Source organism: Rutidosis leptorrhynchoides, chromosome 2 (assembly GCF_046630445.1).
Source record: "Rutidosis leptorrhynchoides isolate AG116_Rl617_1_P2 chromosome 2, CSIRO_AGI_Rlap_v1, whole genome shotgun sequence".
NCBI classification, from domain to species: domain Eukaryota; kingdom Viridiplantae; phylum Streptophyta; class Magnoliopsida; order Asterales; family Asteraceae; genus Rutidosis; species Rutidosis leptorrhynchoides.
Window position 1 is genome coordinate 233,046,440 of NC_092334.1, and position 144,179 is coordinate 233,190,618.

Here is a 144,179-nt window from a genome sequence, read left to right on the forward strand (position 1 = left end):
TGTGTACTGATCATCGCGAGTTGAACAAGCTTGTTAAGCATCGTTACCCTCTTCCAAGAATTTATGATCTGTTCGATCAGCTTCAAGGTTCGTCCATTTATTCTAAGATCGATCTTCGTTCCGGTTATCAACAACTGTGTATTAAAGAACCTGATGTTCTGAAACTGCTTTTCGCACCCGTTATGGTCACTACGAATTCCTTGTTATGCCGTTCGGATTGACAAATGCACCTGCTGTGTTCATGGACCTAATGAACCACGTTTGTAGACCCTATCTGGAGAAATTCGTTATTGTTTTCGTCGACGATATCCTTATTTATTCCAAGAGTGATGAAGAGCATGAAGAACATTTGAAGTTGGTGCTTGATTTATTGAGAAAAGAAGAGTTGTACGCTAAATTCTCTAAGTGTGCTTTCTGGTTAAGAGAAGTTCAATTCCTTGGACATATTGTTAGTAAACAGGGAATACAAGTTGATCCTACTAAGATTGAGGCGATTAAGAAATGGGAGATTCCGAAAACTCCTACGCAGATTCGTCAGTTCCTAGGTTTGACAGGCTATTATAGAAGGTTCATTCAAGATTTTTCACGAGTAGCGAAACCTCTGACTGCTTTAACGCATAAGGGGAAGAAGTACGAGTGGAAGAGTGAACTAGAGTCTGCTTTCCAAACTCTGAAGAAGAAGTTAACTTCTGCACCGACATTATCACTACATGAGGGTAGTGATGATCTTGTTATCTTTTGTGATGCTCCGTGTCAAGACTTTAGTTGTGTTTTGATGCAACGAAAGAAAGTCATTGTTTACGCGTCACGTCAGTTGAAGATTTATGAACAGAATTATACAACCCATGATGTAGAATTGGGAGCTGTTGTGTTCGCACTCAAGAATTAGAGACATTACTTATATGGGGTCAAAAGTACTGTGTACACTGATCACAAAAGTCTTCAACATATCCTTGATCAGAAACAGTTGAATATGAGGCAACGAAGATGGATTGAGACATTGAATGATTATGATTGTGAACTTTTATATCATCCGGGAAAGGCCAACGTTGTGACCGATGCGTTAAGTCATAAAGAAAGGGCTGAACCTCGCAGGTTTAGAGCCTTGAATATGACAATTAGAACAAACCTCGCAAGGCAGATTCTTGCAGCTCAAAAGGAAGCCTTGAAGGAGGAGAATTTCGTAACGGGAAGGTCCGAGGCTTGAGTAAATAGTTAGAGGTACGAACCGATGGTACTCAGCATTTTACGGGACGCCTTTGGGTTTCGAAGTTTGGTGATCTACGATAACTTGTTTTAGATGAGGCTCATAAGTCTAGGAACTCTATTCATTCCTGGTACATGAAAGATGTATCATGATCTTAAGGAGCTGTATTGGTGGCCTAATTTGAAAGGTGATGTGGCTACGTATATGGCTAAGTGTTTGACCTATGCTAATGTTAAAGCTGAACATCAGAAATCATCTGGACTTTTGGTGCAACCTGAGATTCCCGAGTGGAAGTGGGAAGGTATTACGATGGATTTTATTACGAAGGTACCGAGAGTTGTGGGTGGTTATGATACCATTTGGGTGATTGTTGACCGACTCACTAAGTCAACTCATTTCTTACCGATTAAGGAAACAGATTCAATAGAGAAGCTTACTCGTTTGTATTTGAAGGAGATTGTTTCAGGGCATGGTGTTCCTGTACCTATTATTTCAGATCGAGACAGTCGATTTATATCGAGGTTTTGGCAACGCTTACAGGAAGCTTTGGGAATTAAATTGGATATGAGCACCGCTTATCATCCGCAGAAGGATGGTCAGAGTGAAAGGACCATTCAAACTTTGGAAGACATGTTACGAGTATGCGTTATTGATTTTGGTAATGGGTGGGATAGATACTTGCCATTGGCTGAATTTTCTTATAATAACAGTTATCATGGAAGTATTGAAGCCGCACCGTTTGAAGCTCTGTATGGTAGAAAGTATAGGTCTCCTATCTGTTGGAATGAGGTTGGGTATGCTCAACTCATAGGCCCAGAAGTTATTCATGAGACTACCGAGAAAATCGTACAGATTAAAGAAAGATTGAGAACCGCCAGAAATCGGCAAAAGAGTTATGCCAATAAGTGAAGGAACGATATTGAATTTCAGGTCAGTAACCGTGTTATGTTAAAGGTTTCACCTTGGAAGGGTGTGATACGTTTTGGTAAAAGGGGAAAGTTGAGTCCTCGTTTTGTTGGACCTTTTGAGATTATTGAGAGAGTTGGACCGGCGGCTTATCGTTTGAAGTTTCCACAAGAACATAGTGCTGTTCACGATGTTTTTCATGTATCAAATTTGAAGAAGTATTTGGCCGAGGCCGATGAAACTATTCCTCTGGAGGAACTTCATGTTGATAAACAACTCCATTTTATTGAGGAACCTGTCGAAACTATGGACCGAGAGGTTAAGACTCTCAAGCAGAGCAAAATTCCTGTTGTTGAGTTAGGTGGAACGCCAGACGCGGTCCCAAGTTCACTTGGGAGCGTGGAGGTCAGATGAGGTAGAAGTACCCGCATTGTTCCCAGATGCCGAGTCAACCCCTGCACCTGCTTAAATTTCGGGACGAAATTTCCGTAACGGGAAGGTACTGTAACGAACCTACTTTTTTCGTTATCTTTTACCGTTAATTATTTAACGACCGTTAACTGTTATTCGTGCCACGTCATTTCTATGACCTATATTATTATCTTTGTAATAATATATTAATTATTATGTGTTATATGAATATTTGTATTCATATCTTTAATTGTACGTTTCTACGTGTCGCGGATTTCTATCCGGCGAATCTTTTCGGTTTTCAAACGAACGGTCGAGCTTTTGGGATTTTTAAGTCCTAATTATTTTAAATATGATATTTTAATGTCATATGATCATATATAGTGTTTATATATTTTATTCGTCGCGTATTTGTTATCTCTTCGAAAAATCAATCGCGTAGCGGTGTTTTCGCGTTTAGGGCTTCGTTCGGGCATCCGGGCCACAAGCAATTTATCTTAGCATCAATTTGGCCCAGAAATGGGGCCCACCCCATTGATTTTGGACGGACACCCCATGGGGAGGGGGTATACCCCTTTCATTTTTACAATTCTCCTCATTTTCACATTTTATTCCTAATTTTATCAACCCTAAAATTCATTTGGTGCTCTCTCCTATTCTCCCTCCCTAGCCGTCACCACCACCACCATAATCCATCATCATCTTCATCAAATAATACTTGGATCAAGAAATCATTCACATATTCGGATTCTACACAACGATCTCTACGCGTTCATATTACTTGATTGTTGATTAGGGTATAAACCCTAACCCTAGATTTTCAATTTTTTCAATTATTTTTCTGTTTTTACATGTTATATTGATAGTATGATGATAATATGTTATTGTATTGTTGATTGTATGCGTAGAATTGCTCGATTGCATATTTTTTCGGTTTGATAAAATTGGGACAGCAGCTTTTTCGTGTGTTTCTGATATTGTAACTGATGTTGATCATAAAATAAAGTATATAAATGAGTTCCTCTCATCAAGACATTAATTTTAGACTCCGGATTCATGTCGTTTCGATTCCCGGAGCCCTAGATACGAGCAAAGTGGTATTTTGTTAAGATTGAAATGTGATTTTGGTATGAACCAGGTTTGGTCCGACTTTGTGACCATATTTGGTGACTTTAGGGTGTGTTAGTGTGTTAGGACTGATGGTGGGGCGAACTTTCATGTTCGGGTCATCTCAATCCGAGCCACGTATCACCCGTTACGTCTAAAACACGTTTTTGATTGAATTGAAGTTCCAAGTAGTGTATTGGCTGTATATCACGACTTGTGGGCTGTTCATGGTATGTTCTTGAGTGTACCAAAGTGTCGGGTGGTTTGCTTAGGCGGAGATATATGTAAGGCTCGCCGAAAACCGACACCCGGGGCTCAGGATACGACCCGATGAACTTTTGATTTAAAACTTGGGATTTATTATTAAACTTATGATATAAATAATAGATTTCATTATCATTTAATTACTTATGATATAAAAAGTAATTATTATTATTATTTAAGACTTATGATATATATTTATTATATCATTTAATTAATACTTATGATTTAATTAACATTTTAATTAAACTTGTGATTAATAATACTTTCATTATTAATGGAAAATACTTATGATAAGTATTAAATAAGACTTATAATAAGGATTAATTAATTATTTAATTATTATAAGGCTTAGTTATTAATTAATTATAATTTAATTATTAAATACTTATGATTTAATGATTATAATTAGAAACTTATGATATGATTAATAATTCATTATTAATTAATAATACTTATGATATAATTTAAAATTTATTATTAATGAATAATACTTATATTATGACTAATATTTAATTAATTAATTAAATACTTATGTTATATTAATTATATCATTTAAACTTATATTAACTTTAATAATTCATTTTAATTTAATTAAACTTATGTTATGACATAATTAGACATATTTAACTTTAATAAACGTTATAACTTATATTATTATTATAACTTACACTTTTAAAATTAACGTTGACTATGTTTGACCAAGGTTGACTTTTGAGTTGACTTTCGGTTGACTTTGACTTTCAGTTGACTTTTGTTGACTTTCTAATTAAGGAAATTTTCCTAACTTATAAACTTTACAAAAATAGAAACTTTCCAAAAATAGAAACTTTCCAAAAATAGAAACTTTCCAAAAATAGAAACTTTTCAAAAATAGGAACTTTCTAAAAATAGAAAGTGTGTGTCCGTACGCTGTTCCGATCAAACCGATGCATGTTGAGTGTTGTTCTATGTCTACTTGCAACATGTACAATAGCTATCATACTAAGACTTGACCTAAGTTAGTTATTTATATCGACCTGCTTTATTTATAGGTCGGCGTTGTGATCATTCCTGATCACTTTACTTCATTTGCTGTTCGCATGTTTGTGTGGTTACTTCGTTTGCTATTAAGGTGAGTTATAGTCCCATTTTCTATTTTAAATCTTTTGGGATGAGAATACATGCAATTTATTTTATATTTTGGACACAAGTGGAAGTTGGTTTAAATTATTCATTGTGAGTTGAACAAAAATATTCCCTAGTTTGGTAACTGTAATCACTGGTTTCTACTGGTGAACGCGAATCCTATGGATAGATCTATCGGGTTTGACAACCCCATTTCGAGCTAGTCGCGCTTGCAATTTATAATCGGAATGTTTAGTACTTCGTAATTTGTTGTAGATACACTTGTTCGGTGTATATTATTTATTGTGTTTGGCAAGGGTAAATAAATGGTTAAGTGGTTACCAGGTGGCTCACGGTAAATGGAATAATGTTTTTATATGTTTTCTAGCATATAATTTTGTGGTCCAAAAAGGAGTTTTTATGTTTTCAAACATAAATTTTTATGGTTTTTATTAAATATTGTTTGCAATATTAAACCTATAATTCACTCAACATTTTTGTTGACAGTTACTCGCATGTTTTATTCTCAGGTTCATGATTGATTGCTTCCGCTGTGCTTAGAGAGTCTGCATATTTATGATGGCAGCTTTTGTTAAATAATAACTTGCATTCTATTTTGATACATTTAATAGTGGATGCTGTTGACTTTGTTTTGGTCAACATTTGGTTAAGTAATATTGTATGGTTTTTCTAAACTTATACATTTTGGTAGGTTTCCTTTATAGGGAATTATTTTTAAATAAAGAATGCAAGGTTGTTTTATTAAATTCATATAGAGTTTCGATCAAGCTGTGGGACCAAGATAACGATGGTCGTCAAGTGTACTTTGACGGGTCGTTAAAACACGCTTCGAGTAATCGAATTATTTTATTCATTCTTCTTGAACATGATAAAACTCTATAATCGTTATAATAACATTCTCATTGTTAGTCATGACGACCTCTATCAAACTTCGGGGACGAAATTTCTTTAATGGGTAGGTACTGTGACGACCCGGAAATTTCCGACCAAATTTAAACTTTAATCTTTATATTATTCCGACACGATAAGCAAAGTTTGTTAAGTTAAATCTCAAGAATTTTAAACTGTGTTCATACATTCATTATAACCTCGACCAAATTCCGACGATTCACGAACCGTTATATATAAATAGATATGTTATGTATATATATATTATAACTTGAGAATATAAATAAAGTATTAAACGTATAATACTTTACACGAACGTATTTGTTTCAATATGATTTTCCACGAAATTAAAAAAAATATATATATTAAATGATTGAATTATCAGAAACATTGAATTATGATTACAAGTCTCTGTTGAGAGGTCCACTATGATTTGAGAAAATCTATTCCTCTTAACGATATTCAGAATAATTTGTAAAGCTATTTATAAATAAAAACAAAAAGTGTCATTTACGAAAGTTAGACAAAAGTTAGTGGAGAATTGGTTTCCATAATATTCTATTAGTCTATTTTCAAATGTACAAAGACGTTTTCAATTTAAAAAGAACTTTATTATTAAAACATATATAACTTTTATAAATATCTATAATCACTTTTGACAACTCATTACTTAACCAGTATAATAAATATAATGATATTTATATTTTATTTCATTAAATATATATAACGATTTAAATTAATATTATATATATTTATACGCGTATTATACATACATAGTTTTTATACTTTTACTATACTTTAACTATACCTTTACTTTACTTTTACTTTTACTTTACTTTAACTTTAATAATTCACTTTAATAATTCACTTTAATAATTCATACTTTAATAATTCACTTTAATAATCCATACTTTAATAATTCACTTTAATAATTCACTTTAATAATTCATACTTTAATAATTCACTTTAATAATTCATACTTTAATAATTCACTAATCTATTATAAATAGAATTCAATAGATTTCATTATTTCATAGAAACTTAAAAATATATTTCTCTAAACTCTATCAATCGATTTATGTATATATATATATATATATATATATATATATATATATATATATATATATATATATATATATATATATATATATATATATATATTTGCTCTGTATTATTTCAAGATATTATTAGTATACATAAAACATTACGACGGAGTGCTGTCCGAGTGATTTCAAAATAGTTTTTTTAAATGAGTCGAAGCTAAGGAAATTATGGGTTATAGCTATGGAGGTGATAGGTATGGTTCATGGGTATGCTCGTGAGGTCAATCTAGTGTTTATCATCTCCGTTGCGTCTACGTACTTTCCTGTAATATTGAATCTCAATATTGATACGTTCGTGAATCCGAGGCCAACCTTGCACTTGTTAAATGACGTTATATGTATTTTTACTACGAAATACAGTATTGTGAGTTTCATTTGCTCCCTTTTATATATATTTTTGGGACTGAGAATACATGCGCTGTTTTTATAAATGTTTTACGAAATAGGCACAAGTACTAAAACTAATTCTACGTGGGTTTAAACCAGAAATATACACTTAGCTTGGTAACATTAAACTACTTGTCTATGTACGGTAGGCGTGAATCCTAAAGATAGATCTATTGGGCCTGACAAACCCCATCCTGACTATGAGATGCTTTAGTACTTCGAGATTATTTTAAACACACCTGATCTGGTGTACTTCAGAGGGTAAAACATGAACGTTAAGGCTTGTTACCGGGTGCCTACAACTTATAGAATACTTTTATACACTTACGAGTGTACATATATTTATAAACGGAAATCTTGTGGTCTATTAATATATTGAAATGATTGTTATGATAAACCTATGAACTCACCAACCTTTTGGTTGACACTTTAAAGCATGTTTATTCTCAGGTATTAAAGAAATCTTCCGCTGTGCATTAGCTCATTTTAAGGATATTACTTGGAGTCATTCATGACATATTTTGAAAGACATTGCATTCGAGTTATTGAGTTCATCAAGATTATTATTAAGCCAATTATAGTTGGATGTATTATGAAATGGTGTGCATGCCGTCAACTTTCGTTGTAAAAAAAGTTTGTTTTTTAAAAACGAATGCAATGTTTGTAAAATGTATCATATAGAGGTCAAATACCTCGTGATGTAATCAACTATTGTGAATCGTTTATAATGTATATGAACGGGTCCTTTCAAATATGCCCCTTTTTATTTAGTCTGGTAATCTAAGAATTAGGGAACAGACACCCTAATTGACGCGAACTCTAAAGATAGATCTATCGTGCCCAACAAGCCACATCCAAAGTACCGGATGCTTTAGTACTTCGAAATTTATATCATGTTCGAAGGAGGATCCCGGAATGATGGGGATATTCTTATATGCATATTGTGAATGTCGGTTACCAGGTATTCAATCCATATGAATGATATTCTGATAAGTCGTTAGGATGCATTAGTGAGTCTGGACTTCGACCGTATCTGCATGTCAAAAGTTTTGCTTATCATTTGGTGTCGAAAATTATTTGCTTATCATTCTTAGTCTAGACACGTTTTGCTACATTGATCGCATGAATAGTGTATAGACAAAATTCATATCTTAGCGTATCTGCTAAATCATATCTTATCGTATCTATTAATGTAAACTTTGCCTAACACATTCCGTAAATTCCTCTGTAATTCACGGGTCAGTCTCGATATGTCTTATTGCAATTATTGCATAGATGATGTACAGACACATTTACATCTCATCACATTAAACTTTATCTGACACGTCTCCTTAATTTCCTTCGTAATTCACGGGATCTTCTGTACTATATATAGGTATCCTAAGTAATTAGAATTTCATCCGATATTCGAAAAATCATTTCATATCAAAATCCTCTTACGGATCGTGAAAGATGGATTCTACACCTAGCTTGGATTCCATTAGTTCCGAAAGTGACTTCGAGATGCGTATTGAAGTAGACCCCAAAGTCAATGAACCCGAAGTGTCTCCACCATTTTGCTATTTTTCTTTCTGGAGGAGATAGGGGTGGGTCCGAGACTTACTCACTCGATGGAGAAACGAAGAAGGCAAACCTTACCGTGAACCAAACTTACCACCTAACATCGAAGAAAACGATGTACTCACTGGTGAACCTATGCGCAACACTGTATTCACCCTTCTTGCTAAAGTTTTCCACCTCGAAGGTCGCATTACAGCAATCTCAGAAAATATTCAACCTCCACTTCTGAATACCAATCGAAGGGGAATATTAGAAGAAGTTAGGGAACTTCGAATTGATAATCAAGATCTATCGAATCAGATGAGTGGATGGATAGAAATGATAGAGGGTAGGATAGAAACCCTGACAAGAATGGTGCGTGATCTACAAACTATACTTACTACACCAACATCATCACCAACCTCATCACCAACAACACTTGTAGCACCGACAGCAACAGTATCACCATCAGCAGCACCAGCAGCATAACCAGTACCAACAACAACAACATCATCACACGTCTCAACCTCGCAATCTATACCTCAAGCATAATCATCGTTCTACGAATCGTTCTACATAAACTATCTTCGTCCTATGTGATGATTATGTAATCTCTAATGTTTTAGAGATTATGTACTCTAGTTCTAGCCGTAAATATGATGAGTTTAATATCACATTGACTCATTAAATCTATGATTACGTCTGAAGAAAATATATATACAAGTACGTTTTCATAAAGAATGTAATTAAAAATTCTTTTGTACAAACTGTTAATGGTGAAAATATTTTAACAGGTAGGTAATACCCTAGAAATAATTAGATTTCACATTAATAAGTTACACTGTACATTCTACAAATCTGATTCAACATTCATTTACTATCCTACTTACATCCACCGATATACAAATCCGTTCATCACAGAATAACCATTTTTATCCAATTTCATATTTGGATTTTTCAGAATCCAACAAGTGGCATAATGAAGAAAATATTTGATAAAATAAAATTTTTTAGAAACAAACAAATTAACTATGAGAAATTTTACTAAGAATCCACGCTAATTGTTCCTAGCTAATTATTCCTAGCTAATTGATTACACTTTATTTATCGCAATTTAATTATCGCAATTTACATTCTCACAATTTTATTATCGTCATTTAATTTCTGTATTTATTTTATGCACTTTAAATATCGGGACACGTATACAAGGTTTTGACATATCATATCGACGCATATATATATATATATATATATATATATATATATATATATATATATATATATATATATATATATATATATATATATTATTTGGAATAACCATAGACACTCTATATGCAGTAATGATCGAGTTCTCTATACAGGGTTGAGGTTGATTCTATAATAATATATATACTTTAAGTTGTGATCGAGTCTGAGACGTATACGGGTCACGATACATATTAATTACTTCGAATATTATATATTAAACTATATATGAATTATTGGACTGTTACTGTGGACTATCAACTGTGGACTACCAACATTAGACAATTAAAATGAATTAAAATATTGATTATAACATATGAAACTAAACAATTCTTCAAGTCTGCCACTTGATTTCATCTTAAACCTCATTTGTATCTTGACGATTACAATCTGCGTTCAAACCTTTCATGATTCTTGAAAACATCTCAAACGAGAGGGTGAACCAACCGCATTTCATCTACGAAAGAAAGATTTATGCATATAGTTATGCACCTGAAGAACTCTTGGAAATTGAGTAAACATTTAACACATAGCTGTGTTAATCCCTTTAGTGTTATCATTACCCAACATAACTTTGCAATCCCTTTCCAAATTCGCCAATTTTGTCACAGCTCCAACAAGTCAACTTCGACTTTTCACTCGGATTAGCTTATTATAACCATGATATATAAGTTGCCTTCACCATCAATACCAGAAAACCGTTTATATCTCACTACAGTAGCAGTAAACTTACCAGTAACATCATTGATCTTTGACTTTATGAAAAGTTATGATATTCATTGAAATCCTCTCATCTACTCATCTGCATCTGATAACGAGAATTCCCGTACCAAACATCGAGAATCAGCAATCAATATTTTGAAATCTCACGGCATGTCTACATCAACAGTTATATGTAAACATATAACATTTATCTCTTAGAACTATGATCTTCCATTCTGAAATTCTGAAAAGCACCCAGTCTGCGAATTAATACTCTGAATTTTTAAAAGCGGAATACAGCAGCAAAAACATTACACGATCTTAACCGTCGAAAATTTGATGATAAAGCATGGAGTATTGGAAACACCCAATAGAAAATTTAGTACCGAAAAGTGGATTATGCGAAACTAAGAAGGCAGCCGTGGACAAATCATATAGAATAAGTTTGACTTCAAAGAATCTAAATCATTCAATGTCTGCTGAAGTCTTTAGCAAATATCTTGCTCCTTACCCTAAACCCTTGCGGACAATAGTCTCCATCATCCTCTGATCTTAAATATTCAAAGATATTATCGTATCTTTCATTATAAATATCCTCCATATTTCTGAAGATATTTTTATAACTATTCTTATCTGAAATCATTAATCTCTTCGTGCTATCAATGTTACATCATATAGAAACTGTTAGTTTCTATATTCTGTAAACTTTCGAGATTAAAATATGAATGTTATTGAAGTAATGTTGGGAACTGATGCATGCGTTAGTATAATATAATGACACTTGAACAACGTGATTATATTACAGTAAGTCATGCTGAGCTTCTAAATGGAACATGATGATTCACAGATTATAACGTCAACATGTGTCATGTTACATAACTCTTTCATTCTGATTAATTTCCGAACATATCAAGAAAATTTATTCTTGATAGTTCCATCTTTTCCTTGAATTCTGGTAATTTGACAAGTCAAATTGTGCTATTACAGTTTCTTTCTTAGAACATTAATAATGTTCATTCTGAAACTTATATCTACGAATTCTGGACCATTACAAGAGATGCCCAATCGCAAGAAGGAGAAACGAAGGGACAAAGCTCCGAAACAGAAATTGGAGTATAAATCGCAGCAAATAGGGGGGAGTATTAATTGTGGATGACAGTGATTATAGGAGACAGGAATAGGGACATTGAAATATAAGGAAGAATATAAAGCCCAACAACAACACCGAAATTACAAAATGTGGATATCAGTGCGTATAGCAATATAAAGACACGGGAGGAATATAAATACAATAATCCCTAGAACATAGTAGAAATAAACAGATTATTCCAGTGGGAGTTGGAAAAGAATAACGATCATTGCGATAGTCAGAATAAGAACAAGGATTAGAACCGGATTAAGCATTATTATAATCTTTTGGATATATGAACTGAGAAGGAAGGTATGGAAGTGGTGGAAACTAATGGAACGGAAAAGGTAAATTTATAATGAAAATATCAGACAGAGTAATCGAGGTAGATCACCGTATTTAATTATAGAGATCTTAATTTCCTTATTCGCCGAAGAATCAAATCTTTTAGATTTCGAAGATTTTCTTTATATCCCTTGAATTCCGAAATTCAACCCTGACTCTGTCAGTAGTTAAGATGAATATTTACTTTCCTATTTCACTCTTTGGTAATAACTTCATTCGTGCTTTTCGAATAATCGAATTATTTTATCTGTATTATTCAATAATGATAAAACTCTATTTATCAGCTTTTATTCGTCAGGAAAACATATTTAATGATAGCCATGACGACCTCACTCAAATTTCGGGACGAAATTTCTTTAACGGGTAGGTACTGTGATGACCCGGAAATTTTCGATCAAATTTAAACTTTAAACTTTATATGGTTCCGTCACGATAAGCAAAATCTGTAATGTTGAATCTCGTAAATTTTGAAATGTTATTCATGTAATCAATTACCCTTCGACTATTCTCAACGATTCATGAACAATTATGTATAAACTAATATGTAAAGATATATATAAATATAAATATAAATATAAGTGTATATATAATATTTTAAATTAATAAAGTACACTTTAATCATTTGAATTAAAATGTAAAATAATAAAAAAAAATAAGTAAGTTACCATCATATGAATATATATAAATATATATATATGATAATATTATAAATCTATATATATGATTTCTATGAATAATTATTATGATATAATAAGGTATAAATATTAAACATTCAAGATATATATATATATATATATATATATATATATATATATATATATATATATATATATATATATATATATATATATATATATATATATATATATATATATATATACACATATATAATATGTAATTATTAAATATTACGTGATTAATAAATTGCAACATTTATATATTAAGATATAATGTTATATTGATATTACTAAATTTACTAATATTAATATTAAAATCAATATTAATACTAGTATATTATTATTTAATATAATATATAGAAGTGATACATCAAATTTGTTATATCATTATAATTAGTAATAAAATTATAATTTTAAGTTATTATGATTATTTATCTTTATCAATATTATTAATAACATTAGTATTGTTATAGATATATATATATATATATATATATATATATATATATATAACAAACTATTACAATTATCATTAATAATATAATTATTATCATCTTTATATGATTATTAGTAATATTATTATTAATATCATTATTATTATTATTATTATTATGGATGGATATATTTATTTAATTATTAATATTAATATTATAATGTAAAGAGATCAAGAACCTGGTACGTATCTGTTTTCATGTATCATCGAAAGTTAATTTTTTTTGTTTCCTTTCTGATTATTGATGTGCATCAACATCTCAATGGCATCAAATCCATTAGACATCACTGTCCATATGATTTTTTCCTTTATTTTCTTTTTTATTTTTTTTATTTGATTCTCCTTGTCTGAATTCAGTTACGAGTCACAATCAAGCGTTAATACAAACAAAATTTATCGAATATTATGTACTAGCTCAATTTCATTTTTATAAAGATCATTGTTTCAATTCAATTTGGGATGAAAAACAGAAAAATCCATTTATAAAAGAGTCGATGTCCACTGTTACAAATACTTTATACTCAAAACCTAATTTTGTATCAAATTTCAAAAACTTTAAATGCAGTTATGTTAGAATCCATCCTCTTAAACTTTCTGAAAAGTTTCAAATCACAATTTTTCATATCGAGCTCGAATTTGAGGGTCAAAGTTAAAAAATAAAAAGTCAACTCATTTGTTCATCCAAAAAAGAGAAGTCATGTTGATATTTCTGGTTAAATTGATAATTTTTATAGTTTCAGTGAACGATTTGAAATCTTAATCGTGTTGTAACAATTGTCTAAAACTTTCTCTAATTCAAAATCAATTTTTTTTTAAACCGTCGTGAACAGCAGCATGGTTCTTTTTATTATTATTATTTTTTCTTCTTAATCCAGTTAATCAACTAATTGTTTTAGAGTCGGATATTAAATCCTGAAATATTTATCGTAAGTGTATTAAGACTAAAACGTTTTGGGTCGTGTGATTCGAGGGAAGAAGAAGAAGGAATGGAAACATTTAAGGGACGAGTTAAATAAAATAGAGTTAGAGACTAAATCAGAAATGTAAAGCAGAGGGGATGGTTGGGAACTTGGTCGAGGAGCGAGAGGTCGCGGGTTCGAACCCGGCTTGGGGCATTTCATTTTATAAAGGGCTTATGAGGTAGTTTTTGTTTTTTATTTATTATTATTATTATTATTATTATTATTATTGTTATTATTATTATTATTATTATTATTATTAATATTATTATTATTATTATTATCATTTTTATTATTATTATTATTATTATTATTATTATTATTATTATTATTATTATTATTAGTACTGTCATTATTATTGTTACTAGTGTTATAGTTATTAGTATTATCATTTTTTTACTAATAAAAGTAATAATTACCATTTATGATTATTATCGTAAATTATAATGATGATATTATTATTGACTAATATTAAAAATTATTATCATTACTAGTAATATTATTAGGTAGTATTATTATTATTAATATGACTAAAATTGATACAAATATTATTATTATGATTATGATTATTTTTATTAGTGTTATTATGAAAATAAAACAAATTATTATTATTTTCATTAACATTAGCATTAGTATCATTTTTAGTATTATTAGTATGATTATTATTAACAAAAATATTATTAATATGAATATCATTAGTATTAATGTTATTATCAATATAACTAAATATAACTTTTTATATATATCAAACATTATTATCTATGTAAAAATATACTTAAAAGTACATTACCTATATGTGTAAATTAATTAGATTAACAATCTTTATATAAATATCCATATATAATAAATTAAGTATTTTCAATATATATAAATATACATACATATATATAACTAAATAGATAAAAATCATTATCAAATATATATACAAATTAATTACATAAAGTTATAATTATTCAATTACGAGTATATGTTTTAATATATATACAAATGATATAGGTTCGTGAATCGAAGGCCAACCCTTACTTTTGTTTAAATGTCGTTATATGTATTTTTACTACAAAATACAGTATGGTGAGTTTCATTTACCTTTTTACCCTTTATATTTTTGGGCTGAGTATACATGCGCAATTTTTATAAATGTTTTACGAAATAGACACAAGTAATCGAAACTACATTATATGGTTGAATTATCGAAATCGAATATGACCTTTTTTATTTAGTCTGGTAATCTAAGAATTAGGGAACAGACACCCTAATTGACGCGAACTCTAAAGATAGATCTATCGGGCCCAACAAGCCCCATCCAAAGTACCGGATGCTTTAGTACTTCGAAATTTATATCATGTCCGAAGGAGGATCCCGGAATGATGGGGATATTCTTATATGCATATTGTGAATGTCGGTTACCAGATGTTCAATCCATATGAATGATATTTTTGTCTCTATGCATGGGACGTATGTTATGAGAAATGGAAATATGAAATCTTGTGGTCTATTAAAATTATGAAATGATTATTTATGCTAAACTAATGAACTCACCAACCTTTTGGTTGACACTTTAAAGCATGTTTATTCTCAGGTGTTAAAGAAATCTTCCGCTGTGCAATTGCTCATTTTAAAGATATTACTTGGAGTCATTCATGACATATTTCAAAAGACGTTGCATTCGAGTCGTTAAGTTCATCAAGATTATTATTTAGTCAATTATAGTTGAATATATTATGAAATGAATTGCATGTCGTCAATTTTCGATATAAACCAAGTTTGTCTTTTAAAAACGAATACAATGTTTGTAAAATGTATCATATAGAGGTCAAGTACCTCGTGATGTAACCAACTATTGTGAATCGTTTGTAATCGATATGGACTTTGTCCGGATGGATTAGGACGGGTCTTGACAAAAAGCAACCAAACATGAACCGCCACTGTTTGGTTGCTTTTTGTCAAGACCCGTCCAAATCCATCCGGACAACGTCTATATCGATTATAAACGATTCACAATAGTTGATTTCATTGCGAGGTATTTAACCTCTATATGATACATTTTATAAACATTGCATTCGTTTTTAAAAGACAAACTTTCATTACATCGAAAGTTTACGACATGCATACCATTTCATAATATATCCAACTATAATTGACTTAATAATATTCTTGATGAACTCAACGATTCGAATGCAACATCTTTTGAAATATGTCATGAATGACTCCAAGTAATATCTCTAAATGAGCAAATGCACAGCGAAAGATTTCTTTCAATCCTGAGAATAAAAATGCGTTCAAGTGTCAACCAAAAGGTTGGTGAGTTCATATGGTGAACACCTGCTAACCGACATTAACAAATGCATCTAGAATATCCCCAAATATACAAGTACACTCATCTGTATATAAAATCGAAGTACTAAAGCATCCATAACCTGGATGGGGTTTGTTAGGCCCAATAGATCTATCTTTAGGATTCGCGTTAATTTGGGGGTCTGTTCCCAAATTCTTAGGCTACCAAGCTAAAAAGGGTGATATCCGGTATAATAATTCAACCATAGAATGTAGTTTCAAGTACTTGTGTCTATTTTGTAAAACAGTTATAAAAGCAGCGCATGTATTCTTAGTCCCAAAATATATATTGCAAAAGAATTTAAAAAGGGAGCAAATGAAACTTACAATATTGTATTTTGTAGTAAAAATATATATGACGGTAATGAACAACTGAACAATGCAGGGTTGGCCTCGGATTCACGAACCTATATGAAGTATATATATTAACACATATAATTGTAATCGAACAAATTTATATTTATTTTGTTATGTATTAAGATTAATATTCTTATATATAATTTATTAATACTTATAATATGTTATAATACTTATTTGATATATAATTTAATTTACGTTATAATATAGTATTAGTTAAAACATAATTTCATGTAATATTAGTATATAATGGTGTATCCTATCGTATACACGCATAAAGGCATGATAATTGTATGAAATTAGCATCAGGAACACTGAGAACAACAGTTTTTGTGAAACTGTCCATCCAGCGTTCTCCGCTGTACAGGCTGCCTCCGTCATGCGTAAGCCCTGAAGGTCGCCTAATGCTTAAGCCCTGACCGGAGAGCGTCACATCCAGCATAAATATCGGATCACGAATAATAGAATGCAGCATCATCTGACACGTGTCCTCGAGTACTCCGGTAGATCTATCATTATAAATAGACCCCTTGGGTCGTCATTTTACACATTCAGACACTCTGATAATTTGTAACCAGAGATTTCACCTTTCTCTCTCACATATTATTTTCTCTCACTAGAAGTCATCCGGCTAGTAGCCCTACACTCAGCGGACTAAGATTGATAAGCCAGCCCACAGGTTTCTATACCTGTGTACCGGTTCTGCAGGGATTATAGGGTAAACATCAATCGGCAACATTCTCCCATTTTTAGCTAGATACTTCTAGTATCTGTGCTAACATACGAAGCCTTACCTCATAAGGAAATAGGTGTCAATAATGGCCCCAACTGTTATCAAAATGAATCACCTCACCGATACTGACGATGAAAGCAAGGATAAAGAATTGGTACCCATAGGTGTAGGAATGATACATCCATGGAAACTAGATAACGGAGGAAGGCATAGGTATTAGAAGATTGGAAAGAATAATTAATATCATTTCCTTCTATGTTTAACACAAATCCATCTGATAATCCAGTGGTTATAGAAGCACGAATTGCTAATTGCATAATAGGCAATGCCTGGTGGAATAGCAACGCTATACGTAGAACGGAAAAAATTAATTGAGTGTTCTTAAGTAACAAAAACAACAATTAAGCCAATCATACATGATGATGGGTCAATCTCGCCAAATCCACAATTTCCAGATCAAAAGGTCATAATTGGGCATACGTTATCTACAGAATGTAAGGAAAGATTATACAACATTTTGGCAACGAATTTAGACGTCATTGCATGGTAACTGTCTGATATGACTGGTGTTCCAAGGGAAGTTGCAGAACATAGGTTAAATGTGAATCCTAATATACATCCTGTTTGTCAAAAGAAGCGAGGCATGGCGCCAGAAAGAAGCAAATTCCTCCGTGATGAGGTACGAAGTTTGGTGGATGATGGAATCTTGCGAGAGGTCAAATATCAGATGTGGTTGGCAAATTCGGTTATGGTAAGGAAGCCAGACAACTCATGGTGGATGTGTGTAGATTTCAAGGATATCAATAAAGCATGTCCAAAGGATAATTATCCCTTACCTGAAATAGATTGGAAGGTTGAGTCATTGGCAGGGTATAGATTTAAATGTTTTTTAGATGCAGCTAAGGGTTATCATCAAATACCTATGGCCTAAAAAGATGAAGACAAAACAGCTTTTCACATGACGGAAGGCATATTTTGTTACAAGAAAATGTCTTTTGTTTTGAAGAACGCAGGAGCAACATATAAAGACTTATAGATATGGCATTCAAAGATCAGATTGGGCGAAACGTTGAGGCTTATGTGGATGATATCCTTATAAAAATTCATACTGAAGAAAAAATGTTGCGAGATATGCAAGAGACTTTTGCATCTTTGCGAAAAATCAATATGAAGTTAAATCCTAAGAAGTGTACATTTGGCGTGGAAGAAGGAAAATTTTTAGGTCATATTGTTACATAACGAGATATTAAAGCTAATTCTAAGAAAATTCAAGCAATTGAAGAAATGACATTGGCCAGAAAAAAAGACGTTCAAAGGTTAAATGGATGTTTAGCAGCATTAACAAGATTTTTATCCAAAGCAGCTGAAAAGTCGCTTCCATTCATGAAGGTGTTAAAAAGTTGTCTAAATAAAAAAGATTTTGTTTGGATGGCGGAAGCTGAAGGTGCATTCCAAGAAGTCAAGCAATTGTTGAAAACATTACCTACGTTGACAGTGCTAATAGAAGGAGAAACTTTGATTTTGTATTTAGCTGTCTCAAAAGAAGCAATTAGTTCTGTTTTAATTACAGAACATAATGGCGTACAAACGCCTATATATTTTGTGAGCAAATTATTACAACTCAGTGAAACAAATTATCCACTAATTCATCGCATGGTTTATGCCCTTGTGCATACAGCACGACGTTTACGAAGGTATTTTCAAGGTCATCCTATTTTGGTGTTAACATATCAACCGTTGAAGCAAATACTTCGGCGTCCAGAGTCATCTGGCCATCTAACGAAATGGGCCATCGAGTTGGGCGAATATGAAATTAATTTTTCCCCCAGAAACGCGGTTAAAGGACAAATATTGGCAGATTTTCTTCTAGAAACAAATTAAAAAGTGGAATATGATAATAAAATGGCACCACAACAACATGTTTGGGAATTGCACACTGATGGGGCCTCAAGTGAAGAAGGAACAGGTGCAGGATTGGTTCTAACAAGTCCAGATGGGGAAAAGTATACTTATGCATTGAAATTTTATTTTATACGTCTAACAATGAAGCAGAGTAAGAGTATGAGGCATTACTCTCCGGCTTGCGCATAGCAGTAGAAATGGGCATAACAAACCTAAGGGCATATGTTGACTCTCAAATCGTGGCTCGGCAAATTAATGGAACGTTTAATGCAAGAGATGCATCAATGAGGCAGTATGTAAAATTGGTAGAAGCAATTTCAACAAAATTTGATAACCTAGAGGTCGTGCAAATCCCTCGAAATAAGAACAAAAAGGCTAACGTCTTAAGCAAATTAGCTACTCTAACCTTTGATCATTTGCACAAACGAGTGTTAGTTGAGGAACTTAAGGAAAATTCAATACATGAAAAACCAATTTTGACAATAGTTGAAAATGTTAAGGAAACTTGGATGACTCCATATTTGCGGTATTTACACGATGCAGGACTACCCATTGTAACACCCTATTCCGGTTTCTGACTTTTTAGTTAATCGGGACGCCGTCCAGAAGGATGGAACGCCGTCCAGTTGTGAAAGCTTGGACGCCGTCCAGAATATGGGACGCCGTCCAGTTGGTCTGTCGGGCCAGCTGTGATATTTTAGATTTTAATAAGGGGCAAATTGGTATTTTCACTTATGGAATGAGTTAAGGCCATAAGATCAGTTCTAGGAGTCTCATTTGCTCCACTAACACCCACATAAACACTCTCATCTTGTTCTAGTGAGAGAGTAAGAGTTTTAGAGAGAGAGAGAGGTTGATTTGGAGTAGAAGGAGTTGGATTCTCGCAAAAGCTCGGGTTCTAAAGTTGTTCATCTCGCTCCTAGCTACGTTGTGGTGGTATTGGTAAGCTCAAACTCCGAATTTCATTTGTTAGATTTGATATTCAAGTTAGGGTTTTGAGCTAGATTGTTGTGAAAACCCTTTTTGATGATGAAGTAGGTTCATGGTGACTAGTTATTCTTGTCACTTGGCGAGCTTTGGGTTGGTTGCCGATTTGGCCTTGTTTAGGGTTTGATGGTGAGTTTAATCACTAGGTTTAGTGATTATGGAAGTGTTGGAATACTTTTGAGTGTGTTTGGTTGCCTAATTTTGAAATGGGTCAAATTAGGGTTTTGGTGTCCAAATGGGTATGACACGTGTTTAACACTTGTGTTCAGGTTTTATTGGTGTGTTAGGACCATTTTCACTCGTGTTAGTGATTATTGGTTAGTTTGGGCGCGGTTTATGCTTGGAAGTTCATTTGGGTCAAAATTGCACTAAGTGTCATATGGGTTGGTTTATAAGTCAACCCTAATCGTGTTGTTGTATTGTGAAAATGGAATAGGTACATTTCATCGGCGAGTTGCGTATTATTTAGAAGCATTCATCAAGATGACAAGGTGAGTGTTAATATCATATATGTATATGTATGTGTAGGATGGGGGTCGGGTGAAGTGATTCTCGGTTATAGAGCTCACTTCACATATAGGTGGATTTGATGGACTTTTATATGAGTCCAATTGGCACGTTTGTGCATTTTGGTTGACCACCTTTGGCAAGGTACACGTTTATGTGTACGTTATCTCACGTGGTTGTGATTTGGTGAAGGGTTGATATTGTCGTGATGTGGATAACCCCGATGTGGTGGATTTTATAATCCCGTGACCGTGGATTTTGAATTGGAGAAGTGGATCTCGTGTAGTTCAGATTCACGATGACGCGTGTAGTTCGGTCATCTTATTGGAAATGAATCTCGTGTAGTTTGGATTCATGGTGACTCGTGTAGTTCGGTCATCTTATTGAGGTAGTAATCTCTTGTAGTTTCGGATTACTAAGGCTCGTGTAGTTCGGCCAACCTTGATGTTGTGAAGATAGTAATCTCGTGTGATTTCGGATTAATAGGGCACGTGTAGTTCGGCCAATCTTCATTGTGGTGCTTGGTTCTCGGTATTGGGTTAAAGGGTTAACCTTGGTCATTTTTATATTAATGTATTGTTGTGTTGTAGCTAACCCTCCGGGTGTAGCTTATTGGCGTTGTTCACATCGTCGTTGGTGAACTTATACTTTGTTGATATCTTTAGCTTGTTGCTTAGAGATCGTACGGTATGCTTAACTTAGCTTGCCTTATACTTGGATGCTTCGGTATGCGTTATTTGATATTTGTGTGGCGTGTCCATTTTATACATATATATATGTATGTAGTATATTATCATTCACTAAGCATTAGCTTACCCTCTCGTTGTTGACTTTTTATAGATTTGCAAGGATTTGGAGGATCGGGTAAGCGGGAATTAGTGGACTTGCGTAGTTGCTTTAGAAGACTTTCTTTTGGATTTTATTAGGATTGGGTAGCGTGTCCCCAATCCCATGCTCGGTCTATGTTTTTGTATAAACTAATGGGTCGAAATAGTCACTTGTGGTATTTTGGGTCGATGTGGGCCCGGTGTCGTAAAACTTGGATTTTATTGTGAAAAAACTCTTAGTTTAAATTATTGTAATCTATTGTGAAAGTGTTTTGGTTTAAAAGTGTCGGGAAGCGGGTTTTTCGCCCGCGTGTGTTTGTAAACTGATCAGAATGTTTTAGTACATCTGGACGCCGTCCCAGATGGCTGGACGCCGTCCCAGTATTAAGTGCTGGACGCCGTCCAGATCAACTGCTCCAGAATTTTTTTTTTAAGGCACATTTTCGGAAGGTTAACGGGTTGGGTCGTTACAAGTGGTATCAGAGCATGGTCTAAGGGATTTAGGCGACTTGAGATAGGTGCCTAGACTTAGACTTTTGTGTGTGCTTATTGTTGCGGGACTTGTAGGATTACGGGTCAGAATGGGTTTAGTTAGTGCCTTGTTTATAGGTTGACTAACGTTTATATTAGTAATGCGGATATTATTAATATATTATTTGTGTTGTGATGATAATCCTCGCGTGTGTTATATCGCGTAGAATTTTGTTTGTGTTTGTTTATAACATCGAGCGAGACGGTCGTTGTACTAACAAGTCGATACGGCGTGTGTGCGTAATAAGGACTTGCAAACCTTATTACGGGTGCAAATCGTGTCTAACAAGTGATGTACGACGAGTGTTGAGCAAGATGGGGCGGTGTTGTGCGTATGTTTTTATACGTTCGTGGACTAATCGTTTTGCATTCTTTAGAATGATAACGCGAAACGAGATCGAGACGAATGACGAGGAGTTTAACTCTAGAGTTGCGGCCGCCGTTGCGGAGAAAATGAGTGCGTTTCGAGAAGAAATGGATAGGAAGTATTCCGAATTTCGGGGTAGTAGTGAAATGGAGCGTTGTCTTAAGAGCTTCATGAGGACTAAACCCCGATGTATGACGGGAAACCGGATCCTTTGATAAGCACAACTTGGATCTCGGATGTCGAAGGGTGTTTTCGTACTATTGAATGCCCTCCCGAGAAGAGGACAAGACTCACTACTAGTTTGTTGTGGGGTAGGGCGAAGGATTGGTTGGATGGTAATATTGATCTTGTCGGTGGCAAAACATTTATGGCGATATCATGGGATGAATTTAAGAAGGAATTCTTCGAGGAGTTCCGGACTTCAGCCGATTTATCGAAAATGCGTAATGAGTTGCGAAATTTGCAACAGGGTTCTATGGATTTGAATACTCTCAAGACGACCTTTATGGCGAAGGCTCATTTTTGCCCGGAGTATTTAGGGAATGATAATTTGTTGATGCAAGATTTCTATAGAACCTTGAATGATGACTTGAAGAATAAGATTAGCCGGGGTCACGCGAAATCATTTGCGGAATTATTCGCCGTGGCTAGAGGTTTCGAGTCGTATACGCGATCAAAGATTGGTGAACCTTCAAGTGAGAGAAGGGTTGTTTCGTATGGTGCTCCGAGTAAAAGGACTAAGGGTCCGAGTGTGAGCACGGGTGGTACGCGGACGGGTATACCAGATTCTAGTGCATCTAGATGTTACAATTGTGGCATGAGGGGTCACAAGTCTTGGGAATGTTCGGTGCCAAGGGCTGATGGCATGGTGTGCTTCCATTGCCAAGAAGAAGGACATCGAAGTCGGAGTGTCCCAAGTTAGCGAGGACAGGTGCGGCAAGGAGACGTTAAGGTACGTTTCATTTTAATAAATATGTCCTTTGATTATTTATTATGTGCCGTTGAGTTGAGTTTATTAGATGCATTATGTTGTGCATGTTATTGATATGGGTGACGTTCCTAATGGAAGTACCCTATGGTGACGTTTTTGGTTGTCGGGCGAAGGGCGTAAGACTTGGTGCCACCAAGCATTCCTTAGTATTTGGGAAGCGCTTCTACCAAACCATGGAAATGGGTTTTGGTGTTTGGTTGTTAAACGCGTGTTCGTTTTTGGTGTTGAAGTTGATGAACCATGAGGTTCGGCGGATGGTTGGAACCCTTGAAATCGAGTGTTTTGAATCTCGATGTATGTTGGTAATGGAGTTTATATGACGCGACATTAGGTGCCTCTTTTATACCTACTAGCGTGGTGTTCAACTCCGATTGTGTTGCGGTTACATTGTACTTAGGGTACCGAAGTGAAACCCTTAGGTACATGAGTGACTAGGTGGAAATTGACACACTAGTGCAATTGGATGATTGCGAGGGTGTGGTTTGTGTAATTGTAGTACACTTTTCGTTCGAGGTGTTTGAGGATTGATTTAAATCCTTCGTGTGCTCTCGGTTGGAGCAAGATGTGGTGATGGGTCGTGTGAACCCAATTATTGGTAAAGTCTACCTTTGGTAGCATGGTACGGTTGTACGAGATACGGTTATGTGATGTAGTTCCAAGTGGGGGAGTTACACTCCCGCCCGAGGAAGTTTTTAGTTTGAGACTTCGGATGATACTTTTGGTAGATCCGGAAGTTTGCGTTGGGACCTAGTTTGGTCGATTTATGGTAGATTACAATTTCGGATAAATTGTACTGATGGTTTGGATTTGAATTATCACCGAGGTGGTAATGTGGTAAATCTCATTGAGAGATAATGGACGTGTCTGGCGAGCAAGGTGAAATCCTTCGGTTAAGGGAGGTGTGTGTCGGATTCTCTTCTAGAGAATTATTGTTTTGTGCCTATGTTTAATATAGGTGGTTCTTGCTCGAGTGTGTGAATGGTTAGTGGTATCCGTTATGATTCACTATGGCGTAGCAGAGCGCGATGTTACGCTACTCGTTGTTCGAGGCCAAAAGGGCGTTGATTGATGAAGCATGACCTTCGGGGTCCGCTGACTTCATCATAGTATTGATTGATTGGTGAAGCATGACCTTTAGGGTCCGCTAACTTCATCATGGGAGTATGCGATTGGTGGAGCATGACCTTCGGGATCCGCTGACTTCATCATGAGCGAGGTGTTATATCGGTGGAGCATGACCTTCGGGGTCCGCTGACTTCATCCGGTGTTGAGATTGGTGAAGCATGATCTTCGGGTCCGCTGACTTCATCATGGTAGTGGATCGCGTGTGGTTTTGGATTCACGATGACGCGTGTGGTTTCGGTCATCTTATTGTGGAAGTGAGTCGTGTGTAGTTCGGATTCACAAATGACTTGTGTGGTTTCGGTCATTGTATTGAGGAGTGGGTCTCGTGTAGTTCGGATTCATAAATGACTCGTGTAGTTCGGTCATTCCTCTGGGATAGTGACTCTCGTGTAGTTCGGATTCACTATGGCGCGTGTAGTTCGGCCATTCCCGATTGTTGTTGTGGTGAAGGTAGTGAGTCGCGTGTGGTTCGGATTCACTAAGGCGCGTGTGTTTTCGGCCAGCCTTCGTATTTTTGGATGTGTGAGCACCGATGGGAAATTCGAGTACCATCTCCGTGTGCAATTGGATATGCGTTGTCCATGAGTTAGTGTTATATGTCGTTGTACACTAACGGATGTTGTTTGATCTATCGGTTGTTTGATACACCGATGGTGGGGTCGTGAGGACCATGTTGTGGTATGATTAGTGATGCGATAGCCGTGTTTCGCTCACGTGTTATTACGGGTGTGGCGATCGTTTATTTTGTACACCTTGGGATCTAAAGTTGCCAAGATCGTTTTGGGCGCTATCGGTTTTAACCGTTGGATTATGATGTTACGGTAGTTGTGTATTGGTGGTATTGCGCACTACAAGGGATGTTTAGTGATTGGTGTTATCCGTAAGGATTCTTTCGGATCGGTCTTTATCGTTTCGGGTTGTTGACCTTGGATTGAGACTTGGTTGCTTTTAGCATTGTACTCGGTAAGGGTACGCTAGAGGGTTGATATCTCGGTTCGAGATTGGTTGAGTTTTTCCCGATATGAGGGATTGAGCATGGTTTAGTGCTCGAATTGTGATTTGATAAATCGCGTGTGACGATTTTATTTGTTAGAGGTGATTCATTGGGAAGAATTGCTTAGGAAGGTCGGATTGGGACTTATGTTGAGGACCCTTGAGTGTGGTCCGTGCGGTTAAGTGACGAAGATCACGAGGACGTGATCGAGTTTTAAGTGGGGGAGAGTTGTAACAACCTATTCCTGTTTCTGACTTTTTAGTTAATCGGGACGCCGTCCAGAAGGATGGAACGCCGTCCAGTTGTGAAAGCTTGGACGCCGTCCAGAATATGGGACGCCGTCCAGTTGGTCTCTCGGGCCAGCTGTGGTATTTTAGATTTTAATAAGGGGCAAATTGGTATTTTCACTTATGGAACGAGTTAAGGCTACATGATCAGTTCTAGGAGCCTCATTTTCTCCACTAACACCCACACAAACACTCTCATCTTGTTCTAGTGAGAGAGTAAGAGTTTTAGAGAGAGAGGTTAATTTGGAGAAGAAGGAGTTGGATTCTCGCAAAAGCTTGGGTTCTAAAGTTGTTCATCTCGCTCCTAGCTACGTTGTGGAGGTATTGGTAAGCTCAAACTCCTAATTTCATTTGTTAGATTTGATATTCAAGTTAGGGTTTTGAGCTAGATTGTTGTGAAAACCCTTTTTGATGATGAAGTAGGTTCATGGTGACTAGTTATTCTTGTCACTTGGCGGGTTTTGGGTTTGTTGACGATTTGGCCTTGTTTAGGGTTTGATGGTGAGTTTAATCACTAGGTTTAGTGATTCTGGAAGTGTTGGAACACTTTTGGGTGTGTTTGGTTGCCTAATTTTGAAATGGGTCAAATTAGGGTTTTGGTGTCAAAATGGGTATGACACGTGTTTAACACTTGTGTTCTGGTTTTATTGGTGTGTTAGGACCATTTTCACTCGTGTTAGTGATTATTGGTTAGTTTGGGCGCGGTTTGTGCTTGGAAGTGCATTTGGGTCGAAATTGCACTAAGTGTCATATGGGTTGGTTTGTAAGTCAACCCTAATCGTGTTGTTGTATTGTGAAAATGAAATAGGTACATTTCATCGGCGAGTTGCGGATTATTCGGAAGCATTCATCCAGACGACAAGATGAGTGTTAATATCCTATATGCATATGTATGTGTAGGATGGGTGCGGGTCGGATGAAGTGATTCTTGGTTATAGAGCTCACTTCACATATAGGTGGATTTGATGGACTTTTGTATGAGTCCAATTGGCACGTTTGTGCGTTTTGGTTGACCACCTTTGGCGAGGTACAATTTGCACGTTTGTGTGTACGTTATCACACGTGGTTGTGATTTGGATGTTATAACCCCAATGGTGAAGGGTTGATATTGTCGTGATATGGATAACCCCGATGTGGTGGATTTTATAATCCCGTGACCGTGGGTTTTGAATTGGAGAAGTGGATCTCGTGTAGTTCGGATTCACGATGACGCGTGTAGTTCGGTCATCTTATTGGAAATGAATCTCGTGTAGTTCGGATTCATGGTGACTCGTGTAGTTCGGTCATCTTATTAAGGTAGTAATCTCGTGTGGTTTCGGATTACTAAGGCTCGTGTAGTTCGGCCAACCTCGATGTTGCGAAGATAGTAATCTCGTGTGATTTCGGATCACTAGGGCTCGTATAGTTCGGCCAATCTTCATTGTGGTACTTGGTTCTCGGTATTGGTGTAAAGGGTTAACCTTGGTCATTTTTATATTATTATATATATTAATGTATTGTTGTGTTGTAGCTAACCCTCCGGGTGTAGCTTATTGGCGTTGTTCACATCGTCGTTGGTGAACTTATACTTTGTTGATATATTTAGCTTGTTGCTTAGAGATCGTACGGTATGCTTAGCTTAGCTTGCCTTATACTTGGATGCTTCGGTATGCGGTATTTGATATTTGTGTGGCGTGTCCATTTTATACATATATATGTATGTAGTATATTATCATTCACTAAGCATTAGCTTACCCTCTCTTTGTTGACTTTTATAGATTTGCAAGGATGCGGAGGATCGGGTAAGCGGGAATTAGTGGACTTGCGTAGTTGTTTTAGAAGACTTGCATTTGGATTTGATTAGGATTGGGTAGCGTGTCCCCAATGCCATGCTCGGTCTATGTTTTTGTATAAACTAATGGGTCGAAATAGTCACTTGTGGTATTTTGGGTCGATGTGGGCCCGGTGTCGTAAAACTCGGTTTTTATTGTGAAAAAACTCTTAGTTTAAACTATTTTAATCTATTGTGAAAGTGTTTTGGTTTAAAAGTGTCAGGAAGCGGGTTTTTCGCCCGCGTGTGTTTTTAAACTGATCAGAATGTTTTAGTACATCTGGACGCCGTCCCAGATGGCTGGACGCCGTCCCAGTATTAAGTGCTGGACGCCGTCCAAGCTTTTGGACGCCGTCCAGATCAACTGCTCCAGAAATTTTTTTTTAAGGCACATTTTCGGAAGGTTAACGGGTTGGGTCGTTACACCCATCGACAAAACGGAAGCCAGAAGGAAAAAAGTGACGGCGCCAATGTATGAAGTAGTTAATGGTACTCTTTATCGGAAGTCTTACAATGGTCCGTTGTTAAGATGTTTAACCAGTGATGAAGCATTGAAAGTAGTCAAGGAAATGCACGAAGGAGTTTGTTCTCAACACTCCGGCTTCTGTACTGTGGCATCGCGGATAATGCGACAAGGACATTTTTGGCCTTCCCTCTATCGGGATGTTGCAGAGATTATAAAAACATGTGAAAACTATCAGAGGCATGGGACCGTTCAGCGTCTTTCGAAGTATGACTTGATACCAGTATCATCCGCTTGGCCGTTCTGCAAATGGGCGATTGATATTGTGGGACCATTCAATAGAAGCACTGGAAATGCTAAGTTCTTGGTGGTAGCAATTGATTTTTTCACAAAATGGGTTGAAGCAAAGGTTTTAGCAAAGATTACAGGAGAAAATGTCAAAAAGTTTGTCTGGCATGATATCGTGTGACGTTATGGGTTCCCAAATGAAATAGTCAGTGACAATGTCAATTGCAGAGAATCCATTTCGAAGTTGGTGTGAAGAGCTGGGGATAAAGCAAAATTTTACATCTGTTGCTCATCCTCAAGCGAATGGGCAAGTGAAGGTTACTAACAAAGAAATTGTTGCTGGCATTAAGGCACGTCTGGGATTAAGTAAAACTTGTTGGGTGGATGAACTGCCAAATGTACTATGGGCACACCGGACAACTCCAAAGCGGAGCACGGGAGAAACACCTTTTAGTTTAGTATATGGTAGAGAAGCAGTGATACCAGCCGAAATATGTGTTCCAACACAACGCATTATGGCATTTGATATTGAAGCCAATTCTGAAGCACTGAGGGAAAATCTTAACTTGTTGGTGGAAAGAAGGTTGATGGCTTCCATCCGGCAAGCAGATCATAAACACAAGATGACAAAATATTACAACAAAAAAGTGAAGCATACACAATTTGAAGTTGGTGATTTGATGTCACGAGATAATGAAGCAAGCAGGCAACTTAAATTTGGAAAACTGGCACCAAAATGGGAAGGACCTTATAAGTTTGCAAAAGTAAATCAGAACGGGTCATACATGCTTGCTGCGCCATCCGGCGAGCAATATGAAAGAGCTTGGAATGCAATGAATTTAAAGAAATTTTATGCATAGTGCTATATGTATGGACATCTTGATCACCTGTCAAATGCATGAGATATAGTCATAAATGTAAAAATTTCTTTTTGAATAAGAATAAGAGCAATTATTCTTATGGAAATATCTTTCATAAATTTTATCCGGCCAAGGATTTTTTAGCCCAGGTGTCACATCGCTGTGTGTCATCCCTACCCACAGAAGAAAGATAACCTTTCGGTGGTAGAAGTGCAATCATACTCAAAATGGTTGTATCGATAGTGAGACATGTAGAACTCACTAAAGCATGGAAGCGTTAAAACGAATCTACAAATGTCATGACACAAAACTTATATGCAAAACGGATAATGGATTATGGCGTCCTGCAAACTATTCGAGGGCAAAGATAATTCGCAACTTTTCCTCATAAATTTCAAAATTAGAAGTCATAATGGTTGCAAAGTAACATATCAATATCTTGTATATTTTTAACTCAAAATGTGTTAATAAATTAAGGCGTCTTCATCGCAATTACAGCAAATATAATATTAAAAGTTATGCAAGGCATATATACATGAAAGTATAATATTTCATTCATTTTGAGGAGTATAATTTAATACATCATCAATGGTTGCATTTGGATTTTTACAAAGACTTTCAAGATTAGGAAATCTCATATTTTCTATTAAAGCATCGGCTGCATTAGCTTTTGTGACAACATTTTCATTGATCTTTGATGTAATTACTTCAGGCAGCAGATTTGGAAGGTCCGTTAGTTTTCTCTTCGTGAAATTGAAAGAACTCAACCGTTAAGCAGATTTAGCAAGGCGGACAAATTCACGAATCCTGTGAGATAACGCTTGATAGTTAAAAATACGATTCACAAGTTGTTCTTTCAGAACATTATTATCCTTTACTAGTTCCTCAATCCTGCTCTAGTGTTGTCTTTCTCTGAGAGATAGTTCCTTCACTTGTTTATTAAATTCTCCCCTCTGAGTGCTACAGTTCAAAAAATTTCTCTCATCGTATCATAATCCCTCTTTAAGGATGTAGCCACTTGTTCCCGCTGAGTTATTTTCTCCTTTTCAGTGGAAAGTTTTTCATTCGTGGTAATTTCATTGTTCTCAAATTCGGATAAGCGTTGAAGGTCATTTAGCCCAGAAGCAATATTGAGGATAATACTTTGCGCTTTAACCTTCTTAGCATCTGCACCAGATAGGTTGCTGAAAAACTGGGATAGTGATGGATATACCATGGCATTCAAGTAACTCATGAAACCCTCATAAGAGTGTGGTGGTCCTTTAAGAAAAGAAGAAAGAACATCTGTATCTAGATTGGGAAGAATAACTAGTTTTTGAGAGGAACTAGTGCCAGCTTCTTGTTGAACGGATGACGGATCATTTTGACCAGTTCTTCTTCTCTTGGCATTAGGCGGAAGAGTTGCTAGTATATTATCTTGGTGTGGTACAGTAGCTGTTGGAGATAAAGGGAAATTATTACTTATAAAAGAGTTCCAATAAGACTCACAATACTTCAAAGGTGGCATAACGTATAAAGCAGGGTTTGGATTATAAAATCCACCAGCACTGGGTCTAAAAGAAAACAAATTCAGGTTTTAGTTCAATATTTCACATAATTCAGTGTTATCATTCTCATTACCCGAGGCACGACATTCTCTTGAAGCAATTCGGTTCATTCCTATGTATATTTCTTCTTCTTCTTATTCCTCCTCCCTTGTAGCATCCTTTTCAGGAATGGGAGTATCGTCAATAATTTTCTGTGTGGTGAATTTAAGTTGTGGATAAGATGATGAGCACATGGCGGTAAGCGGACTAATTTCAGCAGAATTTAAATAGTCAAAGTGGTTAGTTAAATAAACAGAAAGAAGAATGTTATTAGCATACATGGTAAAAATAAACTCTTACTCTTTCTCCCAAGAAGAACACAAGCATAGCCTTGTGTGATATCCCAATCTTGGCTTACGGATGTCAATGAAAGCATATGTTCCCCATATTTGACAGAGTTGATTTGTTCGGCTTTCAGTTTTTTAAACAAAGCATTCTCTTTTCTATTTAATCTCGAAAATTTAATTGATACGGGATGAATGTATTTATGCCAAAATCATACAGATGAGTACTTGTTAGCAATTGCATCTTCATTTATGAAGATAAAAGAATTGTGCCAATCGTGACAGGGATGATCAAGTGCAGGTCTCAAAAATCCATCAACTTTACTGAATGTAAACCAACCTTTTTCGTAAGATGCTATGCGTACCAAAGAGAAAAATATCCGAACAGATGGCACTATTTTACTGGCATGACAGTACATCTCAAATATGAGAATTTTTTGAATAGATGCTGGTTCAAATTGGCTAACGACAACTCCATAAAACTTACAAACTTCTAAGAAGAATGGTGTAAACGACAATCGCAAACAATAATTGAAAAATGCATAGCCATAGACAGCAAGCTTACCAGGAGGTGGCGAACAAGCTCTAGCATTAATTGAGGGAATTATCGGCTCAGCACCAGCTAATCTTGGAAAACGTTGCAATAGCAGTGCCAAATATTTGTCATTCACTAAACTACGAGTATTTGTAACGTCTTTTATGGTTGCCATTGAGGTTTTAATGAAACAGGAAGTGAAGAAGATATTAATGGTAAAAGATGAAGATTGGTAAGAAAAAGCTGTAAAAGTGAAAGATCGATTAGGGTTGTTTGGCAGTTAAAAAGGAAGAAGGACATGACAGTTGTGGCTGATGGTAATTTTGGGGGTTTTATTTTCAACTACACACGTGTATGGTCAGAATTGGTTCGATAAATGTGCCTATTGCTCCCGGGAAATCCAAGAATCGACCTATTTCACAATTCAAATTTTAATTTTAATAACTTTAACTTTTTGCATGAAATTAGCATAAAGGCATAAAGGCATGATATTTGCATGAAATTAGCATCAGGAACACTGAGAACAAAAGTTTTTGTGAAACTGTCCGTCCAGCGTTCTCCGCTGTGCAGGCTGCCTCCGTCATACGTAAGCCCTGAAGGCCGCCTAGCGCTTAAGCCCTGACCGGAGAGCGTCACATCCAACGTAAATATCAGATCACGAATAACAGAATGCAGCATCATCTGACACGTGTCCTCGAGTACTCCGGTGGATCTATCATTATAAATATTGTAGTGACCCGAACTTTTCCATGTTTATATATATTAATTGAGATTGATATTTACATGATTAAATGTTTCCAACATGTTAAGCAATCAAACTTGTTAAGACTTGATTAATTGAAATATGTTTCATATAGACAATTGACCACCCAAGTTGACCGGCGATTTACGAAAGTTAAAACTTGTAAAAACGACATGACGATATATATATGGATATACATATGGTTAACATGATATTATGATAAGTAAGTATCTCCATAAGTATATTAACAATGAGTTATATACATATAAACAGGACTACTAACTTAAAGATTTCGAAACGAGACATATATGTAACGATTATCGTTGTAACGACATTTAAATGTATATATATCATATTAAGATATATTAATATATCATAATATCATGATAATATAATAATTTAACATCTCATTAGATATAATAAACAATGGGTTAACAACATTAATTGAGATCGTTAACTTAAAGGTTTCAAAACAACACTTACATGTAACGACTAACGATGACTTAACGACTCAGTTAAAATGTATATACATGTAGTGTATTTAGATGTATTAAAATACTTTTGGAAGACTTCAAGACATATATCAAAACACTCATACTTAACAAAAATGGTTACAGTTACTTTCCCATTCTTTTCTTTCATCAAGAATTCTAGTCGTATTCTTACCCGTATTATACACAGCTTCAAAACGTACTTACTATGGGTATATGAAATGTCCCGTTCTTATTGATTAAAAACGTTCCATATTAATTGATTTCGTTGCGAGGTTTTGACCTCTATATGAGACGTTTTTCAAAGACTGCATTCATTTTTAAAACAAACCATAACCTTTATTTCATAAATAAAGGTTTAAAAAGCTTTACGTAGATTATCAAATAATGATAATCTAAAATATCATGTTTACACACGACCATTACATAATAGTTAACAATACAAATATGTTACATCGAAATCAGTTTCTTGAATGCAGTTTTTACACAATATCATACAAACATGGACTCCAAATCTTGTCCTTATTTTAGTATGCAATAGCGGAAGCTCTTAATATTCACCTGAGAATAAACATGCTTTAAACGTCAATAAAAATGTTGGTGAGTTATAGGTTTAACCTATATATATCAAATCATAACAATAGACCACAAGATTTCATATGTCAATACACATCCCATACATAGAGATAAAAATCATTCATATGGTGAACACCTGGTAACCGACATTAACAAGATGCATATATAAGAATATCCCCATCATTCCGGGACACCCTTCGGATATGATATAAATTTTGAAGTACTAAAGCATCCGGTACTTTGGATGGGGTTTGTTAGGCCCAATAGATCTATCTTTAGGATTCGCGTCAATTAGGGTGTCTGTTCCCTAATTCTTAGATTACCAGACTTAATAAAAAGGGGCATATTCGATTTCGATAATTCAACCATAGAATGTAGTTTCACGTACTTGTGTCTATTTTGTAAATCATTTATAAAACCTGCATGTATTCTCATCCCAAAAATATTAGATTTTAAAAGTGGGACTATAACTCACTTTCACAGATTTTTACTTTGTCGGGAAGTAAGACTTGGCCACTGGTTGATTCACGAACCTATAACAATATATACATATATATCAAAGTATGTTCAAAATATATTTACAATACTTTTAATATATTTTGATGTTTTAAGTTTATTAAGTCAGCTGTCCTCGTTAGTAACCTACAACTAGTTGTCCACAGTTAGATGTACAGAAATAAATCGATAAATATTATCTTGAATCAATCCACGACCCAGTGTATACGTATCTCAGTATTGATCACAACTCAAACTATATATATTTTGGAATCAACCTCAACCCTGTATAGCTAACTCCAACATTCACATATAGAGTGTCTATGGTTGTTCCGAAATATATATAGATGTGTCGACATGATAGGTCGAAACATTGTATACGTGTCTATGGTATCTCAAGATTACATAATATACAATACAAGTTGATTAAGTTATGGTTGGAATAGATTTGCTAAAATGAGAAAAATTATCCAATCTTGTTTTACCCATAACTTCTTCATTTTAAATCCGTTTTGAGTGAATCAAATTGCTATGGTTTCATATTGAACTCTATTTTATGAATCGAAATAGAAAATGTATAGGTTTATAGTCGGAAAAATAAGTTACAAGTCGTTTTTGTAAAGGTAGTCATTTCAGTCGAAAGAACGACGTCTAGATGACCATTTTAGAAAACATACTTCCACTTTGAGTTTAACCATAATTTTTAGATATAGTTTCATGTTCATAATAAAAATAATTTTCTCAGAATAACAACTTTTAAATCAAAGTTTATCATAGTTTTTAATTAACTAACCCAAAACAGCCCGCGGTGTTACTACGACGGCGTAAATCCGGTTTTACGGTATTTTTCGTGTTTCCAGATTTTAAATCATTAAGTTAGCATATCATATAGATATAGAACATGTGATTAGTTAATTTTAAAAGTCAAGTTAGAAGGATTAACTTTTTTTTGCGAACAAGTTTAGAATTAACTAAACTATGTTCTAGTGATTACGAGTTTAAACCTTCGAATAAGATAGTTTTATATATATGAATCGAATGATGTTATGAACATCATTACTACCTCAAGTTTAGTAGGTAAACCTAATGGAAGTGACAAGAAATGATCTAGCTTCAAAGGATCTTGGATGGCTTGAAAGTTCTTGAAGTAGGATCATGACACAAAAACAAGTTCAAGTAAGATTTTTACTCGAATTAAGATAGTTTATAGTTATAGAAATTGAATCAAAGTTTGAATATGAATATTACCTTGAATAAGAAAGATAACCTACTGTATATAACAAAGGTTTCTTGATCTTAGATGATTACTTGGAATGGATTAGAAAGCTTGGAAGTAAATTAGTAAACTTGAAGGGATTTTTGAAGTGTTCTTGAAGTGTTCTTCCTATGATGATTATAGCTTGATTCTTGAAGTGATTTTTGATGAAGATGATGATTAAATACTGGAAAAATACGTTCATAATAGTGTGTGTGTGTTGAGAGAGAATTAAAAAGAGAATTGGAAGTGAAATTGAGTGAATGATGAGTGGTAATTGGTGAGTGGTGAATGGGGTTAAAAGGAGTTCTAGTTAGTTGACTAGCTCATGGTAGAAGTTAAAATTGATTAGTCATACATGACATAATCAAGAGTGGAATCCCATGCTAGTTCCTATTTGTATATACTGTAGTGACCCGAACTTTTCCATGTTTATATATATTAATTGAGATTGATATTTACATAATTAAATGTTTCCAACATGTTAAGCAATCAAACTTGTTAAGACTTGATTAATTGAAATATGTTTCATATAAACAATTGACCACCCAAGTTGACCGGTGATTCACGAACGTTAAAACTTGTAAAAACTATATGATGACATATATATGGATATATATATAGTTAACATGATACTATGATAAGTAAACATATCATTAAGTATATTAACAATGAACTACATATGTAAAAACAAGACTACTAACTTAATGATTTTTAAACGAGACATATATGTAACGATTATCGTTGTAAAGACATTTAATGTATATATATCATATTAAGAGATATTCATACATGATAATATCATGATAATATAATAATTTAACATCTCATTTGATATTATAAACATTGGGTTAACAACATTTAACAAGATCGTTAACCTAAAGGTTTCAAAACAACACTTACATGTAACGACTAACGATGACTTAACGACTCAGTTAAAATGTATATACATGTAGTGTTTTAATATGTATTTATACACTTTTGAAAGACTTCAATACACTTATCAAAATACTTCTACTTAACAAAAATGCTTACAATTACATCCTCGTTCAGTTTCATCAACAATTCTACTCGTATGCACCCGTATTCGTACTCGTACAATACACAGCTTTTAGATGTATGTACTATTGGTATATACACTCCAATTATCAGCTCTTAGCAGCCCATGTGAGTCACCTAACACATGTAGAAACCATAATTTGGCAACTAGCATGAAATATCTCATAAAATTACAAAAATATGAGTAATCATTCATGACTTATTTACATGAAAATAAAATTACATATCCTTTATATCTAATCCATACACCAACGACCAAAGACACCTAAAAACACTTTCATTTTTCAATTTTCTTCATCTAATTGATCTCTCTCAAGTTCTATCTTCAAGTTCTAAGTGTTCTTCATATATTCTACAAGTTCTAGTTACATAAAATCAAGAATACTTTCAAGTTTGCTAGCTCACTTCCAATCTTGTAAGGTGATCATCCAACCTCAAGAAATCTTTGTTTCTTACAGTAGGTTATTATTCTAATACAAGGTAATAATCATATTCAAACTTTGGTTCAATTTCTATAACTATAACAATCTAATTTCAAGTGATGATCTTACTTGAACTTGTTTTCGTGTCATGATTCTGCTTCAAGAACTTCGAGCCATCCAAGGATCCATTGAAGCTAGATCCATTTTTCTCTTTTCCAGTAGGTTTATCCAAGGAACTTAAGGTAGTAATGATGTTCATAACATCATTTGATTCATACATATAAAGCTATCTTATTCGAAGGTTTAAACTTGTAATCACTAGAACATAGTTTAGTTAATTCTAAACTTGTTCGCAAACAAAAGTTAATCCTTCTAACTTGACTTTTAAAATCAACTAAAAACATGTTCTATATCTATATGATATGCTAACTTAATGATTTAAAACCTGGAAACACGAAAAACACCGTAAAACCGGATTTACGCCGTCGTAGTAACACCGCGGGCTGTTTTGGGTTAGTTAATTAAAAACTATGATAAACTTTGATTTAAAAGTTGTTATTCTAAGAAAATTATTTTTATTATGAACATGAAACTATATCCAAAAATTATGGTTAGACTCAAAGTGGAAGTATGTTTTCTAAAATGGTCATCTAGACGTCGTTCTTTCGACTGAAATGACTACCTTTACAAAAACGACTTGTAACTTATTTTTCCGACTATAAACCTATACTTTTTCTGTGTAGATTCATAAAATAGAGTTCAATATGAAACCATAGCAATTTGATTCACTCAAAACGGATTTAAAATGAAGAAGTTATGGGTAAAACAAGATTGGATAATTTTGATCAACTTGTATTGTATATTATGTAATCTTGAGATACCATAGACACGTATACAATGTTTCGACCTATCATGTCGACACATCTATATATATTTCGGAACAACCATAGACACTCTATATGTGAATATTGGAGTTAGCTATACAGGGTTGAGGTTGATTCCAAAATATGTATAGTTTGAGTTGTGATCAATACTGAGATACGTTTACACTGGGTCGTGGATTGATTCAAGATAATATTTATCGATATATTTCTGTATATCTAACTGTGGACAACTAGTTGTAGGTTACTAACGAGGACAGCTGACTTAATAAACTTAAAACATCAAAATATATTAAAAGTGTTGTAAATATATTTTGAACATACTTTGATATATATATGTATATATTGTTATAGTTTCGTGAATCAACCAGTGGCCAAGTCTTACTTCCCGACGAAGTAAAAATCTGTGAAAGTGAGTTATAGTCCCACTTTTAAAATCTAATATTTTTGGGATGAGAATACATGCAGGTTTTATAAATGATTTACAAAATAGACACAAGTACGTGAAACTACATTCTATGGTTGAATTATCGAAATCGAATATGCCCCTTTTTATTAAGTCTGGTAATCTAAGAATTAGGGAACAGACACCCTAATTGACGCGAATCCTGAAGATAGATCTATTGGACCTAACAAACCCCATCCAAAGTACCGGATGCTTTAGTACTTCGAAATTTATATCATATCCGAAGGGTGTCCCGGAATGATGGGGATTTTCTTATATATGCATCTTGTTAATGTCGGTTACCAGGTGTTCACCATATGAATGATTTTTATCTCTATGTATGGGATGTGTATTGAAATATGAAATCTTGTGGTCTATTGTTACGATTTAATATATATAGGTTAAACCTACAACTCACCAACATTTTTGTTGACGTTTAAAGCATGTTTATTCTCAGGTGAATATTAAGAGCTTCCGCTGTTGCATACTAAAATAAGGACAAGATTTGGAATCCATGTTTGTATGATATTGTGTAAAAACTGCATTCAAGAAACTGATTTCGATGTATCATATTTGTATTGTAAATCATTATGTAATGGTCGTGTGTAAACAGGATATTTTAGATTATCATTATTTGATAATCTACGTAAAGCTTTTTAAACCTTTATTTATGAAATAAAGGTTATGGTTTGTTTTAAAAATGAATGCAGTCTTTGAAAAACGTCCCATATAGAGGTCAAAACCTCGCAACGAAATCAATTAATATGGAACGTTTTTAATCAATAAGAACGGGACATTTCAGTTGGTATCCGAGCGTTGGTCTTAGAGAACCAGAATTTTGCATTAGTGTGTCTTATCTAGTTTGTTAGGATGCATTAGTGAGTCTGGACTTCGACCGTGTTTACTTGAAAAATGATTGCTTAACAAATTTTGTGGAAACTATATATTTTTAACATGTGAATATTATGTGATATATTAATCTCTTAATGCGTTTGATATTATGTGATAGATGTCTACCTCTAGAACAAGTCCCATTGACTCACCTAATAATAATGAAGAGTCAAATGTAAATTGGAATGATTCGTGGACTGATTCACAAGTTCCCGAAGAGGAACCGGAAGAAGAGTCGGAACCGGAAGAAGAATCGGAACCGGTGGGGGAAATAATAAAACGGTTAAGTAAAAGAAAATCCTCAACCAACCGACCAAGGTTAATTATGGTCAATGGTGTTTCCGCCAAGGAAAGCAAAATATTGGGAGGATTACCAATTCTCCGTTGAATCGGATTCCGACGAGAATTCCGATGATGTTATATAAATTACCCCAACTGAATTTAAAAAGGCAAAAGAAAATAATAAGGGAAAGGGCATAAAAATAGAGAAATCTAATTCCAACCCCGATGAACTTTATATGTATCGTCAACCCCCGAAGTCCTTAAGTTGTAACAATGACCCGGGAACCTCTAAACCACCAGGTTTTTCTAAACCAATGTGGATAACGACGGCTCGTATTAGAGGAACATCATATATCCCTAGAAACTTGGCAAAACAAACCAAAACTGAAGAAGAAGAAACAAGCGAGTCGGAATAAGATAGTTGTATTCGTGTGGTGTAATATAAGTAATATAGTGTGCTTATGCTTTATGATATATGTAAAAATTGCTTGTATTAATAAGTATTTTTTTTATGAATCTAACTCTTGTCTATTTTATAGTATAAAAACACAAAATGGATAGACAACCCAATATTTTAAGAGACCTACCTGGAGACATGATTGATGAAATCTAGTCTAGAGTCGGTCAAAATTCTTCGGCACAACTATTTAAGGCGAGATCAGTTTGTAAGACATTCGAAGAACGTTCCAAGAATGCCTTGGTTTATAAAAGGCTTTCGTTCGAAAGATGGGGGATATCACATTGGGAAATCCATAAGTTACGATGTGTTTACTTTGACGCATATATTGCGGGGAACCCAAATGCTATTTTACGCAATGGGTTAAGAAATTATTTTAACTCAATATATCCGAATATTGGACTTCGTGATTTAGAAAAAGCGGCTAACATGCAACATAAAGAAGCATGTTATGCTTACGGATTAGTAATGTTCGCTTCTCACCAAAGTGAGAACAAGAACATTGGGCTACAACTATTAAACAAAACGTTCCCACAAGTGACGGAGTCGGTAATTGGGGTAAGAAATGAGGTTTTTAGATTGTTACGGGACTGTTGGACATTACGTAACCCTCGTCCCTTTGGCGACGTTACAACATGCTGTCTTATCAACGACCATAATGGTTATGTTCCACAAGACCAAGGATGGGAAGTAATCCTAGTAAAACCAGAATGCATGACTTGTTTCTGGACGTATGAATTACGTGTCTTTATTGCCTTTGCTGAACGACTTGTGTACTAGCTAGAATTATCTTCACAACCATCCTGTATCAAATTTATTGTGTGCTATATGTCATGATATATGTAAAATAAGCGGTATTGTAAGTTTGTAAAATATTGTGTAAAAGTTTGAACGCGAAATATTATTATAATCAGTTTTTCATATAGAATTGTAGTAGTTGAATTGTATATTAGCTACTAAGTATGAACTTAACGGGTAGGTACTACCCGAATTTAAACTTATAAAACGCTAATATGAAGAAAAAGCTTTTATAAATGAGTTCATATTATGCTACGAAATACTATTAACTACTCTTAATATTCTGTATGATTAACTTGTTCCATTTGACTATTTTGAAGGAAATGGCACCGACTACTCGACACACCGTGAATATGAATGAAGAGGAATTCCGTACTTTTCTAGCTTCAAACATAGCCGCAGTACAGGCTGCGCTACATACCAACAATAACCTTGGATCTAGCAGTACAGGAAATCGTGTAGGATGCACCTACAAAGAATTCACTGCCTGCAAACCTTTGGAATTTGATGGAACCGAAGGACCGATCGGATTGAAACGGTGGACCGAGAAGGTCGAATCGGTGTTTGCCATAAGTAAGTGTACTGAAGAGGAAAAAGTGAAGTACGCTATGCATACCTTCACAGGTTCTGCGTTAACATGGTGGAATACCTATCTAGAGCAAGTGGGACAAGACGATGTGTACGCACTACCGTGGTCAGTATTCAAGCACTTGATGAACGAGAAGTACCGTCCCAGAACCGAGGTCAATAAGCTCAAGACAGAACTTAGAGGGTTACGAACCCAAGGATTTGATATTACCACGTACGAAAGACGATTCACAGAATTGTGCCTATTGTGTCCGTGAGCATTCGAAGATGGGGAAGAGAAGATCGACGCGTTTGTGAAAGGATTACCGGAAAGAATCCAAGAAGATATAAGTTCACACGAGCCCGCCTCCATACAACAGGCATGTAGAATGGCTCACAAACTATGAACCAGATTAAAGAAAGAATTAAAGAACAGACTGTTGAAGAGGCCAATGTGAAACAAGTCAAAAAAAAGTGGGAGGAAAACGGTGATAAGAATCACCAATACAACAACAACAGCAATTACAACAATAATCGCAACAATTATCCCAACAATCGCAACATCAATCGCAACTACAACAAACGGCCCAACAACAACAACAACAACAACAACAACAACAACAACAACAACAGCAACTACAACAATCATCCCAACAACAATAATAACCGCAACAAAAACAACAATTAGAAGCAGCTATGCCAAAGGTGTGAAAAGTATCACTCGGGGTTCTGCACCAAATTTTGCAACAAGTGTAAAAGAAATGGTCATAGCGCGGCGAAGTGTGAGGTCTACGGACCAGGGGTTAATAGAACGAAAGGAACAAATGGTGTCGGAACGAGTAATGGCGGAGGAAGTAGTGTCGGAGCAAGTTATGCCAATGTAGTTTGTTATAAATGTGGAAAACCGGGCCACATTATTAGAAATTGCCCGAACCAGGAGAACACGAATGGACAAGGCCGCGGAAGAGTTTTCAATATTAATGCGGCAGAGGCACAGGAAGACCCGGAGCTTGTTACGGGTACGTTTCTTATTGACAATAAATCTGCTTACGTTTTATTTGATTCGGGTGCGGATAGAAGCTATATGAGTAGAGATTTTTGTGCTAAATTAAGTTATCCATTGACGCCTTTGGATAGTAAATTTTTACTTGAATTAGCAAATGGTAAATTAATTTCAGCAGATAATATATGTCGGAATCGAGAAATTAAACTGGTTAGCGAAACATTTAAGATTGATTTGATACATGTAGAGTTAGGGAGTTTTTATGTGATAATCGGTATGGACTGGTTGAAAGAAGTGAAAGCAGAGATCGTTTGTTACAAAAATGCAATTCGCATTATACGAGAAAAAGGAAAACCCTTAATGGTGTACAGAGAAAAGGGCAACACGAAGCTACATCTTATTAGTAATTTGAAGGCACAAAAACTAATAAGAAAACGTTGCTATGCTGTTCTAGCACACGTCGAAAAAGTACAAACTGAAGAAAAGAGCATCAATGATGTTCCCATTGCAAAAGAATTTCCCAATGTATTTCCGAAAGAATTACCGGGATTACCCCCACATCGATCCATTGAATTTCAAATAGATCTTGTACCAGGAGCTGCACCAATAGCTCGTTCTCCTTACAGACTCGCACCCAGCGAGATGAAAGAACTGCAAAGCCAATTACAAGAACTTTTAGAGCGTGGTTTCATTCGACCAAGCACATCACCATGGGGAGCTCCTATTTTGTTTGTCAAGAAGAAAGATGGTACATTCAGGTTGTGTATCGACTACCGAGAGTTGAACAAACTTACCATCAAGAACTGCTACCCACTACCGAGAATCGACGACTTATTTGATCAACTACAAGACTCGTCTGTTTATTCAAAGATTGACTTACGTTCCGGGTATCATCAAATGCGGGTGAAAGAAGATGATATTCCAAAGACTGCTTTCAGAACACGTTACGGTCATTACGAGTTTATGGTCATGCCGTTTGGTTTAACTAATGCACCAGCTGTGTTCATGGACCTTATGAACCGAGTGTGTGGACCATACCTTGACAAGTTTGTCATTGTTTTCATTGATGACATACTTATTTACTCAAAGAATGACCAAGAATATGGTGAACATTTGAGAAAGGTGTTAGAAGTATTGAGGAAGGAAGAATTGTACGCTAAGTTTTCAAAGTGTGCATTTTGGTTGGAAGAAGTTCAATTCCTCGGTCACATAGTGAACAAAGAAGGTATTAAGGTGGATCCGGCAAAGATAGAAACTGTTGAAAAGTGGGAAACCCCGAAAACTCCGAAACACATACGCCAGTTTTTAGGACTAGCTGGTTACTACAGAAGGTTCATCCAAGATTTTTCCAGAATAGCAAAACCCTTGACTGCATTAATGCATAAAGGGAAGAAATTTGAATGGAATGATGAACAAGAGAAAGCGTTTCAGTTATTGAAGAAAAAGCTAACTACGGCACCTATATTGTCATTGCCTGAAGGGAATGATGATTTTGTGATTTATTGTGATGCATCAAAGCAAGGTCTCGGTTGTGTATTAATGCAACGAACGAAGGTTTGCTTATGCATCTAGACAATTGAAGATTCACGAACAAAATTATACGACGCATGATTTGGAATTAGGCGCGGTTGTTTTTGCATTAAAGACTTGGAGGCACTACTTATATGGGGTCAAAAGTATTATATATACCGACCACAAAAGTCTTCAACACATATTTAATCAGAAACAACTGAATATGAGGCAGCATAGGTGGATTGAATTATTGAATGATTACGACTTTGAGATTCGTTACCACCCGGGGAAGGCAAATGTGGTAGCCGATGCCTTGAGCAGGAAGGACAGAGAACCCATTCGAGTAAAATCTATGAATATAATGATTCATAATAACATTACTACTCAAATAAAGGAGGCACAACAAGGAGTTTTAAAAGAGGGAAATTTAAAGGATGAAATACCCAAAGGATCGGAGAAGCATCTTAATATTCGGGAAGACGGAACCCGGTATAGGGCTGAAAGGATTTGGGTACCAAAATTTGGAGAGATGAGAGAAATGGTACTTAGAGAAGCTCATAAAACCAGATACTTAATACATCCTGGAACGGGGAAGATGTACAAGGATCTCAAGAAACATTTTTGGTGGCCGGGTATGAAAGCCGATGTTGCTAAATACGTAGGAGAATGTTTGACGTGTTCTAAGGTCAAAGCTGAGCATCAGAAACCATCAGGTCTACTTCAACAACCCGAAATCCCGGAATGGAAATGGGAAAACATTACCATGGATTTCATCACTAAATTGCCAAGGACTGCAAGTGGTTTTGATACTATTTGGGTAATAGTTGATCGTCTCACCAAATCAGCACACTTCCTACCAATAAGAGAAGATGATAAGATGGAGAAGTTAGCACGACTGTATTTGAAGGAAGTCGTCTCCAGACATGGAATACCAATCTCTATTATCTCTGATAGGGATGGCAGATTTATTTCAAGATTCTGGCAGACATTACAGCAAGCATTAGGAACTCGTCTAGACATGAGTACTGCTTATCATCCACAAACTGATGGGAAGAGCGAAAGGACGATACAAACGCTTGAAGACATGCTACGAGCATGTGTTATTGATTTCGGAAACAGTTGGGATCGACATCTACCATTAGCAGAATTTTCCTACAATAACAGCTACCATTCAAGCATTGAGATGGCACCGTTTGAAGCACTTTATGGTAGAGAGTGCAGGTCTCCGATTTGTTGGAGTGAAGTGGGGGATAGACAGATTACGGGTCCGGAGATTATACAAGAAACTACCGAGAAGATCATCCAAATTCAACAACGGTTGAAAACCGCCCAAAGTCGACAAAAGAGCTACGCTGACATTAAAAGAAAAGATATAGAATTTGAAATTGGAGAGATGGTCATGCTTAAAGTTGCACCTTGGAAAGGCGTTGTTCGATTTGGTAAACGAGGGAAATTAAATCCAAGGTATATTGTACCATTCAAGATTATTGATCGTGTCGGACCAGTAGCTTACCGACTTGAGTTAACTCAACAACTCGCGGCTGTACATAACACTTTTCACGTCTCGAATTTGAAGAAATGTTTTGCTAAAGAAGATCTCACTCTTCCGTTAGATGAAATCCAAATCAACGAAAAACTTCAATTCATCGAAGAACCCGTCAAAATAATGGATCGTGAGGTTAAAAGACTTAAGCAAAATAAGATACCAATTGTTAAGGTTCGATGGAATGCTCGTAGAGGACCCGAGTTCACCTGGGAGCGTGAAGATCAGATGAAGAAGATATACCCGCATCTATTTCCAGAAGATTCGTCAACACCTTCAACAGCTTAAAATTTCGGAACGAAATTTATTTAACGGGTAGGTATTGTAGTGACCCGAACTTTTCCATGTTTATATATATTAATTGAGATTGATATTTACATGATTAAATTTTTCCAACATGTTAAGCAATCAAACTTGTTAAGACTTGATTAATTGAAATATGTTTCATATAGACAATTGACCACCCAAGTTGACCGGCGATTTACGAACGTTAAAACTTGTAAAAACGACATGACGATATATATATGGATATACATATGGTTAACATGAGATTATGATAAGTAAGTATCTCCATAAGTATATTAACAATGAGTTATATACATATAAACAGGACTACTAACTTAAGGATTTCGAAACGAGACATATATGTAACGATTATCGTTGTAACGACATTTAAATGTATATATATATCATATTAAGATATATTAATATATCATAATATCATGATAATATAATAATTTAACATCTCATTAGATATAATAAACAATGGGTTAACAACATTAATTGAGATCGTTAACTTAAAGGTTTCAAAACAACACTTACATGTAACGACTAACGATGACTTAACGACTCAGTTAAAATGTATATACATGTAGTGTATTTAGATGTATTAAAATACTTTTGGAAGACTTCAAGACATATATCAAAACACTCATACTTAATGAAAATGGTTACAGTTACTTTCCCATTCTTTTCTTTCATCAAGAATTCTAGTCGTATTCTTACCCGTATTATACACAGCTTCAAAACGTACTTACTATGGGTATATACCAATAGGAACTAGCATGGGATTCCACTCTTGATTATGTCATGTATGACTAATCAATTTTAACTTCTACCATGAGCTAGTTAACTAACTAGAACTCCTTTTAACCCCACTCACCATTCACCAATTACCACCCATCATTCACTCCATTTCACTTCCAATTCTCTTTCTAATTCTCTCTCAACACACACACACTATTATAAACGTATTTTTCCAGTAGTTAATCATCATCTTCATCAAAAATCACTTCAAGAATCAAGCTATAATCATCATAGGAAGAACACTTCAAGAACACTTCAAAAATCCCTTCAAGTTTACTAATTTACTTCCAAGCTTTCTAATCCATTCCAAGTAATCATCTAAGATCAAGAAACCTTTGTTATATACAGTAGGTTATCTTTCTTATTCAAGGTAATATTCATATTCAAACTTTGATTCAATTTCTATAACTATAAACTATCTTAATTCGAGTAAAAATCTTACTTGAACTTGTTTTTGTGTCATGATCCTACTTCAAGAACTTTCAAGCCATCCAAGATCCTTTGAAGCTAGATCATTTCTTGTCACTTCCATTAGGTTTAACTACTAAACTTGAGGTAGTAATGATGTTCATAACATCATTCGATTCATATATATAAAACTATCTTATTCGAAGGTTTAAACTCGTAATCACTAGAACATAGTTTAGTTAATTCTAAACTTGTTCGCAAACAAAAGTTAATCCTTCTAACTTGACTTTTAAAATTAACTAAACACATGTTCTATATCTATATGATATGCTAACTTAATGATTTAAAACCTGGAAACACGAAAAACACCGTAAAACTGGATTTACGCCGTCGTAGTAACACCGCGGGCTGTTTTGGGTTAGTTAATTAAAAACTATGATAAACTTTTATTTAAAAGTTGTTATTCTGAGAAAACGATTTTTATTATGAACATGAAACTATATCCAAAAATTATGGTTAAACTCAAAGTGGAAGTATGTTTTCTAAAATGGTCATCTAGACGTCGTTCTTTCGACTGAAATGACTACCTTTACAAAAACGACTTGTAACTTATTTTTCCGACTATAAACCTATACTTTTTCTGTTTAGATTCATAAAATAGAGTTCAATATAAAACTATAGCAATTTGATTCACTCAAAACGGATTTAAAATGATGAAGTTATGGGTAAAACAAGATTGGATAATTTTTCTCATTTTAGCTACGTGAAAATTGGTAACAAATCTATTCCAACCATAACTTAATCAACTTGTATTGTATATTATGTAATCTTGAGATACCATAGACACGTATACAATGTTTCGAACTATCATGTCGACACATCTATATATATTTCGGAACAACCATAGACACTCTATATGTGAATGTTGGAGTTAGCTATACAGGGTTGAGGTTGATTCCAAAATATGTATAGTTTGAGTTGTGATCAATACTGAGATACATATACACTGGGTCGTGGATTGATTCAAGATAATATTTATCGATTTATTTCTGTATATCTAACTGTGGACAACTAGTTATAGGTTACTAACGAGGACAGCTGACTTAATAAACTTAAAACATCAAAATATATTAAAAGTGTTGTAAATATATTTTGAACATACTTTGATATATATGTATATATTGTTATAGGTTCGTGAATCAACCAGTGGCCAAGTCTTACTTCCCGACGAAGTAAAAATCTGTGAAAGTGAGTTATAGTCCCACTTTTAAAATCTAATATTTTTGGGATGAGAATACATGCAGGTTTTATAAATGATTTACAAAATAGACACAAGTACGTGAAACTACATTCTATGGTTGAATTATCTAAATCAAATATGCCCCTTTTTATTAAGTCTGGTAATCTAAGAATTAGGGAACATACACCCTAATTGACGCGAATCCTAAAGATAGATCTATTGGGCCTAACAAACCCCATCCAAAGTACCGGATGCTTTAGTACTTCGAAATTTATATCATATCCGAAGGGTGTCCCGGAATGATGGGGATATTCTTATATATGCATCTTGTTAATGTCGGTTACCAGGTGTTCACCATATGAATGATTTTTATCTCTATGTATGGGATGTGTATTGAAATATGAAATCTTGTGGTCTATTGTTACGATTTGATATATATAGGTTAAACCTATAACTCACCAACATTTTTGTTGACGTTTAAAGCATGTTTATTCTCAGGTGAATATTAAGAGCTTTCGCTGTTGCATACTAAAATAAGGACAAGATTTGGAGTCCATGTTTGTATGATATTGTGTAAAAACTGCATTCAAGAAACTGATTTCGATGTATCATATTTGTATTATAACCATTATGTAATGGTCGTGTGTAAACAGGATATTTTAGATTATCATTATTTGATAATCTACGTAAAGCTTTTTAAACCTTTATTTATGAAATAAAGGTTATGGTTTGTTTTAAAAATGAATGCAGTCTTTGAAAAACGTCTCATATAGAGGTCAAAACCTCGCAACGAAATCAATTAATATGGAACGTTTTTAATCAATAAGAACGGGACATTTCAAATATACCCCTTGGGTCGTCATTTTACACATTCAGACATTCTTATAATTTGTAACCAGAGATTTCACCTTTTTCTCTCACATAGTATTTTCTCTCACTCGAAGTCATCCGGCTAGTAGCCTTACGCTCAGTGGACTAAGATTGATTAAGCTACCCCACAGGTTTCTATACCTGTGTACTGGGTCTGCAGGGATTATTTCCTGAGGATAAATATCAATCGGCAACATTCTCCCATTTTTAGCTAGATATTTCTAGTATTTGTGCTGACATACTAAGCCTTATACATATGTAATAAATATATTTAATGTACAAAATATTTATTTGTTAGAATGATAGTTTTGAAAATATTGATTTACTAATAATAATAATAATAATTATTATGATAATAAAAATTTTACTACTAATGATCAAATTGATAATAATAATAATAATAATAATAATAATAATAATAATAATAATAATAATAATAATAATAATAATAATAATGATATTACTAATACTAACAGTAATGATAATAATATTAATTGTATGATTGATACTAATAATTATATTTTTAATATTTGTAATAATCTAATAACAATAATAAATAATAAATAATAATAATAATAATAATAGTAATAGTAATAGTAATAGTAATAGTAATAGTAATAGTAATAGTAATAGTAATAGTAATAGTAATAGTAATAGTAATAGTAATAGTAATAGTAATAGTAATAGTAATAGTAATAATAATAATAATAATAATAATAATAATAATAATAATAATAATAATAATAATAATAATAATAATAAATATTGAGTAATAGGTAAACTACCTCAAAAGCTTTTCCCAAAAACAAAATGCCCCAGACAGGACTCGAATCCGCAACCTCTCGCTATACACAAATACCTCATACCATCCCTGTGTTTCTTATTATCTGTCTTAACTCCTAACTAAAATTATATATCCCGTATTTTTATTTCCTTCTTCCTCTCATACAAAACTTAGTTACAACTTCATCATCATACTTCGATTTTTATCATCATCATGGAATCACAGTGACTATCATCACTAAATCATAAATCATCGTTGTAATTATCATCACAATCATCATCACATCCGTAACCCTAATCATCATCGAGCTTTATTTTCCATTATTACTTTCGTTATATCATGTATCATTACCTCGTCAATACTTATTTGAATCATCATAAATCATTAATCTTATATCATTATGATCATCAAGAGAGAAATCGAATAACACAGAATGAATAGAACGTGCAGCGTTCATGTTAGTCGAATTATTATTTCAGTTATTTATATTTTACATTGTAACCCATTGTCTTAATTAGGATCATGAAGCCCAATGTAATTAACAAAGCCCGAATAATAAAATGTGGGCTGTGACTTTTGAACACGAACTGAATTAGGAGTCCAGCAGCAATTTAAAAAAGGTTTGATTGAAGCATGAACTTTAGCCATCGAATATTTAATCTCAAGTTGCACAAGTTGAGATGATTGAAGTGGGGTTGTCTGCGTTTGGTGAGTGTCGGCCATAAAGAAAAAGTAACAGCCTTTTATAATAGGTATATTTAATTAATCGATCAAGCAGTTATAAAAATGATTAATTTGTGATGGCATTTAGTTTATAGCGATAGAAAAAGAAAGAAAAGTATCAACTGCAGCAGAAATTTAAGTGGTTTATTTGCTTTTATGAGTTCATTTGAAACAGGAAGCAGAAGCAGATAAAGGGCTGGGTGTTCGAACAGAAATATAACAAGAAGCGGAAGACAGGAGAAGCAATAACAAGAGGGTCCCTGGTGGTGGTAGTGTTGATTGAGTAATGAAATAAAGAAGGTTGCAAGTGGGTTTCAATTTAAATAGGAAGCAGAAACATCGACACTGACTAAGAGGTGTTTGATAGTTTGATGGTGGTGGTTTCAAGGTGGTCTTGGTGGTTATCGATGGGTGTTCTTGAGTTGGTGATAGAACATGAATAGAAACAGGAAATAATTGATTATTCGGTTGTGGTGGTTAAATGGTTCATTGGTGAGATGTGAAGGTGGTTTTGGCTGATTGTAGTCGATTGAAACAAAAAAATATATATAGTCTTCTGTTGTACCACTTTCGTAGCAATGGTGTTTTAGTGAGAGAAATAGAGAGAGAGAGAGAGAGATAAGGTGGTACCTGTGGTCGTTTGATTCAAGAAATAGAAACAGGAAGCGTAGGCGTAGCAGTAAGATGCATGGTTCCAAGGGTGGTAATTGTACATGGTGATGGTGTCTGGTTGATCACGTTTAGAAAAGAAACAGAAGAAGTAAGCAAGCGGGTTTGCAAGATATTGTTCGACGTACATGATCATTTGAGGAAGATGGGTTGTTCTCAACAAGAACATAAGATTAGAGGTGACGGTTATTCAAAAGAAATTCCAATAATTATGAGATAGTCGATTGTCTTATAGCCAAAAGAGATGTCGATAGAATAATTGAAGCAGACAGAAATATACCGTCCAGGAAGAAGAAAACAAAGTTTTAAAGAAAAGCAGATAATGATCGAATACAGATTGGTACCATTTGTTGGATTAATTTCAATAATCAGATGCAGAACTACAAATCACTTACAGTTTGAAAAGGATGGAAAACTGAATTTCGTGATTTTATATTCTTATATATGTATTTTAATCGTATTATAAATATATATATCAGTATATGTATATATATATATATATATATATATATATATATATATATATATATATATATATATATATATATATATATATATATATATATATATATATATATATATATTGTTAACACCTATTTCCTTATGAGGTAAGGCTTAGTGTATCAACACAATACTAGAAGTATCTAGCTAAAAGTGGGGGAGTGTTGCCGATTGATGTTTACCCTTGGGAAATAATCCCTGCAGACCCAGTTCACAAGTTTATAAACTTGTGGGGTGGCTTAATCAATCTTTTGTCCTCTGAGCGCTGAGCTACTAGCCGGATGACTTCTGAGAGAAAGTACTATGTGAGAGAGAAAGGTGAAGTCTCTGCTCACAAGTTGTCAAGATGTCTGAATGTGTAAAATGACGACCCAAGGGGTCTATTTATAGTGATAGATCCACCGGATGGTTCGGGGACATGTGTCAGATGATGATACGTTCTGTTATTCGTGATCCAAAATTTATGCTGAATGTGACACTCTCCGGCCAGGACTTAAGCACTAGGCGGCCTTCAGGGCTTACGCGTGACAGAAGCAGCCTGCACAGCGGAGAACGCTGAACGGTCAGTTTCACAAAACTGTTGTTCCCAGTCTTCCTGATGCTAATTTCATGCAAATATTATGTCTTTATGCGTGTATACAATAGGATACACCATTAAGTCCCCCCAGTTTAATGACTTAAGCATTTGAAAAAGGGTTAAGTTGTTAAACTTCTGCTAAGGCATGCCAAATAAGTCTTCACATTTGCCATTTGCATCCTGGAAAACATTATAGATAATGATGACAGGCGAATTTTACTGACATTGTGATGATTATTTTTATATGGTTGAAACACTCCACGCGCCTCCAACTGTAAAAAGCGTTTTGATGTACCCAACTATTGAACTTGTCCATACACGTGTCACGATTGTGTCCATGAAAAATGCATCGATGAATTCCTATATACACCGCCATAACCTTTTACCTTCACTTTTTTACCTTTGGTCAAGAGCAAAAAGCATATACATTTCTGCACAAATCTTCATCACTTTCTTCAACCTTTGTTCTCAACTTTTAAGGTTTTTCATCTTTCAAGGTTAGTTTTATTTCATCTCATTGTTATTTCTTATTCACTTTACCTTTTTCACTTTATTACCATGGCTTCTGCGTCGAGTACTGGCCAAGAAAACATTGAGCTTTCTATGTCAGATACCACTGATCTTCCTGAGGTTAGCATGATAGTGTCATCCTTATCAGAGAGTCATTTTAACGGCTTAAAGATTGCTTTCCATCATTTAAACCAATACAATCCTATACTTCCTACTCGCAATCAAAGGGCCAACAAACCCCCTGCTGGTAAAATTGCTTTATACGCTTTACAACTGACTCACTATAATCTCCATGTTCCTCTTACACGATTTCTTCTACGCATCCTTAGATATTTTAGAGCCTGTTTGAGCCAAATCCATCCCCATGGACTTCAGAAAATCATTCTTTTTGAAATGTACTGCAATGCCTCTAATATAAAGCCAAGCCTTAAAGTTTTTATCTCTCTTTTTAGAATTCGAACAATTAGCCGTTGCTGGCTTACCATTGACAATAAACGAAATACATATTTTGTTGGGCAAAATAAAGTTTCAAACTTGAAAAGCTGGAAGAGTCCATTTTTCTTTGTTGACGAAGGAGTTAATCCAGAAGAGTATTCCGTTGTCCGAAAATGGAAGTCTATAGTTGCTGGCATAGGAAAGGTTGTTAAGGTAACCACCGTAGAGAAGCAAATAGTGAATCATCTTAAAGATCTCTGCCTTCCGCCCAGATCATATGAGAAGTATGAGGGGATTCTTGTTCTGTGTAAAGTGAGCCAAGAATGGCCAAGTACTTCTGTGCCAGTACTCTGCCAGAAGAACTAGGGTAGGATGTGCTACGATCATCCTAATATATACATGTCTTTCTATGTTATGTCATTATTGCTTATATTGCAATATTTGCCTTTGTTTAATTTTTTGCAGAACAAATCGAGATGCTTGTCTGTTCTGCCATCATTTCCCTCGATCTTGAGGATGATGTTGAGATCACTGCTCGTGACAAAACTCCTGCCGAGCTAGAGGTAGAAAGAACTGAAGCTAAGGCTAAGGCTGCTGCTGCTACTGCCAATGCTGAAAAAGAGGGTGAAAGCAGTGGTAGTAGCTCACACAGCGAGTCTGAGCAGACTGATACTGAACGGATGGTGGAGGACACAACCGAGCAGGAAACAACAGGCTTGGTTGACATTACTGGCAAGACGCTCCCCAGCCCTCCTGCAATCACAAAGATACCCAAGAAGGGTAGAAGCTCTAATAGAGCAAAAGATGCTGAGGGAAGCCCTAAGCAAAAACGTTGAAGAAGTATGCCAATATTGCCTTTTCTTGATATTTCATGCATCTTTGTTCATAACTTTTATGTCTATTTATAATGTTAACTTATTTGATATGGTAGTTCATTTAACAGAGTCTGATGATAGCCAAGGAAAGGCTGCTGAAGGTGGTGAGCAGAGGACGGTGGAAATCCTTGAAAGTCAAGAGGAGGAAATTTTGAAAACTCCTGACCGGAACTTTACTCCTTTTGATGAGACTGATTTTCAGGAGTTGAGGCTGAAAGACTCCTCCTATCATTCTCCACCCCCCACTATCATCATCCCTGCTATCACATAGTCAAATGCTCCAGAGCCCCCAATTCCTGCTCATGTGAGCGCTTTGCAAGCGTTTATCGATAACCCTGCCACTAAGAGTAATGATTTCTTGACTCTTCTTCAGGTACTAATGATAAAACAATTTGTATGTATGTGCTTGCAATTTATTTTTGTAAAATGTTAATATTGATCATAACATTCTTCTTTTGTAGGGTTGTACTATCCCTAACTAAATCCCCACTTCACCGCTCTCCGTTCTGAACAACTCATGCAATCAACTGCAGCATCTGCTATGTTGTTTATGAACCACCTACGGTCATCCCTGCAATTGCAGAAGCATCAAGAGTCTATTCTTGAAATAGCCCGTACTAAAAGGGCTGAAGGTTCAAACGCTCGCAAAAGAGCTACTGAAGCTGAACGTGCTTTGGCCAAGGCTCAAGAAGCTTTGAAGGCGAAAGAAGCTGAGCTAAAAGGTGCTCAGGATGGTGCTACTATCCTGCGGGAGGAGAAGGAGATAGTGGTAGAAGCTGAGAGGAAAAAGGTTGAGGAGGAGCAGTTGAAGGTTGGTGATCTGGAGAGTCAGCTGGAAGCCATAAAATTAAACTTGAATGCTAAAAAAGAAAAGGCCACTGAACTTCTCCGCAGGGCAGAGGCCGATGAGGGTAATTTTCCTGAGCTGAAGAAGGGAATACCGGGTGTAATAGCTAAGGTTCTTGGATCCTAACTTGTTGGGAATCCTTACAATGACTATGTTGATGCTATGGTCATTCATTCCATTTTTGATGTTACTAACAAAGTAACCAAACGCCTTGCCCCAAACCAGCCTCTTCCTCCTGCCGTTGCTAACCTGATGCGTCCCAGAACACTAGAGAGAGTCAATGAGACAACGGATAAACTGATAAACCTTAAGATTGACATTTTTGATGATGTGTGTAATAGGGAAGAATCATCTGCCAAGGATGTTCTTGGCATTGAATTTGCGTGAACTCTCGAAATAACTTATAAATAATGATAAATTTATCTATCTTATTTAAACTTTCCATGTTGCCACTCTTATGATTATGTTTGTCTTCATGCTTTCTCCGAATACCTGGACTTTTCTTGCTTTAAAAATGAATATATTGTGCATCAGGCATATAATAAATTTTCCATGTACAATTGTGTACTGCACAACTTAATAAAACATATTGAAAAATGTTTGATATAATTCTTATGAAGATGCCTTGCACTGTTAAATTTTTATGAATTATCAACATATACAATATTGAAATTATACTTTGCAAAGATTATGCCTTCAAATAATTTGCAGGACATTAAAGTCCATCATACGCGTTCCGTCATGGAATTGATGAGGAATAATTATGAAGTATTTTTGAATAGTGGTTATGATTTAATAACCTTTTCGCCATACGCCTTCCGTTATAAAGTTTATGAGGAAGAGTTGTGAAATACGTCGGCCTTCATATATTGTAATAACTTCATTCGTTTTGTGAAGTAAGTTTTTATAATGTTTGTCATGACAAGTATCTATTTTTTTTTATTTTGCCTCGGTGCATTCTAGTAAAACTTTAACGTTTTCTAGCCGAACCCTTGTACCTTTTGCTGGCCGGTACAAGAGCATCCGCCATCGGAAGTATAAAAATAGTCTCCTTCTGTGGGCAGGGTACAAATGCAATGTTTTACATTTGTCACAGGCAGCACTTTGCATAAGAAAAAAGATAAAATGTTATTGATTGATAGTGCGCAGTACATAAACAATTCATTATGAATTTAGGTGGATCAGTCCTAATTAGTACATTATGAAAGTTTAATGCATGCTGTTGTAAACATATGCATTGTAGCATAACTACAATAACGGACAGTAAAATGATAAACTTTGCTCTTCATAAAATGTTGAAATTTGCTCTTCATACGCCAAGCGCCCAGCGCTGTACGGCCTGAATAGTTGATCATGGTATAAAAAAACTCTTGAACTTCATCATCTCTGAACAATCGACTACGCCTTCTCTGATTTGCTCAGCCCTCTAGCAAATTTGCAAACGTAGACCGTTCCCTAGTTGGGGCTACATAATGTGAATGTATGGCAGCCACTCCGTTAAGAGTTGGAAATCTGATCTCTGCATGAGCAGTGGATGCAATTGCTCCAAATTTTGCCAACGCTGTCCTTCCAAAAAGGACATTAAATCGAGAAGTGCCTTCTAAAATAGTGAAATCAATTGTTTCAGTTCTCAGCAATGGGAATGTTCCCATAACAACCTCCAAACGAATTCGCCCCATGGCATTCACTAGTGTTCCTGTCAATCCTGAAACCTTCAAATTTGTCCGCCTAGCTCTATCCTTTATGTACCTTGAAAAAGTTCTCAAACAATGCCAATAGATGATATCAGCTTCACTGCCTGTATCCGTGTAGATACGGCTGACAAATTTGTTTGCAATTTCTGCTGATATGACCACTGGCTGAATGAATAAAGTCCAATTTTGGATTGGTTGAAAAATGATTGGAGCATATCTCCAGCTGTCCACATTGTTGTCTGACTGCTCACCATCTTCATAACTACTATCATTAAACCACACCATCTTGATTACCACTTCTGGAGTTGGTTCACGCTTAAAATGTCCCATTCATATTGATTATAAACGATCCATATTAATTGATTTCATTGCGAGGTTTTGACCTCTATATGAGACATTTTTCAAAGACTGCATTCATTTTTAAAACAACCATAACCTTTATTTTATCTATAAAGGTTTAAAAAACATTACGTAGATTATCAAATAATGATAATCTAAAATATAACATTTACACACGACCATTACATAATGGTTTACAATAAGAATATATTACATCAAAAATAAGTTTCTTGAATGCAGTTTTTATATAATATCATACAAGCATGGACTCCAAATCTTGTCCTTATTTTAGTATGCAACAGCGGAAGCTCTTAATAATCACCTGAGAATAAACATGCTTAAAACGTCAACAAAAATGTTGGTGATTTATAGGTTTAACCTATATATTATCAAATCATAATAATAGACCACAAGATTTCATATTTCAATATATACATCCCATACATAGAGATAAAAATCATTCATATGGTGAACACCTGGTAACCGACATTAACAAGATGCATATAAGAATATCCCCCATCATTCCGGGAAATCCTTCGGACATGATAAAAACGAATTCGAAGTACTAAAGCATCCGGTACTTTGGATGGGGTTCGTTAGGCCCAATAGATCTATCTTTAGGATTCGCGTCAATTAATAGATCGGTTTACTAATTCTTAGGCTACCAAGCAAAAGGGGCATATGCGGCTTCGATCATTCACCCATATAATGTAGTTTCAATTATTTGTGTCTATTTCGTAAAACATTTATAAAACTGCATGTATTCTCATCCCAAAATATTAGATTTTAAAAGTGGGACTATAACTCACTTTCACATATTTTTACTTCGTCGGGAAGTAAGACTTGGCCACTGGTTGATTCACGAACCTATAACAAATATGTACATATATATCAAAGTATGTTCAAAATATATTTACAACATTTTTAATACGTTTTAATGTTTTAAGTTTATTAAGTCAGCTGTCCTCGTTAGTAACCTACAACTAGTTGTCCATAGTTAGATGTACAGAAAATAAATTGATATATGTTATCTTGACCCAATCCACGACCCAGTGTATACACGTCTCAGGCTAGATCACAACTCAAAGTATATATATTTTTGGAATCAACCTCAACCCTGTATAGCTAACTCCAACATTACTGCATATAGAGTGTCTATGGTTGTTCCAAATAATATATATAGATGGGCCGATATGATATGTCAAAACATTTGCATACATGTCTATGATATCTCAAGATTACATAATATATTAGAATACATGTATAATACAATATAAGTTAGCTAGGATATGATTAATATAGATTTGTTACAATATTTCCCGTAGCAACAACAATCATAAAATATCCAATCTTGTTTTACCCATAACTTCTTCGTTTTAAATCCGTTTTGAGTGAATCAAATTGCTATGGTTTCATATTGAACTATATTTTATGAATATAAACAGAAAATGTATAGGTTTATAGTCAGAAATATAAGTTACAAGTCATTTTTGTAAGAGGTAGTCATTTCAGTCGAAAGAACAACGTCTTGATGACCATTTTGAAAAACATACTTCCACTTTTAGTTTAACCATGATTTTTGGATATAGTTTCATGTTCATAAGAAAAATCATTTTCCCAGAAGAACAACTTTTAAATCAAAGTTTATCATAGTTTTTAATTATCAAACCCAAAACAGCCCGCGGTGTTACTACGACGGCGTATGTCTGGTTTTACGGTGTTTTTCATGTTTCCAGGTTTTAAATCATTAAGTTAGCATACCATATAGATATATAACATATGTTTAGTTGATTTTAAAAGTCAATTTAGAAGGATTAACTTTTGTTTGCGAACAAATTTAGAATTAACTAAACTATGTTCTAGTGATTTCAAGTTTAAACCTTCGAATAAGGTAGTCTTATATATATGAATTGAATGATGTTATGAAAATCATTACTACCTCTAGTTTTGTGGATAAACCTACTGGAAATGAGAAAAATAGATCTAGCTCCAAAGGATCCTTGGATGGTTTGAAAGTTCTTGAAGCAGAATCATGACACGAAAACAAGTTCCAGTAAGATTTCCACTCGAAATAAGATTGTTATAGTTATAGAAATTGAATCAAAGTTTGAATATGAGTATTATCTTGTATTAGAAAGATATATTACTGTAAATAAAAAAGATTTCTTGAGGTTGGATGATCACTTTACAAGATTGGAAGTAAGCTAGCAAACTTGAAAGTATTCTTGATTTTATGAAACTAGAACTTATAGAATTTATGAAGAACACTTAGAACTTGAAGATAGAACTTGAGAGAGATCAATTAGATGAAGAAAACTGAAGAATGAAAGTTTTTGTAGGTGTTTTTGGTCGTTGGTATATGGATTAGATATAAAGGATGTGTAATTTTGTTTACATGTAAATAAGTCATGAATGATTACTAATATTTTTGTAATTTTATGAGATATTTCATGCTAGTTGTCAAATGATGGTTCCCACATATGTTAGGTGACTCACATGGGCTGCTAAGAGCTAATCATTGTAGTGTATATACCAATAGTACATACATCTAAAAGCTATGTATTGTACGAGTACGAATACGGGTGCATACGAGTAGAATTGTTGATGAAACTGAACGAGGATGTAATTGTAAGCATTTTTGTTAAGTAGAAGTATTTTGATAAGTGTCTTGAAGTTTTTCAAAAGTGTATGAATACATATTAAAACACTACATGTATATACATTTTAACTGAGTCGTTAATTCATCGTTAGTCGTTATATGTAAATGTTGTTTTGAAACCTTTAGGTTAACGATCTTGTTAAATGTTGTTAACCAGTTGTTTATAATATCTAAAGAGATGTTAAATTATTACATTATCATGATATTATGATATATTAATATATCTTAGTATGATATATATACAGTTAAATGTTGTTACAATGATAATCGTTACATATATGTCTCGTTACGAAATCATTAAGTTAGTAGTCTTGTTTTTACATATGTAGTTCATTGTTAATACACTTAATAACATGTTTACTTATAATTTCATGATTAAACATAGTGTATCAATATCTTATTATGATTCATATGTATTTAGTAAGACGTTGTTATAACGATAATCGTTATATATATAGTTTTTTAGTTTTCTTAATTCAATAGTCTCATTTCTAAGTATATACACATAGTTAAAATACCTAATGAGATACTTACTTATCATAATATCATGTTAACTATATATGTAACCATATATATGTCATCATATAGTTTTTACAAGTTTTAACGTTCGTGAATCACCGGTCAACTTGGATGGTCAATTGATTATATGAAACCTATTTTAATTAATCACGTCTTGACAAGTTTGATTGCTTAACATGTTGGAAACACTTAATTATGTAATTATCAAATTCAATTAATATAAATAAACATGGAAAAGTTGGGGTCACTACAACGCTCGCCGTATGAGTTTCTGTTTTCGCGTCCGCCATGCTCTTCCCTTCTTCTGTTCTCATCCCGACGTCCTCTTCGACCATCATTCTTCTTTCATGCAAATTTCTTTCTGGGATCATTTCTTCTGTATTGTTTTCCTGGTAGTAAGTGATTTAACTCCCCTGCCTTAATCTTTGCAATGATTTCTCTCATCAAAGACTTGCAATTATCTGTATCATGACCCCACGCCTCATGAAAGTCACACCATAGCTCACTTCTTGGACCATCTCTTTCCTCCATAGGTTATGGAGGATTGAAAGCAGTCCAGATAGGTTCGGTGAAAAGAATCTCCTTAGGAGTTTTGGTTAATGCCATTATCAACGGATGTCTCTCTAAGGGCCTCCTGTTGTGGTGAAAATCATTGGGATGATTATTGCCTCTCCATCCGCCATTGAAATTGTCAATTCTTGTCTGATTTAGATCAAAGTATCGTCCTCCATTGTGCAGTTTGGTACTGCTATTGCCATCAAACTTGCTTGGTCCTCGCTCGCCAGCTCGAACATGCTTTTGTGCAACTTCCAATGCTTGATGCATAGTTTTTGGCAAGTCATACCTTAACGTATGAACGAGTGCACTAAACCTTCGCTGATCCAAATAGAAAATAAAACCGGATACTAACTGTGACTCTGGATAACCAGATATTTTTTATGCTTCAAGCGTGTATCTCTTCATGAAATTACTCAAGGATTCATTATGATGCATCGTTATTTCATGTGCATCAAGATGTGTCAAAGTGCAGCTACGAAGATTTTGATACTGCATGACAAACTTTGCACGAAGGTCCAAATAACTTGTTATACTTCTTGGCGGCAAACTAGCAAACCATTCGCTTGCCATTTTCTACAACACCATGGGAAACATATGACAAGCTACCTCGTCATCCCAATGCTGCAACCTCATTGCACCCTCAAACATGGTAAGAAAATCTACAGGATCTGTAGTACCATCATAAACTCCAATTGCTGGTATGGAAAGATTCTTGGGTAACAGATAGTTAGCAATTAAATAAATGAAACATTGAGTAGACTCTGCCATAGCTGGTGGCTTTGTAGCTTGCTCTCCAGTAATTAGAGCAAAAAAATTGTCTACAGCCACAGCGCGGACAGCGGGCTGCGCTAAGCGTTGCTTATACTTTGTCGGAGCTGTCTGCTTAAGGATTCCATTTAAAAGTAAAGCTACTTTCTTTTCAGACATGAACTCCTCTTTTTCATCATTCTCTTCTTCAGAGTCAATGCCAATATAGCTGAATTCATTATCATCTTCAGAATCATCAATAAGACTGCCTAACTTGTCAAGTATTCTGGATAACTTGTACCTTAACACAGATTGCTTCTTCATGATTTGCTTGTTTTTACCATCCGTCGTCCGTCGAAAAGATGTAAATGGTCCACATCGTCGTGGCTGCATCAATGGTCGCTTCTCTAGGTTGGTAATGAAATTGCGAAGCCTGTATAAACTCTTGGTTGATGTTTCTTCGATTACTGGCCCTTTCCCTGGACTAGTGGCCAAATGTTTAAGCCTTTCTGCCGTATCAGCTACCGTTTCTTCAATTGTGCTCTCCGGTGGTTGAACATGTGCATTTTCTTCAGGCATTAGCGAATAATTTGCCACGCCTTCGGTTGATGAATTGTTGAATGTTTCAAGGATGCCTGTGGATGGGACTTTAGTTGTTTTTGTTCCTTTTCCGTTCCGCATGTTCTTGGCATTAGTGGATGGCGCCATTGTTAACACCTATTTCCGTATGAGGTAAGGCTTAGTGTATCAACACAATACTAGAAGTATCTAGCTAAAAGTGGGGGAGTGTTGCCGATTGTTGGTTACCCTCAAGAAATAATCCCTGCAGACCCGGTTCACAAGTATAGAAACTTGTGAGGTGGCTTAATCAATCTTTTGTCCACTGAGCGCTGAGCTACTAGCCGGATGACTTCTAGTAAGAGAAAGTACTATGTGAGAGAGAAAGGTAAAGTCTCTGCTCACAAGTTGTCAGGATGTCTGAATGTGTAAAATGACGACCCAAGGGGTCTATTTATAGTGATAGATCCACCGGATGGTTTGAGGACACGTGTCAGATGATGATACGTTCTGTTATTCGTGATCCAAAATTTATGTTGAATGTGATGCTCTCCAGCCAGGACTTAAGCGCTAGGTGGCCTTCAGGGCTTACGCGTGACGGAAGCAGCCTGCACAGCAGAGAACGCTGAACGGGCAGTTTCACAAAACTGTTGTTCCCAGTCTTCCTGATGCTAATTTCATGCGAATATTATGCCTTTATGCGTGTATACGATAGGATACACCATTATATATATATATATATATATATATATATATATATATATATATATATATATATATATATATATATATTTATATTTATATTTATATATATATATATATCATTATTATATATATATATATATATATATATATATATATATATATATATGTATTTATATATCTGATTATGTATTTGGTTATATATAATTCATAAACTTTAATATTTATAATGTTATTAATAATAAATACTAATGCTAATAAAATTATTAATAAAGATTTCGAAATACTAATAATAATAATAATAATAATGATAATAATATCAATAATAATAATAATTATATTAATTATAATTATAAATAGTAGTGATATTAAGAATCATAAAATTGATAATTTTAATAAGTTTACTAATAACAATCATAATAAAATGATAACAATAATATGTTTATTAATACTAATAATAATACTACTTATCATAATATTGCTGATAATAATAATATTAATAATTTTGATAATATAATAACTTATATCAAATTTCATATATATCTATATATCTGTATATTGAATATATAAAGAATCATAATAACATTAATTATACAATTTGATATCTAATATTAATGAAACAGCTAATAATAATAACAATAGAATTGATAATGATAATAATACTAATATTAATAGTAATACTTGTACATATCAAATTTTATTTTATATATACTTTATATAATAATATTAATGATACAAATATTGATAATAATAGTGAAATTAATGGTAATAATATTACCAATATGTTACTATCAATTATATAACTTATTGAATCTTTAATATTTATAATTTACAATATAATATTACTTATGTATAGAATTTGTTTATACATATATATTTACATATCTATTTACACACAATTGTTCGTGAATCGCCAAGAGTAGTCAAAGGGTAAATGAATAGAGGAACACATTTCAAAGTTTTTAAGAGTTCAAGATTACAGACTTTGCTTATCGTGTCTGAATCATATAAAGATTAAGTTTAAATTTGGTCAGAAATTTCCGGGTCGTCACATAGATCATGGCTTGTATTAGGCGCATATCATTAATGGTGACGGCACCGCCATGTTGGGTTTTTGGGTGAAGAGTTTTGGCGATGAGGTGGTGAAGAGTGCGGTGAACGGGATTAGTGAAATTTGAAGCCTTTTTACTTGACCTCCAGGCTTCATTATTGGAGGTGTAGGCTCGCCAGAAAGCTTGATGATCGATTTGGTTCAGGGTGGTGTATCCTCTTTTAAACACTGATCGGTTAACGTGTGCTCTATTGTACAGTTCTAGATGAGTCGCGAACTGCGCAAGAGTCAAGTGATACATTTGATTCTGATGGTGAAAATGGATGCATTGATGACTGTTGTATTCCTCATGGTCAACATTTGCTTCGAATCTCCACGTTGCCATAAATTCTGCATACGGCTCCTGGTACACCCATTTATTAATTTCAAATAGCTTTTGCCACGCGTTGTTTATTTTCCCGTGTGCTGTAAAACTCAAAATCCATCTCAGCTCATCGTCCCAACCACAATGCTCCATTATTTCCCAGTTTATGTATTTGTTGGCACCCTTTTGTCTGTTTATCCAGTTTCTCATGAACGGTTCGTTATCCGCCGGGTTGTCTTGCCCGTGGATGAAGTCGGACAACTCATACTCTTCTGGCAGATAATTAGACATCTACGAAAGTCAAATAACCATTTTTAATGACCATTTTTAATGATTCTAATGACCATTTTTAATTACCTTAAACATCAAACTTTGGCTATAACATCCTTAAGTCAGGGTTTAAGACCGTTTTTACCGAAAAATATTCATTTTGTTCAAAACTTACAAAATAAGTAAAGTCAAAGACTAGGCTCAAATTTCATTTGCAAGTCAATGATATCTTCATTTAGGCTACTTTTCAAGTCATCCTAAGTTTTAAAAATGTTTTAACTATAGGAAAAACCCTAAGCCTAATTTAGTGTAGTTTTACCAAAACTTCAATTTTCAATCAAACAATCATAAATTGTTCCAACATTAGTTTCTAAGCACTCTAGATGAATCACTAAGCCTAAATGAGCTAGCAAAACATCAAATTTCCTAAAATTTCACCAATTCCTAGCCTAAAACCTAAACTAACGAATCAAAAGCTAAAAGTGAACAAAATGCTTCAATCGAACCTAAAAACTAACACATATCAATCACATTATCTAACTAAGCATATAGAAATTCAAAATTGGGCATAAAACACAATTTTTTTCAAAAGTCAAAAATTTGACTCCGAGTAAAAATTCAATTTTTAACCGTGAAAGAGTACCGTTTTTGCAAAACTGATGATGGAAACGTGTTTAGGAGGCACGAGAGATGCGGATTAGAGCTTTGAATCGTTTAATTTGGTCAAGATTTGGTGATGGTGGGTGTGGTGTGTGTCGTCGACAGCCGAAGGAGATGAAGGAGGAGGAGAAAAAAAAAGAAAAAGAAGAGGAAAGAAGAAGAGGAGGAAAGAAAAAGAAGAAGAAAAATGGGCCCGTGTGGCTTACGGGCTTATTTCCCCGACCCGACTTACAAAATTTTTATATTTTTAGAATTTTAAAATTTTCACTAGATTAATAAACGATAAATAAAATTTTGTTTCGGATCTTAATCCTATTATTTTTATTAATTAAACTTAAAATTAAAAGAAAAAGAAAAATGGACAGAGTAAAATTAAAATTTTTTTATTTTATTAATAGCACAAATTACGCAGGTTCCACAAATAAGTTCCAGAAATGACGCAGAAAGAAAGATAAATTTAAAGTGTCTTTAATCATCTAGAGTAAATCAGCGGAGTGTACTGAAAATATTTCAAAATCACTTAACATTTTACGCTCATGCTTTTGTAAATCTCCAATTTCGTCTATTAGTTTAATCAAAATCACTTAACTTTTTTAAGTTTGAAATTCCATCCCTAGGTCCACTATCTCGATAATTAAGTTCGAAAAGAAGTTTTGACACTGTGCATTGAAATAGAAGATCTTCCGCTCGGTCAGGATCACCGATAGTAAATTTAAAGTTTTCAGATATTTCCCGAATGATCTTTCTTTGCGGAGTTGTAAACGGAAATTTTGACATAGTGAGGATTTGTACGAGTTCATAATATATTTCCTTTCTTTTTGCGAAGAAATTCTGATGTTTTTTTTCCTCGGTTGAATCAGGAAAAACTTTGATTAATCGTTTGATGAGAAATGAGGCTGGATCAAATTAAAAGAAATGTTGATCTCCATTTTTTGAAATAGGGTTAGGTTTTTTTGCTTTTAATCCAAAATTCTAATTCAGAAATCATTGCGGCAACATAATGGTTGATATGACTTTGAGAAAATGCCTTATCACTGATGTGAGGAAGAAAACTGACGAATGACTCTAAATCAAATTTGAAATCAATCTCTGCATCCCGATACTTGACAAAAATATCATCCACACATTCCTCTAATAGTTTGTGAAGAGAACGAACTTGAGAACGCAGCTCTTTTAATAGATTTATTTGAAATGTTGAGAACGGGAAGCCTGAGGAATAGAGGTGCCTAATGAATTCTCTATAGACGTCTAAACTTTTGCTAGGATTTAACATATTTCCAGTAAATGGAGCTTTTGTCTTATCAGTGTGTTGTTTCTCTTTTCGATTAAATTCAAACAAGTTTGGATAATTGAAAATAGTTGGGTATTCTTCCCGTATTTCATCTTCCACAATTAGGAGTTCGTTAAGACTGAGCCTCCCTTTTGGATTGTAAAGAGGGTCGAATCCTAGTTCATTTGAGTAAAACTTGTGATGCCCCGTACAAAACCATCGTGTACGAATCATCAACAATAGGATCATTACAAGGTCAAATACTATATGCTGTTTCAAAATAAGTTTATATTCACGAATAAAGGGGATGTTTTAACCAACGTTAAACATTTCACAACCAAAAGTATGCTTCTACGAATATCAAGCATTAATAGTACGTGACCCATAGGTCGTTACAAATACATCGTTTCAAAAGTAATATAGTTTAAATGCAAAGTAAACGTTTCATGTAGTGACATCTCTAATAAGCGCAGCGGGTGTCTACAAAGCATGACTAGTACAGCGGAAGCAAGCAAACCTTAAGCACCTGAGAAAAACATGCTAAAAACGTCAACACAAAGGTTGGTGAGCTATAGTTTAAGTATAACAGTAATGTAAGGTAGGCCACGAGATTTTAGTGCTTCAACAGCGTTTCAAAACAGTATGAAAAGTATATGTATAACCGTGGGCACTTGGTAACTAACTTAACGTTTATCACCCCCTAAAAGTACACTTGGCGAGTGCATATGTTTACGAAGTATTAAACACCCGTTAAATGCTAGCGCTACTAGCCCGAGTGGGGATGTCAAACCCTATGGATCCATATCTAAGATTCGCTTTCACCGGTTCAAAGACCAATGACTAAACGTTACCTGGCTAAGGGGAAGTTTATGCCATTGTATAACCCACACATATATAAAGTTTAAGTACTCGTGCCTAGTATGTAAAACGTAAAATGCGCATGTATTCTCAGTTCCCAAAATAGTTAAAGTAAAAAAGGGATGCTATAACTCACGGTGGAAAGTAGTAAAAGTCGATACGCGGAAAGGTAAGCAAAGTGGTTAGTCTGGAAAGTCCTCAACCTAAGTCAAAAGTGTAACACCCTATTCATGTTTCTGACTTTTTAGTTAATCGGGACGCCGTCCAGAAGGATGGGACGCCGTCCAGTTGTGAAAGCTTGGACGCCGTCCATAATATGGGACGCCGTCCAGTTGGTCTGTCGGGCCAGCTGTGATATTTTAGATTTTAATAAGGGGTAATTTGGTATTTTCACTTATGGAACGAGTTAAGGCCACAAGATCAGTTCTAGGAGCCTCATTTGTTCCACTAACACCCACACAAACACTCTCATCTTATTCTAGTGAGAGAGTAAGAGTTTTAGAGAGAGAGAGAGAGGTTGATTTGGAGAAGAAGGAGTTGGATTCTTGCTAAAGCTCGGGTTCTAAAGTTGTTCATCTCGTTCCTAGCTACGTTGTGGTAGCATTGGTAAGCTCAAACTCCGAATTTCATTTGTTTAGATTTGATATTCAAGTTAGGGTTTTGAGCTAGTTTGTTGAGAAACCCTTTTAGATGATGAAATGGGTTTATGGTGACTATTTATTCTTGTCACTTAGCGGGTTTTGGGTCGGTTGACGATTTGGCCTTGATTAGGGTCTGATTTGGAGTTTAATCACTAGGATTAGTGATTATGGAAGTGTTGGAACCCTTTTGGGTGAGTTTGGTTAAAAAAATTTGAAATGGGTCAAAATTAGGGTTTTGGTGTCAAATTTGGTAAGACACATGTTTAACACTTGTGTTCGGGTTTAATCGGTGCGTTAGGACCATTTTCACTCGTGTTAGTGATTATTTGGTTAGTTTGGGCACGGTTTGTGCTTGCAGGTGCATTTGGGTCGAAATTTGCATGAAGTGTAAATTGGGTTGGTTTGTAAGTCAACCCTAATTGTGTTGTTTGTAATGTGATAATGGAATAGGTACTTTCCATTGAGGGGTTGCGGATTATTTGGAGGCATTCATCAAGACAACAAGGTGAGTGTTAATATCCTATGTGCATATGTATGTGTAGGATGGGTGCGGGTCGGGTGAAGTGATTCTCGGCTATAGAGCTCACTTCACATATAGGTGGATTTGATGGACTTTTGTATGAGTCCAATTGGCACGGTTGTGCGTTTTCGTTGACCACCTTTGGCGAGGTACACGTTTGTGTGTACGTTATCACACGTGGTTGTGATTTGGATGTTATAACCCCAATGGCGAAGGGTTGATATTGTCGTGATGTGGATAACCCCGACGTGGTGGATTTTATAATCTCGTGACCATGGGTTGAGTTGGAGAAGTGCATCGCGTGTAGTTCGGATTCACGATGACGCGTGTAGTTTGGTCATCTTATCGAAATGAATCTCGTGTAGTTCGGATTCATGGTGACTCGTGTAGTTCGGTCATCTTATTGAGGATTCATGGTAACAAGTAAATGTAATACAATACATTTATTAAAACACACGTATTAATAATAAATATTAGTAAGTGTAAGTTGGAAAATCCTGGGTCGTTACAAAACTTATCCAAAAGCAATGAAATCTCTAAGTCGGATGAAGTTATCCGGCTTCTTGGACTACAAGGATCAAGAACTAATTCTTGATGAGATTCATTAGGGTTCAGGTTTATTTTGGTTTTATAAAGAAAACCTTCTTCGATTTCCGAAGTTATAGGAGAGCAACTGCCTTTCGCACTTTCTTCGTAAACGGTTAAGTTTGAACTGGAACTACAGAAATTAATACCATAATTTATATTTTGTTAAAAAAAAGGATTTACTATAATGGCGACTTTAAATCCTATACCGACAACCTCTTTGTTTGTTAAGCATGTGTGTTCCTTATCAATTTATCTTTGAAACAAGTGGCCAGGCTGACAACGGAGAAGCAGGATCCTTTTGGTTCCAATATAATTGGAGACTGTTCGAAAAATCCAACAACCAAGTCCGTGTATAATTGAATTTCTTAGACACCACTCAAGAATCTCAGATATCTTAATAGAATCAGCGATTACATTAACAGAAAGAAAATAAGTCCCCGGCGGTGGTGCCAAAAAACTTTACTACTTCTTCTGATATGGTCAAAACAGACGGTTTTATTTGTGCGGTGTCGTTAGGTCGCAACACGTCAGAATTAGCTATCAAAAGAGAGTAATGGTTTTATTATTAATATTTAGCTGGGGTTTCCTAGCTATAACTCACCTACTTGTCTTCCTTTTAACGAGTAAATGATAAATATAACTCAGGTTCGTATTTTTATATGTTTTCTTAGTAACTTGTGACAAAAGTGCCTAAATAGTTAACCCTAGTTAACAAGTGGTGATAGATTAGGATTAACTACTAATATTATAGTATAACTATAAAGATAAAGATAGATAGGTATGAAGAATAGAATCCTGATGGAGAATTATCACAAAAGTTTAACTTCCCAGAATAAACACTAAACCTCAATCAACTGGGCTATGAACCTAACTGAGTTATCACTAAGAGTTTAGGCTTTAAATATTCTGGCTAAGACGGATATCTCTACTCCCAACGTTAACCTTAGAGGAATTAAATGACCTTATGGATAGAATCCTAGGTACATGAACAAAGTGATATATCCCTAAAGGAAAGTCTCAGCTTTTCTTAATCCTAGTTGGTCTAACTAAAGCAACATTCCATCGCTTAATATTAAGCTATGCCTTAACATTAACAGATGTGCAATCTTAGATATTCTAAGGTACTGCCAATTGGATTAGAAGTCTCTCCCTTGCGACCACTTACTCAACCCCAGATCATCTTATATCTCAAGAACGTTGCTTCTGACGTGAATCATGCTTTTGAGCAAACCAGTGTTCACTGAACTCTATATTGCCTACTCTAATCACAACCTAAATGGGCAGCTCTTTTTTTGATGAATAAATAGTTATTCGTACGTAGGTACTAAAATGCCCCTTTCATATCTATTATAAACGTTTCATATTAATTGGTTTCTGATGTGGTAGCGTGGGGGTGATAGTACTATATTTTACTACGAAATACGTTACAAATTACACAAGTTTTAATTATTTATTTACAAATGGGATATACCTAAACCTTGCTACAACACTATAGGCAGTGTACCTAATCGTAGAGTAGTATAGTTTTTAGTAAGTCCGGTTCGTTCCACAGGGAGCTGGCTTATTTCACACTATATTTTAAACAATTATATTCGTACAAAATATATTATATTAATAATATATAAAAGGGGGTTTTACCGTTTAATGACCGGTTTGTCGATTTTATATTTTAAGTTACAATTAAAACCTAATGCAAAATATAAATGACGATAATTAAAGTAGCGAAAAATAAATGACAATAAATAAAAGACGTTAAATAAAATAGCGAGTAAATAAAAGTACGAGGAAAAATGAAATAAAATATATTATGCTTATTTAAACTTCCGTAATCATGATGTTTGACGTGTTGATTTTAGTTTTATGCCCATGGGTTAATTGTCCTTTGTCCTGGATTATTTAATATGTCCGTCTGGTTTTTGTCCATAACAGTCCATCGGTCATAAATTTAAAGTGCGAGTGTCCTCGTCAAATTATCCTTATACCCGAAGTCAAATATTCCAACTAATTGGGGACTTAAACTTTAACAAGGTTTTAATACTTTATTTAATAATTACACCAGGTTATCGACTGCGTATAACTCAAGGTTTTAATACTTTGTTATCAATTATGCCAAGTGTCCTTGTACATAATTTCACCCCTGTTTTAATAATTCCATAGACTATTAATCTATTCCCGTATCCGGTTAAATGAACGATTATTCGTACATATAAATATCCCGCCCATCGTGTCCGATCGAGTGTATGTGGTTATTTATAGGTACGTCCAATTGTAAATCTTTATATTAAAATTAACAAACTATCATTTAGTTAAACAAATATAAAGCCCATTAATAGCCCATAGTCTAATTTCCACAAGTGTCGTTCTTTTGTCCAAACCCCAATTATGGTACAAATCCTAATTACCCCGTCTTTAATATTTAGTCCAACATCATGATTACTTTAGCTCAAATAAGCATAATAATAACTTAAGTACGAGACATTAATTTAAAAAGGAGAACATAACTTACATTGAGTATTTATCGCGTAGTGTTACACGGACAAAATTTCGACTTCAAAAACCCGTAAAAATAACTTTTACATAACCCGAACTAATCTAATATAAAACTACCCTATACTATATATATTATATATATTTATTTATTTATTTATTACAGAGTATTATTATTATTATTTATTATTTTTATCGAACGAATGCATGGCCTTTTATAGGCGTTTTGATTTCTGACAGCTACGCGAGTCGTGGAGTTTTTGGCCTTCAAACTCCGCGAGTCGTGGAGTTGGATTTTCCAGCTCACATCATTTTGGATCTTTGCTTGTCGACGTTATTAAATAATAATATAATATATATATAATTTTTAAGAATTATTTATATATTATATTTTATTTATGTGCATAGTTGACTTGTAATTTTTGGTCCGTTGCGTCGGGCGTTGATAGTTGGCTCAGGTCCCGGTTCCGGATTTTCGAACGTCCTTGCGTACAATTTAATATCTTGTACTTTACATTTTGTAACTTGTACTCTTGTCATTTTTAGACGTTTTTCATCAATAAATTGAACCTTTTAAATTGTATCTTGAACATTTGAGCTTTTGGGTCATTTGCGTCTTCAAATCTTCGTTTTCGCCTTTTGTCTTCGCACTTATTTATTTAGACAATTACAATGGAAATATAATATAATTACGTATAAAAACCTATTATTTAGGAGGGATATTGCTATGAAATATATGTTCCTTTTTAGCCTTATCAAACATCCCCACACTTGAGCGTTGCTTGTCCTCAAGCAATACAGAACTTGAAATAAAAACATACATGAATCACTTTTTTATTCATCACACTTTGTACATCAGTGATTTTGATATGGTGGTATAAACAATGATAGTAACGATAGAACCATGGTTAAAGGTGGGTGTGTCATCCACAGTTGCCTCGGGTTTAGGTCAACGGCACTTGCAATCAAATAGCCGATTTACTTTTGGTTTCCAAAGCACAGTGCACATTTGAAAGGCGGTTTACAGTCCCACATGACTATGAAAATTTAGATCCGTTAGGAAATTGGATCTTTATGAAAACATTTGATCTTTTGAAAATTCAATGTAGCTTTTACCCTAGACAAGTTTTCCGGAATAACCCTTCACCGGTGTTTGCAAAATATTTTTGTGGGTTGTGTGGGTTTCAGATTTGAAAAGTTTAGCTCAACACTTGTGGTTTTGTGTTACCCACTTGCTAACCTTGTAATAGGAAAGTAACACGTCCAGTTTACTTGCCCCGTATATTAATTTTTGGTAAACTACCGTCCGGTTATAAAGGAAAGCGTTGAACAAGCAACTGTTAAGGCAATGTCCCCTAACATGCTTTTAATTATGGTCAAAAACGTGTCGGATGCAGTTACTATCCTTTGTAGGAGCAATAGTAAAGATCACCCTATAGTTTTTCTGTCTGGAACAAGGTCCTGTCTTCGACCATGCTATGCAACCACCGTTCTTACGGTTGACACCCGATTTGGTTCAGGTGACCTAATGAATTCCAGGTGAATTCCTAGAATTTTACGTTCAATGGTAATGAACGCATTAAAAATAGGTTTTCAGAAAACAAATCGGTTTATAATTTTGATCAAAATATTTTCTCGTTCAAGCTCGAGTTTAGATATCATTGAATTCCATGAGTTTGAATTCTCAATCTTTAAGGTCAATCTCAAGGATTGAGTAATATCAGTCTTAAAAGCTGATTTTTAATCTTTAAGGAGATTATCCTTTCTGGGGAACTGATTCATTAGTCTTATCAAGTTAATTTGCACGGTGTCCCCCCCCATTGTACGAGATAAATCCTTCTCATGGTTAGGATAAATCTGACCACTTGGCGACCCTGTTTGATGCTGAGGTCCGTGGATTTCCTGCTGATTTTAGTAATGACTTTTCTAGATTTTTCGTCAACCTACAGCTGGTCTGGACGACAACTTCTTGACCTAAATCAAGAAGCGCGTGTCTTTTTTGGAAGACTTTACATCCTTTTAATGATGGAATTGATTCATCGTGTAGATCCATCTTTTCTTTTCTTTCATCGGGTAAAATAGTTAATTTAGTCCAAAACAAAAGCACCTGCAATAACTTTACGGAAACATGTGCTAGATAGTTTTAATTGAATAACTAGGTACATTCTTCCCACACTTAGTTTCTTTCTTTGCCTTTTTATTCTCCTTTATTCCATTTTAAATGAATTCAAGCGTTTTAGGGTGTTTCTCAATTTATGTCCTTTCCGAGGTAACGATAATTTCGGTATTAACACCTACTTTTCACCGTTCATAAATATATATAAACATGATTTTAAATTCATTTAGTTGAAAATTTTTCAAATTTTCATAAAATTTGGCAAATAAACCAAGTATAAACCCGAGAGAATTTATAACCCTTCCCCACACTTAAGATCATGCAATGCCCTCATTTGCATGAAATCAGACTATAATTATAAATTCATGAGGGTGATTAGTGTAGAAAAGTAGTTAAAGATACCATAAAATTGCAGGATGATAGATGGTGCACCTCATCGTTCATTCCTTCTTGTTTTATCACACATGTTTTTCTTCAAAAACGGTTGCTTTTCTGAATTGTTTGATAATTTTTGAAAATGCGTCTTTTACCCTAATCATGCATTTTTATTAACGAGTTATGCACTAACCCGAACCCCTAATTTAATGTTAAGTGGGGTTAGACTTCCCCATACTTAGCTGACGACATGTGAAGTCGGTAGAATAAGTTCCACGAATTAGAGTAGTGAGCCAGTTATTTACATCTCGGGTGGTGTATAATATATCAATGGGTTTAAAGTTTAGACTCGCCCGATTGTCACTACTTAATTCTTTTTTAAGTGTAGCTTTTAGTAAATGGATATATCTCTTTTCTGGTTCTTGGTCAAATGGATCGATATACACCGACATACATATTTCTATAGGGTGGGCAATTCCTAACATTTCCTTCCGTTTATTCTCGGGATCAAAGTTTTCACCTCTATTACCTATTTGGGTGAAATTCGAGGTGTCATTATCTATTAAAGCTCGTAGTTCATCTTCAGTAGATGACTCGTCTATTGAGAATATTGAGTTGGAAGGTTGTTGAATAGTGAATTTCGGGATCGAAGTAAATTCTTCTTCATTAACGGTCCTTATCAGTCCCTCCATTTTGGTCTCGGGGGTAAAATTTTCAACGTTATCGTTTTCCCATGAGTACCAATTTGTCACCCTTACTTCTTCTTCATCATCCATTGATGGATTGATGATTTCGTCGGTAGAGGCTAATGTGTCATTAAGTTGTGAAATTGGTAAGACTGAATAAAAAGTATCATCGGGATAGTTGGTGATTTCGGAGCTCTCGAATTCATCAAAATTCGATGATATGAGATTTTATTGTACAATACTCTTCAGATCAACAGGTGTGTAGTCTGATAGAGTTTCAGCTTGCCGGTTTACAAACTCTCTCATTTGTTCATTTTGAGCATTGAGTTCTTCGAGTTTGATTTTCATATTGTCTAATAAATTTTCAGACACGTAATTTTCCTCGTCTACTGGTTGTTGAGTTTGGAAATATTCTTGGGAATAATCCCAATTTGAATTGTATTCTTCATAATCATTCCATTCAGGTTCCGTAGGTGCGTAATTTTCCATAGGAACGTAATAATAACATTCCCATGTTGAGTGATAATCTCCACAGATTTCATAACTAGTTATTGTTTCGTCATTCGTGATCCAAGATTGACCGAACGAATTGTCATCAACACCCGTTTGAGAGTATTGATTTAATTGATTTTGGATATCAAAAAGGGTTTCCATAGCCTTGTTTTCAAAAATTTTCATTTTATTGCGATGGCCAAATTTTAGCTACAATGTGGTGCATTTACTAATTATCCTATTAGTTATAAAAATAGAAAAACTTATATAAGTTGTCCAATTAATAGACTTTTCTTCTTTTGCCACGTTTCGAATAGCTAAAAGATGCAGCAGGGAGCCAGAACCCTTTAAATCGGAAGCTCACAACTCAGCTACTAACAAATCCAACTATTACTACGAAGCAGAAAATTGTCAACGTCCATTAATTTAACCACTTAAATAATTTTTCTTTCCGCTTGAGATATTAGATAAGAAATAGAGAAAATTTCTAAATCCTAAAACTAAAGCGTCGAGAAATAAGAAAGAAAAATAATGCGCGTCGAAAAACGTCGAAAAATAAAAATAAAAAAATAGCGCATCGTAACTTAAAAGTCTAAAAATTAAATCTAAAAAGTTACGCCTAAAGGTATTAAAGCTTAAAGGAATTCTATATCCAAAACGGCAATAACTTAATTAGGCACTAAAATCTAAAAACGGCGTCGCAAAATTCTAAAGCGCCTAAATCTTAGTCTAAAGAAAAAGCACTTAAGGGATTTTACGGCAAAGCCTAAAAATCTAGAAAATAAAAATAAGCTACAGCAAAACTAAATTTAAAATTAACTAAGAACGATAAAAATAAAAATATTACGATTACACTAAATAAAAGGATACAAAATATAAAAATAAAAAGTGATAAAATTACTTATTTTTATAAAAATATTAATTTTATATTTATTTTATAAAAGTATTAATTTTTGTATATAATAAAACTAATTATAATTAATTAAAACTAATTAATTAAAACTAAAACTAAATAATAAATTAATTAAACTAATTTAGGGTTTTAAAAATAATAATAATTAATATAATCCGTAATTAATGCGATGTAAGGTTCCTGGGTGCGCCTGTCAGGGTGGCTCCGCGAGTCTTGGAGTTTTAAGCCTGCAAACTCCGCGAGTCGTGGAGTTTGAAAGATGTTTTTTTTTAAATTTTATATTGTTTTTCTAAAATGATATATAAATATATTTAAAGAAAAATAAATTAAAAATATAGCGTTTCGCCGAGTCCCCGGCAGCGACGCCAAAAACTTGATGTGGTAGCGTGGGGGTATGTGATAGTACTATATTTTACTACGAAATACGTTACAAATTACACAAGTTTTAATTATTTATTTACAAATGGGATATACCTAAACCTTGCTACAACACTATAGGCAATGTACCTAATCGTAGAGTAGTATAGTTTTTAGTAAGTCCGGTTCGTTTCACAGGGAGCTGGCTTATTTCACACTATATTTTAAACAATTATATTCGTACAAAATATATTATATTAATAATATATAAAAGGGGGTTTTACCGTTTAATGACCGGTTTGTCGATTTTATATTTTAAGTTACAATTAAAACCTAATGCAAAATATAAATGACGATAATTAAAGTAGCGAAAAATAAATGACAATAAATAAATGACGTTAAATAAAATAGCGAGTAAATAAAAGTACGAGGAAAAATGAAATAAAATATATTATGCTTATTTAAACTTCCGTAGTCATGATGTTTGACGTGTTGATTTTAGTTTTATGTCCATGGATTAATTGTCCTTTGTCCTTGATTATTTAATATGTCCGTCTGGTTTTGACCATAACAGTCCATCGGTCATAAATTTAAAGTGCGAGTGTCCTCGTCAAATTATCCTTATACCCGAAGTCAAATATTCCAACTAATTGGGGACTTAAACTGTAACAAGATTTTAATACTTTATTTAATAATTACACCAGGTTATCGACTGCGTGTAACCCAAGGTTTTAATACTTTGTTATTAATTATGCCAAGTGTCCTTGTACATAATTTCACCCCTGTTTTAATAATTCCATAGACTATTAATCCATTCCCGTATCCGGTTAAATGAACGATTATTCGTACATATAAATATCCCGCCCATCGTGTCCGATCGAGTGTATGTGGTTATTTATAGGTACGTCCAATTGTAAATCTTTATATTAAAATTAACAAACTATCATTTAGTTAAACAAATATAAAGCCCATTAATAGCCCATAGTCTAATTTCCACAAGTGTCGTTCTTTTGTCCAAACCCCAATTATGGTACAAAGCCTAATTACCCCGTCTTTAATATTTAGTCCAACATCATGATTACTTTGGCTCAAATAAGCATAATAATAACTTAAGTACGAGACATTAATTTAAAAAGGAGAACATAACTTACATTGAGTATTTATCGCGTAGTGTTATACGGACAGAATTTTGACTTCAAAAACCGGTAAAAATAACTTTTACATAACTCGAACTAATCTAATATAAAACTACCCTATACTATATATATTATATATATATATTTATTTATTTATTTATTTATTACAGAGTATTATTATTATTATTTATTATTTTTATCGAACGAATGCATGGCCTTTTATAGGCGTTTTGATTTCTGAAAGCTCCGCGAGTCGTGGAGTTTTTGGCCTTCAAACTCCGCGAGTCGTGGAGTTTGATTTTCCAGCTCACATCGTTTTGGATCTTTGCTTGTCGACGTTATTAAATAATAATATAATATATATATAATTTTTAAGAATTATTTATATATTATATTTTATTTATGTGCATAGTTGACTTATAATTTTTGGTCCGTTGCGTCGGGTGTTGATAGTTGGCTCAGGTCCCGGTTCCGGATTTTCGAACGTCCTTGCGTACAATTTAATATCTTGTACTTTGCATTTTGTAACTTGTACTCTTGTCATTTTTAGATATTTTTCATCAATAAATTGAACCTTTTGAATTGTATCTTGAACATTTGAGCTTTTTGGTCATTTGCATCTTCAAATCTTCATTTTCGCCTTTTGTCTTCGCACTTATTTATTTAAACAATTACAATGAAAATATAATATAATTACATATGAAAACCTATTATTTAGGAGGGATATTGCTATGAAATATATGTTCCTTTTTAGCCTTATCAGTTTCATTATGAGGTTTTGACCTCTATAAGAGACGTTTTTCAAAGACTGCATTCGTTTTTAAAACACACCTTAATCTTTATTTTATCGACAAAGGTTTAGAAGACATAACATAGATTTTCAAGTAATGATAATCTAAAATATTACGTTTACATACGACGATTACATAATGGTTCACAATAATAATATGTTACATTAAAATAAGTTTCGAATGCAGTTTTTAAACAATATTAAACAAGCATGCTGACTCCACATCTTGTCTTTAATTAGTATGCAACAGCAGAAGCTATTAACAATCACCTGAGAATAAACATACTTAAAACGTCAACAAAAATGTTGGTGAGTTATAGGTTTAACCTATATCATAAATCGTGATAATAATAATAATAGGCCACAAGATTTCAAATATTATAAATTACCATACACTCACAAGCGTACAAAAATCATTCATATGGTGAACACCTGATAACTGACATTAACAAAATGCATCTAGAATATCCCCATCATTTCGGGACTCTCATCGGATATGATAAATCGAAGTACTAAAGCATCTGTAACCCGGATGGGGTTCGTTAAGCCCAATAGATGTATCGTTAGGATTCATGTCAATTGGTGGCAATTATAATAAACACCAATTCTTAGGCTACCAAGCTAAAAAGGGTGATATCCGGTATAATAATCCAACCATAGAATGTAGTTTCAAGTACTTGTGCCTATTTTGTAAAACATTTATAAAACTGCATGTATTCTCATCCCGAAAATATTCAATAGTAAAAATTGGACTATAATTCACTTTCACAGATTTTTACTTCGTCGAAAATAAGACTTGGCCACGGGTCGATTCACGAACCTATAACAAATATATACATATATATCAAAGTATGATAGAAATATATTCATATCAATTTTTATTTACGTTTTAACGTATTAAGTTGTCAAGTTAGCAGTCCAACGTTAGTCCACAATTAGTCCATAATTATCCAATATATATATATATATATATATATATATATATATATATATATATAGATATATATCGTGTTAGAATTAACTAACACTATTATATATTGTCTTAATATAATTAAGACACATAATATATATATATTGTCTGAATCACCCCACGACCCATTGTATACATGTCTCAGACTCAATCAGAACCCATGTTATATATATTATTTTTGAATCAACCTCAACCCATTATATGCTAACTCGAGAATTACCGCATATAGTGTCTTATGGGTTATTCAAAATAATATATATAGATGGTGTCAACATGATATGTCAAAACATTGTATACGTGTCTATGGATATCAAGTCATATATATATATATATATATATATATATATATATATATATATATATATATATATATATATATATATATGTATATATATATATATATATGTATATATATATATATATATGTATATATATATGTATATATATATATGTATATATATATATATATATATATATATAGTGTCTTACGATTTTTTTATATTAAGACTATAATATATTGTCGTAGAATTAACCCCGACTATTATAATTTGTGTAACGACCCGCACTTTTCCGATCGTTCTATACTTATGAGATTAATATTTACATAAATTAAACCTTACCAACATGATAAGCAATCCAAATTGTTGAGACTTATGTTTTTGAAAAGAGTTTTACACAACTTTTGACCGTCTAGTTTGACCGATGATATCACGAACTATACAATATATGATAATTATACATACATATTTAACATGATCTAAGGATGTTTTAATATCTCAATTTGTATTAATAACAAAAAGTCATAAGTATATTTTGAAACTACTAACTTAAGTTTTCAAAACAATAACCTACGTAACGTTATTTGACATAAATACTGATGATTTATAATGTTTATACATATATCGTATAAGTAATGTATTTAATCATTTTTAAAGGGCTTTTATACATAAAACAATATAAGTATATTTACAAAAGATAGTTATATTTGAATTCTCGTTCCGTTTCCTCAATAATCCTATACGTATATCTAGGGTACTATACACAGCTTCTAGAAGTATTTACTATTGGTATATACCAATAGAAATCTTCAATTATTGGAATAATATGTCATTCATGACATAATAAATTTTAACTTATCTTAGATATTTTCACTAAAAACCAAATTTTCAAGCCTATAAATAAGCACCATTTCTAACTCATTTTTACACATTCATTTTCCAAATTTTACTTCCAATTTTCACACACACTTGCAAGAACTCTCTCAACTTTTATTTTACTACTTCTTTCCAGCAACTTTACATTTTAAACTTGAGGTAAAAACTCTACTTCAACTCTTTTTCAATTCATATATTTAAAGCTATATATATAAGAGTTTATAAACTAGAACATAGTTTGAATGATTTCAAACTTGTTCGCAAACTAAATAGATCCTTCTAACTTAACTTTTAAAATACTTCAAGACCTGTAACATATCTTAATTATATGCTAACTTAACAAGGTATAACTTGGTTTTTCAAAGAACACCTTAAAAACTGAATTTACGACGTCGGAGTGCAACCGGGGGCTGTTTTGGGTTGGATAATTAAAAACCATCTTAAACTTTGAATTGGAGGTTTATTTTCTGGAAAAATGATTTTTACTATGAATATGATAACACATAAAAATTTCATGATTTAACTCAAAGTATAAGTATTTTTAGAAAAATAATCATTTGAGGTTGTTTACATGATGGAAAATGATTAACTTCATAAGTTTCACTAAAGTTTGACCTATGCCGTGTGATTTTGAATACAAACTAAGGTATTTACAGTTCATAGTCTTAAAGAGGGACTCGATCCAAGGAGATGGCAAGTTGAATCAACTAAAACGGAGTTGTAACGAAGAAACTATGACCGAAACAAAATCGGATATCCAAGACTAGTTTAGCCACGAAAATAATTGGGAAAAAATTTAATAAATCACATCTTTTTAAGTTAACATGATATTTTATATATATGTACTTATAATTCAATTTTATATGGTTCAGGATCACCCGTAAACAACACGAGAAGATTAATCATAAGATCCCATGATTGTACGCAACACGTCATTTGACAACACCGGTACTTTATGTACGCAACACGTCATTTGACAACACCGGTACCATGGGTCAAGATTAATCTCGACCAATACATATACGATGGGGTTTTATTTATTTCGTTGTGGGTTTTATTTATTTCATTGCGGGTATATTAAACATCTAAAAATGAACCATTAAAATTGAATTACTAACAACGAACTGCTAACTACGGACTAAGGAATTATTCAAAGTATTAAAAGTATAACAAGTATATATATGTGACGTTTGTTTAAAAAGAAAAGGTATTGATATATTATATATGGATAGGTTCGTGATATCAACCGGAGACCAAGTCAAATTATATATATATCATCAAGACGAAAGTGAGTATATAGTCCCACTTTTAAACTCTAAATATTTCGGGATGAGAATACATGTATTTTATGTTTTACGTTATGGACACAAGTAACTGAAAAATATATTCTACGTTGAGTTGTACCACTGGCATACTTCCCTGTAGCTTGGTAACTGTTATTTACAGCGGTATTGTAAACGCGAATCCTGTTGATAGATCTATCGGGCCTGACAACCCCAACCGGACTGGACGACCAGTATTCAACGGTTGCACAGTACTTCGTTTTGTGACTACACTTGGTACGGTGTAGTAAGATTTCATAATAAAGGGAATATGCGACGTGATTAAATGTTAAGTATGGTTACCAAGTGCTCAACCACTTAGAATATTTTTATTAAACTGTTTATATACGAAATCTTGTGGTCTATATGTATATATTGCTGCCGGCATTAAACCTATATCTCACCAACTTTATGTTGACCTTTTAAAACATGTCTATTCTCAGGTGATTACTAAAGCTTCCGCTGCATTATGTTGAATTTGAGCAGGATCTTGCGTACGCATATTTGTGTCAAAAATAAAACTGCATACCCAAGGATTTGTGTTGTAAAATATGCTCGAAATCGTGTTGTTATCATTATATGTAAAGTTTGTAAGTCGAAGATTATCGCTAAACGATAATCATCTTTTTATTTTCTAAAGCTTGTAACAAAAATAATGGTTATGGTTTGTAATATATAATATATGCAGTTTCTCTTTTAAAAATGTCGCATATAGAGGTCAATACCTCGCAATGAAATCATACGTTATCTAACACGTTCTTATGGTTAAGGACGGGTTATGACATGTGGTATCAGAGCGGTGGTCTTAGCGAACCAGGTTTGCATTAGTGTGTCTAACCGATAAGTCGTTAGGATACATTAGTAAGTCTGGACTTTGACCGGGTCTGATTTAAAAACCATTGCTTATCATTGTTGGTTAAAATTTATATGTAAATATTATGTAGTACTAATGGGTTAGTTGTTGTGTGATAGATGTCGGGCTCAAAACTTGTCATCACATTCAACGACTCCGAACCAGAATCTTCAGATGGTGTTCCAGTCATTAACCTATCCGATGACGAAAATAATATCTTTGGGGAAGACTCACAAATTCCGGATGAACCGACTATAGAGAACCCGGAAAGTGAACCCGAGGAGGAAAGTGAACCCGAGGAGGAAAGTGAACCCGAGGAGGAAAGTGAACCCGAGGAGGAAAGTGAACCCGAGGAAGAAATACAGGAAATTACAAAAGACGAGTTCGAACTAGGAAAGAAACGAAAGGCTAATGAATTAGAAAATTCAAATCCCGAGTTTAGTAAGGATGATGTGGCACCAACTCCACTAGACACTACCACCCCTATTCCCGCTATTCCTATTCGTGCTGTCCCGGCATCCAGTTCTTCAGCCCCACAGCCAAAATATAGGCAGACAGCTAGGATAAGCGTTAGGCCATTCCTTGAACCTAAACGTCCTAGAAAATAGACCAAACGATGCGCTGCCGTATTAAACCATGGGATCATATAATGTTTTGTATAATATTATTAGTGTGGTTTGCTTAATGTTCGATATAAGATAAGCATATGTAAAATAGTGAAGTGTGAAATGCAATAATTTTCCATGGTTAAGTATTATTTAGATGGTAGTAATTGATTCTGTACTAAGCTATTAAGTATGGACATTAACGGGTAGGTACTACCCTAGATATAATTATAAAACGCTAATAAGAAGAAAAGGCTTTTATAATAATACCTGGTTCATATTATTAATAAGCTATAATGTACTGTAAATATACACTACATCTATAATATTCCATGTGAATAATTATTTTCTTTTCATTCTTATAGAAGAATATGGCGCGATTGAACCGAATGACGGAACAAGAAATCCAGGAACTCATCAATCAACGAGTGAACGACAGAATGTTATGGGTCGAGGCTGCAAGAGGTGCTGCAGTTAACCCAAATCCTCGTGTGGGGTGCACTTACAAAACTTTTCAAGCTTGCAAGCCCTCATCATTCAGTGGAACAGAAGGACCAATCGGTTTAACCCGGTGGATAGAAAAGATGGAGACTGTGTTTAAAATCAGTGGTTGTGTTGAAAAGGACATGACCAAGTATGCATCGTGCACTTTACAAGATAGTGCACTCACGTGGTGGAAAAATTATGTGAAGGCTGTAGGAGGAGATGTAGCTTATGATACTCCGTGGGAAGAATTCAAAACAATGTTAATCAACGAATATTGTCCAAGGAACGAGGTTAGGAAGTTGGAAGATGAGTTACGAAGTCTGAAGGTTATTGGTACTGAAATCACCAACTACAATCAGCGATTCATGGAATTAGTTTTGCTATGTCCTGAATTGGTTCCAACCGAAGAACGGAAGATTGAAATGTACAAAGATGGTTTGCCCAAAAAGGTCAAGGCAAATGTTACAGCATCGAAACCTAAGACAATTCATGAAGCTATAACCATGGCAAACGAGCTAATGGATCAGGTCATCATGGATAAGAAAGTATCCAATACTGATGTGAAGGTATCAGGTAACAAAAGAAAGTGGAATGGAAATTATGATCGAGGTAACCAACAACAATCTTTTAAGAAACAAGAAAACACGCAAGGTGCGGGTAGTGGTTTAAGCTTTGGTTATAAAGGACAAAATCCTTTATGCAACCGATGCCACAAACATCACTCTGGTTACTGTAATGTGGTATGCAACAAATGTAATCGAAAGGGTCATCTTGCTGAAGATTGTAGGGCTCTCGTTACAAATACAAATGGTACCAAGACTCCTGCCACCAATGCAAATAGAACTGCTTTGGCTACCATTACTTGTTATGGGTGTGGAAAAACAAGGTCACTATAAGAGCCAGTGTCCGAATCCAGAGAAGAATAATGGATCTGCACGTGGAAGAGCATTTGTTATTAATGCTAGAGAGGCGTGTGAAGACCCGGAGCTTGTTACGGGTACGTTTACCATTAATAACTTATCCGCATCTATTATATTTGATACTGGTGCCGATAGAAGTTACGTGAGTAGAGGCTTTTACGCTAAATTGAATTGTTCATCATTACCTCTAGATGCTAAGTACATGATTGAGTTAGCTAATGGTAAACTAATTAAAGCCGATAAAATTTGCCGTGATTGTAAAATAAATTTAGCCGGAGAAACATTTAAAATTGACTTAATACCCGTAGAATTAGGAAGTTTTGATGTAATAGTCGGCATGGACTGGATGTCCAAAGTAGGAGCTGAAGTTGTGTGTGCCAAGAAGGCAATTCGCATTCCTTGTAAGGATAGAATGTCGGTGATGATTTATGGAGAGAAGGGTAACTCAAAGCTAAAACTCATTAGTTATTTGAAAACTCATAAGTGCTTGAAGAAAGGGTGCTATGCTATCTTAGCACATGTTAATAAAGTCGAAAAGAAAGAAAAAGAGAAGTGCATCAATGACGTGCCTGTGGCAAGAGATTTTCCTGAAGTTTTTCCGGAAGAGTTGCCGGGATTACCTCCATTTAGATCTGTAGAATTTCAAATAGATTTAGTACCAGGAGCCGCACCAGTGGCTCGTGCTCCATATAGACTTGCACCGTCCGAGTTAAAAGAACTTCAGAGTCAGTTAAAAGAATTACTGGATCATGGATTCATACGACCAAGTACTTCACCGTGGGGAGCTCCGATTCTATTTGTTAAAAAGAAAGATGGATCTTTTAGGATGTGTATAGATTATCGTGAATTAAATAAGTTAACTATCAAAAATCGGTATCCACTACCGAGAATTGACGACTTATTTGATCAACTCCAGGGATCATGTGTTTATTCGAAAATCGACCTAAGATCGGGCTATCATCAACTACGTGTCAAAGAAGAGGACATTCTGAAAACTGCTTTTCGGACACGTTATGGTCATTACGAATTTTTGGTCATGCCGTTTGGATTGACGAATGCGCCAGCTGTATTCATGGACCTCATGAATCGAGTTTGTAGTCCGTATTTAGATAAGTTTGTTATCGTTTTCATTGATGACATTCTTATCTATTCCAAGAGTGAGCAAGAGCATGAGCAGCATTTAAGGTTGATATTAGAGTTGTTGAGAAAAGAACAGCTATACGCTAAATTTTCTAAGTGTGCTTTCTGGTTGAAAGAAGTGCAATTTCTTGGCCACGTTGTTAGTAGCAAAGGAATTCAGGTTGATCCAGCAAAAATTGAAGCCATTGAAAAATGGGAGACTCCTAAGACACCAATGCAGATACGCCAATTTTTGGGTTTAGCCGGTTATTATAGAAGGTTTATTCAAGATTTTTCCCGAATAGCTAAGCCGTTGACAGCGTTAACGCAAAAAGGGAAGAAATATGAATGGACTTCTGAGCAGGAGAGTGCATTTCAATTACTGAAAAAGAAGTTGACTACGGCGCCTATTTTATCGTTACCAGAAGGGAACGATGATTTTGAAATATATTGTGACGCTTCGCGACAAGGTTTTGGTTGTGTGCTTATGCAACGAAAGAAAGTTATTGCATACGCATCTCGACAATTGAAGATTCACGAGCGGAATTATACGACGCATGATCTAGAACTGGGAGCAGTCGTGTTTGCGTTAAAGATATGGAGACACTACTTATATGGGGTTAGATGCACTGTGTTTACTGATCATAAAAGTCTTCAACATATTTTTGATCAGAAACAGCTGAACATGAGGCAACGTAGGTGGGTCGAGTTAATAAACGACTATGATTGTGAAATTCGTTATCATCCCGGGAAAGCGAATGTGGTGGCTGACGCACTAAGCAGAAAGGAACGAGAACCAATTCGAGTACGAGCGATGAACATAAAAATTCGCATGAATCTCAACTCACAAATCAAAGAAGTTCAACGAGAAGCACTTACTAAAGAAAATATAGGAAATGAAATAATGAAGAAGTATGAGAAGCAACTCGTTATACGGGAAGATGGAATTCGATATTTTGCAAACCGTATTTGGGTACCGAAGTTGGGTGGATTAAGGAAGTTGATATTGAACGAGGCACATAAGACAAGATACTCGATACATCCTGGAGTTGGAAAGATGTATCAAGATCTTAAGACACATTATTGGTGGCCTAACTTAAAGACAGACGTTGCAACATATGTTGGGGAGTGTTTAACTTGTTCCAAGGTCAAGGCAGAACACCAGAAACCATCAGGGTTACTTCAACAACCAGAAATCCCAGAATGGAAATGGGATGGTATTACCATGGATTTCATCACGAAGTTACCAAAGACTGCCTGGGGATACGACACCATTTGGGTGATTGTTGATCGTCTTACCAAATCTGCCCATTTCTTGCCTATAAAGGAAACGGATAGAATGGAGAAACTATTACGATTGTATATAAAGGAAATTGTTTCAAGGCATGGAATACCTATTTCCATTATATCCGATCGTGATAGTAGATTTACCTCAAAGTTCTGGCAATCACTGCAGGAGGCACTAGGAACTCGTTTAGATATGAGTACCGCATATCATCCGCAAACCGACGGGCAGAGTGAAAGAACGATTCAGACTCTTGAAGACATGCTCAGGGCATGTGTGATCGATTTTGGAAACGGATGGGATAAGTATCTACCGTTAGCAGAATTTTCGTATAATAATAGTTATCATGCAAGCATTAAAGCTGCACCATTCGAAGCATTGTATGGAAGGAAGTGTAGATCTCCTATCTATTGGAATGAAGTAGGAGATCGACAATTAACTGGTCCCGAGATCATACACGAAACGACTGAGAAGATAGTACAAATCAAGGAGAGATTGAAAACAGCCCGAAGTCGCCAAAAGAGCTACGCCGATGTCCGAAGGAAACCATTAGAGTTTCAGATTGGGGACATGGTTATGCTAAAGGTGTCACCTTGGAAAGGTGTAATACGTTTCGGTAAAAGAGGTAAACTGAACCCAAGATATGTAGGCCCGTTCAAGATCATCGAACGCATTGGACCGGTAGCTTATCGACTCGAGTTACCGCAACAACTCGCCGGAGTACACAATACCTTTCACGTCTCAAACCTTAAGAAGTGTCTTGCAAAGGAAGACCTCACCATTCCTCTTGAAGAAATCCATGTCGATGAGAAACTACAATTCATCGAAGAACCAATCGAAATCATGGATCGTGAAGTTAAACAGCTCAAGCAGAGCAACATACCAATCGTTAAGGTTCGTTGGAATGCTCGAAGAGGTCCTGAGTTTACTTGGGAACGAGAGGATCAAATGAAACAAAAGTATCCACACTTGTTTCTCGATGACGCAAAATAGGTACAATTTTAAAATTTCAGGACGAAATTTATTTAACGGGTAGGTACTGTAACGACCCGCACTTTTCCGATCATTCTATACTTATGAGATTAATATTTACATAAATTAAACCTTACCAACATGATAAGCAATCCAAATTGTTGAGACTTATGTTTTTGAAAAGAGTTTTACACAACTTTTGACCGTCTAGTTTGACCGATGATATCACGAACTATACAATATATGATAATTATACATACATATTTAACATGATCTAAGGATGTTTTAATATCTCATTTTGTATTAATAACAAAAAGTCATAAGTATATTTTGAAACTACTAACTTAAGTTTTCAAAACAATAACCTACGTAACGTTATTTGACATAAATACTGATGATTTATAATGTTTATACATATATCGTATAAGTAATGTATTTAATCATTTTTAAAGGGCTTTTATACATAAAACAATATAAGTATATTTACAAAAGATAGTTATATTTGAATTCTCGTTCCGTTTCCTCAATAATCCTATACGTATATCTAGGGTACTATACACAGCTTCTAGAAGTATTTACTATTGGTATATACCAATAGAAATCTTCAATTATTGGAATAATATGTCATTCATGACATAATAAATTTTAACTTATCTTAGATATTTTCACTAAAAACCAAATTTTCAAGCCTATAAATAAGCACCATTTCTAACTCATTTTTACACATTCATTTTCCAAATTTTACTTCCAATTTTCACACACACTTGCAAGAACTCTCTCAACTTTTATTTTACTACTTCTTTCCAGCAACTTTACATTTTAAACTTGAGGTAAAAACTCTACTTCAACTCTTTTTCAATTCATATATTTAAAGCTATATATATAAGAGTTTATAAACTAGAACATAGTTTGAATGATTTCAAACTTGTTCGCAAACTAAATAGATCCTTCTAACTTAACTTTTAAAATACTTCAAGACCTGTAACATATCTTAATTATATGCTAACTTAACAAGGTATAACTTGGTTTTTCAAAGAACACCTTAAAAACTGAATTTACGACGTCGGAGTGCAACCGGGGGCTGTTTTGGGTTGGATAATTAAAAACCATCTTAAACTTTGAATTGGAGGTTTATTTTCTGGAAAAATGATTTTTACTATGAATATGATAACACATAAAAATTTCATGATTTAACTCAAAGTATAAGTATTTTTAGAAAAATAATCATTTGAGGTTGTTTACATGATGGAAAATGATTAACTTCATAAGTTTCACTAAAGTTTGACCTATGCCGTGTGATTTTGAATACAAACTAAGGTATTTACAGTTCATAGTCTTAAAGAGGGACTCGATCCAAGGAGATGGCAAGTTGAATCAACGAAAACGGAGTTGTAACGAAGAAACTATGACCGAAACAAAATCGGATATCCAAGACTAGTTTAGCCACGAAAATAATTGGGAAAAAATTTAATAAATCACATCTTTTTAAGTTAACATGATATTTTATATATATGTACTTATAATTCAATTTTATATGGTTCAGGATCACCCGTAAACAACACGAGAAGATTAATCATAAGATCCCATGATTGTACGCAACACGTCATTTGACAACACCGGTACTTTATGTACGCAACACGTCATTTGACAACACCGGTACCATGGGTCAAGATTAATCTCGACCAATACATATACGATGGGGTTTTATTTATTTCGTTGGGGGTTTTATTTATTTCATTGCGGGTATATTAAACATCTAAAAATGAACCATTAAAATTGAATTACTAACAACGAACTGCTAACTACGGACTAAGGAATTATTCAAAGTATTAAAAGTATAACAAGTATATATATGTGACGTTTGTTTAAAAAGAAAAGGTATTGATATATTATATATGGATAGGTTCGTGATATCAACCGGAGACCAAGTCAAATTATATATATATCATCAAGACGAAAGTGAGTATATAGTCCCACTTTTAAACTCTAAATATTTCGGGATGAGAATACATGTATTTTATGTTTTACGTTATGGACACAAGTAACTGAAAAATATATTCTACGTTGAGTTGTACCACTGGCATACTTCCCTGTAGCTTGGTAACTGTTATTTACAGCGGTATTGTAAACGCGAATCCTGTTGATAGATCTATCGGGCCTGACAACCCCAACCGGACTGGACGACCAGTATTCAACGGTTGCACAGTACTTCGTTTTGTGACTACACTTGGTACGGTGTAGTAAGATTTCATAATAAAGGGAATATGCGACGTGATTAAATGTTAAGTATGGTTACCAAGTGCTCAACCACTTAGAATATTTTTATTAAACTGTTTATATACGAAATCTTGTGGTCTATATGTATATATTGCTGCCGGCATTAAACCTATATCTCACCAACTTTATGTTGACCTTTTAAAACATGTCTATTCTCAGGTGATTACTAAAGCTTCCGCTGCATTATGTTGAATTTGAGCAGGATCTTGCGTACGCATATTTGTGTCAAAAATAAAACTGCATACCCAAGGATTTGTGTTGTAAAATATGCTCGAAATCGTGTTGTTATCATTATATGTAAAGTTTGTAAGTCGAAGATTATCGCTAAACGATAATCATCTTTTTATTGTCTAAAGCTTGTAACAAAAATAATGGTTATGGTTTGTAATGTATAATTTATGCAGTTTCTCTTTTAAAAATGTCGCATATAGAGGTCAATACCTCGCAATGAAATCATACGTTATCTAACACGTTCTTATGGTTAAGGACGGGTTATGACAATTTGTATTTCTACAAATAAGGGATCAAGACATATATAAATACATATAGGATAAGTTAGCTAGGATATGGCTAGTATAGTTTTGTTATAAAAATTATCGTAGCTAAAACTAATAATTCTAACAAATTTTGTTTTACCCATAATTTCTTCATTACAAATCCGATTTGAATGAATCAAATGGCTATGGTTTTGTATCGAACCGAAATTTAATAATCTAAAAATAAAAAGTATAGGTTTATAGTTAGAGTTACAGGTTACAAGTCATTTTTGAAAGAGGTATTCATTTTAGTCGAAAGAATGACATCTTGATGACCATTTTGAAAAGCATACTTTAACTTTGTGTTAAACCATGATTTTTGGATATAGTATCATGTTCATATGAAAATAATTTTTCCATAAAATAATATTTAAATTCAAACATTAAGATAGTTTTTATTTTTCCAACCCAAAACAGCCCATGTTTAATACAACGGCGTATGTCCGGTTTTACGGTATTCTTCGTGTTTCCAAGTTTTAAATCATTAAGTTAGCATATCATATAGATATAAAGCATGTGTTATGTTATTTTTAAGAGTCAAGTTAGAAGGATTAACTTTGTTTGCAAACAAGTTTAAAATTAACTAAACTATGTTCTAGTGATTACAAGTTATATTCTTTGAATAAGATAGTTATATAAGTATGAATCGAACGATGTTATGAACATCATTACTATCTCAAGTATAGTAGATAAACCTACTGGAAATGACAAGAAATAATCTTGAGCTTGAATGGATCTTTGATGGCTTGGAAGTTCTTGAAGTAGAATCATGACACGAAAACAATTTCAAGTAAGATTACTACTCAAATTAAGATAGTTATAGTTATAGAAATTGAATCAAATTTTGAATATGAATATTAACTTGAATAAGAAAGATAACCTACTATAAATAACAAAGGTTTCTTGATCTTATATGATTACTTGGAATGGATTTGAAAGCTTGGAAGTAATCTTGCAAACTTGAAAGTGTTATTGAAGTGTTCTTGAGTAGTTGTTTTGTAGGTTGATTTATGTTGGGATTTTTGAGCTAGATTGATGTAGATTTTGATTAAGATGATGAAGAAAACTTAGAACATCAAGAGAGAACTTGAGAGAGATGTGTTTGATGCATGAAAGCTGCAAAATGAAAGTGTTTGTGATGGTTGATGTTTACATGAATATGCATGTGTATATAGGCTCCATTAGTTTGATTTTTAGTGTAATCATTCATGCTAGTTGCCAAATTATGGTTCCCACATGTTTGATGACTCATTAAGGCTGCTAAGGAACTGATCATTGAGTCTATATACCAATAGTATATACATCTAGAAGCTGGGTATTATACGAGTACAAATACCGAACGAATACGAGTAGAATTCTTGATGAAAATGTATGAGAATGCAATTGTAACCAATTTTTTTAAGTACAAGTATTTTGATATGTCTTGAAGTCCTTCAAAAGTGTATTAATACATCTTAATACACTACACATATATATATATTTTAATGGAGTCGTTAAATCATCGTTAGTCGTTACATGCATGCATTGTTTTGAAACCTTGAAGTTAACGATCTCGTTAAATATAATTAACCCATGGTTATTAAATCTAATGATATGTTAAATTGTTATGTTATCATGATAACATAGTGTGTTAATATATCTTAATATGATATATAAATAGTAAGACGTTATTACAACGATAATCGTTACATATAGATATCGTTTTGAATTCCTTAAGTTAGTAGTCTAGTTTTATGTATATAGTTTGTTGTTAATATACATAATGAGATACTTAAATATCATTTCATCATGTTAAACATATATATATGTCCATATATATATTATCATGTCATATACAAGTTATAACATTCGTGAATCATCGGACAAACTAGGTGGTCAAACGTTTACATAGAAACCATTTCAATTAATCAAATCTTAACAAGTTTGATTGCTTAAAATGTTGGAAACATTTATTAATGTAAATATTTTTCATAACCCGTCCTAATCCACCTGGACGAAGTCCATATCGATTATAAACGATTCAGAATAGTTGATTACATCGCGAGGTATTTGACCTCTATATGATACATTTTACAAACATTGCATTCGTTTCTAAAAGACAAACTTTCTTTTCATTGAAAGTTGACGACATGCATATCATTTCATAATACATTCAACTATAATTGACTTAATAATAATCTTGATGAACTCAACGACTCGAATGCAACGTCTTTTGAAATATGTCATGAATGACTCCAAGTAATATCCTTAATATGAGCAAATGCACAGCAGAAGATTTCTTTAATACCTGAGAATAAACATGCTTTAAAGTGTCAACCAAAAGGTTGGTGAGTTCATTAGTTTATCATAAACGATCATTTACATCATTTTAATAGACCACAAGAATTTCATTTCCAGTTCTCATAAATATACGTCCCATGCATAGAGAAAAAAATAATCGTTCATATAGTAAACACCTGGTAACCGACATTAACAAGATGCATATAAGAATATCCCCTATCATTCCGAGAAATCCTTCGGACATGATAAAAATGAATTCGAAGTACTAAAGCATCCGGTACTTTAGACGGAGTTCGTTAGGCCCAATAGATCTATATTTAGGATTCGCGTCAATTAGGCGTGCACTAATTCTCAAAATTAGTGATGTTCCCTAATTCTTAGGTTACCAAGTAAAAAGGTGCATATTCTGCTTCGATCATTCAACCATATAATGTAGTTTTGATTACTTGTGTCTATTTCGTAAAACATTTATAAAAATTGCACATGTATTCTCACCCCAAAAATATAAAGGGTAAAAAGGCAAATGAAACTCACAGTAATGTATTTTGTAGTAAAAATACATATGACGACATTGAACAAGTGTAGGGTTGGCCTCGAATTCATGAACCTATATCATTTTGTATATTTATTAATACACATAATCATAGTCGAACATATATATATATATATATATATATATATATATATATATATATATATATATATATATATATATATATATATATATATATATATATATATATATATAGTGATAAAATCTTTGTATTAGTAACTTATATATGTATTTTATTATTTAATTAAATGTATTCATTTTAAATGAAAGTATTAATATAGTTAAGTTAAATATATTTTTATATGATTATCATTTGTTTGTTGAAATTAGTAATTATAATTATAATAAGATAATATTTGAAATGATAAAAATAATGATAATGATAATACTCATATTAATACTAAGGAAAATAATATTTAATAATTCTATTAATGGTAATACTTATGATAGTTTTATTATTAAGTCTTATAATAATGATAATAACGGTAGTTTCAAATGAAAATTTTAATAGTAATGATAATACTTATATTAGTGATGGTATACATTATTAATCTTGTAACAATAATAATTTTGATAATGATACTAATACTAACCTAAATGATAATTCTAATAATAATACTTATAATAATATTAGTAGTAAAAAATAACAATAATCTTAATATGAATACTAATAATAATTATGATAATAATAATATTCATTTTAATGATAATAATATGTAATGACATTATTATAGTAATGCTAATAATTATAATAATACAATAAATATAATACTAACAATGATAATACTAATACTAATAATAATAATAATAACTATAATAATAATATTGATACTTAATGATAATATTATTAAAAACTATAATGATAATATTATTACTTAGATAAATAATAATAATATTTATTAATTCTAATACTTAGGAAATAATAATAATTATCATAATAATAACAATAATCAATAATAATAATGATAATAATAATAATGATAATAATAATACATATATTAGAAAACTACCTCAATGTGATAAGCCTTTTTAAAAAAAAATAAATGGCCACGCTCAGATTTGAACCCGCGACCTCTCGTATACACGAGAACCCATCAAACCATTACTCTGTCTAATCCTTCCTGATTTATATTCTAAGCTAAAACTATATGACCCGTATAACCTGTGTTCTCCTTCTTCAACCATTTAGTTTGATTACAGCCTTAACAAATCATAATTTTGAATATTGCTTTGGATTTAGGAATTTCAAATGAAACATGAACGATTTAAACTTGTGACTTTAAATTAACCGAAAAAAACTAACTAAACAGGCCGCTGGTATTTGTAAAAAAAATTTGAAGAACACAACAATTGATTTTGAATTCAAGAGCGTTTTAAGTAAAACTTATAACATGAAAGAGATGCTAAATCATCCCTAGAAACTTTCTCAAACATCCATTTCAACAGAAACATCACATAAATCTTTAATTTGATCTTAGAATAAAGTTTGACTTTTTGATTTGTAAACTTTGACTCATGAATTCGAGTTTGATATCAAAAATTGAAGCTTGAAACTTTGCAGATAGTTTTAATAGGAGATTCCTAGAAGAACTGCATTTCTACTTTTTATAAATTGATTCGATTTCGAGACTTGAATAGAAAGTGGAAGAATAGAGCAGTTTCTCTTGTTCTTCGTTGATTTTTGATTTAATTGGATGGGATAAAGACTGTAATGATTTTTAATTGATAAGGAAAATGTATAATTGAATGACTAAATCAGTTTAAGTGTGAAATTCGTTTGAATTATAGCTATAAGAAAGTCGACCAGAATTTTTGTTATCGTACAACATAAATAAATAAATAAATAATAATTGGATGTCGACCCTAAATAGAATTTGGATTGTTTCTAGTGTTTGATTCTAAATCGTACAAGATTAGCTGTAGTAGGACCATCTGATCACAAAAGGATGGTGAAAGGAACTAATTACGTATCCAATAAATCTCCTGAATGTAAATATTAGTATATATATTTTTATATATATCTAAATCTATTTATTTATAAATCTGATTTAAAATCAATATTCCTATATCTGTTTATTTATATACATATCTATATTTTTATTTATAAACCTGTATTTATATATATGTATATATGTATTTATATATTTATATGTAGTTATATAGTTTAAATCTAATAATTATCAATGTATTTAATGATAATAATATTATTAACATTTATATTAATAGGAATACTAATATTAATAATAATAAATGATAATACTAAAATAATAATAATATCATTACTAAATATAATAGATTATATAAAAATAAAAATTACAATTAACAATCTTAATAATAAAACTGATATAATAATAATACTAATTATAATAATTATATTTGTAATATCAATACTATAACGATAAAATTTCATATTTATAGATTACATATCTAAATTAGTATTCATACTGATAATACTATAATGGTCTGTATATAATAATTTTCATATTTGTATCATAATTTTATTAATATAGTTAGTTATTCTGATAAAAGTAATTATCACAATTATTCGTATATGTATGGAATCATAATAATAACTTTTTATTATTTATATATTATATATATAATATAATAATAAAGATATATAGAAATTATATATATATTTATACATAACTTCATTTTTAATTATAACTTATTTATTCTATGTATAATTTTAAATTTTTAATTCAAATGATTAAAGTGTACTTAATTTGAAATATTATATATACCCTTATACTTATTTGCATATATATAAATATATAGATGTGAAATTACATTTTTTTTATTTACACACAATTGTTCATGAATCGTCAAGTATAGTCAAAAGGTAATTGATTACATGAACATAATTCCATAATTTTCGAGACTCAACATTTCAGACTTCGCTTATCGTGTCGGAAACATTTACAGATTAAGTTTAAATTTGGTCGAAAATCTCTGGGTCGTCACAATATTAATCTCACATAATGTATATAATCATGGAAAAATCCGGATTATGACAGTTTCTACCCGTTAAATAAATTTCGTCCCGAAATTTTAGGCTGTTGTAGGTGTTGTCTCTTCTTCTGGAAATAAGTGCGGGTATTTCTGCTTCATCTGATCTTCACGCTCCCAGGTGAACTTGGGTCCTCTACGAGCATTCCACTGAACCTTAACGATTGGTATTTTGTTTTGCTTAAGTCCTTCAACCAAACGATCCATTATTTCGATGGGTTCTTCAATGAATTGTAGTTTTTCGCTTATCTTAATTTCATCTAAAGGGATAGTGAGATCTTATTTAGCTAAGCATTTCTTCAAATTCGAGATGTGGAAGGTATTATGTACACCAGCGAGTTGTTGCGGTAATTCAAGTCGGTAAGCTACCGGTCCAACAAGATCAATAATCTTGAATGGACCAATGTATCTCGGGTTTAGTTTCCCCCGTTTACCAAAGAGAATGACTCCCTTCCAAGGTGATACCTTAAGCATGACCATGTCACTAATCTCAAATTCTAGATCTTTTCTTCTAACGTCTGCGTAGCTCTTTTATCTCCGGACCCATAATTTTTCTATCCCCCACCTCGTTCCAACAATTGGAGACCTGCACTTTCTACCATAAAGTGCTTTGAATGGTGCCGAATTAATACTCGAGTGGTAACTGTTGTTGTAGGAAAACTCTACTAATGGTAGATGTCGATCCCAACCATTTCCAAAATCAATAACACATGCTCGTAGCATGTCTTCAAGCACCTGTATCATCCTTTCACTCTGCCCATCAGTTTGTGGATGATAGGCAGTACTCATGTCTAGACGAGTCCCCAATGCTTGGTGTTACGACTGCCAAAATCTTGAAATAAATCTATCATCCCTATCAGAGATAATAGAGATTGGTATTTCATGTATGGAGATGACCTCTTTCAAGTATAGTCGTGCCAACTTCTCCATTTTATCATCTTCTCTCAATGGTATAAAGTGTGCTGATTTGGTAAGACGATCGACTATTACCCAAATTGTATCATGTAAGACCCAAATATTTATTGTATATAGAGTAAACGATGTACATAAAGTGTGTGAAGCATGGTGTAAATTTAAAAGCTGACAGACTGCTTTAACCATCATGCGCGCCGCACACAAGTATTGGTCGCGCCGCGCACTACAGCTGGTGACAGTTTTCTATTTATGTTAAATGAGTTTAATGAAGGGCAAAAGGGTAATTTCATAGGGTGGCCAGGTTTTTGGCCACAAAACTGGTTCCAAGCTTATCTTATCTTCATACCACCTCATCCCCTTCCACACAAACACTCTCTTCTAATCTTAGAGAGAGAAACCCACTTCTAGAGAGAGGAAACTTAATTTGGGGAAGAAGAAGCTTGTTTCGGGGGAAAGCTCAAGTGTTAATGTTGTTCATCTCGTTCTTGACTACATTTTGGTTGTGGTGGTAAGCTCTAACTCCGAATTTAATTGTAAGGTTCTTGTTCATGTTTAGGGTTTGAGCTATTTAGGGTTCTAAACCCCGTTTCTTTTGAAATCGGGTGTTTTGTTATATGTATTATGTAAAGTAAACCTGATTATTGTGGGTTTAGGGTTCGAGGACGAATTTGGTCATGGTTTGGGTGTAAATCACTAAGTTGGAAGTTTGTGTGTAAATTTGATGTTCATAAGAACTTGTGTACTATGTCAAAATGGGTTGACTTTGATGGGTCAAAATTGGTAATGCCACTAATTTTGATTAAATGAATGATAAGCACTTTTGTTAAGTGTTTAATGGCATTTGGAATGATTACTACTTGAGTAGTAATTTAGTGTTAAGACCTAGGTTGGTTTAAATGGTGACAAGTATAATTTAGGTTAAATTATACTTGTTTGATGGGTCGGAATTACCACCCGTAGTGACAATTGGGTTGAGCTCATTAGGAGATAAATGGGCGGGGTCAAACGAGCAAGGTGAGATCCCTCAACTATGGGATATGAGTGTTGAGTTCTCTTTTAGAGAATTGTTATTTACATGTATTTGTACCTATATGTGTATTATAGGTAAAGGTTTGCTCGGTTGCGTTTGGAGGTGGTTTACATACATGACTTGTGCGGGCTTTTCGAGGTGAGTGGAATATTTATGCATGTATGTATATAGTATATTTATTTGTATGCTATGGCATGATCTACGGAGCCGGAAGTGCCATAATATGTGCGAGTGTGCTATGATGTGAACCATGGAGCTGGTAGCATCAAAGTGTGAACCACGGAGTCGGTAGCACTATAGCACGAGTGTGGAGGTGTGAACCACGGAGTTGGTTTTGCCTCCACAAGTGTATGACTCGAGTTGTGATGTGAACCACGGAGCCGGTAGCATCAAAGTGTGAACCACGGAGCTGGTAGCACTATAAAATGAGATGTGAACCACGGAGCCGGTAACATCGAAGTGTGAACCACAGAGCCGGTAGCACTATAGAATGAGGTGTGAACCACAGAGCCGGTAGCACCGAAGTGTGAACCACAGAGCTGGTAGCACTGTAAAAGAGTATGACTCAAATACGTAGTGACGTGAACCACGGAGCCGGTAGCGTCATAGCATTGCGTATGGTGTGAACCACGGAGCTGGTAGCACCATGACGCGTTTATAGTTAACCATATAGTTTGTGTATGTATGATTGTGTAGCATATTATATTTTAGAGTATATGCTATTGTTTATGCTAGTTGTGGTAATGGAGGTTATTAGCTTATTACTTGGAGTTCGTATGCTAATATTATATTGCTAGCATATTTGCAGTATGTGAATAGGTGGTTGCAAGTAGTTATATTATATATGCATGTGTATACTTATTGCAATCACTAAGCGTTAGCTTATCCCTCTCGTTGTTTACCTTTTTCAGGTATTGTGTTATGAGGCTAGCTAGTTGTTAGACTAGTTGCAAAGGAGCGCTTGGGCTCGATGGGGTAGCTTTTGGATATACGAACGCGGATTGAGGATTTGGTAGTCCCCGAGATTATGCTCTTGGTATCAGGTTGGGTTATAGAGTCCTAACTCGTCTAAATGTAAATTGGGATTGAAACTTGAATTTTGTACGAAAGTCGTAAAACGGCCGATGCGGGCCCGGTGTCGTAAAAATCGTTTTATTATTGGAACGTGTTAGTTTTATCTAATATTATATTTGGTGAAAACGTTTTGCCTAAAAGTGTCAGGAAGTGGGTGATCTTTAATCAAAATCTGGAAAATTCGGACAGAGGCTGTCAGGCCTTGTGCGCGCCGCGCACCCCTGCTGTGTAAAAAAAATTTAAAATTTTGCCGCGTATTTGTAGTGACCCGAACTTTTGCATGTTTATATATATTAAATGAAATTGTTATTTACATGATTAAATGTTTCCAACATGTTAAGCAATCAAACTTGTTAAGACTTGATTAATTGAAATAGGTTACATATAGACAATTGACCACCCAAGTTGACCGGTGATTCACGAACGTTAAAAGTTGTAAAAACTATATGATGAAATATATATGGTTATATATAGTTAACATGATATTATGATAAGTAAGTATCTCATTAGGTATTTTAACAATGAGTTATATACATAAAAATGAGACTATTGAATTAAGAAACTCGAAAACGATATATATAACGATTATCGTTATAACAACGTCTTACTAAGTACATATGAATCATACTAAGATATTGATACACTTAGTTAATTATGTTAAATGATAAGTAATTATATCATTAAGTATATTAACAATGAACTACATATGTAAAAATAAGACTACTAACTTAATGATTTCGAAACGAGACATATATGTAATGATTATCGTTGTAACGACATTTAACTGTATATATATCATACTAAGATATATTATATATCATAATATCATGATAATGTAACAATTTAACATCTCTTTAGATATAATAAACAATGGGTTAACAACATTTAACAAGATCGTTAACCTAAAGGTTTCAAAACAACATTTACATGTAACGACCAACGATGACTTAACGACTCAGTTAAAATGTATTTACATGTAGTGTTTTAATATGTATTCATACACTTTTGAAAGACTTCAAGACACTTATCAAATTACTTATACTTAACAAAAATGCTTACAATTACATCGTCATTCATTTTCATCAACAATTCTACTCGTATGCACCCGTATTCGTACTCGTACAATACCTAGCTTCTAAATGTATTTACTATTGGTATATACACTCCATTGATCAGCTATTAGCAGCCCATGTGAGTCACCTAACCATGTGGGAACCATAATTTAACATCTAGTATGAAATATCTCACAAAATAACAAACTAATGGAGCCTATATGACACCTCCATATTCACGTGAAAGAGGAAGTCCACAACCACTTTCATTTTGCAACTTACATGCATCAAACTACTCTCTCTCAAGTGTTATTACTTTGTTCTAAGTGTTCTTCATCATCTTCATCAAAATGTAGCTCAATCTAGTTCATAAATCCATACATAAACCAAGTTATAAAACAACTACTCAAGAACACACCAACAACACTTCCAAGTTTGCTAGCTTACTTCCAACCTCAAGAAATATTTCTTATTTACAATAAGATATCTTTCTAATATAAGGTAATACTCATATTCAAACTTTAATTCAATTTCTATAACTTTAACAATCTTATTTCGAGTGGAAATCTTACTTGAATTTGTTTTCGTGTCATGATCCTACTTCAAGAACTTTCAAGCTATCCAAGGATGCTTTTGTAGTGACCCAAACTTTTCCATGTTTATATATATTAAATGAAATTGATATTTATATCATTAAGTGTTTCCAACATGTTAAGCAATCAAACTTTTTAAGACTTGATTAATTGAAATAGGTTTTATATAGACAATTGACCACCCATGTTGACCGGTGATTCACGAACGTTAAAATTTGTAAAAACTATATGATATCATATATATGGATATATATATAGTTAACATGGTATTATGATAAGTAAACATATCATTAAGTATATTAACAATGAACTACATATGTAAAAACAAGACTACTAACTTAATGATTTCGAAACGAGACATATATGTAACGATTATCGTTGTAACGTCATTTAATTGTATATATATCATATTAAGATATATTAATATATCATAATATCATGATAATCTAATAATTTAACATCTAATTTGATATAATAAATAATGGGTTAACAACACTTAACAGGATCGTTAACCTAAAAGCTTCAAAACAACATTTACTTGTAACGACTAACGATGACTTAACGACTCAGTTAAAATGTATATACATGTAGTTTTTTAATATGTATTTATAAACTTTTGAAAGACTTCAAGACACTTATCAAAATACTTCTACTAAACAAAAATGCTTACAATTACATCCTCATTCAGTTTCATCAACAATTCTACACGTATGCACCCGTATTCGTACTCGTACAATACACAGCTTTTAGATGTATGTACTATTGGTATATACACTCCAATGATCAGCTCTTAGCAGCCCATATGAGTCACCTAACATATGTGGGAACCATCATTTGGCAACTAGCATGAAATATCTCACAAAATTACAAAAATATTAGTAATCATTCATGACTTATTTACATGAAAACAAAATTACATATCCTTTATATCTAATCCATATACCAACGACCAAAAACACCTACAAACACTTTCATTCTTCAATTTTCTTCATATAATTGATCTCTCTCAAGTTCCATCTTCAAGTTCTAAGTGTTCTTCATAAATTCCATAAGTATAGTTTCATAAAAATCAAGAATACTACCAAGTTTGCAAGTTTACTTCCAAGCTTTCTAATCCATTCCAAGTAATCATCTAAGATCAAGGAACCTTTGTTATTTATAGTAGGTTATCTTTCGAATTCAAGGTAATATTCATATTCAAACTTTGATTCAATTTCTACAACTATAACAATCTTATTTCGAGTGAAAATCTTACTTGAACTGTTTTCGTGTCATGATTCTGCTTCAAGAACTTTCAAGCCATCCAAGGATCGTTTGAAGCTAGATCCATTTTTCTCGTTTCCAGTAGTTTTATCCAGAAAACTTGAGGTAGTAATGATGTTCATAACATCATTCGATTCATACATATAAAGCTATCTTATTCGAAGGTTAAAACTTGTAATCACTAGAACATAGTTTAGTTAATTCTAAACTTGTTCGCAAACAAAAGTTAATCCTTATAACTTGACATTTAAAATCAACTAAACACATGTTCTATATCTACATGATATGCTAACTTAATAATTTAAAACCAGAAAACACGAAAAACACCGTAAAACCTGATATACGCCGTTGTAGTAACACCTCGGGCTGTTTTGGGTTAGTTAATTAAAAACTATGATAAACTTTGATTTAAAAGTTTTTCTTATGGAAAAATAATTTTTCTCATGAACATGAAACTATATCCAAAAATCATGGTTAAACTCAAAGTGGAAGTATGTTTTCCAAAATGGTCATCTAGACGTCGTTCTTTCGACTGAAATGACTACCTTTACAAAAACGACTTGTAACCTGTAATTCTGACTATAAACTTATACTTTTTCTGTATAGATTCATAAACTTAAGTTCAATGTGAAACCATAGCAATTAGGTTCACTAAAAACGGATTTAAAACGAAGAAGTTATGGGTAAAACAAGATTGGTTATTTTTGTTTGTTGTAGCTACGTGAAAATTGGTAACAAATCTATATTAATCATATCCTAGCTAACTTATATTGTATTATACATGTATTCTAATATATTATGTAATTTTGGGATACCATAGACACGTATGCAAATATTTTGACATATCATATCGACCCATGTATATATATTATTTGAAACAATCATAGACACTCTATATGCAGTAATGTTGGAGTTAGCTATACAGGGTTGAGGTTGATTCCAAAAATATATATACTTTGAGTTGTGATCTAGCCTGAGACATGTATACATTGGGTAGTGGATTGATTCAAGATAATATATATCGATTTATTTCTGTATATCTAACTGTGGACAACTAGTTGTAGGTTACTAACGAGGACAGCTGACTTAATACACTCAAATCTTTAAAACATAATAAAAATAGTTGTAATTATATTTTGATCATACTTTGATATATATGTACATATTTGTATAGGTTCGTGGATCGATCCGTGGCCAAGTCTTATTTCCGAGAAAGGAAATATATGTGAAAGTGAGTTATAGTCCCACTTTTAAAATCTAATATTTTTGGGATGAGAATACATGCAGGTTTTATAAATGATTTACAAAATAGACACAAGTACGTGAAACTACATTCTATGGTTGAATTATTGAAATCGAATATGCCCCTTTTTATTAAGTATGGTAATCTAAGAATTAGGGAATAAGCACCCTAATTGACGCGAATCCTAAAGATAGATCTATTGGGCCTAACAAACCCCATCCAAAGTACTGGATGCTTTAGTACTTCGAAATTTATATCATATCCGAAGGGTGTCTCGGAATGATGGGGATATTCTTATATATGCATCTTGTTAATGTCGGTTACCAGGTGTTCACCATATGAATGATTTTTATCTCTATGTATGGGATGTGTATTGAAATATGAAATCTTGTGGCTATTGTTACAATTTGATATATATAGGTTAAACCTATAACTCACCAACATTTTTGTTGATGTTTAAAGCATGTTTATTCTCAGGTGAATATTAAGAGCTTCCGCTGTTGCATACTAAATTAAGGACAAGATTTGGAGTCCATGTTTGTATGATATTGTGTAAAAACTGCATTCAAGAAACATATGTCGATGTAATATATTTCTATTGTAAACCATTATGTAATGGTCGTGTGTAAACAGTATATTTTAGATTATCATTATTTGATAATCTACTTAATGTTTTTTTAAAACCTTTATTGATAAAATAAAGGTTATGGTTGTTTTAAAAATGAATGCAGTCTTTGAAAAACGTCTCATATAGAGGTCAAAACCTCGCAACGAAATCAATTAATATGGAACGTTTATAATCAATATGAACGGGACATTTCAGTTGGCATCAGAGCTGGTATAATGTCGTCCATGTGTGGTGGGTTAGTCGTAAAGGAGGTTCTCACAGTGTTACCTGTGACAAAGTATTGGCTCTTACTCCTTGCGATCCCTTACGGGGGTTGGCAGTAGCCGAGAGGCAGGCCCTAAAATCAGTATCTGAGGTACACTCAGTGATCACCAGGCGATTAGCTGGGAAGGCACTGGGTGGGACGGTGGTTGTCCCCAACTGTATTTCAGTTGGTATCCGAGCGTTGGTCTTAGAGAACCAGAAAAATTTGCATTAGTGTGTCTTATCGAGTTTGTTAGGATGCATTAGTGAGTCTGGACTTCGACCGTGTTTTCTTTAAAAATGATTGCTTAACATTTTTTGTTGGAAACTATATATTATTAACATGTAAATATTATGTGATATATTAATCTCTTAACATGTTTGATATTGTGTGATAGATTTCTACCTCTAGCACAAATCCCATTGACTCACCTAATAATAACGAAGAGTCGAATATATATTGGCAAGATTCACCAGTTCCCGAAGAACCGGAAGAAGAGGAAACGGAACCGGAAGAAGAGGAACCGGAAGAAGAGGAACCGGAAGAAGAAGAGTTTTAGGAGGGGGGAATAGTAGGAACCACAGAAAACCGGTCAAATAAAAGAAAATCCTCAACCAATGGACCAAAGTTAATAATGGTCAATGGTGTTTCCGCTAAGGAAGCAAAATATTGGGAAAATTACAAATTTCTGAATGAATCGGATCCTGATGAGGATTCCGATGATGTTATAGAAATTAACTCGACCTAATTTAATGAGGCAAAAGAAAATAATAAGGGAAAAGGCATCAAAATAGAGAAATCTGATTCCGACCCCGATGAACTTTATATGTATCGTCAACACCCGTATTTTCAATATCGTGACAATAACCCGGGAACCTCTAAACCACCAGGTTTTTCTAAACCAATGTGGAAAATGACAACTCATATTAGAGGAACATCATATATCCCTAGAAGATTAGGAAAAAGAACCAAGTCCGAAGAAGAAAAAACCAGTGATTCAGATTAGAGGGGTGTGAGTATGTTGTGTAATAAATGTATTGTAGTGTGCTTGTACTTTTATGTTTTATGTAAAAAAATTCTTGTATTGTTTGTTATTACGAATCTAATCCTTGTCTATTTTACAGTATGAAAACAAAATGGACGTTAAGGGTAGACAACCGAATATTTTAGAAGACCTACCAGAGGATATGATTGAGGAAATCTTGTCTAGAGTCGGTCAGAATTCATCAGCACATTTAGTTATGGCAAATTTAACTTGTCAAACATTTGAAAGACTTTCCAGAAATGCCTTAGTTTATAAAAGGCTTTCCTTTGATAGGTGGGGTATATCACATTGGGGAGACCGTAAGTTACACCGTGTTTTCTTTAAAGCGTTAAATGCGGGGAACCCAAATGCAATTTTACGCTACGGGTTAAGAACCTATTTTGACTCAACATATCCCAACATAGGATTTCGTGAGTTAGAAAGAGCTTCTAACATGCAACATAAAGAAGCATGTTATGCTTACGGGTTAGTGATGTTCGCTTCTTACCAAAGTGAGAAAAAGAACATCGGATTGCAGCTTTTAAATAAAACTTTCCCACAAGTGACGTATTCAGTAGTTGGGGTGAGAAACAAGGTTTTTAGATTATTACGGGGCTGTTGGACATTACGATACCCTCATCCTTTTGACGACATTACAACATGGTGCCTAGCTAATGGTCATAACGGTTATTTTCCACAAGACCAAGGATGGGAAGTCGTCTTAGTAAAACCAAAATGCATGACTTATTTCTGGACTTATGAATTACGTGTCTTTATTTCCTTTGCTGAACAACTTGCGTATTAACTAGATTTATCTTCAAAACTGTCCTGTATCATAGTGTACTATATTTCATGTTATATGTAATATAACGAAGTTGTAAGTTTGAAGAATATTTGTATGTGATATATTATTATAATCAGTTTTTCATATGGAATTGTAGTAGTTGAATTATATATTAGCTACTAAGTATGAACTTAACGGGTAGGTAGTACCCGAATTTAAACTTATAAAACGCTAATATGAAGAAAAAGCTTTTATAAATGAGTTCATATTATGCTACGAGATACTATTGACTACTCTTAATATCCTGTATGATTAAATTGTTTCATTTGACTATTTTGAAGGAAATGGCACCGACTATCCGACACACATTGAATATGAGAGAAGAGGAATTTTGTGCCTTTCTTGCTTCAAACATAGCCGCAGTACAGGCCGCGCTACATACCAACAATAACTCTGAATCTAGCAATACAGCTAACGGCGCAAGAAATCGTGTAGGATGCTCCTACAAGGAATTCACTACCTGCAAACCTTCAGAATTTGATGGGACCGAAGGACCAATCGGATTGAAACGGTGGACCGAGAAAGTTGAATCGGTGTTTGTCATAAGTAAGTGTGCTGAAGGATACAAAGTGAAGTACGCTACGCATACCTTCACAGGTAGTGTGTTAACATGGTGGAATACCTATCTAGAGCAAGTGGGACAAGATGCTGCTTACGCGCTACCATTGTCAGCATTCAAGCACTTGATGAACGAGAAGTACCGTCCCAGAACCGAGGGCAATAAGCTCAAGTCAGAACTTAGAGGGTTACGAATACAGGGATTTGATATTACTTCATACGAAAGACGATTCACAGAATTATGCCTATTGTGTCCGAGAGCGTTCGAAGATGAGGAAGAGAAGATCGACGCGTTTGTGAAAGGGTTACAGGAGAGAATCCAAGAAGATATAAGTTCACACGAGCCTGCCTCCATACAAAAGGTATGTAGAATGGCTCACAAACTAGTGAACCAGATTGAGGGAAGAATTAAAGAACAGGCGGCCGAAGAGGCTAACGTGAAGTTAGTCAAAAGAAAGTGGGAGGAAAACGGTGATAAGAGTCACCAAAACAACAACAACTATCCCAAAAATCGCAACATCAATCGCAACTACAACAAACGGCACAACAACAACAACAGCAACTACAACAATCATCCCAACAACAATAACAACCGCAACAACAACAACAATTAGAAGCAGCTATGCCAAAGGTGTGAAAAGTATCACTCGGGGTTCTGCACCAAATTTTGCAACAAGTGTAAAAGAAATGGTCATAGCTCGGCTAAGTGTGAGGTCTACGGACCAGGGGTTAACAGAACGAAAGGAACAAATGGTGTCAGAACGAGTAATGGCGGAGCAAGTAGTGTCGGAGCAAGTTATGCCAATGTAGTTTGTTATAAATGTGGAAAACCGGGCCACATTATTAGAAATTTCCCGAACTAGGAGAACACGAATGGACAAGGCCGCGGAAGAGTTTTCAATATTAATGCGGCAGAGGCACAGGAAAACCCGGAGCTTGTTACGGGTACGTTTCTTATTGACAATAAATCTGCTTACGTTTTATTTGATTCGGGTGCGGATAGAAGCTATATGAGTAGAGATTTTTGTGCTAAATTAAGTTGTCCATTGACGCCTTTGGATAGTAAATTTTTACTCGAATTAGCAAACGGTAAATTAATTTCAGCAGATTATATATGCCGGAATCGAGAAATTCAACTGGGTAGCGAAATATTTAAGATTGATTTGATACCAATAGAGTTAGGGAGTTTTGATGTAATAGTTGGCATGGACTGGCTGAAGAAGATGAAATCAGAGATCGTATGTTACAAAAATGCAATTCGCATTGTACGAGAAGAAGGAGAACCCTTAATGGTGTACGGAGAAAAGGGCAACACGAAGCTACATCTTATTAGTAATTTGAAGGCACAAAAACTAATAAGAAAAGGTTGCTATGCAGTTCTAGCACACGTCGAGAAAGTACAAACTGAAGAAAAGAGCATCAATGATGTTCCCATCGCAAAAGAATTTCCCGATGTATTTCCGAAAAATTACTGGGACTACCTCCACATCGATCTGTTGAATTTCAAATAGATCTTGTACCAGGAGCTCCACCAATAGCTCGTGCTCCTTACAGACTCGCACCCAGTGAGATGAAAGAACTGCAAAGCCAACTGCAAAAACTATTAGAACGTGGTTTCATTCGACCAAGCACATCACCATGGGGAGCTCCTGTTTTGTTTGTCAAGAAGAAGGATGGTACATTTAGGTTGTGTATTGACTACAGAGAGTTGAATAAACTTTTCATCAAAAACCGTTATCCACTGCCGAGAATTGACGACTTATTTGATCAACTACAAGGCTCATCGGTTTATTCAAAAATTGAATTACGTTCTGTATATCATCAAATGCGAGTAAAGAAGGATGATATTCCAAAAACTGCTTTTAGGACGCGTTATAGTCATTACGAGTTTATGGTTATGCCGTTTGGATTGACGAACGCACCAGCTGTGTTCATGGACCTTATGAACCGAGTGTGTGGGCCATATCTTGACAAGTTTGTCATTGTTTTCATCAATGACATACTTATTTACTCAAAGAATGATCAAGAGCACGAAGAACATTTGAGAAAAGTGCTAGAAGTATTGAGGAAACAAAAACTGTACGCTAAGTTTTCAAAGTGTGCATTTTGGTTGGAAGAAGTTCAATTCTTCGGTTACATAGTGAACAAAGAACGTATCCAGGTGGACCCGGCAAAGATCGAAATCGTTGAAAAGTGGCAAACCCCAAAAACTCCGAAGCGTATACGTCAATTTTTAGGATTGGCTGGTTACTATAGAAGATTCATCCAAGATTTCTCCAAAATAGCAAAACCCTTGACTGCATTAACGCATAAAGGGAAGAAATTTGAATGGAAGGATGAACAAGAGAAGGCATTTCAGTTATTGAAGAAAAATCTAACTACGGCACCTATATTGTCATTGCCTGAAGGGAATGATGATTTTGTGATTTATTGTGACGCATCAAAGCGAGGTCTCGGTTGTGTATTAATGCAACGAACGAAGGTGATTGCTTATGCGTCTAGACAATTGAAGATTCACGAGCAAAATTATACAACTCACAATTTGGAATTGGGTGCTATTGTTTTTTGCATTAAAGACTTGGAGGCATTATTTATATGGAGTCAAAAGTATTATATATACCGACCACAAAAGTCTCCAACATATATTTAATCAGAAGCAACTGAATATGAGACAACGCGGGTGGATTGAACTGTTGAATGACTATGATTTTGAGATTCGATACCATCTGGGGAAGGCGAATGTGGTAGCCGATGCTTTAAGTAGAAAGGACAGAGAACCTATACGTGTAAAAGCTATGAATATAATTATTCGTACTAACCTTACTACTCAAATAAAGGAGGCGCAACAGAGGGTTGTAAAAGAAGGAAAGCTGAAGAATGAAATACCTAAAGGATCAGAGAAACATCTTAATATTCGGGAAGACGGAACCCGATATAGGGCTGATAGAATTTGGGTACCAAGGTTTGGAGATTTGAGAGAAGTGGTACTTAAAGAAGCACATAAAACCAGATATTCAATACATCCCGGAGCGGGGAAGAAGTTTAAAGATCTCAAGAAACACTTTTGGTGGCCGGGTATGAAAGCCAATATTGCTAAATATGTAGGAGAATGTTTGACGTGTTCTAATGTCAAAGATGAACATCAGAAACCATCAGATCTACTACAACAACCTGAAATCCCGGAATGGAAATGGGAAAACATTACCATGGATTTCATTACTAAATTGCCAAGGACTGCAAGTGGTTATGATACTATTTGGGTAATAGTTGATCATCTCACCAAGTCAACACACTTCCTGCCAATGAGAGAAGATGACAAAATGAAGAAGTTGGCGTGATTGTATTTGAAGGAGGTTGTCTCCAGACATGGAATACCCGTCTCTATTATCTCTGATAGGGATGGTAGATTTGTTTCAAGGTTCTGGCCGACGTTGCAACAAGCATTGGGGACTCGTCTAGACATGAGTACTGCCTATCATCCATAAACTGATGGGCAGAGCGAAAGGACGATACAAACACTTGAAGACATGCTACGAGCATGTGTTATTGATTTCGGAAACAGTTGGGATTGACACCTACCGTTAGCAGAATTTTCCTACAACAACAGTTATCATTCTATTATTGAGATGGCGCCATTTGAGGCACTTTATGGTAGAAAGTGCAGGTCTCCGATTTGTTGGAATGAAGTGGGGGATAGACAGATTACGGGTCCGGAGATAATACAAGAAACTACCAAGAAAATCATCCAAATTCAACAACGATTGAAAACCGCCCAGAGTCGACAAAAGAGCTACGCGGACAGTAAAAGAAAAGATATAGAGTTTGAAATTGGAGAAATGGTCATGCTTAAGGTTTCACCTTGGAAAGGCGTTGTTCGATTTGGTAAACGGGGGAAACTAAATCCAAGGTACATTGGACCATTCAAGATTATAGATCGTGTCGGACCAGTAGCTTACCAACTGGAGCTACCTCAACAACTCGTGGCTGTACATAACACTTTCCACGTCTCAAATTTGAAGAAATGTTTTGCTAAAGAAGATCTCACTATTCTGTTGGATGAAATCCAAATCAATGAAAAACTTCAATTAATTGAAGAACCCGTCGAAATAGTGGATCGTGAGGTTAAGAGACTTAAGCAAAACAAGATACCGATTGTTAAGGTTCGATGGAATGCTCGTAGAGGACCCAAGTTCACCTGGGAATGAGAAGATCAGATGAAGAAGAAATACCTACATTTATTTCCAAAAGATACGTCAACACCTCCAACTGCTTAAAATTTCGGGACGAAATTTATTTAACGGGTAGGTACTGTAGTGAGCCGAACTTTTCCATGTTTATATATATTAAATGAAATTGATATTTATCTGATTAAGTGTTTCCAACATGTTAAGCAATTAAACTTTTTAACACTTGATTAATTGAAATAGGTTTTATATAGACAATTGACCACCCAAGTTGACCGATGATTCACGAACGTTAAAATTTGTAAAAACTATATGATATCATATATATGGATATATATATATATAGTTAACATGGTATTATGATAAGTAAACATATCATTAAGTATATTAACAATGAACTACATATGTAAAACCAGACTACTAACTTAATGATTTCGAAACGAGACATATATGTAACGATTATCATTGTAACGACATTTAATTGTATATATATCATATTAAGATATATTAATATATCATAATATCATGATAATGTAATAATTTAAAATCTCATTTGATATAATAAATAATGGGTTAACAACACTTAACATGATCGTTAACCTAAAAGCTTCAAAACAACATTTACATGTAATGACTAACGATGACTTAACGACTCAGTTAAAATGTATATACATTTAGTGTTTTAATATGTATTTATACACTTTTGAAAGACTTCAAGACACTTATCAAAATACTTCTACTTAACAAAAATGCTTACAATTACATCCTCGTTCAGTTTCATCAACAATTCTACTCGTATGCACCCGTATTCGTACTCGTACAATACACAGCTTTTAGATGTATATACTATTGGTATATACACTCCAATGATCAGCTCTTAGCAGCCCATATGAGTCACCTAACATATGTGGGAACCATCATTTGGCAACTAGCATGAAATATCTCATAAAATTACAAAAATATTAGTAATCATTCATGACTTATTTACATGAAAACAAAATTACATATCCTTTATATCTAATCCATATACCAACGACCAAAAACACCTACAAATACTTTCATTATTCAATTTTCTTCATCTAATTGATCTCTCTCAAGTTCCATCTTCAAGTTCTAAGTGTTCTTCATAAATTCCATAAGTATAGTTTCATAAAAATCAAGAATACTACCAAGTTTGCAAGTTTACTTACAAGCTTTCTACTCCATTCCAAGTAATCATCTAAGATCAAGGAACCTTTGTTATTTACAGTAGGTTATCTTTCTAATTCAAGGTAATATTCATATTCAAACTTTGATTCAATTTCTACAACCATAACAATCTTATTTCGAGTGAAAATCTTACTTGAACTGTTTTCGTGTCATGATTCTGCTTCAAGAACTTTCAAGCCATCTAAGGATCCTTTAAAGTTAGATCCATTTTTCTCATTTCCAGTAGTTTTATCCAGAAAATTTGAGGTAGTAATGATGTTCATAAAATCATTCGATTCATACATATAAAGCTATCTTATTCGAAGGTTTAAACTTGTAATCACTAGAACATAGTTTAGTTAATTCTAAACTTGTTCGTAAACAAAAGTTAATCCTTCTAAATTGACATTTAAAATCAACTAAACACATATTCTATATCTGTATGATATGCTAACTTAATGATTTAAAACCGGAAAACACGAAAAAAACCGTAAAATCGGATATACGCCGTTGTAGTAACACCGCGGGCTGTTTTGGGTTAGTTAATTAAAAACTATGATAAACTTTGATTTAAAAGTTGTTCTTCTGGGAAAATGATTTTTCTTATGAACATGAAACTATATCCAAAAATCATGGTTAAACTCAAAGTGAAAGTATGTTTTCCAAAATGGTTATCTAGATGTCGTTCTTTCGACTGAAATGACTACCTTTACAAAAATGACTTGTAACCTGTAATTTTGACAATAAACTTATAATTATTCTGTATATATTCATAAACTTAAGTTCGATATGAAACCATATCAATTGGGTTCACTCAAAACGGTTTTAAAACGAAGAAGTTATGGGTAAATCAAGATTGGTTATTTTTGTTTGTTGTAGCTACGTGAAAATTGGTAACAAATCTATATTAATCATATCCTAGCTAACTTATATTGTATTATACATGTATTCTTATATATTATGTAATCTTGGGATACCATAGACACGTATGCAAATATTTTGACATATCATATCGACCCATGTATATATATTATTTGGAACAACCATAGACACTCTATATGCAGTAATGTTGAAGTTAGCTATACAGGGTTGAGGTTGATTCCAAAAATATATATACTTTGAGTTGTGATCTAGCCTGAGACATGTATACATTGGGCTGTGGATTGATTCAAGATAATATATATCGATTTATTTCTATACATCTAACTGTGGACAACTAGTTGTAGGTTACTAACGAGGACAGCTGACTTAATACACTCAAATCATTAAAACATAATAAAAATGGTTGTAATTATATTTTGATCATACTTTGATATATATGTACATATTTGTATAGGTTCGTGAATCGATCCGTGGCCAAGTCTTATTTCCGAGGAAGGAAATATATGTGAAAGTGAGTTATAGTCTTACTTTTAAAATCTAATATTTTTGGGATGAGAATACATGCAGGTTTTATAAATGATTTACAAAATAGACACAAGTACGTCAAACTACATTCTATGGTTGAATTATCGAAATCGAATATGCCCCTTTTTATTAAGTCTGGTAATCTAAGAATTAGAGAACAGACACCCTAATTGACGCGAATCCTAAAGATAGATCTATTGGGCCTAACAAACCCCATCCAAAGTACCGAATGCTTTAGTACTTCAAAATTTTTATCATATCCGAAGGGTGTCCAGGAATGATGGGGATATTCTTATATATGGGTCTTGTTAATGTCGGTTACCAGGTGTTCACCATATGAATGATTTTTATCTCTATGTATGGGATGTGTATTGAAATATGAAATCTTGTGGTCTATTGTTACGATTTGATATATATAGGTTAAACCTATAACTCACCAACATTTTTATTGACGTTTAAAGCATGTTTATTCTCGGTGAATATTAAGAGCTTCCGCTGTTGCATACTAAAATAAGGACAAGATTTGGAGTCCATGTTTGTATGATATTGTGTAAAAACTGCATTCAAGAAACATATGTCGATGTAATATATTTCTATTGTAAACCATTATGTAATGGTCGTGTGTAAACAGTATATTTTAGATTATCATTATTTGATAATCTAGGTAATGTTTTTTTAAAACCTTTATTGATAAAATAAAGGTTATGGTTGTTTTAAAAATGAATGCAGTCTTTGAAAAACGTCTCATATAAAGGTCAAAATCTCGCAACGAAATCAATTAATATGGAACGTTTATAATCAATATGAACGTGACATTTCAGCTTTAAAGCTAGATCTATTTTTCTCATTTCCAGTAGGTGTATCCACAAAACCTGAGGTAGTAATGATGTTCATAACATCATTCGATTCATATATATAAAACTACCTTATTTGAAGGTTTAAACTTGTAATCACTAGAACATAGTTTAGTTAATTCTAAACATGTTCGCAAACAAAAGCTAATCCTTCTAACTTGACTTTTAAAATCAACTAAACACATGTTCTATATCTATATGATATGCTAACTTAATGATTTAAAACCTGAAAACACGAAAAACACCGTAAAACCGAATTTACGCCGTCGTAGTAACACTGCGGGCTGTTTTGGGTTAGTTAATTAAAAACTATGATAAACTTTGATTTAAAAATTTTTCTTCTGGGAAAATGATTTTTCTTATGAACATGAAACTATATCCAAAAATCATGGTTAAACTCAAAGTAGAAGTATGTTTTCCAAAATGGTCATCTAGACGTCGTTCTTTCGACTGAAATGACTACCTTTACAAAAATGACTTGTAACCTGTATTCAGACTAAAAACTTATACTTTTTCTGTTTAGATTCAAAAACTTAAGTTCAATATGAAACCATAGCAACTTGAATCACTCAAAACGGATTTAAAACGAAGAAGTTATGGGTAATACAAGATTGGTTAATTTTCTTGATTGTAGCTACGTGATAATTGGTAACAAATCTATATTAATCATATCCTAGCTAACTCATATTGTATTATACATGTATTCTAATATATTATGTAATCTTGAGATACCATAGACACGAATACAATGTTTTGACATATCATATCGACCCATCTATATATATATTTCGGAACAACCATAGACACTCTATATGCAGTAATGTTGGAGTTAGCTATACAGGGTTGAGGTTGATTCCAAAATATTATATATACTTTGAGTTGTGATCTAGCCTGAGGCTTGTATACACGAGGTCGTGGATTGATTCGAGATAATATATATTGCTTTATTTTTCTGTACATCTAACTCTGGACAACTAGTTGTAGGTTACTAACGAGGACAGCTGACTTAATAAACTTAAAACATTAAAATGTATTATAAATGTTGTAAATATATTTTGAACATACTTTGATATATATGTACATATTTTTTATAGGTTCGTGAATCGACCAGTGGCCAAGTCTTACTTCCCGACGAAGTAAAAATCTGTGAAAGTGAGTTATAGTCCCACTTTTAAAATCTAATATTTTGGGATGAGAATACATGCAGTTTTGAAAATGATTTACAAAATAGACACAAGTATTGAAACTACATTCTATGTTGAATCGTTATACCGGATATCGCCCTTGTTGAACTTGGTAACCTAAGAATTGGTGTTAATTATAATTGCCACCAATTGACGCGAATCCTAAAGATAGATCTATGGGCCATTGACAAGCCCCCGTCAGAGAATTTGAACTGCTTTAGTACTTTGATATTTATATATGGGGATATTCTAGATGCATTTGTTAATGTCGGTTACCAGGTGTTCAACCATACGAATGATTTTTATGCAGATTGTATATTATTGAAAGATTAAATCTTGTGGTCTATTATTACAATTTGATATATAGATTAAACCTATAACTCACCAACATTTTTATTGACGTTTAAAGCATGTTTGTTCTCAGTTGATTATTAAGAGCTTCTACTGTTGCATGCTAATATATGGACAAGATTTGGTGTCAGCATGCTTGTATAATATTGTTTAAAACTGCATTCAAGATGTACTTTGTTGTAACATATTAATATTGTAAACCAATATGTATTGGTAGTGTGTAAGTGTGATATTTTTAGATTATCATTTCTGATAATCTAGGTGGTGTCCTTTTAACCTTGTCGATAAAATAAAGGTTATGGTTTGGTTTAAAAACTAATGCAGTCTTTGAAAAACGTCTCATATATAGGTCAAAACCTCGCAACGAAATCAATTAATATGGAACGTTTATAATCAATATGAACGGGACATTTCAGTATTCGGATCGATAACTGGTTGGGTTGTTACAAGTGGTATCAAAACATAGTCTAAGACAATTAGGTGACCTTGGAATAGGTGCCTAGTCTTAGACTTATTGGCAGTTATGCATTATTTGCGGGACATGTAGGAGTAAAAGTTGGATTGAGATTTGTTAGTGCCTTAGAGTAGGTGACTAACTAGGACTAGTGCTTGACCAAAGTGCGATTATGTGGGGCCTTATTTCGCGTGAAATTATTGGAATTTAATGAGTTTCAAAACAACATGTTCATTTAGTTTACACAATCATAAAACTAATTTTAAGATAGTTAATACAAGTGGAAGCATTAATAGAACAAGTGTATTTGTAAAGCCATTTTGTTAAATTCCACATTAATATCAAGTCATGAATCATATGCTTACAAATATAACAAGATTGGAAGAGTGTTTATACCTCCTCTAAGATAGTAGAGGGCTGAATTTTGGACAGCAGAATTGAAGAAGAAGATGATGCAAAATGAGCTTTTAACTTGAAGCCTCAAGTGTGTAATACCCCAAACTTTTGATGCACCAACACCACTTATGATAGAGTTAGGATTTAAGACACTTAATCACCTAGATTTAGCAAGCAAAGAACCTCTTCTTTTCCTTCGAAGCTCACGGCCAACAGCAAGCAAAGAAGCAGAATTTTTTTTGCTATTTTGAAGTGTATCACTTGTATGTTGGAGTCAAGGCCTTGGTTAATACATAAGCATGTACCTTGGCATTTGTGTGGTCTTAAAATTAATAAAGACTAGCATGGGATGTCTCCTTGGAGACCCCCCATAAAAACGTCCCACATGCATGTCATGTAACAAGATTCATTTTTTATAAAACATGTTATAAAATGTCTTGTAAGTATTTATAAAACTTGTTATATTAAACATGCATTTGTTAAGTTATTTACATTTTATAAACCAATTTATAAAATATTACACCACATCGTTATTTAAACCTATAAATAATTAAATATAAATTATCCAAATAATTTATCTCAAGTGATAATATTTTAGAAAACCGATTTTTTAAAGTTCAAGTGTCGCGTATTTATTTAACGGTCTAGTCGTTAAGATTAAATACTTATAAAGTGTTGGTAAGTTTGTTATTGGGTATGACCTGAGTTGGATCATAACACATTAGCCACATTAATTTAATATGTCTCTCGGGCATATGAAATGCTTTCAATCTCCCTCTTGCACGAGAAACATAAGAAATCAATGCAAGTGATGGATACCACCTAACGACCATCCATCGCCCCAATATGTTATGACTTTATGCCATTCAATAACATCATCCCTTTCGAGTTCCCATCTCGAATATGAATAGGTGAATCTTTCATTATATCCTTTCATCCTAGATGTCATGTTAAATCTAAGAGATACAGAGTGATCACTCTCTTTTAGATTTAACTTTATCAGGCCTTAGACATCTGACTCTCAATGAATAAGAGGGACAAATTCCATCTTGACTACATACGTCCTAGATATATACTTTGTATTACACCTGAGCTCTTCCTTATGAACTACCATATTTCAGAATAGCGAAGGAAAGAATCAAGGCACAATACTTGGTAAATATCTGAACCCAATATGTATCTCAGGTCAGAGGATACAATGATATTTGCCTTTACTCAAGATTACATGTGATCAACCACAAAGGCTCCATTTAGCAACTCTTGAGGGCGAGTCTTCCAATATTTGCATCCCACAAATATCTATGGACCTTGGTAGCAACCTTGCCCCACATTCAGTCCGTGAATGTATACCAATCCAAGTTCATAATAGTCTAAACCTCACACTTGTTCCCACGAATGTGATCAACTACGGAATTTAGAATAATTACTTATTCATGGATAAAATATGCAAAATAGGAACATGACTCAAAATAAATTAATACCATAATTATATTAATGAGTTTGAACAATTTCGTTCCGTTACAATACTTAAAACAGATCATGACCAATCACTAGAATATCGAAGCCCTAATGCACAAACATGTCCTGTATGTTTTGATCCATGTAAGAGCTTCGTGAGAGGATCCGCTATATTAAGATCTGTGTGAACTTTGCGAATACATATCTTTTCCTTTTAAACTTCATCCCTTATGTAGTTGAATCTCCGCTCAATGTGACGGGTCTTTTGGTGAGCACGAGGTTCTTTGATTTGAGCAATCGCACCCTCGTTATCACAAAAGATCTCAAGAGGGTCCTGAATGGAAGGGACTACTCCTAAGTCGTCGATGAATTTCTTCATCCATGCCGCTTCCTGAGCTGCCAATGAGGTGGCAATGCACTCCGACTCTGTAATGGATAATGCAACAACATCCTGTTTTGAACTCTTCCAAGAGACCGCACCTCCATTTAACGTGAAGACATAACCAGACTGTTGTGACGACCCGAAAATTTCTGACCAAATTTAAACTTTAATCTTTATATTATTCTGACACGATAAGAAAAGTTTGTTAAGTTAAATCTCAAGAATTTTAAACTGTGTTCATACATTCATTATAACCTCGACCAAATTCCGACGATTCATGAACCGTTATATATAAATAGATATGTATATGTATATATATATATATATATATATATATATATATATATATATATATTATAACTTGAGAATATTAATAAAGTATTAAACGTATAATACTTTACACGAACGTATTTGTTTCAATATGATTTTTGACGAAATTAAAAAAAAATATATTAAATGATTGAATTATCAGAAACATTGAATTATGATTACAAGTCTCTGTTGAAAGGTCCACTATGATTTGAGAAAATCTATTCCTCTTAACGATATTCATAATAATTTGTAAAGCTATTTATAAATAAAAACAAAAAGTGTCATTTACGAAAGTTAGACAAAAGTTAGTGGAGAATTGGTTTTCATAATATTCTATTAATCTATTTTCAAACATACAAAGACGTTTTCAGTTTAAAAAGAACTTTATTATTAAAACGTATATAACTTTTATAAATATCTAGAATCACTTTTGACAACTCATTACTTAACCAGTATAATAAATATAACGATATTTATATTTTATTTCATTAAATATATATAACGATTTAAATTAATATTATATATATTTATACGCGTATTATACATACATAGTTTTATACTTTTACTATACTTTAAATTTACCTTTACTTTACTTTTACTTTACTTTAACTTTAATAATTTACTTTAATAATTCACTTTAATAATTCATACTTTAATAATTCACTTTAATAATTCATACTTTAATAATTCACTTTAATAATTCATACTTTAATAATTCATACTTTAATAATTCACTTTAATAATTCACTTTAATAATTCATACTTTAATAATTCACTCTAATAATTCAAAAATCTATTATAAATAGAATTCAATAGGTTTCATTATTTCATAGAAACTTGAAAATATATTTCTCTAAACTCTCTCAATCGATATATATATATATATATATATATATATATATATATATATATATATATATATATATATATATATATATATATATATATATATATATATATATATATATATATATTTGCTCTGTATTATTTCAAGATATTATTTGTATATATAAAATATTACGACAGAGTGCTGTCCGAGGAATTTCAAAATAGTTTTTTTGAATGAGTCGAAGCTAAGAAAATTATGGGTTATAGCTATGGAGGTGATGGGTATGGTTCATGGGTATGCTCGTGAGGTCAATCTAGTGTTTATCATCTCCGTTGCGTCTACGTACTTTCCTGCAATATTGAATCTCAATATTTATACGTTCGTGAATTCGAGGCCAACCTTGCACTTGTTAAATGACGTTATATGTATTTTTACTACGAAATACAGTATTGTGAGTTTCATTACTCCCTTTTTATATATATTTTTGGGCTGAGAATACATGCGCTGTTTTATAAATGTTTTACGAAATAGGCACAAGTACTAAAACTAATTCTATGTGGGTTTAAACTAGAAATATACCCTTAGCTTGGTAACATTAAACTACTTGTCTATGTACGGTAGGCGCGAATCCTAAAGATAGATCTATTGGGCCTGACAAACCCCATCCTGACTATGGGATGCTTTAGTACTTCGAGGTTATTTTAAACACACCTGATCTGGTGTACTTCAGAGGGTAAAACATGAACGTTAAGGCTTGTTACCGGGTGCCTACAACTTATAGAGTACTTTTATACACTTGCGAGTGTACATATATTTATAAACGGAAATCTTGTGGTCTATTAATATATTAAAATGATTGTTATGATAAACCTATGAACTCACCAACCTTTTGGTTGACACTTTAAAGCATGTTTATTCTCAGGTATTAAAGAAATCTTCCGCTGTGCATTAGCTCATTTTAAGGATATTATTTGGAGTCATTCATGGCATATTTTGAAAGACGTTGCATTCGAGTCATTGAGTTCATCAAGATTATTATTAAGCCAATTATAGTCAGATGTATTATGAAATGGTGTGCATGCCATCAACTTTCGTTGTAAAGAAAGTCTGTCTTTTAAAAACGAATGCAATGTTTGTAAAATGTATCATATAGAGGTCAAATACCTCGCGATGTAATCAACTATTGTGAATCATTTATAATGTATATGAATGGGTCCTTTCAGTTGGTATCAGAGCGGTGGTCTTAGTGAACCAGGTCTGCATTAGTGTGTCTAACTGATAGTCGTTAGGATGCATTAGTGAGTCTGGACTTCGACCGTGTCTGCATGTCAAAAGTTTTGCTCATCATTTTTGTCGGAAATTACCTGCTTATCATTCTTAGTCTAGACACATCTTATTGCAATGATTGCATGAATAGTGTATAGACAAAATTCATATATTAGAGTATCTGTTACTGTAAACTTTGCCTGACATATTCCGTAAATTCCTCCTTAATCTACGAAACCTTTTGCTCTATATAATTAGAATACCACCCGATAGCTGAAAAATCATTTCATATCAAAAAATTCTTTATTCAATCGTACGAAATGGAATTTGTCATTAGTTCAAGTCCCTCGGATTCCGAAATGGAATTCCACTCAAGTTTCGAAAGCAGTGTGACCGGAATGGATCAACCAATTAGTCATCATCTATTCTGGATGAATTGGGGATGGGTTCGTAGCCTCCTTAATCATTGGAGACAAGAAGAAGGTGAGCCCTTCCATTCACCACATTGTCCTCTTGGCGAAGAACCTGAAGCACTTACCGGCGAACCTATCCGAAACACCATTTTCTCTCTTATTTCTAGAGTATCTCGTCACGATTACATACTACACCAAATTCTAGATTTTATTTATCCGCTCGTCCGAACCGACAATCACCCCGGTGTAATAGAAGAAGTCAACGAGCTTCGCGCTCGGGCAGTGGCTTTGGAGAATATGGTTCAAAGGTTACAAACACCAGCAGCAGCACCAGCAGCATAAACAGTACCACCATCAGCAACACCAACAGTACCATCACCACCACCAACAACAACATCCACATCCCATACCGCAACATCACAATCTGTATCTCAAACATCAACGTCATACGCCCTGTAAATATCCAAGAATATCAGCAACAACAAACGATGAAGTATTAATTCATAAACCTCATTGAAGAGATATCTCTGCGGCAGTTATGTAATCTCCAAAATCTTAGAGATTATTTAATTCTGACCGTAAATTGGATGAGTGAACGGAGATGGTAGAGTAGAAACTTTGATCGAAAATGGTGTACGATTTACAAGATAGAATTGTTTGACCAACAGCATCAACAGGATCGTAGCATCATCAACACAGTCAGTGCCGTCAGTATCGTCAGAATCAACAGCACCTTAACATCACAAACTCTGTCAGTTCAAGAATCATTGTGGACATCATTACGAATCAACAACAAATATATTGTATCAACGAGTTATGAAGTATTAACTCATTTCCAATCGAAAAATTTATATGTATATTTTATATGTATAAATTTTTAAACCATAATAAATCTTCCCGTACTAAGCTATTATGTGTGAATCTTAACTACTCAGTTAATTCATATTACAAATATGCAATGATGTACGTCCTTCGTCCGCAACTTAACCATCGTTAATTACAATCTCTGTCTCAATTCAATAAAAATCCAATTCATAATTAATCAAGTGTATTATTCGAATATATGTTTGATTTTACACTTTCTTCATCGATGTACTCGAAACTTTTCAAATAACATCATTCGTACCTTGCGAAGTTCACAAGAATTTCACGAAAACCAACAAATAACAAAGTAATGATTCATAATTTCAATATTATTGAAGAAATACTTATGCAATTTATAAAGTTTTAGGGATTACTCAATTCTAGTTCCAACCATAAAACAAATGAGCTTAATTTAATATTAACTCATTAATTAAATCTATATTACATCTAAAGAAAATATACACATATATTTTCATAAAGACTGTAATAAACTTCTTTTGTACAAAATATTAATTGTGAAAATTTTTTTAACGGGTAGGTAATACCCGAGAGATATAGAAATTCACAATTAATATATTACATTTTTCGAAACTGATTCAGCAATCATCAACTATACTCCCTACTTTCACAACAATAACCATTCTTTCATATAAATCAAAACAATCATACTCATTCAAATTCAATTACATATTCTGATTTTGAAATCGCATAATTCAATTATAAATATAACCAGTATCATCACTCTTAGATTCCTATATCTTTTAAAGCTATACTTTGACTTCAAAACTGTGTTAGAACATCATATGTATTAACGATTACAATATGTGCTCAAACCCTTCAAAATTCCCGAAGACACTTCAACTAAGGAACAATCGAGATGATGATCCAACCACATGTTACCCACAGTTATACACCTAAAAAACTCTCAAAACCCAAGTCATAGTTAGACACGTATCCGTGTTAGACCCTTTGGCATTTACTAGCTAAAATAACTTTTCAATTCCGTTTCAAAATAGACAGTTTTGTCACAGCTCCAGCAAGTGAACTTTGACTTCTCAATCAAAATAGTCTTATTATAACCTCGATAGATACGTTGCCCTTTCGCCAACGTTACCGGGGAATCGTTTATATTCACCACATTAGCAATAAACTTACCAACAACTTCACTGATCTTTGACTTTCCAAAAAAAAATCATTATAATTATCGAGACCCTATCATATACTTATTCGTACCTTATAACAAGAATTGCCATACCAATTATTGAGAATCAGCAATCAGTATTTTGAAACCTCGCAGCATGTCTACATCAACAATTACATATACACACAACGTCTACCTCCAAGACTTACATTCTTTGAATGAGAAATTTCTGAAAAACACCCTAAACTGCGAACCAGTTCTCCAAATTTTGAAAAATGCTGATGAAGCAGCAAAAACTGTAAACGACCTTAACATTAAAAAATTGGATGATAAAGGATAGTATATTGGCAAAACTCAGAAAAAGAGAAGCTTTGGAACTGGAAAAACAGATTGAGCAAAGTATAAAGGAGGCTGTGGACATATCACAAAGGTTGAACCTTCCTTCAAAGAATCTAAATGATTCAGTACTTGCTGAAGTCATTAACCAATACCTTGCTCGTGACTCTAAACCCCTGCGGACAATATCCTTCATCATCCTCTGATATTAGACATTCTAAGATATTTTTATAATTATTCTTATCTGAAATCATTTACCTCTTCGCGCTATCTGTATTATATCATAAAAGAAACTATTTTAGTTTCTAAATTCTGAAACATTCGAGTTTAAAATAGGAATATTCTTGAAAAAGTGTTGGGAGCTGAAGCATGAGTTAGTATAATATAATGACACTTGATCAACGTGATTATATTATAGTAATTCATGCTGAGTTTCTAAATGGAACATGATGATTCACAGATCATAACGTCATCATGTGCTATGTTACACGACTCTTATATTCTCTTTGATCTCTAAATATCAAGAAAATATTTCTTGATGATTCGGCCTTTTCCGAGGTATTCTGGTAATTTGACAAGTCAAGATCGTGCCATTACAATTTCCTTCCTAGAACATTAACAATGTTCATTCCGAAATTTATATCTGCGAATTCTGGACCATTACAAGCGGTGCTTAATCGCAAGAAGAAGAAACGAAAGGACAAAGCTTCGAACTAGAAATAGGAGTATAAATCATAGCAAATAGAAGAGAGCATTAACTGTGGATGACAATGATTATAGAAGAAGCAAGGACTTTGAAATATAAGGGAAGATATAAAACCCAACAACACCCCAGAAATCACAAACTGCATATATCAATCCATATAGCAATATAAAGACACGGGAGAACTAAAAACACTATAAAACCAAGAGTATAGTAGAAGTAAATAGATTCTTCCCGAGGCAGATGAAAAAGAAGAGCGACAGATATGAAAGTGAGGAGTATATCAAGAATTAGCACTGGATGAAGCATATTGACAAATACTTTAAAATATGAGTTGAAAAGGTGTGAGTTGTAAGAAAACAAATGAGGTGGATTTATAGTGAAATATCCGACAGAGAAATCAAAATGGATTATCGCATTAATTCGAAGAGGATCATAATTTCCTTAATCGCCGAATAATCAAATCCAATATAGATTACAAAGATTTTCTTTTCGAAGATCAATCATGATGACGTCAAAAGATACGACGAATCACTATTATCTTATTTCATTCATTTACGATAACTTCACTCACACGCTTCGAGTAATCGAATTATTTTATCCATTCTTCTTGAACATGATAACACTCTATAATCGTTATAATAACATTCTCATTGTTAGTCATGACGACCTCTATCAAATTTCGGGGACAAAATTTCTTTAACGGGTAGGTACTGTGACGACCCGGAAATTTCTGACCAAATTTAAACTTTAATCTTTATATTATTCCGACACGATAAGAAAAGTTTGTTAAGTTAAATCTCAAGAATTTTAAACTGTGTTCATACATTCATTATAACCTCGACCAAATTCCGACGATTCATGAACCGTTATATATAAATAGATATGTATATGTATATATGTATATATATATATATATATATATATATATATATATATATATATATATATATATATATATATATATATATATATATATATATATATATTATAACTTGAGAATATTAATAAAGTATTAAACATATAATACTTTACACGAACGTATTTGTTTCAATATGATTTTTGACGAAATAAAAATAAAATATATTAAATGATTGAATTATCAGAAACATTGAATTATGATTACAAGTCTCTGTTGAGAGGTCCACTATGATTTGAGAAAATCTATTCCTCTTAACGATATTCAAAATAATTTGTAAAGCTATTTATAAATAAAAACAAAAAGTGTCATTTACGAAAGTTAGACAAAAGTTAGTGGAGAATTGGTTTCCATAATATTCTATTAATCTATTTTCAAACGTACAAAGACGTTTTCAGTTTAAAAAAGAACTTTATTATTAAAACGTATATAACTTTTATAAATATCTAGAATCACTTTTGACAACTCATTACTTAACCAGTATAATAAATATAACGATATTTATATTTTATTTCGTTAAATATATATAACGATTTAAATTAATATAATATATATTTATACGCGTATTATACATACATAGTTTTTATACTTTTACTATACTTTAACTTTACCTTTACTTTACTTTTACTTTACTTTAACTTTAATAATTCACTTTAATAATTCATACTTTAATAATTCACTTTAATAATTCATACTTTAATAATTCACTTTAATAATTCATACTTTAATAATTCACTTTAATAATTCATACTTTAATAATTCACTTTAATAATTCATACTTTAATAATTCACTTTAATAATTCAAAAATCTATTATAAATAGAATTCAATAGGTTTTATATATATATATATATATATATATATATATATATATATATATATATATATATATATATATATATATATATATATATATATATATATTTGCTCTGTATTATTTCAAGATATTATTAGTATATATAAAATATTACGACGGAGTGCTGTCCGAGTAATTTCAAAATAGTTTTTTTGAATGAGTCAAAGCTAAGAAAATTATGGGTTATAGCTATGGAGGTGATGGGTATGGTTCATGGGTATGCTCTTGAGGTCAATCTAGTGTTTATCATCTCCGTTGCGTCTACGTACTTTCCTGCAATATCGAATCTCAATATTGATACGTTCGTGAATCCGAGGCCAACCATGCACTTGTTAAATGACGTTATATGTATTTTTACTACGAAATACAGTATTGTGAGTTTCATTACTCCCTTTTTATATATATTTTTGGGCTGAGAATACATGCGCTGTTTTATAAATGTTTTACGAAATAGGCACAAGTACTAAAACTAATTCTATGCGGGTTTAAACCAGAAATATACCCTTAGCTTGGTAACATTAAACTACTTGTCTATGTACGGTAGACGCGAATCCTAAAGATAGATCTATTGGGCCTGACAAACCCCATCCTGACTATGGGATGCTTTAGTACTTCGAGGTTATTTTAAACACACCTGATCTGGTGTACTTCAGAGGGTAAAACATGAACGTTAAGGCTTGTTACCGGGTGCCTACAACTTATAGAGTACTTTTATACACTTGCAAGTGTACATATATTTATAAACGGAAATCTTGTGGTCTATTAATATATTAAAATGATTGTTATGATAAACCTATGAACTCACCAACCTTTTGGTTGATACTTTAAAGCATGTTTATTCTCAGGTATTAAAGAAATCTTCCGCTGTGCATTAGCTCATTTTAAGGATATTATTTGGAGTCATTCATGGCATATTTTGAAAGACGTTGCATTCGAGTCATTGAGTTCATCAAGATTATTATTAAGCCAATTATAGTCGGATGTATTATGAAATGGTGTGCATGCCATCAACTTTCGTTGTAAAGAAAGTCTGTCTTTTAAAAACGAATGCAATGTTTGTAAAATGTATCATATAGAGGTCAAATACCTCGCGATGTAATCAACTATTGTGAATAGTTTATAATGTATATGAACGGGTCCTTTCAACTGTGATCGAGAATCATCTCGATCAGTTTGGAAACTCGCGTCCACGTAACCCTTTACAGCAAGTTCCTCCTCACCAGATCCATATATTAGAAACATATCCTTAGTCCTCCTAAGGTATTTCAATATACTTTTAACCGCAATCCAATGACTGTTTCCTGGGTTATTCTGGTATCTACTTGTCAAGCTTAAGGCGCATGACACATCCGGTCTAGTGCGCATCATTGCATACATGATTGACCCAATAGCAGATGCATAAGGGACTCTCTTCATTCTCTATTGTTCATCTTTCGTGGTAGGGCACTGAGATGAACTGAGAGGCGTTCCTCTTTGAATAGGTACCAAACCACTCTTAGAGTTCTCCATCTTGAACCTTTTCAATACCTTTTCAATGTATGCACTTTGATTCAAACCTATCAGTTTCTTGGATCTATTCATGTAGATCCCAATCCCCAAAACGTATTGTGCTTCTCCAAGATCCTTAATGGAGAAGCATTTACTTAGCCAAGTTTTAACTCTTTGCATTGCCAGAATATCATTTCCAAATAACAATATATCATCCACATATAGTACAGGGAGCGTGATAGTGCTCCCACTAGCTTTCTTATATACACAAGCTTCATCACCATTTTTAATGAAGCCAAATTTCTTGGCTTCCTCTTTAAAACGATGATTCCACATTCTAGATGCTTGTTTCAATCTGTAGATTGACTTCTTTAACTTGCATACCTTTTTAGGATATTTCGGATCAACAAAACCTTCAGGTTGAACAATATAGACATCTTCCACAAGATATCCATTTAGGAAAGCGGTCTTGACATCCATTTGCCATATTTTGTAATCATAATGAGCAGCAATGGCAAATAATATCCTAATAGACTTTAGCATTGCCACAGGCGAAAAATTTTCATCATAGACAACCCCTTGAGTTTGAGTGAAACCTTTTGCTATAAGTCTAGCTTTATATGTATCCAAGTTTCCATGTATGTCGGTTTTCATTTTGAAAAGCCATTTACAATCAACTAGCCTTGAGCCAGCAGTGTGACGACCCGGAAATTTTCGACCAAATTTAAACTTTAATCTTTATATTATTCCAACACGATAAGAAAAGTTTGTTAAGTTAAATCTCAAGAATTTTAAACTGTGTTCATACATTCATTATAACCTCGACCAAATTCTGACGATTCACGAACCGTTATATATAAATAGATATGTATATGTATATATATATATATATATATATATATATATATATATATATATATATATATATATATATATATATATATATATTATAACTTGAGAATATTAATAAAGTATTAAACGTATAATACTTTACACGAACGTATTTGTTTCAATATGATTTTCGACGAAATTAAAAAAAATGTATTAAATGATTGAATTATCAGAAACATTGAATTATGATTACAAGTCTCTGTTGAGAGGTCCACTATGATTTGAGAAAATCTATTCCTCTTAACGATATTCAGAATAATTTGTAAAGCTATTTATAAATAAAAACAAAAAGTGTCATTTACGAAAGTTAGACAAAAGTTAGTGGAGAATTGGTTTCCATAATATTCTATTAATCTATTTTCAAACATACAAAGACGTTTTTAGTTTAAAAAGAACTTTATTATTAAAACGTATATAACTTTTATAAATATCTAGAATCACTTTTGACAACTCATTACTTAACCAGTATAATAAATATAACGATATTTATATTTTATTTCATTAAATATATATAACGATTTAAATTAATATTATATATATTTATACGCGTATTATACATACATAGTTTTTATACTTTTACTATACTTTAACTTTACCTTTACTTTACTTTTATTTTACTTTAACTTTAATAATTCATACTTTAATAATTCACTTTAATAATTCATACTTTAATAATTTACTTTAATAATTCATACTTTAATAATTCACTTTAATAATTCACTTTAATAATTCATACTTTAATAATTCACTTTAATAATTCACTTTAATAATTCACTTTAATAATTCATACTTTAATAATTCACTTTAATAATTCACTTTAATAATTCATACTTTAATAATTCACTTTAATAATTCATACTTTAATAATTCACTTTAATAATTTAAAAATCTATTATAAATAGAATTCAATAGGTTTCGTTATTTCATAGAAAATTGAAAATATATTTCTCTAAACTCTCTCAATCGAATTACATATATATATTTTCTTTGTATTATTTCAAGATATTATTAGTATACATAAAATACTACGACGGAGTTATACTCAGACGATTTCAAAATAAGTTTTCAAACGGGATAGAGCTAAGGAAATTATGGGTTATAGCTATGGAGGTTATGGGTATTGATCGAGGGTATTGCTCGTGAGGTCAACCTAATGTTTATCATTTTCGTTGCGTCTACGTACTTTCCTGCAATATTGAATCACAATATTGATACGTTCGTGAATCTGAGACAAACCCTGCACTTGTTCAATGCCGTCATATACATAATTTCTACGAAATACAGTATTGTGAGTTTCATTTGCTCCCTTTTATATATATTTTTGGGACTGAGAATACATGCGCTGTTTTTATAAATGTTTTACGAAATAGGCACAAGTACTAAAACCAATTCTACGTGGGTTTAAACCAGAAATATACCCTTAGCTTCGTAACATTAAACTACTTGTCTATGTACGGTAGGCGCGAATCCTAAAGATAGATCTATTGGGCCTGACAAACCCCATCCTGACTATGGGATGCTTTAGTACTTCGAGGTTATTTTAAACACACCTGATCTGGTGTACTTCAGAGGGTAAAACATGAACGTTAAGGCTTGTTACCAGGTGCCTACAACTTATAGAATACTTTTATACACTTGCGAGTGTACATATATTTATAAACGGAAATCTTGTGGTCTATTAATATATTGAAATGATTGTTATGATAAACCTATGAACTCACCAACCTTTTGGTTGACACTTTAAAGCATGTTTATTCTCAGGTATTAAAGAAATCTTCCGCTGTGAATTAGCTCATTTTAAGGATATTACTTGGAGTCATTCATGGCATATTTTGAAAGACGTTGCATTCGAGTCATTGAGTTCATCAAGATTATTATTAAGCCAATTATAGTTGGATGTATTATGAAATGGTGTGCATGCCGTCAACTTTCGTTGTAAAGAAAGTTTGTCTTTTAAAAACGAATGCAATGTTTGTAAAATGTATCATATAGAGGTCAAATACCTCGCGATGTAATCAACTATTGTGAATCGTTTATAATGTATATGAACGGATCCTTTCAAGCAGGTTGTGCAACAAGTTCCCAAACTTGGTTGTCATACATGGATTGCATCTCAGCGTTCATGGCTTCCTGCCATTTATCCTTATCAATCCTTGATAAAGCATCTTGGTAGTTTTTTGGTTCATCCAAATCAACTACATAGCAACCATCCATGAGAAACCCATATCTCTCAGGAGGATCACTAATCCTACCAGATCTGTGAACGTCTTGTGTATCTTGATCATCCATTTGATCATTCTCAACATTTTCACGTTGAGTGCTAGTGTCAACCAATTGTGTATCATCTACTTGATCTTGAACCTCTTCAAGATCTACCTTTCTTTCACTATTTCCTTCCAATAGGAACTTAGTTTCAAGGAATTCAGCCTTCCGAGCAATAAATACATTCTGTTCGGAAGGATCATAGAAATAATATCCCATATTATCCTTGGGATATCCTATGAAGATACACTTCGTGGATCGAGCATTTAACTTATTAGGGACGTAACACTTAGGGTAAGCTTCACATCCCCATACCTTTAAGTATGATAAAGATGGAGGATTTCCAAACCACATTTCATGAGGTGTTCATTCCACTTTCTTGGTTGGGGCCATATTTATAATACGAGCCGCGGAGTATAGACAATAACCCCAAAATGATAGAGGTAACGAGCTTCTAGCCATCATAGATGGAACCATATCCATTAGGGTTCAGTACCTCCTTTCAGAAACTCCATTCAGTTGGGGTGTTCCAGGAGGAGTGAGTTGCGAGATAATCCCACAACTTCTAAGATGATCTTGGAAAGCATCGCTTAGGTATTCACCTCCTCTATCAGTACGAAGTACCTTGATAGTCTTATTGAGTTGATTTTGTACTTCGTTTTGATACTCTTTGAATGCTTCAAAAGTTTCGTCCTTATGTCTTAACAAGTAGACATATCCGAAACGACTGAAGTCATCAATGAAAGTAACGAAGTATCTTTCACCATTCCTAGTTATGGGCTTAAAGGGTCCACATACATCCGAATGTATTAATTCCAATAAGTCCTTATCCCTTTCATAGGTCCCTTTGAAAGGTGCTTTAGTCATTTTGCCTTGTAAACAAGACTCACATACATCAAACGAGTCTAGTTCATTTTATTTCAAAAGTCCATTCTTTCGAAGTGTATGCATTCGATTCTTGTTTATGTGACCAAGGCGACAATGCCATAAGTAGGAATCACTCAAATCCCTTTTGAGTTTCTTGGTGTTTGCATGGTATATTGAGCTATTGTATGATGTGTCATCATGAACCATTTCATAAATACCATTCGAAGGTGAAGCCTTAAAATAGAACACATTATTTAAAGAAACATGGATATCACCATTAATGAAATTAAGATTAAAACCACATTGTTTCAAACAAGATACAGAAATAATGTTTCGTGATAAATCGGGTGCATACAAAACATTTTTCAAAATAAGCTCCAAACCACTTAGTAGCTTCAAAACAAAGTCTCCTTAAGCTTTAACTTGCACCCTTGCTCCATTTCCCATGAAGAGACTTGTTGTTCCCGCTTCTTGATCACTTCTTTTGAACCCCTGCAAAGAATTGCAAATATGAGTTCGACATCCTGTGTCTAATACCCATGTATTTGAAGAAGTAATACTAAGCTCAATGTATACCATATATACATTACCTGAGGTTTGCCCTGCATCCTTCTTTTCCTTCAACTCCTTTAGGTAGACCGGGCAGTTGAGTTTCCAGTGACCCATTTCACCGCAACCAAAGCACGGATCTTCCTTGGGGTTTGCTTTACCGGCAACCTTTTGCTTTTTGTTGTTGTTGGTTGGGGTAACCATCTTCCCCTTTCCCTTGCCCTTACCTTGGTGGGTGGGTCCTTTCCTCTTAGCCGCCTTCGGCTTAGAAGTGTTATTGTTTTTGGACCCGCCTTCATTGATCATAAACATGGGTGAAGCCCTTTTACCCATGCTTGCTTCGGCCGTCTTAAGCATGGCATGTAATTCGCCAATGCTTTTATCCCAACCATTCATGTTATAATTTAACACGAATGTGTCAAACCTCTTTGACAATAAGTTAAGGATAAGCTCCATGGCTAATTCATTCGATACGTTGCAATTAAGACAGTTTGCTCGATCAATTAGGCTTTTCATCTTAAGGATATAAGATGAAACGGATTGGGTGTCGTCCATCCGACATGCATGAAGCGCTCTGACTGTTTCAAAGCGCTCGACACAAGCTTGTTGAAGGAACATCTCCTTCAACTATGTGATCATGTCATATGCACTATGATGCTCAAAATCCTTTTGGAGTTCGGGTATCATAGTCCCAAGTATGAGGCAAGAAACTTGCACCGAATCGGTGCAATATTTCTCCCAATAAGCCATGCCCTCCATATCATCCTCGTCCGGTTGATCGGGAATGGGGTCTTCCAACACATACGCCCTATCCTCAAGTTTGAGGATAATTCTTAGACTGCGGAACCAATCCATGAGTTCGTATGTTCAGTTTTTCCTTTTCGAGGATAGACCTCAAAGATAGGTTGTTAAAGTTGATTGGTGTGTTAGGAATGTTGTTGTTATTGGAGGCCATCTACAAAATTTAGCAAAGTTGTTTAAGTATTAATTTTTAATTTAACAATCAATACCCTTTAAATCCAATTGATATTTATTAAATTTTAGAATCCAACGGTAAATCAAATTTCGGTTAGGTGACCTTTATCCCGTCATTTGATTCAGCTAGGTAGTCATTATATGACAATTGCAATCCTTTTACAACTTCTAAGTTATGGGATCATGCAATCCTTTTGCATGGCATATTATCCCATCAACGCCTATTTGTTCATCATGCTTTGGTGACCCTAAGTTCATGATTTCCAAATCAAGTCGTCCTACTTGTGTAAACGTGTAAACTTAACATACAAGTGGTTAGGTGACCTTTATCCCACAAGCATGCGAATTTCACCTTAATCATATTAGTTTGTTCATGACGGTTAGGTGACCTTTATCCCATCATGAGTTCCCTAATATTTTTAAGTGTCACACAAAAGGATGGCGTTTAACTTGTTTTTCTTGTTAATAAGGGATTTTAAGTTTTCATTATATCTAGTTTAAGAAAACTTTTATGCCATACACCAACATGCATTTAGTGTATGGTTTATTTGAAATCCATTTTCAAGTCATGTAATTTTAGCCAATTACTTGATATAAACAATTTTATATATATGATCATTATCATGTTCTTAATAACCGTTTATTAATGTCCTTTTAGCCATTTCAATTTAACCGATTAAATTGTAGTTTGGTAATTTTCATGTTGTTAATAATTTAACCAATTAAATTGTAGTTTTGCTTGTTGTTAACTTGTTTGATAACTTGTTGTAGTAACATACACAATCCACATTCATATAAGGAATTAAAATAACCACGCATGCAAAACAAATGTTCACAATCAAGCCTTTTGGTAGACATTTTGTTTAGCCGAAAACAAAATGCCACCGGTCAATGGGTGAAACACAAAGTAAGAGGTTTTAACCTCCCACTTAACCTTGCATCCACATGCTTCTTGTGTTCTTCCTTGTGATCTTCATGCATCTTCATCTTGTTACAAAATATATCCTAATACATTTTGTCTAGAAAATGAAAATACAACCTAATCTATTTTACATGCCAAATATAAAATAAATTATATAACCAAATGAATATTATTACAAACCAATTGAATGAATAATTACAACCATATTGAAATTAACAAATCAACCAAACAAACATTCATTCAACCACAAGGTCAAGGTATTGATTGTGAACTACAACATACAACAAATATGACCAATTTGCAAGTTCCAAACCCTCTTGGAACCTCTTAAGAATTCGGCCAACCTTACAAACCCACCCAAACCCGAATATTTTTACATTCCATATTCATGCATGTGCATGGAATGCAAATATAGTGGGTTTAAAGACCAAATATAAGAAGCATAATCCATAGACTTCGGCTCTAGATACCATTGTTGGAATTTAATAAGTTTCAAAACAACATGTTCATTTAGTTTACACAATCATAAAACCAATTTTAAGATAGTTAATACTAGCGGAAGCATTAATAGAACAAGTGTATTTGTAAATCCATTTTGTTAAATTCCACATTAATATCAAGTCATGAATCATATGCTTACAAATATAACAAGATTGGAAGAGTGTTTATACCTCCTCTAAGATAGTAGAGGGCTGAATTTTGGACAACGGAATTGAAGAAGAAGATGATGCAAAATGAGCTTCTAACTTGAAGCCTCAAGTGTGTAATACCCCAAACTTTAGATGCACCAACACCACTTATGATAGAGTTAGGATTTAAGACACTTAATCACCTAGATTTAGCAAGCAAAGAACCTCTTCTTTTCCTTTGAAGCTCACGGCCAACAGCAAGCAAAGAAGCCGAATTTTTTTTGCTATTTTGAAGTGTATGACTTGTATGTTGGAGTCAAGGCCTTGGTTAATACATAAGCATGTACCTTGGAATTTGTGTGGTCTTAAAATTAACAAAGACTAGCATGGGATGTCTCCTTGGAGACCCCCCATAAAAACGTCCCACATGCATGTCATGTAACAAGATTCATTTTTTATAAAACATGTTATAAAATGTCTTGTAAGTATTTGTAAAACTTGTTATATTAAACATGCATTTGTTAAGTTCTTTACATTTTATAAACCAATTTATAAAATATAACACCACCTCATTATTTAAACCTATAAATAATTAAATATAAATTGTCCAAATAATTTATCTCAAGTGATAATATTTTAGAAAACCGATTTTCTAAAGTTCAAGTGTCGCGTATTTATTTAACCATCTAGTCGTTAAGATTAAATACTTATAAAGTGTTGGTAAGCTTGTTATTGGGTATGACCCGACTTGGATCATAACACATTAGCCACATTAATATAATATGTCTCTCGGGCATATGAAATACTTTCATAAATTAGTGCCTTAGATAGCTAGTGCCTAAAGTAAGTAAGCAAACTTGGACGTTGTTTTAGTGATAGTCACCTAGGTTGTAGGTAAACTTGTTGTTGTGGTGTACTTGTGTACGTTTATTATTATATTGTATATTGGTGCACCGGTCATCTTCACCCATCTATCACTTAAAAGCAACAAGATAGGCTCATCCTCCACTTCATAAGAAGTATTTACCGCCATGTTCTTAAACTTCGACTTCTGCCACGTCGAATAACTATCACCCGTCGATCACTATTACAATCTCTGCTACTTCCAAGGGTATCTCACGGGAACCCTAAGCATAAAATGATCACCCAATCTTCGGAGTTGAACATCACATTAGCAGGTATAAGAAGGCACCTGACGCAGTGTCATGCAGACTCCCTCTACAATCTGTCGAATCTTAGAAACTCGGTCTCTGGGTTCCATACACCCGATGTCACCTATCTCTCCATAATAATGCCCTGAAATCCTAAACCTTAAAGTTTATTGTCTTATCGAATGCTTCTACCGATCACACGCTACCCGTAATTTCTACAAGGCCAAACGATATAGCCTAATGAAAACTTTCGTCTAACGCTAAGAGGTGCTCGAAACACCAAGTCTTACACCCTTCCAAACATCGACACAATCACTACAACAATGGATATTCCGTTAGGAATGTTACCCTATAATCCATAACACACTAACGTGACCATTGTCATACGGATCTCACTCCCGTGAGTTTAATGACCCGAAGACTCCTCGATTCTCAAATTCCAAGACAACTCATAACTAGAATCCTTACGCGATTCTCTAACCACACACTCTACAGAGTGTAACCCCAATTCTACCATCATTAGACTTGTTACGTCCCATTACGGGATTTAAGACATCGTCGCACACACATACACTAATCGGTTATCCTAGTTACGATGGGTAACTACAACCAATGACAATCTCAATAATGCACCTACTACTTAGGGTGACTAAGTATGTGCCGAACTCGTGAGTTGGCTCAATCACTTAACTAACCGAATACACCGTAACATTTCCCGACTCGCAATGGACTCAATGTGACAACAATCACATCACTTGAGACAACTATAACCTAGGAACCATTAAAAGATTCCTCATTCATCCCGAATCTACCCCAACCATGCCACATTTCCTCCACTCGGTACCCGTCATGTCATGCTCGATGTCAAGATACACAGTTGTAATAATGGTGATCAGTCACTATTACAATTGCGTACCTTACCATTTTCGCATGGTCACACAAAGTACTTTACCCGAACTGACACGACATTCACATAAAATAACACGCGATAACTCCTAGTACCAGAATGACCAAAGTCCTTACCGTGAGCTTGATCACTCAAACAGCCAAACATAGTGTTTATCATCTCCGTTGCGTCTACGTACTTTCCTGCAATATTGAATCTCAATATTGAAACGTGGGCACTCAAAACTTAACTTTTATATATTGTTAGTGTATCCCTGACTAGTGCTCGAGTATATATGTTTATGCATGCTTGTAAGTTTAATTTTGTCGTTAAATAGTTTATGATAGATCATGAGTTTAATACACATGCTACTGAGATAAAGTATATGATATGCATGTGGTTGGAAAGCTGACGAAAAATTAATAACTTTTCATTAGATATCGAATAATTTTAATGAACGGATTTATTATTAAAATTATCATGATTAGAATTATCATTCTGAGTTAGAAAAAGTCAGTTCCTTCCCTCACTTTTACTTTTTATAGGGTAAAGTCCTCAACAATGGATTACTAGTTCCTTCCTTCCCAATCAATGCTAACTCTATCTTCCTCTCTTGTAATTTAGGAGATTTCCCCAGCCCATAAAGAACTGTAGTTGCATACAGCTCTCAAACGATAAAAAGAGAAAGAGCTATGAGCTCAAGTAAGAAAATGAAAGTTTAGTCCTTACAGTTTCCCTATCCCACTGCCAAAAAGAAGACAGAAACAATCTAGCTCCTCGTACTACTTCTCTCAGTGAATACCTGATAATGCTAAAAAGGAACATATATTTCATAGCATTATCCCTCAAGAAAGACAAGCTTTTAGTTGCAATTGTCCTATTTACAAGTAATATTCGTTTAAATAATAAAAGGTGAAGACAAAAGGCAGATTCGAAGAATTGAAGACACAAATGACCAAAAAGCTAAAAAGTACAAAGTACAATCAAAGAGGTTCAAATTATTGATGAGAAACGTCTCAAAAGTACAAGAGTACGAGCCGCAAAACGCAAAGTTCAAATTATTAAATCGTACAAAAGGACGTTCGAAAAACCGGACCCAGGACATGAATCAACTCTCAACGCGCGATGCAACGGACCGAAAGTTACAAATTAATTATGTATATAAATATAATATAATATATAATTAATTATGTAAATTATATATATACTAGTGAAATGACCCGTGAAACCACGGGTTTGTTTAAACGAAATAGTTTAATGATATGTTTTAGGTATTAAGTGAACGTAAATGCTAAAGTTATTTAGTTTAATGAACCGTGGAATCACAGAGTCCGATTAAGAAATTCGTCAGCTGAACATTTCATCAAACACCTAAAATGCATATTAAACAATTCACATCCAATCATAAGAGATAATATTGGTTGTCATTTTATTTTAAAACTTTAAATTAAAATATAAATTTCGAATTGGTTTCCTTCTGCTTATCTTTTATACCTTCTCGTACTCAATTCAAAATAATTAATTAAAATTATTCAAAATTATTTAATTTTAATAATTAAAATAGTTATTAATAAGATTTAATAATAATAATTAATTAATAAGATTTAATTTTAATTCAAAATTATTTAGATTAATGACATCACCCACCATGCTTAGATTTTTTTCTTTTCTTTTTTTGATTTTTTCTTAACAAAGGAATTAGCCTAATAATGACATCATCATTTTAGAGATTTAATATTAACTATAGATTATATTTATATATTATAAAAATAAACGTCGGCAGCCTAGGATCCAATTTGTGTGAGCTGGAATGCGAACCTCCGCACTGGCGGAGTTTAGAAGGGTAAAAACTCCGCACTCGCGGAGCTGCACAGTAAAATGTGGGCCTATAAAAGGTAACGAATTCTGCACAACGAAAACACATCTTTTTCTAATTCACTCTCTATCTCTCAATATATATATTATATTTATAATTTATAATTTTAATTTTAATTTAATTTTAATAATAAGGGTATGTTAGCGAATGTTTTAAGTTTATAAGTCGAAATTCTGTCCGTGTAACGCTACGCTATTATTAATCATTGTAAGTTATGTTTAACCTTTTTAAATTAATGTCTCGTAGCAAAGTTATTATTATGCTTATTTAATGTTGAAGTAATCGTGATGTTGGGTTAAATATTAAGATTGGGTAATTGGGCTTTGTACCATAATTGGGGTTTGGATAAAAGAACGACACTTGTGAAAATTAGACTATGGGCTATTAATTGGCTTTATATTAACTAAAATGATACCTCGTTAATTTAATATAAAGGTTATAATTTGACGTATCTATAAATAACCACATACGCTTAATCGGGTACGGTGGGCGGGATATCTATAAATACCAATAATTGTTCATTTTACCGAACAGGGAACTGGATTAATAGTTAATGGACTAGTTGAAACAGGGGTGGATTACATTGAAGGGTAATTGGTGTAATTGTTAAAAAAGTAATAAAACCTTGGATTACACGCGGTCGATAACCTGGTGTATTCATTAAACAAAGTATTAAGACCTTGTTACAATTCGAATCCCCAATTAGTTGGAATATTTAACTTCGGGTATAAGGATAATTTGACGAAGACTCTCGCACTTTATATTTATGACTGATGGACTATTATGGACAAATACGTATGGACATATCGAATAATCCAGGACAAAGGACAATTAACCCATGGTAATAAACTAAAATCAACACGTCAAACATCATGATTACGGAAGTTTAAATAAGCATAATTCCTTTATTTCATATTTAATTGCACTTTTATTTATCGCACTTTAATTTATTTTCATTTTATTTATTGCACTTTTATTTATCGAACTTTAATTATTGTCATTTAGTTTACGCTTTAAATTAAGTCTTTTATATATTTAATATTTTACATTAGGTTTTAACTGCGACTTAAGTTTTTAAATCGACAAACCGGTCATTAAATGGAAAAACCCCCTTTTATAATAATAATACTACTTATATTTATATTTATATAAATATAGTTTTAAAAATATAGCGTTAAACTTGGCTAGTTCCTTGTGGACGAACCGGACTTACTAAAAACTACACTACTGTATGATTAGGTACACTGCCAATAAGTGTTGTAGCAGGGTTTAGGTATATCCACTCTATAAATAAATAAATAACTTGTGTAAAATTGTATCGTATTTAATAGTATTTACTAGTAAAATATTATAGTATTTAGTACCCCTTCGCTTTAACATCAAGTATTTTTGGCGCCGCTGCCGGGGAACAACACTTAACGCCGAAGCGAGACGCTATTAAAAAAATTAGTTTTTAAGTTATTTATGTAAAAATATATTTACATAAGTTTTTAAAATATCATAAATATAAAAATATAACAAAATATATATATCTTTAAGTCTTTAAAAAAAACAAAAAAGTAAAAAAATAAAAATAACTGAACCTGTAATATTTCGACATGCACTTCAACTGAACATGCATCCTCCGCACTCGCGGAGTTTTTGAATAGCATATATCCGCACTCGCGGAGCAGTCTGACAGACTGAAACATAGTACGTAATTAATGCGAAATTAGGGTTAAATTATTTATTATTAATTATAGTTAGGGTTTATATTTAATATTAATTAGTTAATTAAATTTGTATTTTTAAGTTTTATTTAGTTTTATTAATATATAAATTAATACTTTTATAAAAAAATATAAAAATAATATTTTTATAAAAATTGTTTTTTTTACAACTTTAAGTTTTATTTTTATTTCGTACCTTTTTAATCGTTTATTCGTAATATTTATATTTTTCACTCGTAATTAGTTTTAAGACTAGTATTTGTCGTAGTTTATTTTTATTTTTAGATTCTTAGGCTTTGCCGTAAAATACCTTAAGTGCTTTTTCTTTAGACTAAGATTTAGGTGCTTTAGAATTTTGCGACGCTGTTTATAAATTTTAATTCCTTTTTAAGTTTCGAAGCGCTACTTTCTTATTTTTATTTTTTTCGATCTTTTATTTTTCGACGTTTTTCGACGCGCTCTTTTTCTTTCTTATTCCTCGCCGTTCTAGTTTTCAGGACATAGAATTTTCTATTTCTTCTCTAATATTTCTTTAAATTTCGACGAAAAATTATTTTAAGTGGTTAAATTGATAGACATCCAATATTTTCTGGTTCGTAGTAATAGTTGGATTTGTTAGTGGCTGAGTTGTGAGCTTCCGATTTAAAGGGTTCTGGCTCCCTGCTACATCTTTTGGCTATTCGAAACGTGGGCAAAAGCAGAAAAGTCTATTAATTGGATAACTTATATAATTTTTCTTTCTTTTTATAACTAATAGGATATTCTGTGAATGCACCGAGCAAAACGTTCACCACCTTTCATACGTTCACCACCTGTTACTCAATCAAGACATCTAGCCAATATTGTCGCCGTTGATTTTTTGTTTAGAATCGTCATCAAGTCAACCAAGTACTCCAATTCAAATTCCCGATAATCCATTTTTTGAAACCGACCTCACAATTGAGAATCCGGAGGATATTCAGGGGCAATTCAGAGATCCTGAACCATTAATCTTTCCTCCGGAACCACCAATCATTCAAACAGAGATTGTCGAGGAACAAACCATTAAATTAGAATCCTCTAGTGATTCAGATTCAACAAATTCAATCATGGAAAATCTGGAACCGCTAAGTATGGAAGACCGAATGAGAGCTAAACGTACTGGCCAAGGTCACGCAATTACTCAACCAGACATTAATGCGCCAGATTATGAAATCAACGGACAAATCCTACACATGGTAACTAATCAATGCCAATTTAGTGGTGCACCGAAGGAAGATCCAAACGAACATCTTCGTACCTTTAATAGGATTTGTACTCTATTTAAAATCAGAGAAGTGGAGGATAAACAGATATATCTCATGTTATTTCCCTGAACTTTAAAGGGAGAAGCCAAAGATTGGTTAGAATCGTTACCTGAAGGGGCGATTGATACATGGGATGTCTTAGTTGAAAAATTTCTTTAACAATTCTTTCCGGCATCTAAAGCCGTAAGACTTAAAGGAGAAATTGTTACGTTCACACAAAAGCCAAACGAAACTCTATATGAGGCGTGGAGAAGATTTGAAAAGTTATTAAGAGGATGTCCTCAACATGGTTTATACACTTGTCAAATAGTATAAATATTCTACCAAGGATGCGACATCACTACAAGAAAAGACATAGATATAGCAGCTGGTGGTTCAATTATAAAGAAAACCGCAACTGAAGCTTACAAAATTATTGATAACACTGCTTCCCACTCACATGAGTGGCATCAAGAGAAAGATATCGTTAGATCATCTAAAGCGGCTAGAGCTGATTCTAGCCATGACTTTGATTCCATTTCCGCAAAGATAGATGCTGTCGAGAGACGAATGGAAAAGATGACTAAAGATATTCACTCAATACGAATTAGTTGTGAGCAGTGTGGAGGACCACATTTGATAAAAGATTGCCTCAGTATTGAACAAACAATGGAACAAAGAGAAAATGTTTCATACATGAACCAAAGGCCTGGAAATAAATATCAGAATAATTATCAACCGCCAAGACCAGTCTACAATCAAAATCAGAATTATAACTGAAATGTTCCATACAACAACCAATAAGGTCCTAGCAATCAACAAGTATCTAACAATACTTACAATCAGCAAAGACCTATTTTTCAAAATAAACCACCACAAACCGATGATAAAAAGCCAAATTTATAAGATATGATGTCAAAGCTAGTTGAATCTCAAACTCAATTTTTCACATCTCAGAAACAAACCAATGAACAAAATGCTCAAGCATTTAGAAATCAACAAGCTTCTATTCAAAATCTGGAACAAGAAGTAAGTAACCTAGCAAGGTTGATAGGTGAAAGAAAACTGGGAAGTTTACCTAGTGATACAAATGCTAACCCCCGGAATGAGACGGCTAAAGCCATTACCACAAGAAGTGGTATTACACTTAAACCACCTGAAATACCTGTAATTTTTGATGACGCTATTCCTACTCCACAAGAACCACAATCTGAACAAGATAAGAAAAAAGAACCGGTAGTTGAAAAGGTTAATGAAGATAACACAGTTAAGGTAAAACCTTATGTTAAACCATACCAACCACCACTTCCTTACCCGAGTAAAATGAGAAAACAAAGACTTGAAGCCGCGCAATCCAAATTCTTGGATATGTTTAAACAAATAAATGTCAATCTTCTTTTCATTGATGTGATTTCAGGAATGCCTAGATATGCTAAATTCGTGAAAGATCTAATCACAAATAGAAAGAAAATGGAAGAACTCTCAGCTGTTACTATGAATGCTAATTGTTCTGCAGTGCTGTTGAATAAGATACAAGAAAAACTCTCTGATCCAGGAAGTTTCATAATTCCATGTTTTCTGGGTAGTCTAAGTTCAATAGAAGCATTGGCAGATTTAGGTGCTAGTATAAATTTAATGCCATATTCATTATACACTAAACTAGACCTCGGAGAATTGAAACCAACACGAATAAGCATACAACTAGCCGATCGATCAGTAAAATATCCTAGAGGGATAATGGAGAATATGCTAGTTAAAGTTGGTACTTTAGTATTTCCAGTAGATTTTGTTATTCTGGACATGGAAGAAGATTCTCGAGTTCCTCTCATATTAGGAAGACCATTCTTAA

General features: G+C 33.6%; 1 non-coding gene across 1 annotated transcript; it reads right to left on the reverse strand.

Moving 5' to 3' along the window:
• Window positions 1–142,537: 142,537 nt before the first annotated feature.
• On the reverse strand, window positions 142,538–142,644 carry LOC139894749 (small nucleolar RNA R71). Its single transcript, XR_011775234.1, has one exon. It is a non-coding gene; the product is annotated as a small nucleolar RNA R71 (small nucleolar RNA).
• Between the last annotated feature and the right edge of the window lie 1,535 nt (window positions 142,645–144,179).